The sequence below is a fragment of the Heptranchias perlo genome, chromosome 15, assembly GCF_035084215.1.
Source record: "Heptranchias perlo isolate sHepPer1 chromosome 15, sHepPer1.hap1, whole genome shotgun sequence".
Taxonomy (NCBI): Eukaryota; Metazoa; Chordata; class Chondrichthyes; order Hexanchiformes; family Hexanchidae; genus Heptranchias; species Heptranchias perlo.
In genome coordinates this window covers 7,954,396-8,098,574 of record NC_090339.1, presented here as the reverse complement: position 1 = coordinate 8,098,574, position 144,179 = coordinate 7,954,396, and the positions used below count along the sequence as shown (strand labels likewise).

Below are 144,179 nucleotides of genomic sequence, written 5' to 3'. Positions count from 1 at the left end.
GTGCTGAGACTGTCCCAGGTATTGTGTTCAGACTGTCCCAGGTATTGTGTTCAGACTGTCCCAGATATTGTGTGACACTGCCAAGTTATTGTGTTCAGACTGTCCCAGGTATTGTGTTCAGACTGTCCCAGGTATTGTGCTGAGACTGTCCCAGGTATTGTATTGAGACTGTCCCAGGTATTGTGCTGAGACTGTCCCAGGTATTGTGTTCAGACTGTACCAGGTATTGTGCTGAGACTTTCCCAGGTATTGTGTTCAGACTGTACCAGGTATTGTGCTGAGACTGTCTCAGGTATTGTGTTCAGACTGTCCCAGGTATTGTGTTCAGACTGTCCCAGGTATTGTGCTGAGACAGTCCCAGGTAATGTGCTGAGACTGTCCCAGGTATTGTGCTGAGACTGTCCTCGGTATTGTGTTGAGACTGTCCCAGGTATTGTGTTGAGACTTCCCCAGGTACTGTGTTGAGACTGTCCCAGGTATTGTGTTGAGACTGTCCCAGGTATTGTGGTCAGACTGTCCCAGGTATTGTGCTGAGACTGTCCCAGGTATTGTGCTGAGACTGTCCCAGGTATTGTGGTCAGACTGTCCCAGGTATTGTGCTGAGACTGTCCCAGGTATTGTGCTGAGACTGTCCCAGGTATTGTGTTGAGACTGTCCCAGGTATTGTGTTGAGACTGCCCCAGCTACTGTGTTGAGACTGCCCCAGCTACTGTGTTGAGACTGCCCCAGCTACTGTGTTGAGACTGCCCCAGCTACTGTGTTGAGACTGTCCTCGGTATTGTGTTGAGACTGTCCCAGGTATTGTGCTGAGACTGTCCCAGGTATTGTGCTGAGACTGTCCCAGGTATTGTGTTGAGACTGTCCCAGGTATTGTGTTGAGACTGCCCCAGCTACTGTGTTGAGACTGCCCCAGCTACTGTGTTGAGACTGCCCCAGCTACTGTGTTGAGACTGCCCCAGCTACTGTGTTGAGACTGTCCTCGGTATTGTGTTGAGACTGTCCCAGGTATTGTGGTCAGACTGTCCCAGGTATTGTGCTGAGACTGTCCCAGGTATTGTGATGAGACTATCCCAAGTATTGTGCTGAGACTGTCCCAGGTATTGTGTTCAGACTGTCACGGGTATTGTGCTGAGACTGTCCCAGGTATTGTGTTGAGACTGTCCCAGGTATTGTTTTGAGGCTGTCCCTGGTATTGTGTTGAGACTGTCCCAGGTATTGTGTTGAGACAGTCCCAGGTATTGTGCTGAGACTGTCCCAGGTATTGTGTTCAGACTGTCCCAGGTATTGTGCTGAGACTGTCCCAGGTATTGTGTTCAGACTGTCCCAGGTATTGTGTTCAGACTGTCCCAGATATTGTGTGACACTGCCAAGTTATTGTGTTCAGACTGTCCCAGGTATTGTGTTCAGACTGTCCCAGGTATTGTGCTGAGACTGTCCCAGGTATTGTATTGAGACTGTCCCAGGTATTGTGCTGAGACTGTCCCAGGTATTGTGTTCAGACTGTACCAGGTATTGTGCTGAGACTTTCCCAGGTATTGTGTTCAGACTGTACCAGGTATTGTGCTGAGACTGTCTCAGGTATTGTGTTCAGACTGTCCCAGGTATTGTGTTCAGACTGTCCCAGGTATTGTGCTGAGACAGTCCCAGGTAATGTGCTGAGACTGTCCCAGGTATTGTGCTGAGACTGTCCCAGGTATTGTGCTGAGAATTTCCCAGGTATTGTGCTGAGACTGTCCCAGGTATTGTGCTGAGACTGTCCTCGGTATTGTGTTGAGACTGTTCCAGGTATTGTGTTGAGACTTCCCCAGGTACTGTGTTGAGACTGTCCCAGGTATTGTGTTGAGACTGTCCCAGGTATTGTGGTCAGACTGTCCCAGGTATTGTGCTGAGACTGTCCCAGGTATTGTGCTGAGACTGTCCCAGGTATTGTGGTCAGACTGTCCCAGGTATTGTGCTGAGACTGTCCAAGGTATTGTGCTGAGACTGTCCCAGGTATTGTGTTGAGACTGTCCCAGGTATTGTGTTGAGACTGCCCCAGCTACTGTGTTGAGACTGCCCCAGCTACTGTGTTGAGACTGTCCTCGGTATTGTGTTGAGACTGTCCCAGGTATTGTGGTCAGACTGTCCCAGGTATTGTGCTGAGACTGTCCCAGGTATTGTGATGAGACTATCCCAAGTATTGTGCTGAGACTGTCCCAGGTATTGTGTTCAGACTGTCACGGGTATTGTGCTGAGACTGTCCCAGGTATTGTGTTGAGACTGTCCCAGGTATTGTTTTGAGGCTGTCCCTGGTATTGTGTTGAGACTGTCCCAGGTATTGTGTTGAGACAGTCCCAGGAATTGTGTTGAGACTGTCCCAGGTATTGTGTTGCGGCTGTCCCTGGTATTGTGCTGAGACTGTCACAAGTATTGTGTTGCGGCTGTCCCAGGTATTGTGCTGAGACTGTCCCAGGTATTGTGTGCAGACTGACCCAGGTATTGTGTGCAGACTGACCCAGGTATTGTGCTGAGACTGTCCCAGGTATTGTGTGCACCCTGACCCAGGTATTGTGTGCAGACTGACCCAGGTATTGTGCTGAGACTGTCCCAGGTATTGTATTGAGACTGGCCCATGTATTGTGCTGAGACTGTCCCAGGTATTGTATTGAGACTGTCCCAGGTATTGTATTGAGACTGGCCCATGTATTGTGCTGAGACTGTCCCAGGTATTGTATTGAGACTGTCCCATGTATTGTGCTGAGGCTGTCCAAGGTATTGTATTGAGACTGCACCAGCTACTGTGTTGAGACTGTCCTCGGTATTGTGCTGAGACTGTCCCAGGTATTGTGCTGAGACTGTCCCAGGTATTGTGTTGAGACTGTCCCAGGAATTGTCCTGAGACTGTCGCAGGGTTTGTGCTGAGACTGTCCCAGGTATTGTGCTGAGACTGTCCCAGGTATTGTCTTGAGACTTTCCTTGGTATTGTGTTCAGACTGTTCCAGGTATTGTGCTGAGACTGTCCCAGGTATTGTGCTGAGACTGTCCCATGTATTGTATTGAGACTGTCCCAGGTATTGTGCTGAGACTGTCCCAGGTATTGTATTGAGACTGTCCCATGTATTGTGCTGAGACTGTCCCAGGTATTGTATTGAGACTGTCCCATGTATTGTGCTGAGACTGTCCCAGGTATTGTATTGAGACTGTCCCATGTATTGTGCTGAGACTGTCCCAGGTAATGTATTGAGACTGTCCCATGTATTGTGCTGAGACTATCCCAGGTAATGTATTGAGACTGTCCCAGGTATTGTGTTAAGACTGTCCCAGGTATTGTATTGAGACTGTCCCAGGTATTGTGCTGAGACTGTCCCAGGTATTGTATTGAGACTGTCCCATGTATTGTGCTGAGACTGTCCCAGGTATTGTATTGAGACTGTCCCATGTGTTGTGCTGAGACTGTCCCAGGTATTGTATTGAGACTGTCCCAGGTATTGTGCTGAGACTGTCCCAGGTACTGTGTTCAGTCTGTCCCAGCAATTGTGCTGAGATTGTCCAAGGTATTGTGCTGAGACTGTCCCAGGTATTGTGCTGAGACTGTCCCAGGTATTGTCCTGAGACTGTCCCAGGGTTTGTGCTGAGACTGTCCCAGCTATTGTATTGAGACTGTCCCAAGTATTGTGTTGAGACTGTCCCAGGAATTGTGTTGAGACTGTCCCAGGTATTGTGCTGAGACTGTCCCAGGTATTGTATTGAGACTGTCCCAAGTATTGTGTTGAGACTGTCCCAGGAATTGTGTTGAGACTGTCCCAGGTATTGTGCTGAGACTGTCCCATGTATTGTATTGAGACTGTCCCAGGTATTGTGCTGAGACTGTCCCAGGTATTGTGCTGAGACTGTCCCATGTATTGTATTGAGACTGTCCCAGGTATTGTGCTGAGACTGTCCCAGGTATTGTGCTATGACTTTCCCAGGTTTTTTGCTGAGTCTTTCCCAGGTATTGTGCTGAGACTTTCCCAGGTATTGTGCTGAGACTGTCCCAGGTATTGTGTTGAGACTGTCCCAGGTATTGTGTTGAGACTGCCCCAGGTACTGTGTTGAGACTGTCCCAGGTATTGTGTTGAGACTGTCCCAGGTATTGTGGTCAGACTGTCCCAGGTATGGTGCTGAGACTGTCCCAGGTATTGTGCTGAGACTGTCCCAGTTATTGTGGTCAGACTGTCCCAGGTGTTGTGCTGAGACTGTCCCAGGTATTGTGCTGAGACTGTCCCAGGTATTGTGTTGAGACTGTCCCAGGTATTGTGTTGAGACTGCCCCAGCTACTGTGTTGAGACTGCCCCAGCTGCTGTGTTGAGACTGCCCCAGCTACTGTGTTGAGACTGTCCTCGGTATTGTGTTGAGACTGTCCCAGGTATTGTGGTCAGACTGTCCCAGGTATTGTGCTGAGACTGTCCCAGGTATTGTGATGAGACTGTCCCAAGTATTGTGCTGAGACTGTCCCAGGTATTGTGTTCAGACTGTCACAGGTATTGTGCTGAGACTGTCCCAGGTATTGTGTTGAGACTGTCCCAGGTATTGTTTTGAGGCTGTCCCTGGTATTGTGTTGAGACTGTCCCAGGTATTGTGTTGAGACAGTCCCAGGAATTGTGTTGAGACTGTCCCAGGTATTGTGTTGCGGCTGTCCCAGGTATTGTGCTGAGACTGTCCCAGGTATTGTGCTGAGACTGTCCCAGGTATTGTGTGCAGACTGACCCAGGTATTGTGTGCAGACTGACCCAGGTATTGTGCTGAGACTGTCCCAGGTATTGTGTGCACGCTGACCCAGGTATTGTGTGCAGACTGACCCAGGTATTGTGCTGAGACTGTCCCAGGTATTGTATTGAGACTGGCCCATGTATTGTGCTGAGACTGTCCCAGGTATTGTATTGAGACTGTCCCAGGTATTGTGCTGAGGCTGTCCAAGGTATTGAATTGAGACTGCACCAGCTACTGTGTTGAGACTGTCCTCGGTATTGTGCTGAGACTGTCCCAGGTATCGTGCTGAGACTGTCCCAAGTATTGTGTTGAGACTGTCCCAGGAATTGTGTTGAGACTGTCCCAGGTATTGGGTTGAGACTGTCCCAGGAATTGTCCTGAGACTGTCGCAGGGTTTGTGCTGAGACTGTCCCAGGTATTGTGCTGAGACTGTCCCAGGTATTGTCTTGAGACTTTCCTTGGTATTGTGTTCAGACTGTTCCAGGTATTGTGCTGAGACTGTCCCAGGTATTGTGCTGAGACTGTCCCATGTATTGTATTGAGACTGTCCCAGGTATTGTGCTGAGACTGTCCCAGGTATTGTGCTGAGACTGTCCCAGGTAATGTATTGAGACTGTCCCATGTATTGTGCTGAGACTATCCCAGGTAATGTATTGAGACTGTCCCAGGTATTGTGCTGAGACTGTCCCAGGTATTGTATTGAGACTGTACCATGTATTGTGCTGAGACTGTCCCAGGTATTGTATTGAGACTGTCCCATGTATTGTGCTGAGACTGTCCCAGGTATTGTATTGAGACTGTCCCATGTATTGTGCTGAGACTGTCCCAGGTAATGTATTGAGACTGTCCCATGTATTGTGCTGAGACTATCCCAGGTAATGTATTGAGACTGTCCCAGGTATTGTGTTGAGACTGTCCCAGGTATTTTATTGAGACTGTCCCATGTATTGTGCTGAGACTGTCCCAGGTATTGTATTGAGACTGTCCCATGTATTGTGCTGAGACTGTCCCAGGTATTGTATTGAGACTGTCCCATGTATTGTGCTGAGACTGTCCCAGGTATTGTATTGAGACTGTCCCAGGTATTGTGCTGAGACTGTCCCAGGTACTGTGTTCAGTCTGTCCCAGCAATTGTGCTGAGACTGTCCAAGGTATTGTGCTGAGACTGTCCCAGGTATTGTGCTGAGACTGTCCCAGGTATTGTCCTGAGACTGTCCCAGGGTTTGTGCTGAGACTGTCCCAGGTATTGTATTGAGACTGTCCCATGTATTGTGTTGAGACTGTCCCAGGAATTGTGTTGAGACTGTCCCAGGTATTGTGCTGAGACTGTCCCAGGTGTTGTATTGAGACTGTCCCAGGTATTGTGCTGAGACTGTCCCAGGTATTGTGCTGAGACTGTCCCATGTATTGTATTGAGACTGTCCCAGGTATTGTGCTGAGACTGTCCCAGGTATTGTGCTGAGACTGTCCCATGTATTGTATTGAGACTGTCCCAGGTATTGTGCTGAGTCTTTCCCAGGTATTGTGCTGAGACTTTCCCAGGTATTGTGCTGAGACTGTCCCAGGTATTGTGTTGAGTCTGTCCCAGGTATTGTGTTGAGACTGTCCCAGGTATTGTGTTGAGACTGTCCCAGGTATTGTGTTGAGACTGTCCGAGATATTGTGTTGAGACTGTCCCAGTTATTGTATTGAGACTGTCCCATGCATTGTGTTGAGACTTTCCTACATATTGTGTTGAGACTATCCCGGTTATTGTATTGAGACTGTCCCAGGTATTGTGTTGAGACTTTCCTATATATTGTGTTGAGACTGTCCCAGGTATTGTATTGAGACTGTCCCAGGTATTGTGTTGAGACTATCCCAGTTATTTTGTTGAGACTGTCCTATTTACTTTGTTGAGACTGTCCCAGGTGCTGTGTTGAGACTGTCCTATGTACTGTGTCGAGACTGGGCCAGGTACTGTTTGAGAATGCCCCAGATAATCTTTTGAGACTGTCCCAGATTCCGTATTGCCATTGCCTCTAGTACTGTGTCGAGACTGCCCCTCGTACTGTGTTGAGTTTTCCCCTGGTGCTGTGTTCAGACTGTCCCAGGTATTGTGTTCTGACTGTCCCAGGTATTGTGCTGAGACTGTCCCAGGTATTCTGCTGAGACTGTCCCAGGTATTGTGTTCAGACTGTCCCAGGTATTGTGCTGAGACTGTCCCAGGTATTGTGCTGAGACTGTCCCAGGTATTGTGTTGAGACTGTCTCAGGTATTATGCTAAGACTGTACCAGGTATTGTGCTGAGACTGTCCCAGGTATTGTGTTCAGACTGTCCCAGGTATTGTGTTGAGACTGTCCCTGGTATTATGTTCAGACTGTCCCAGGTATTGTGCTGAGACTGTCCCAGGTATTGTGTTCAGACTGTCCCAGGTATTGTGTTCAGACTGTCCCAGGTATTGTGCTGAGACAGTCCCAGGTATTGTATTGAGACTGTCCCAGGTTTTGTGTTCAGACTGTCCCAGGTATTGTGCTGAGACAGTCCCAGGTATTGTATTGAGACTGTCCCAGGTTTTGTGCTGAGACTGTCCCAGGTATTGTGTTGAGACTGTCCCAGGTATTGTACTGAGACTGTCCCAGGTACTGTTTTGAGACTGCCCCAAATAATGTGTTGAGACTGCCCCAGATAATGTTTTTAGACTGTCCCTGGTATTGTGCTGAGACAGTGCCAGGTATTGTGCTGAAACTGTCCCAGGTATTGTGCAGAGACTGTCCCAGGTATTGTGTTCAGACTGTCCCAGGTATTGTGTTCAGATTGTCCCAGGTATTGTGTTGAGACTGTCCCAGGTATTGTGCTGAGACTGTCCCAGGTATTGTGTTCAGACTGTCCCAGGGATTGTGCTGAGAATGTCCCAGGTATTGTATTGAGACTGTCCCAGGTATTGTGCTGAGACTGTCCCAGGTATTGTGCTGGGACTGTCCCAGGCATTATGTTCAGAATATCCCAGGTATTGTGTTGAGACTGTCCCAGGTATTGTGCTGAGACTGTTCAAGGTATTGTGCTGAGACTGTCCCAGGTATTGTGGTGAGACTGTCCCAGGTATTATGCTGAGACTGTCCCAGGTATTGTGCTGAGACTGTGCCAGGTATTGTGTTGAGACTGTCCCAGGTATTGTGTTCAGACTGTCCCAGGTATTATGCTGAGACTGTCCCAGGTATTGTGCTGAGACTGTGCCAGGTATTGTGTTGAGACTGTCCCAGGTATTGTGCTGGGACTGTCCCAGGTATTGTGTTCAGACTGTCCCAGGTATTGTGTTGAGACTGTCACAGGTATTGTGCTGAGACTGTTCCATGTATTGTGCTGAGACTGTCCCAGGTATTATGTTGAGACTGTCCCAGGTATTGTGCTGAGAATGTTCCAGATATTGTGCTGTGACTGTCCCAGGTATTGTGTTCAGACTGTTCCAGGTATTGTGCTGAGACTGTCCCAGGTATTGTGCTTCGACTGTCCCAGGTATTGTGTTCAGACTGTCCCAGGTATTGTGCTGAGACTGTCCCAGGTATTGTGTTCAGACTGTTCCAGGTATTGTGCTGAGACTGTCCCAGGTATTGTGCTGAAACTGCTCCTGGAACTGTGTTGAGACTGCCCCAGGTACTGTGTTGAGACTGCCCCTGGTACTGTGTTGAGACTGCCCCAGGTACTGTGTTGAGACTGCCCCTGGTACTGGGTTAAGACTGCCCCAGGTACTGTGTTGAGACTGCCCCTGGTACTGTGTTGAGACTGCCCCAGGTACTGTGTTGAGACTGCCCCAGGTACTGTGTTGAGACTGCCCCTGGTACTGGGTTGAGACTTCCCCAGGTAATGTGTTGAGACTGCTCCTGGTACTGGGTTGAGACTGCCCCTGGTACATTGTTGAGACTGTCCCAGGTATTGTGTTCAGTCTGTCCCAGGTATTGTGTTCAGGCTGTCCCAGGTATTGTGTTGAGATTGTCCCAGGTATTGTGTTGAGACTGTCCAAGGTATTGTGTTGAGACTGTCCCAGGTATTGTGTTGAGACTGTCCCAGGTATTGTGTTGAGACTGTCCCAGGTATTCTGTTGAGACTGTCCCTGGTATTGTGTTGAGACTGTCCCAGGTATTGTGTTGAGACTGTCCCAGGTATTGTGTTGAGACTGTCCAAGGTATTGTGTTGAGACTGTCCCAGGTATTGTGTTCAGGCTGTCCAAGGTATTGTGTTGCGACTGTCCAAGGTATTGTGTTGAGACTGTCCCAGGTATTGTGTTGAGACTGTCCCAGGTATTGTGTTGAGACTGCTCCTGGTACTATGTTGAGACTGTCCCAGGTATTGTGTTGAGACTGTCCCACGTATTGTGTTGAGACTGTCCAGGTATTGTGTTCAGGCTGTACCAGGTATTGTGCTGAGACTCTCCCAGGTATTGTGCTGAGACTGTCCCAGGTATTGTGTTCAGACTGTCCCAGGTATTGTGCTGAGACTGTCCCAGGTATTGTGTTCAGACTGTCCCAGGTATTGTGTTCAGACTGTCCCAGATATTGTGTGACACTGCCAAGTTATTGTGTTCAGACTGTCCCAGGATTTGTGTTCAGACTGTCCCAGGTATTGTGCTGAGACTTTCCCAGGTATTGTATTGAGACTGTCCCAGGTATTGTGCTGAGACTGTCCCAGGTGTTGTGTTCAGACTGTCCCAGGTATTGTGCTGAGACTGTCCCAGGTATTGTGTTCAGACTGTACCAGGTATTGTGCTGAGACTTTCCCAGGTATTGTGTTCAGACTGTACCAGGTATTGTGCTGAGACTGTCCCAGGTATTGTGTTCAGACTGTCCCAGGTATTGTGTTCAGACTGTCCCAGGTATTGTGCTGAGACAGTCCCAGGTAATGTGCTGAGACTGTCCCAGGTATTGTGCTGAGACTGTCCCAGGTATTGTGCTGAGACTTTCCCAGGTATTGTGCTGAGACTGTCCCAGGTATTGTGCTGAGACTGTCCTCGGTATTGTGTTGAGACTGTCCCAGGTATTGTGTTGAGACTGCCCCAGGTACTGTGTTGAGACTGTCCCAGGTATTGTGTTGAGACTGTCCCAGGTATTGTGGTCAGACTGTCCCAGGTATTGTGCTGAGACTGTCCCAGGTATTGTGCTGAGACTGTCCCAGGTATTGTGGTCAGACTGTCCCAGGTATTGTGCTGAGACTGTCCCAGGTATTGTGCTGAGACTGTCCCAGGTATTGTGTTGAGACTGTCCAAGGTATTGTGTTGAGACTGCCCCAGCTACTGTGTTGAGACTGCCCCAGCTACTGTGTTGAGACTGCCCCAGCTACTGTGTTGAGACTGCCCCAGCTACTGTGTTGAGACTGTCCTCGGTATTGTGTTGAGACTGTCCCAGGTATTGTGGTCAGACTGTCCCAGGTATTGTGCTGAGACTGTCCCAGGTATTGTGATGAGACTATCCCAAGTATTGTGCTGAGACTGTCCCAGGTATTGTGTTCAGACTGTCACAGTTATTGTGCTGAGACTGTCCCAGGTATTGTGTTGAGACTGTCCCAGGTATTGTTTTGAGGCTGTCCCTGGTATTGTGTTGAGACTGTCCCAGGTATTGTGTTGCGGCTGTCCCTGGTATTGTGCTGAGACTGTCACAAGTATTGTGTTGCGGCTGTCCCAGGTATTGTGCTGAGACTGTCCCAGGTATTGTGCTCAGACTGTCCCAGGTATTGTGTGCAGACTGACCCAGGTATTGTGTGCAGACTGACCCAGGTATTGTGCTGAGACTGTCGCAGGTATTGTGTGCACCCTGACTCAGGTATTGTGTGCAGACTGACCCAGGTATTGTGCTGAGACTGTCCCAGGTATTGTATTGAGACTGTCCCAGGTATTGTGTTGAGACTGTCCCAGGTATTGTATTGAGACTGTCCCATGTATTGTGCTGAGGCTGTCCCAGGTATTGTATTGAGACTGCACCAGCTACTGTGTTGAGACTGTCCTCGGTATTGTGCTGAGACTGTCCCAGGTATTGTGCTGAGACTGTCCCAAGTATTGTGTTGAGAGTGTCCCAGGAATTGTGTTGAGACTGTCCCAGGTATTGTGTTGAGACTGTCCCAGGAATTGTCCTGAGACTGTCGCATGGTTTGTGCTGAGACTGTCCCAGGTATTGTGCTGAGACTGTCCCAGGTATTGTCTTGAGACTTTCCTTGGTATTGTGTTCAGACTGTTCCAGGTATTGTGCTGAGACTGTCCCAGGTATTGTGCTGAGACTGTCCCATGTATTGTATTGAGACTGTCCCAGGTATTGTGCTGAGACTGTCCCAGGTATTGTGCTGAGACTGTCCCAGGTATTGTGCTGAGACTGTCCCAGGTATTGTGCTGAGACTTTCCCAGGTATTGTGCTGAGACTGTCCCAGGTATTGTGCTGAGACTGTCCCATGTATTGTATTGAGACTGTCCCAGGTATTGTGCTGAGACTGTACCAGGTATTGTCTTGAGACTTTCCTTGGTATTGTGTTCAGACTGTTCCAGGTATTGTGGTGAGACTGACCCAGGTATTGTGCTGAGACTGTCCCATGTATTGTATTGAGACTGGCCCATGTATTGTGCTGAGACTGTCCCAGGTATTGTATTGAGACTGACCCAGGTATTGTGCTGAGACTGTACCAGGTATTGTATTGAGACTGTCCCATGTATTGTGCTGAGACTGTCCCAGGTATTGTGTTCGACTGTCCCAGCAATTTTGCTGAGACTGTCCAAGGTATTGTGTTGAGACTGTCCCAGTTTTTGTGTTGAGACTGTCCCAGGTATTGTGCTGAGACTGTCCCATGTATTGTATTGAGACTGTCCCAGGTATTGTGCTGAGACTGTCCCAGGTATTGTGCTGAGACTGTCCCAGGTATTGTGTTCAGACTTTCCCAGGTATTGTGCTGAGACTGTCCCAGGTATTGTGCTGAGACTGTCCCAGGTATTGTGCTGAGATTGTCCCAGGTATTGTGCTGTGACTTTCCCAGGTTTTTTGCTGAGTCTTTCCCAGGTATTGTGCTGAGACTTTCCCAGGTATTGTGTTGAGACTGCCCCAGCTACTGTGTTGAGACTGCCCCAGCTACTGTGTTGAGACTGCCCCAGCTACTGTGTTGAGACTGTCCTCGGTATTGTGTTGAGACTGTCCCAGGTATTGTGGTCAGACTGTCCCAGGTATTGTGCTGAGACTGTCCCAGGTTTTGTGATGAGACTATCCCAAGTATTGTGCTGAGACTGTCCCAGGTATTGTGTTCAGACTGTCACAGGTATTGTGCTGAGACTGTCCCAGGTATTGTGTTGAGACTGTCCCAGGTATTGTTTTGAGGCTGTCCCTGGTATTGTGTTGAGACTGTCCCAGGTATTGTGTTGAGACAGTCCCAGGAATTGTGTTGAGACTGTCCCAGGTATTGTGTTGCGGCTGTCCCTGGTATTGTGCTGAGACTGTCACAAGTATTGTGTTGCGGCTGTCCCAGGTATTGTGCTGAGACTGTCCCAGGTATTGTGCTGAGACTGTCCCAGGTATTGTGTGCAGACTGACCCAGGTATTGTGTGCAGACTGACCCAGGTATTGTGCTGAGACTGTCCCAGGTATTGTGTGCACCCTGACCCAGGTATTGTGTGCAGACTGACCCAGGTATTGTGCTGAGACTGTCCCAGGTATTGTATTGAGACTGGCCCATGTATTGTGCTGAGACTGTCCCAGGTATTGTATTGAGACTGTCCCAGGTATTGTGTTGAGACTGTCCCAGGTATTGTATTGAGACTGGCCCATGTATTGTGCTGAGACTGTCCCAGGTATTGTATTGAGACTGTCCCATGTATTGTGCTGAGGCTGTCCCAGGTATTGTATTGAGACTGCACCAGCTACTGTGTTGAGACTGTCCTCGGTATTGTGCTGAGACTGTCCCAGGTATTGTGCTGAGACTGTCCCAAGTATTGTGTTGAGAGTGTCCCAGGAATTGTGTTGAGACTGTCCCAGGTATTGTGTTGAGACTGTCCCAGGAATTGTCCTGAGACTGTCGCAGGGTTTGTGCTGAGACTGTCCCAGGTATTGTGCTGAGACTGTCCCAGGTATTGTCTTGAGACTTTCCTTGGTATTGTGTTCAGACTGTTCCAGGTATTGTGCTGAGACTGTCCCAGGTATTGTGCTGAGACTGTCCCATCTATTGTATTGAGACTGTCCCAGGTATTGTGCTGAGACTGTCCCAGGTATTGTGCTGAGACTGTCCCAGGTATTGTGTTCAGACTGTCCCAGGTATTGTGCTGAGACTGTCCCAGGTATTGTGCTGAGACTGTCCCAGGTATTGTGCTGAGACTTTCCCAGGTATTGTGCTGAGACTGTCCCAGGTATTGTGCTGAGACTGTCCCATGTATTGTATTGAGACTGTCCCAGGTATTGTGCTGAGACTGTACCAGGTATTGTCTTGAGACTTTCCTTGGTATTGTGTTCAGACTGTTCCAGGTATTGTGGTGAGACTGACCCAGGTATTGTGCTGAGACTGTCCCATGTATTGTATTGAGACTGGCCCATGTATTGTGCTGAGACTTTCCCAGGTATTGTATTGAGACTGACCCAGGTATTGTGCTGAGACTGTACCAGGTATTGTATTGAGACTGTCCCATGTATTGTGCTGAGACTGTCCCAGGTATTGTGTTTGACTGTCCCAGCAATTTTGCTGAGACTGTCCAAGGTATTGTGTTGAGACTGTCCCAGTTTTTGTGTTGAGACTGTCCCAGGTATTGTGCTGAGACTGTCCCATGTATTGTATTGAGACTGTCCCAGGTATTGTGCTGAGACTGTCCCAGGTATTGTGCTGAGACTGTCCCAGGTATTGTGTTCAGACTTTCCCAGGTATTGTGCTGAGACTGTCCCAGGTATTGTGCTGAGACTTTCCCAGGTATTGTGCTGAGACTGTCCCAGGTATTGTGTTGAGACTGTCCGAGATATTGTGTTGAGACTGTCCCAGTTATTGTGTTGAGACTTTCCCAGGTATTGTGTAGAGACTTTCCTATATATTGTGTTGAGACTGTCCCAGGTATTGTATTGAGACTGTCCCAGGTATTGTGTTGAGACCGTCCCAGATATTTTGTTGAGACTGTCCTAGTTACTTTGTTGAGCCTGTCCCAGGTGCTGTGTTGAGACTGTCCTATGTACTGTGTCGAGACTGGGCCAGGTACTGTTTGAGAATGCCGCAGATAATGTTTTGAGACTGTCCCAGATTCCGTACTGTCATTGCCTCCAGTACTGTGTCGAGACTGCCCCTCGTACTGTGTTGAGATTTCCCCTGGTGCTGTGTTCAGACTGTCCCACGTATTGTGTTCTGACTGTCCCAGGTATTGTGCTGAGACTGTCCCAGGTATTGTGCTGAGACTGTCCCAGGTATTGTGTTCAGACTGTCCCAGGTATTGTGCTGAGACTGTCCCAGGTATTGTGCTGAGACTGTCCCAGGTATTGTGTTCAGACTGTCCCAGGTATTGTGCTGAGACTGTCCCAGGTAATGTGTTCAGACTGTCCCAGTTATTGTGCTGAGACTGTCCCAGGTATTATGCTGAGACTGTCCCAGTTATTGCGTTCAGACTGTCCCAGGTATTGTGCTGAGACTGTCCCAGGTATTGTGTTCAGACTGTCCCTGGTATTGTGTTGTGACTGTCCCAGGTATTGTGTTTAGACTGTCCCATGTATTGTGTGCAGACTGTCTCAGGTATTGTGCTGAGTCTGTCCCAGGTATTGTGCTGAGACTGTCCCAGGTATTGTGCTGAGACTGTCCCAGGTATTGTGTTCAGCCTGTCCCTGGTATTGTATTGAGACTGTCCCAAGTTTTGTGCTGAGACTGTCCCAGGTTTTGTGTTCAGACTGTCCCAGGTATTGTGCTGACACTGTCCCAGGTATTGTGTTCAGCCTGTCCCTGGTATTGTATTGAGACTGTCCCAGGTATTGTGCTGAGACTGTCCCAGGTATTGTGTTGAGACTGTCCGAGGTATTGTGTTGAGACTGTCCCAGTTATTGTATTGAGACTGTCCCAGGCATTGTGTTGAGACTTTCCTATATATTGTGTTGAGACTGTCCCAGGTATTGTATTGAGACTTTCCCAGGTATTGTTTTCAGACTGTCCCAGGTATTGTGCTGAGACTGTCCCAGATATTGAGCTGAGACTGTCCCAGGTATTGTGTTGAGACTGTCCTAGTTACTTTGTTGAGACTGTCCCAGGTGCTGTGTTCATAATGTCCCAGGTATTGTGTTGAGACTGTCCCAGGTATTGTGTTGAGACTGTCCCAGTTATTGTGTTGAGACTGTCCCAGGTATTGTGTTCAGACTGTCCCAGGTATTGTGCTGAGACTGTCCTAGGTATTCTGTTCAGACTGTCCCTGGTTCGATTCACCCTACGTGATATCAAGAAACGGCTGAGTGCTTTGGATACAGCAAAGGCTATGGTGCCCGACAACATCCCACCTGTCGTGCTGAAGTCTTGTGCTCCAGATCTAGCTGCGCCTCTAGCCAAGCTGTTCCAGTATAGCTGCAACACTGGCATCCACCCGACAATGTGGAAAATTGCCCAGGTATGTCCTGTTCACAAAAAGCAGGACAAATCCAAACCGGCCAATTACCGCCCCATCAGTCTACTCTCAATCATCAACAAAGTGATGGAAGGTGTCATCGACAGTGCTGTCAAGCGGCACTTCAGCACCAATAACCTGCTCACCGATGCTTAGTTTGGGTTCCGTCAGGACCACTCGGCTCCAGACCTCATTACAGCCTTGGACCAAACATGGACAAAAGAGCTGAATTCCAGAGGTGAGGTGAGAGTGACTGCCCTTGACATCAAGGCAGCATTTGACCGAGTGTGGCACCAAGGAGCCCAAGTAAAATTGAAGTCAGTGGGAATCAGGGGGAAAACTGTCCAGTGGCTGGTGTCATACCTAGCACAAAGGAAGATGGTGGTGGTTGTTGGAGGCCAATCATCTCAGCCCCAGGACATTGCTGCAGGAGTTCCTCAGGGCAGTGTCCTAGGCCCAACCATCTTCAGCTGCTTCATCAATGACCTTCCCTCCATCATAAGGTCAGAAATGGGGATGTTCGCTGATGATTGCACAGTGTTCAGTTCCATTCGCAACCCCTCAGATAATGAAGCAGTCCGAGCCCTCATGCAGCAAGACCTGGACAACATCAAGGCTTGGGCTGATAAGTGGCAAGTAACATTCGCGCCAGGTAATTGCCAGGCAATGTCCATCTCCAACAAGAGAGAGTCTAACCAACTCCCCTTGACATTCAATGGCATTACCATCGCTGAATCCCCCACCATCAACATCCTGGGGGTCACCATTGACCAGAAACTTAACTGGACCAGCCATATAAATGCTGTGGCTACAACAGCAGGTCAGAGGCTGGGTATCCTGCGGCAAGTGACTCACCTCCTGACTCCCCAAAGCCTTTCCACCATCTACAAGGCACAAGTCAGGAGTGTGATGGAATACTCTCCACTTGCCTGGATGAGTGCAGCTCCAACAACACTCAAGAAGCTCGACACCATGCAGGACAAAGCAGCCCGCTTGATTGGCACCCCACCCACCACCCTAAACATTCACTCCCTTCACCACCGGCGCACAGTGGCTGCAATGTGTACCATCCACAGGATGCACTGCAGCAACTTGCCAAGGCTTCTTCGACAGCACCTCCCAAACCCGTGACCTCTACCACCTAGAAGGACAAGAGCAGCAGGCACATGGGAACAACACCATCTGCCCGTTCCCCTCCAAGTCACACACTATGCCGACTTGGAAATATATCGCCATTCCTTCATCGTCGCTGGATCAAAATCCTGGAACTCCCTTCCTAACAGCACTGTGGGAGAACCTTCACCACACGGACTGCAGCGGTTTAAGAAGGCGGCTCACCACCACCTTCTCAAGGGCAATTAGGGATTGGCTATAAATGCCCGCCTTGCCAGCGACGCCCACATCCCATGAATGTATAAAAGAAAAAGGTGTTGTGTTGAGACTGTCCCAGGTATTGTGTTGAGACAGGCCCAGGTATTGTGTTGAGACAGTTCCAGATCATTACAGTTGTAACCATTGTGGCTTTGAAAAAGCAGAAATTTTATTCTGTTGATCAGGGCTGGATTTAAACACAATGTGGATCATTTACACATCGTGTACAATATTGGATTGGCCGCCCATTACATGCCCCGCTCGATTTTCCCATCCACTGACTTTAATGGAAAGAAAAATGGGGAGCGATGTAAAACCAGCTGCTGATTCGCTATCACCCATTTTACATTGTCGCTCAAAGTCAAAATGACCCAGTTTGCCAGAAGTGGAAGGACAATGTTTTAACTCAGTGTGTTGCTACTGCTCCCAAAATAATCATTTGTATCATTAATTGTTTTGCCTCTGGTGCCTGTCCAGTGCCTTTATGGATTGCAATAGTGGCTCAGATTTCTGTCCCAGAAAAGCAATAAGTCAAAAAATAAATGTGAAGACTTCTTTCACTGTCCATGGAAACAAAATATCATTGACAAAGAAAGAAATAATTCACAGCCCTACAAACAAACAAAAAAGCATGACTAGAAAAATCAGCTGGTACATTGGGCCTGTCAAATTCTGACATAGTGCAAGCTGCACAAACCCTCAACCCCTTCCCTCGGAGAAGCAAAAAAGCAGGGAACAAAGCACCATAGGCCAATTTACCAATCAACAGGGAAACTCCTCTCCAACCCCTAAAGGCAATCAAGCAAACTCCAGGAGGCCACTGTCGCTGAGATCACTACTCCTCAGTGGTCGCACTCTTGCCTCTGAGGTTGTGGGTTTGAGGCCCAGTCCAGAGACGTGACCACATAATCTAGACTGACACTTTAGCGCAGCACTGAGGGAATACTTTTGGATGACACAGTAAACTGAAGCCCATCTGCCTTCTCAGGTGGATGTAAAAGATCCCATTCCACTATTCAAAGAAAACTGGGAAAGTTCTCCCTGTGTCCTCTACTAACATCACCAAAACAGGTTATTTGGTCATTTATCTCATTGCTTTTTGTGGGACCTTACATTGCACAAATTGGCTGCCAAGTTTCCTACACTACAGCAGTAACTACACTTCAAAAGCTTTTCATTGAATGTAAAGTACTTTGGGACGTCCTGAAGTAGTGGAAGGCAGTATATAAATGCAAATTCTTTCTTTAATTTGAGAAAAAAATGTAACTGACCTTTCAGCAGCCATGTTGGTTCCCCACTCACTTCACTATGTTGGCGGTGGGGGGGGTAATTTTGACTTTTGGCAATAGTGTAAAATGCGCGATATAAACTCAGCAATCTCTCCCGATTGACTTCATTGGAAACAAAAATCAGGAGAGGTGTTTAACAAGCCGCTGAGCCAGTATCGCGCGTTTTACACGATTGCCCAAAGTCAAAATTACCTCCTATATCTCTAAAAGTAACATTTATAATACAAATTAACCTTAAAAAAAATCCCAAATGAAACAATCACAAAAGACATTCTCATAAAGGACTCCGGCCCGTCTGTCAATGTGTCAACAATCTTCCTCCGCACAAGCTTCCCGTTCTAAGGGGCTTGGGACTCTACTCCCCCTGACCTGTCTTGCACTGTTGTACTTGGCTCTGTACATTACACCTTTTACAATTGACTGAAATATTAATGTCAACAATCAGTTTGTTTAACTGTAGGAAACATTGAAATAATTAATCTCCTAATCGCAGATAAAATGAAATATTTTCTTTCCTTATTTGCTCTTGTCTAAAGTAAAGAAGAAAAATTCCTTGTTTTTATCTCCCCAAACACAGTAATGAACTCACATAACATAGTTACACTAAACAACTCAGCCCCTCTTTTAAAATGTCCCAGAGAGATTACAATGGAACTATAGAAAACCACAAATGCCTGTGGGTATGGCCGGTAATACAATCACGGGGATCAGATGGTCTTAACCATCCCAGCTTTATCATTAGTTTTGGTGTTTTCTGAACCTGTCATTTGTGTTGCAGCCTTGTAACACACTCCTGTGTATCCGATATTCCACATGGTATACAGACAAAGCATGGGAAGTGTAAAGCAACAATTCCCTTTGAGCATTTTATGGGTCATAACACAACCAGAGGAATCAGACCATACCATCTTCATAATTATTGTGCTATCTGAACCTTGCATTCATGTTATAATCTTGCAACACACTCTGTGTAATGATATCTCCCACTCACAATATAGTCATGATGTGGAGATGCCGGTGATGGACAGGGGTTGACAATTGTAAACAATTTTACAACACCAAGTTATAGTCCAGCAATTTTATTTTAAATTCACAAGCTTTCGGAGGCTTCCTCCTTCGTCAGGTGAACGATGTGAAAATGAAATCCTCGAAATGAAATCGCATTGATAATTCACAGAACAATGCTTGGTGATTACAGACAGTTTTTTCAACTGCCCGTTGCCAAGGCAATCAGTGTGCAGACAGACAGGTGTTACCTGCCAGGTCTCAGAATATACAAATCACCAAAAAAAACAACAAACAAAAAAAAACAGAGATAGAGAGGTAGAAACATAGAAAAGACAGCAACTGACCCGTTATATTAAAAACAGATAACATTTGTTCGCTGGTGGGGTAACGTGTAGCGTGACATGAACCCAAGATCCCGGTTGAGGCCGTCCTCATGGGTGCGGAACTTGGCTATCAATTTCTGCTCGACGATTTTGCGTTGTCGTGTGTCTCGAAGGCCGCCTTGGAGTACGCTTACCCGAAGGTCGGTGGATGAATGTCCATGACTGCTGAAGTGTTCCCCGACTGGGAGGGAACCCTCCTGTCTGGCGATTGTTGCGCGGTGTCCGTTCATCCGTTGTCGCAGCGTCTGCATGGTCTCGCCAATGTACCATGCTCTGGGGCATCCTTTCCTGCAACGTATTAGGTAGACAACGTTGGCCGAGTCACAGGAGTATGAACCATGCACCTGGTGGGTGGTGTCCTCTTGTGTGATGGTGGTATCTGTGTCGATGATCTGGCATGTCTTGCAGAGGTTACCGTGGCAGGGTTGTGTGGTGTCGTGGACGCTGTTCTCTTGAAAGCTAGGTAATTAGCTGCGAAGGATGGTCTGTTTGAGGTTGGGTGGCTGTTTAAAGGCGAGTAGTGGAGGTGTGGGGATGGCCATAGCGAGGTGTTTGTCCTCATTGATGACATGTTGAAGGCTGCGGAGAACATGGCGTAGTGATTCCTTGCCGTGGGTCCAGAGAAAGAAAATGTCGTCGATGTATCTGGTGTATAGTGTTGGTTGGAGGTCTTGTGCAGTGAAGAAGTCCTGCTCGAACTTGTGCATGAAAATGTTGGCGTATTGGGGTGCGAATTTGGTCCCCATGGCTGTTCCGTGTGTTTGGGTAAAGAACTGGTTATCGAAGGTGAAGACATTGTGATCCAGGATGAAGCGGATGAGTTGTAGGATGGCGTCCGGAGATTGGCTGTTGTTGGTGTTGAGTATTGATGCTGTCGCAGCGATGCCGTCATCGTGGGGGATACTGGTGTATAGTGCCGAGACGTCCATCGTGGTGAGAAGTGTTCCTGGTTCAACTGGTCCGTGGGTACTGAGTTTTTGTAGGAAGTCTGTAGTGTCGCGACAGAAGCTGGGGGTTCCCTGTACGATGGGTTTCAGGATGCCCTCGATGTATCCAGAGAGGTTCTCACACAGGGTTCCGTTGCCTGATACGATAGGACGTCCGGGTGTGTTGGCTTTGTGTATCTTTGATGTTGTAAAATTGGTGTTGTAAAATTGTTTACAATTGTCAACCCCAGTCCATCACCGGCATCTCCACATCATGACTACCATCGACACCACAAACTGCCGGCTCACAGTGGAAAGGATATCCAAGAAGATTTAGACACAGACATCAAGTTTTTACAGAGCTGCAAGAAAGCAGACAAGATCCCGAAAGGACTCCAGATCACGAACCCACTCAGGTCCACATACAACTCGGATTACGCTGAGAGACTCTGCCGCCGTACCTCTCGCACACTCCGCAACCATCTCATACACCAACTCTACAGCAGACGTCACAACCTCGAAACCAAGATAGAGTCCATACTCTCAACCTGTACTCAGGACACAGCAGACCAGCTACGTTATACCGCCAAACAGACGAGGCAACGGAACTACGCTGCCTACATGAAAACCAAGAGCAGGAAGCTTGAGAAACTCGGCATCACCACCAGCATCGACCAAGCTTCCCCTGGTACCACGGTTGCAACCACAGGGAAATCTATCGTCAATTTGTCCGACCACACCCTTCAACCAGACGAAATCGAAGTTCTCAGCCGAGGGCTCAATTTCTGCCCCACTACCAAAATGGACCCCACTAGTCTTGCGGCGGACACAGAGGAATTCATCAGGAGAATGAGTCTCCGGGAATTCTACCACAAACCCCAAGATTTCAGCAGCGAACCCAATGAGACAATCGACGATCCGGAACATCAGACAGAGGGATCCGCGGTACAGCAACCGAAGAGGAAAGAGTCAAACTGGACTCCTCCGCAGGGTCGCTGCCCTCAGCTGGACATGTATGCTCAAGCTGTCAGGAAATGCGTCAATGCCAGATTCATCAGCCGCACTCAGAAGACAGTCCAGAATGTCACCCGAGCACAACGCAACGCCATCAACGCTCTCAAGACCAACCGCAACATCGTCATCAAACCAGCGGACAAAGGAGGAGCCATAGTCATACAGAACAGAACGGACTATTGCAAAGAAGCATACCGACAACTGGACAACCAGGAACACTACAGACGGTTACCCGCAGATCCGACCAAAGAACACACCCACCAGCTCAACAAACTGATCAAGACCTTCGATCCAGACCTTCAAAGCATCCTACGTACTCTCATCCCACGTACTCCCCGCGTGGGAGACTTCTACTGCCTCCCAAAGATACACAAAGCCAACACACCCGGACGTCCTATCGTATCAGGCAACGGAACCCTGTGTGAGAACCTCTCTGGATACATCGAGGGCATCCTGAAACCCATCGTACAGGGAACCCCCAGCTTCTGTCGCGACACTACAGACTTCCTACAAAAACTCAGTACCCACGGACCAGTTGAACCAGGAACACTTCTCACCACGATGGACGTCTCGGCACTATACACCAGTATCCCCCACGATGACGGCATCGCTGCGACAGCATCAATACTCAACACCAACAACAGCCAATCTCCGGACGCCATCCTACAACTCATCCGCTTCATCCTGGATCACAATGTCTTCACCTTCGATAACCAGTTCTTTACCCAAACACACGGAACAGCCATGGGGACCAAATTCGCACCCCAATACGCCAACATTTTCATGCACAAGTTCGAGCAGGACTTCTTCACTGCACAAGACCTCCAACCAACACTATACACCAGATACATCGACGACATTTTCTTTCTATGGACCCACGGCAAGGAATCACTAAAGAGACTACACGATAACATCAACAAGTTCCATCCCACCATCAAGCTCACCATGGACTACTCCTCAGAATCAGTTTCTTTCTTGGACACACGAATCTCCATCAAAGACGGGCACCTCAGCACCTCACTCTCCCGCAAGCCCACGGACAACCTCACGATGCTCCACTTTTCCAGCTTCCACCCTAACCACGTCAAAGAGGCCATCCCCTATGGACAGGCCCTGCGAATACACAGGGTCTGCTCAGACGAGGAGGAACGCGATGGACACCTACAGACGCTGAAAGACGCCCTCGTAAGAGCGGGATATGACGCTCGACTCATCGATCGACAGTTCCGACGGGCCACAGCAAAAAATCGCATCGACCTCCTCAGGAGACTAACACGGGACGCAACCAACAGAGTACCCTTTGTCGTCCAGTAGTTCCCCGGAGCGGAGAAACTACGCCATGTTCTCCGCAGCCTTCAACATGTCATCAATGAGGACAAACACCTCGCTATGGCCATCCCCACACCTCCACTACTCGCCTTTAAACAGCCACCCAACCTCAAACAGACCATCCTTCGCAGCTAATTACCTAGCTTTCAAGAGAACAGCGTCCACGACACCACACAACCCTGCCACGGTAACCTCTGCAAGACATGCCAGATCATCGACACAGATACCACCATCACACAAGAGGACACCACCCACCAGGTGCATGGTTCATACTCCTGTGACTCGGCCAACGTTGTCTACCTCATACGTTGCAGGAAAGGATGCCCCAGAGCATGGTACATTGGCGAGACCATGCAGACGCTGCGACAACGGATGAACGGACACCGCGCAACAATCGCCAAACAGGAGGGTTCCCTCCCAGTCGGGGAACACTTCAGCAGTCATGGACATTCATCCACCGACCTTCGGGTAAGCGTACTCCAAGGCGGCCTTCGAGACACACGACAACGCAAAATCGTCGAGCAGAAATTGATAGCCAAGTTCCGCACCCATGAGGACGGCCTCAACCGGGATCTTGGGTTCATGTCACGCTACACGTTACCCCACCAGCGAACAAATGTTATCTGTTTTTAATATAACGGGTCAGTTGCTGTCTTTTCTATGTTTCTACCTCTCTATCTCTGTTTTTTTTTGTTTGTTGTTTTTTTTGGTGATTTGTATATTCTGAGACCTGGCAGGTAACACCTGTCTGTCTGCACACTGATTGCCTTGGCAACGGGCAGTTGAAAAAACTGTCTGTAATCACCAAGCATTGTTCTGTGAATTATCAATGCGATTTCATTTTGAGGATTTCATTTTCACATCGTTCACCTGACGAAGGAGGAAGCCTCCGAAAGCTTGTGAATTTAAAATAAAATTGCTGGACTATAACTTGGTGTTGTAAAATTGTTTACAACTCACAATATAATTAGCGGCTTCCTTTCTACCTGGTTATCTTCTTCACAGATGACAGCCTGAGAATTGGTTCAATCCAGTTGTGAACTCGAACTCCAGCAGTTGCACAGAAAATAACTGTCCACAGGTGTTTGTCTGATCTACTCGTTATGTAACGATCATTAAACTCTCACCTATTTGGTAGTCTCGGAATCATATCTGCATAGAAAGTACTGGTAACATTACCTATCGGGGTAAATTTGACAAACGGGCAGTCCCAGAGTGGAGCATCATCTACTGGGAGCACACATCAGGATATTGCAGCCTTGGCTCAGTGGTCGAACTCTTGCCTCTGATGTGATGAAGGTTGTGTGTTCAAACCCCAACCCAGAGACTTGAACATATGATCTAAGCTGATACTCTAGTGTGGTGTTGTCTTTTGGCTGAGATGTTAAACTGAGGCCCAGTCTGCCTTCTGAAAGATCCCACAGCACTATTTAAAGAATAGCAAGGGAGTTCCCCTCGGAGTCCTGACCAATATATATCCTTCTTCCAACAACTAAAACAGATGATCTGGTCATTTATTTCACTGCTCTTTGTGGGAACTTTCTGTGTGCAATTTGGCTGTTGTGTTTCCTACAGTTAAACAGTGACGACACTTCAAAAGCATTTCATTGGCTGTAAAGCACTTTGGGATGACCTGGGGTGAGGGAGAGGCTGTGGCAAAAATGGGAGCCAGAGCCAGTGGCCGGGTGGGCAATCGGGAGGATGGTGAGCAGCAAGAAAGGACCTGGGGCAAAGGCATTTTTCTGCCAGAAAGTGGGCCCTGTGCAACCATCAGCCAGCAGGATGGAGTGGAAGAGCATCTGAGAAAATAGTGAGTTGGGAAATAATTTTAAAACAAACAATAAATTTGCTTTCAGATGTTTGCACTTATCCTCCTTTATCTTCCTATACCAACATGGCTGCTGACCACCGCACGAGAGCTTCAATGCAAGCTACTACACAGTAACTCCTGGTGACAATGTCCTGCAACTGCATGCAGGAAAAAAGGGCTTTTGCATCATTAACTCTTAAAATATTATTTGGCAACTGTTATAGCAGCTCATGTTATGTGAGTTTTAGGCAGTGGGGGGGCTGATGAGGGGATTTTGGTGCATTGAGGGAGCCAAAGTCTGTCAGTGTTGGGAGTTGCTGGGATCTGTCATTATGAGGAATTGCTGGATCTGTCAGCATTGGGGGAGCAGAATCTCACAGTCTGTGGGAGAGAGGGGCCCAGGAAAATTGAATTTAAACAGCCATTTGCCAGACCTCATTACAGCCTTGGTCCAAACATGGACAAAAGAGCTGAATTCCAGAGGTGAGGTGAGAGTGACTGCCCTTGACATCAAGGCAGCATTTGACCGAGTGTGGCACCAAGGAGCCCAAGTAAAATTGAAGTCAATGGGAATCAGGGGGTAAACTCTCCAGCGGCTGAAGTTATACCTAGCACAAAGGAAGATGGTAGTGGTTGTTGGAGGCCAATCATCTCAGCCCCAGGACGTTGTTGCAGAAGTTCCTCAGGGCAGTGTCCTAGGCCCAACCATCTTCAGCTGCTTCATCAATGACCTTCCCTCCATCATAAGGTCAGAAATGGGGATGTTCGCTGATGATTGCACAGTGTTCAGTTCCATTCGCAACCCCTCAAATAATGAAGCAATCCGAGCCCGCATGCAGCAAGACCTGGACAACATCCAGGCTTGGGCTGATAAGTGGCAAGTAACATTCGCGCCAGACAAGTGCCAGGCAATGACCATCTCCAACAAGAGAGAGTCTAACCACCTCCCCTTGGCATTCAACAGCATTACCATCGCCGAATCCTCCACCATCAACATCCTAGGGGTCACCATTGACCAGAAACTTAACTGGACCAGCCATATAAATACTGTGGCTACAAGAGCAGGTCAGAGGCTGGGTATTCTGCGGCAAGTGACTCACCTCCTGACTCCCCAAAGCCTTTCCACCATCTACAAGACACAAGTCAGGAGTGTGATGGAATACTCTCCATTTTCCTGGATGAGTGCAGCTCCAACAACACTCAAGAAGCTCGACACCTTGCAGGACAAAGCAGCCTGCTTGATTGGCACCCCATCCACCACCCTAAACATTCACTCCCTTCACCACCAGCGCACAGTGGCTGCAGTGTGTACCATCCACAGGATACACTGCAGCAATTCGCAAAGGCTTCTTCGACAGCACCTCCCAAACCCGTGATCTCTACCACCTAGAAGGACAAGAGCAGCAGGCACATGGGAACAACATCACCTGCACGTTCCCCTTAAAGTCTCACACCATCCCGACTTGGAAATATATCGCCGTTCCTTCATCGTCGCTGGGTCAAAATCCTGGAACTCTCTTCCTAACAGCACTGTGGGAGAACCTTCACCACACGGACTGCAGCGGTTTAAGAACGCAGCTCACCACCACCTTCTCAAGGGCAATTAGGAATGGGTAATAAATGCTGGCCTCGCCAGCGATGCCCACATCCCATGAACGAATAAAAAAAAACTTCTGTGGCCGCAGGTACTCCCCCACGACTTCCCCCACCAGTTCCAGTCATTATGTTTCTACTTTCGGTAGCACTCTCACCTCTGAGTCAGTAGGTTGTGGGTTCAAGTTCCACTCCAGAGACTTAAGTACAAAAACCAGGCTGACACTTGTGCAGTGCGGTAATGAGGGAGGTGCCGCCTTTCAGATGAGACATTAAACCGAGACCTCGTCAGCCCTCTCAGCTGGATGTAAAAGATCCCACAGCACTAATTCAAAGAAGAGGAGCGGCGTTCTCCCCAGTGTCCTGGCCAATATTGATCCCTCAACCAACAATGGTAAAACAGATTATCTGGTCATGATCTCATTGCTGTTTGTGTGACCTTGCTGTGCGTAAATTGGCTGCCGTATTTCCTACATTACAACAGATGCTACATTTCAAAATGTGCTTTATTGGCTTCAAAGCGCTTTGGGACATCCTGAGGTCGTGAAAGGCGCTCTATAAATGCAAGTTCTTTCTTTTTCTTTTGAGCCAGCAGCTTTAGTAAACATCCTGAAGGACAGGGAGTTGGGGTGGACTGACCGTGAGCTGAGCTTTTGTCTGTCATTAGATACTAGACTGCTGACGTTTCCCACTGCTGGGCTTCCCTCTATGCTCTGCGTCACCCATCTGCCTTCAGTCACTAACTCTTCCTTGGAAAATCAAGCCATGTGACTCCTCCTTAAAAACAATCCTTATTTCCCCCCCATGTCCCATATTGTTGGAATTCAGTGACCTGTCCTGATCTTCGCTGGTCAGAGCTTTGGAGGTCGGTTTAATGTCTCATCTGAAAGACGGCACCTCCAACAGTGCAGCACTCCCTCAGTACTGCATTGGAGTGTCAGCCTAGATTTTGTGCTCAAATCTCTGGAGTTGGACTTGAACCCACACCTCAGAGTCGAGAATGCTACCAAATGAGCCAAGGCTGACACCCGACGGTTCAGCCTTAGGTCGCAGTGAGCCGCCTGGCTCAGGCTGTTGACTAAATCCATCGCTCGGCCTCAGGGAAGCACAAAATAATCTGCGGTCTCGGGCAGCGGTTGGTTAAAATTAGACATGACAGCCGCTTGGTTCATCACTCAGCCCCTGGACCTGGAGCCCTCACGGCCAACACGTCTGCTCCTGTCCCCCTGATGGCCATGGCACCAAGGAAGTGCAGCTCGTATACAAGTAGCCACCACCCAACCAAAGGGCCTGCACTAAAATATTTAATAAATAAGGAAAGATTTTAAAATTTGAAATAACCAAGAACTTCTGAGGAAAACTGAGCTCCCTGAAAACGGAAAGTCAACAGGAGCTGAGAAAACAATTGAAAAGTTATTGTGCAGCACTACTGAGTGGCCAGAACCTGCAACTGCATCCAGATACAGAACACCATGCAGGTGAATCTTTGTGGGGTTTCTCCCAATCTCTGGTGTAATTTAGGCAGAAGAGCCACAGAATCCCTGCAAAAGTGGCTTACAAGGCTCTTCCACTGAAGTTACGTCAGATGATCGGGAGAAACCCCTACGGAAATTTATCCCTTTGTTTTAGAACCGTGCTGACACAATGGCCCCAATTAGAGTGGAGGTGGGATGGCAGCGGGGGAGGGGGGGAGGTGATTGGGTGTGTGGGTAACCCGACCAATAAAAAATGTCCTTTTCTCATGCGATCGTGAGTCAATTGGAGCCACTTAATGTGGCTTCCGGGTTTGCCAATCGAAAGCTGCGCAGCGGGCGGACTGCGCACCCGCATCACAGGCTGTCAGCTGGAGGAGCTCCATTTAAAGGGGCAGTCCTCCAATGGCTTCTCCTGAAGCAAACACCCACACACCACGATGGAGCAGCACAGGTGCAAGGCTGCTCCAAGATTCAGTGATGCCTCACTCCAGGTGCTCCTGGATGGGGTGAGGAGGAGGAGGGATGTGTTTTACCCGGCAGACGGGAAGAAGTGGCCTGTCTCTGCCAGCAAGAAGGCCTGGCTCGAGGTGGCAGAGGAGGTCACCAGCAGCAGCAACATCTCCCACACCTGGATCCAGTGCAGGAAGTGCTTCAATTCTCCTACATTCTGTCTTCCACATCACCGCCCCCAACCCCCAACTTATTCTGCACTGTCAACACTACTCTATCACATCACTTCCCACACCCAATTAAGGCTCATTCTCAACTTACCTGCACTTCCTCAGCATTTCCTCACCTCCCCATTAGCCACCCCACCACTAACACTCAACCCAATCCTCATCCAATGTCATGGCTCTGTCTCATACTCATCCTCTGATGCATCTCTTGCACCCAAACCAATGTATTCATCAGTTAGCCACGTCACCATTACTCACTCACGTGTCTGTACTATAGAAGAGAGCTCAGAATCCTTGGGAGAAGGTGAGGACCGGAGCGGGACCACAGATGTGGAGCAGGAGGTGCTGGAGCTCAGCCAAACCCTCGAGTACCTGTCCGTCGGGGACGCCGAGACTGGCACCCGACAAACGTCAGGTGACATAGCTTTAACATTCAGCACACATAATATGAATTGATGTTAACCTGCCTTGCCATCTTCAGCACCTCAGTATGCTCATCGCAACATGACACATCTGTGATGATGCTTAATATTGCCTTCTGTTCTCTTACAGGGGCTTCAGCGACCGCTGTGACGGCAGAGAGCGATTCCTCAGAGGACCTGCCGGCCTCTGATGGTGCACCGTCACATCTGAGCGAGCCATCCACCAGCGTAGATACTCACACCTCGGTGGGTCCTAGTCCTCTGTTAGTTGGGTTGGCACCTGGTGAGTTATCACACACATGTGAGCACGAGCAGACACTGGTGGCAGGGGCAGCTGCGGAGAGTCCTCATTGGTGGAAGCACTCTTCTCCAGGCTCTGCTCAGCTGGACGCAGATGCTGAACCCTGGGGGCCATCCTTTAAAAGGAGAATGATCGAGGGACAGCAGCACATGTGCGAGGTACTGGAACAGGTGCCACGCACACTGTCCACAATCGCGCAGAGGGTGGAGGAGTCCAACACCTGCATGAGTGGAATGGTGGCACAGGTATGGGAGGGAATCTCTGAGATAGTGTCACAGGAATGTGTGCAACTCTCTGAGATAGTGTCACAGGGACATGAGGGCATCTCTGAGATAGTGTCGGGGGTAAGTGGGGAATGTCTGTGATGAAGAGAAGGCTGGCCTCCATTGAGCTTCAAGCACTGCTCACAAATGAGTCCATTCAAGCCCTGACAACAGCCATTCAGACTCACAGTGAACAACTTTCTGCCGCCTTAAACAGGCAGATACACTAGCACTGGCCTTACAAGGCTTCATGCATGTCCACCAAACTGTTATCCAGTAGAGTGGTAGGAGTGATGTGGGCCTGTCCCAGGGGAGGGATGATGGTGAAAAGTGGAGACGCCACTCAAAGCGCTCCCACGTCTCACCCATTGCCCCCTTTCAACCAGTACCTGCAATGCTGCCTCCTCTCCAGTCTGCCCCTGCACAGGTACAGGAGGAGCAATCTTTGGAGGGGCCCTCATGGGCTCCAAAACCCAGACGGTGTAGGCCCAAAGCATATAAGTGGTCAGGGCATGAACAAGAGCAGCCTGCCACTCCCTCTGCAGCAGCCATAGGGGATGCACCACATAGAAGTAGTCGGAAGAGAAAGACGAAGGTTTTGTAAGCACGTAGGGTATGCACAAGGGTGTTTGACGGTTGGTCATGTTTTTTATTTATATTCGCTTTTTGTTAAACTCACATTAAATATTATGATTGTTACCACTACTGCCACGTCTTGCCCATTCTTGACTGGCTTTTCTAATCGGGCCCTTTCATGAGGTTCACCATGAACAGCGACACTTGATGCCACCCATTGGGTCACTTTTCAGTGGGTGTATGTGTAGATGCAGAACTGTTTTGTGCAGGGAGGGTTGGGGGCTGGTGTATCTGGTGGTGTGAGGACTGGACTCTTCACACTTTCTGATGTTAGGAGAACCGTTTACATATCAGTGACTGCCTGGCCTCACGAGCAGCCAGGTGAGCCGCTGCTTTGCCCTTGGGTTGCTCCTGCTTCCCCTCCTCCTCCTCCTCAATGTGGGTGGTAGATGTGGATGGGGCCTCCTCAAGCAGCACCCCTCTCTATTGTGCCATGTTGTGCAGGGCACAGCACACTACTATAATGCGTCCCACTCTGTCTGGTGCGAATTGAAGCGCTCCCCCAGAACGATCAAGGCGCCTGAATCGCATCTTGAGCAGCCCTATAGCGTGCTCAATTGTACACCTGGTGGCGATGTGGCTGTCGTTATATCAATGCTGTTGCTCAGTGGTGGGGTTCCTCAGAGGTGTCATGAGCCACGTGTGCAGGGGGTATCACTTGTCCCCGAGGAGCCAGCCCTTAAGGATGTTCGGTGCGTGGAAGAGGGACGAGATGTTGGATTCCTGGAGGATGAAGGAATTGTGGCAGCTGCCAGAGAATCAGGTGCACACATGAAGGAATCTCTTGCAGTGGTCACAAACGAGCTGAGCGTTGATGGAGTGATACCCCTTCCTGTTGATGAACAGTCCCGGTTCGTGTGGAGGTGCTCGTATTGCTATATGGGTGCAATCGATTACACCCTGCACCCATGGAAAGCCAGCCACAGAGTGGAATCCCACTGCCCTCTCCGTCCGGCTGAGGTCATCCATGGGGGAATTGACGTAATGTGAGACCCTGCGAAACAAGCCGTCGGTGACCTGCCTTATGAACTTGCGTGCAGACAACTGAGAGACCCTGGCGATGTCCCCGATGGCACCCTGGAATGGTCTGGAGGCAAAGAAGTTAAGGGCAGCGACAGGTAAGGAAATGATGCTCGGCCCAGCTGGGAGCAGCTCGGCATGAAGGAGGCTGCAGATGTCTGCAACTACCTGGTGACTGACTCAGAGCCTCCGTATGCACTGCTCCTCACAAATGTCCAGGAAGCTGAGCCTCGGTCTATGGAACTTGTGGCGAGGGTAATGCCTCCTGAGATGCTGCTCTCTCTTTTGTTGCCCTCTGTGCTCTTGTGCAGGTGCCTGTGGCACAGCATTGTGTTGTGGAGCTCCAAGTGGTGGAGGTGGACGCTGTGCCTAGCGAGGCTGGTGATGTTGCTCGTCCTTGGATGTAATGGTAAATGTAATGCAGCCATGGCGTCCCACCATCCTGACGGTGTGAGTTTGAGGGGGTCCTCAAAATAGTTAAATATGTGTGAACAGAAGAATTTTGAGTGGAAAGTAAGAATTTTCAGTGAAAACACAAAGATCTTGCAGCCAAAACTTTGTCTGAAAGAACTGAGTACCCTGCTGCAATAAGTGACCTTTTCTCCCCATCTGTCAAATAAGCATTTGAATGACCTACTGGCTGCTGGCTGAAACACGTCTGTTGCAACAGGGAGTGTTTCCCACAGCATGGTAAACACATTGAGGATGCTTCAAAATCGCACCCCTGCCTCAAAGTGGAGAAAATTAAGTTGTTCAAGTACTTAAACTATCTCAACAACTGTGTAAAGTATCATCCAGCTGGCTTTAATTGCCGGTGGGACTTCCGCATTCAGAAGGTGTGCGTGCATCCAGATGCGTCAGTGCAGAACCCGGAAGTCTGCAGTTTGGAGCCGGGCTCCGAACCCGAATGGAATTTCCCCGATTTTCAGAGCCCCCCGCCACCAACGCACACGCAATTTCCCAGGAAAATTGAGCCCAATGCTCTCATTATAAAATGGTTATGTGGCAGATGGTGTGACATCGAAACACCACTTACAGGCCTGACAAGTAATTGGAGGAACGTGTGGTAACTTAGGCTTAGAAAGTCGATGATGCGCATCATCGATGATGACATAAAACTGGCTCGAAAGCAACCAATATGGCAGGCTGCGCACGCACATTCTGAGCTGAAAGTGCGCTGCCCGCCATATTGGGAAATGCTCCTGTACAGGTGTCCAGGGCCTGCACCTGAAACAGGTGTTATGCCTTTGCATATGCAAATAAGAAGCTTAACGCCTGTTGGATATCTCCTTTATCAAATAGGTTTGCCCTGCGCAGCTGGCGCTGCCCGGATGCGTTCAGTAAAACCAGGTCTACATGCTCCTTCCGGCCCCACTGCAGTTCCAAAGACCATTGCCAGTTCCCGCTTGGCTGCATCCTGATCGCCCCTTCCCTCACTCATGACATGATTGCCCCCTCAGATGCTGAAAGGAGTCAGAGAGGAGATAGAGGCTCGGGCAATAACTTTCAATCCTCCTTAAAGATACAAACTGCACTGTGGGACTGACGAGAGATGGAGCACTTCTGTTAAAGGAAGGAGTGAAGGACGAACTATAGGCCAGTTAGTCCAACGTGAATTATGGACAAACTCTTAGAATCCATAATTTAAGATTAAATTTGTGAGCATTTAGAAAAGAATAGGATAATCAACGACAGCCAGTATAGATTTGATAAAGGCAAGTCGTTTTTAACAAATTTAATAGTGTTTTTTTTGAAGAGGTGACCAGTTAGTTAGATGATGGGAATGCAGTTGTGCATATGGATTTTCAGAAAGTGTTAAATAATAAGTCTTACAAGAGGCTTGTTAGAAAAATTGAGATGTTTGGTATAAGAGGAAATGTAACAGCCTGGATAGAAAATATACCATCCAGGATGAAGCCAGCGATGGGAAACTATAGTTATGAGGGGAGACTTGAGAGACTGGGAATATTTCCACTGGAGCAGAAAAGAACAGAAAAGGATGTCCAAAGCACTGAACAGACCACATCTGGAGTACTGTGTACGGTTCTGGGCACCAAACCTTAGAAAGGCTATATTGGCCTTGGAAGGAGTGCAGCACAGATTCATCAGAATGTTACCAGGGCTCCAAGGATTAGATTATGAGGAGAGATTACATAAACTAGGCTTGTATTCCTTGGAACATAGAATGTTAAGGGGTGATTTGATTTAGGTGTTAAGGATTTTGAAAGGAATTCAAAAGGAATAGTCCAATCCGAAACTAGCTTCCTAAATCTAAACAAAGGAAACTACGAAGGTATGAGGAGTGAGTTGGCTATGATAGATTGGGGAGCGTCATTAAAAGGCATGATGGTGGATAAGAATGGCTAACATTTAAGGAACAAATGCAAGAATTGCAACAGTCATACGTTCCTTTCTGGCTCAAAAATACAAAAGGTAAAGCCACCCAACCATGGCTAATAAAAGAAATTAAGGATAGTATTACATCCAAAGAGGAGTCATATAAAGTTGCCAGAAAAAGTAGCAAGCCTGAGGATTGGGAACAGTTTAGAATTCAGCAAAAAATGACCAAGAGATTGATTAAGAGGGGAAAAATAGAGAATGAGAGTAAACTTGCAGGGAACATAAAAGTGGACTGTAAAAGCTTCTATAAGTATGTAAAAAGAAAAAGATTAGTGAAGACAAATGTAGGTCCCTTACAGTCAGAAATGGGAGAATTATAATGGGGAATAAGGAAATGGCAGCGCAATTAAACAAATAATTTTGTTCTGTCTTCAAGAAAGAGGACACAAATAACTTCCCAGAAATGCTAGGGAACCAAGGGACTAGTGAGAAAGAGTCATAGAGTCATAGAGTTATACAGCACGGATAGAGGCCCTTCGGCCCATCGTGTCCGCGCCGGCCATCAGCCCTGTCTACTCTAATCCCATATTCCAGCATTTGGTCCGTAGCCTTGTATGCTATGGCATTTCAAGTGCTCATCCAAATGCTTCTTGAATGTTGTGAAGGTTCCTGCCTCCACAACCCTTTCAGACAGTGAGTTCCAGACTCCAACCACCCTCTGGGAGAAAAAGTTCTTTCTCAAATCCCCTCTAAACCTCCCGCCTTTTACCTTGAATCTATGTCCCCTTGTTATAGAACCCTCAACGAAGGGAAAAAGCTCCTTAGTATCCATCCTATCTGTGCCCCTCATAATTTTGTACACCTCAATCATGTTCCCCCTCAGCCTCCTCTGCTCCAAGGAAAACAAACCCAATCTTCCCAGTCTCTCTTCATAGCTGAAGCGCTCCAGCCCTGGTAACATCCTGGTGAATCTCCTCTGCACCCTCTCCAAAGCGATCACATCCTTCCTGTAGTGTGGCGACCAGAACTGCACACAGTACTCCAGCTGTGGCCTAACCAGTGTTTTATACAGCTCCATCATAACCTCCTTGCTCTTATATTCTATGCCTCGGCTAATAAAGGCAAGTATCCCATATGCCTTCTTTACCACCTTATCTACCTGTTCCGCCGCCTTCAGGGATCTGTGAACTTGCACACCAAGATCCCTCTGACCCTCTGTCTTGCCTAGGGTCCTCCCATTCATTGTGTATTCCCTTGCCTTGTTAGTCCCTCCAAAGTGCATCACCTCGCACTTTTCCGGGTTAAATTCCATTTGCCACTGTTCCGCCCATCTGACCAACCCATCTATATCGTCCTGCAGACTGAGGCTATCCTCCTCGCTATTTACCACCCTACCAATCTTTGTATCATCAGCGAACTTACTGATCATACCTTTTACATTCATATCCAAGTCATTAATGTAGACCACAAACAGCAAGGGACCCAGCACCGATCCCTGTGGTACCCCACTGGCCACAGGCTTCCAGTCACAAAAACAACCTTCGACCATCACCCTCTGCCTTCTGCCACTAAGCCAGTTTTGTATCCAAAGTGCCAAGGCACCCTGGATTCCATGGGCTCGTACCTTCTTGACCAGTCTCCTGTGGGGGACTTTATCGAAGGCCTTACTGAAATCCATGTATACCACATCCACTGCGTTACCCTCATCCACAAGCCTAGTCACCCCCTCAAAAAATTCAATCAAATTAGTCAGACATGATCTTCCCTTGACAAAGTCATGTTGACTATCCCTGATTAATCCTTGCTTCTCCAAGTGGAGACTAATTTTGTCCTTCAGAATTTTTTCCAATAATTTTCCTACCACTGATGTTAGGCTCACTGGCCTGTAGTTCCCCCGTTTTTCCCTACTCCCCTTCTTGAATAATGGTATTACATTAGCGGTTCTCCAGTCCTCTGGCACATCCCCTGTGGCCAGAGAGGTTCTGAATATATGTGTTAGAGCCCCCGCAATCTCCTCCTTTGCCTCACACAGTAGCCTGGGATACATTTCGTCCGGGCCTGGGGATTTATCCATTTTTAGGCCTGCTAAAACCGCCAATACCTCCTCCCGCTCGATGTTAATATGTTCGAGTATATCACAGTCCCCCTGCCGTATTTCTATGTCTACATCGTCCTTCTCCATAGTGAAAACAGATGCAAAAAATTCATTTAGAACCCATCCTACATCTGCCGGTTCCACACACAGATTACCATTTTTGTCCCTAATGGGCCCTATTTTTTCCCTAGTCATCCTCTTACCCTTAATATACTTATAAAACATCTTAGGATTTTCCTTTATTTTGCTCGCCAGTGTTATTTCATGGCCCCTCCTTGATCTCCTAATTTCTTTTTTAAGTATCCCCCTGCACTTTTTGTACTCCTCTAGGGCTTCCTCCGTCTTTAGCCTTTTGTATCTGCCAAAAGCCCTCCTTTTTTTCCTAATCCATTCTCGTATATCCCCTGACATCCAAGGTTCCCTGGAGTTCTTGGAACCACCCTTGGAACATGTTGCCATTGTATGGTCTCAATCTCCCTTCTGAAAGACTCCCATTGCTCCAATGCGGATTTTCCTACAAGCAGCTGATCCCAGTCCATTTTGGCCAGATCCTGCCTTATCCTATTAAAATCTGCCTTCCCCCAATTTAGAACCTTTATTTCCGGCCCCTCCCTGTCCTTTTCCATGACCACCTTAAATCTCACCGAATTATGGTCACTGTCACCAAAGTGCTCACCTACTAGCACTTCTTCCACTTGGCTGGCCACATTCCCTAGAATTAGGTCCAGTACCGCCCCCTCTCTTGTAGGACTTTCTACATGCTGGCTCAAAAAGCTCTCCTGGATGCACGTTAAGAATTTTGTACCCTCTAAGCCTTTTACACTCTGAGTATCCCAGTTAATATTGGGGAAGTTGAAATCCCCCACTATTATTACCCTATTATTTGCACAATTTTCTGAGATTTGCCTACATATCTGTTCCTCTATCTCCCCCTGACTGTTTGGGGGCCTATAGTACACTCCCATCAAAGTGCTTGCCCCCTTTTTGTTTTTAAGCTCCACCCATATGGCCTCATTAGAGGAACCCGCTAATATATCATCCCTCCTTATGGCAGTAATTGATTCTTTAATTAATATTGCGACCCCCCCTCCTCTTATACCTCCCCCTCTGTCTCGCCTGAAGATTCTGTACCCCGGAATATTGAGCTGCCAGTCTTGCCCCTCCCTCAACCTTGTCTCTGTGACAGCAACAATATCATACTCCCATGTGTTTATCAACACCTTCAGTTCATCCACCTTATTCGCAAGACTCCTTGCATTAAAATAGATGCCATCCAGCCTTGCCCTCACATATTTGCCCTGTCTTCCAAGCTGACTTGTTTTTTTCTCTATATTTGGCTGCACATCACCCCCTATTGTAGCTCCACTCTGTATCCCATCCCCCTGCCAAGTTAGTTTAAACCCCCCCCCAACAGTGCTAGCAAACCTCCCCGCAAGGATATTTGTCCCGCTCTGGTTCAGGTGCAACCCGTCCGACTTGTACAAGTCCCACCTTCCCCAGAAGCAGGCCCAGTGATCCAGGAAACTGAAACCCTCCCTCCTGCACCAACTCTTTAGCCACGCATTCATCTGTTCTATCCTCCTATTTCTATACTCACTAGCCCGTGGCACTGGGAGTAATCCAGAGATTACAACCTTTGAGGTCCTGCTCTTTAATCTGCTACCTAGCTCCCTAAATTCTTGATGCAGGACCTCATCTCCCTTCCTACCTATGTCGTTGGTCCCAATGTGGACCACGACCTCTGCCTGCTCACCCTCCCCCTTGAGAATGCCCTGTAGCCGCTCAGTGACATCCATGACCCTGGCACCAGGGAGGCAACAAACCATCCTGGAGTCACGTTTACGGCCACAGAAACGCCTGTCTGTTCCCCTTACGATAGAATCCCCTACCACTATAGCTCTTCCACTCTTTTTCCTCCCAGCCTGTGCAGCAGAGCTACCCCTGGTGCCAGGAAGTTGGCTGCTGCTGCCTTCCCCTGATAAGTCATCCCCCTCAACAATATCCAAAGTGGTATATTTGTTTGAGAGGGGGACGGCCACAGGGGACCCCTGCACTGCCTGCCTGCTCTTCTTACTCTGCCTGGTGGTCACCCAATTACTTCCTGCCTGTACAACCTTTACCTGCGGTGTGACCATCTCACTAAACGTGCTATCCACGACGTTCTCAGCATCGCGAATGCTCCTTAATGAATCCATCCGCAGCTCCAGTGCCGCAATGCGGTTTGTCAGTAGCTGCAGCTGGATACATTTCCCGCACACATGGTCGTCAGGGACACCGGAAGGGTCCCTGATTTCCCACATAGAGCAGGAAGAGCATAACACGGGGCTGGGCTGTCCTGACATGACTTACCCTTTAACTAATTAATTTCACTTCAATTAAAAAGGTATACTCAAGGGCCCTTGCTGAACAGCAGTCCCCCACTACACAACAGAGACCAGAGAATCCACAAACTCTATTAAAAGAAATTATTATTATTAAAAAAATAGTGCTGGAGAAATTAATGGGACTGAAAGCCAATAAATCCCCAGGGCCTGATAATCTGCAACCCAGAATACTAAAAGAGGTAGCCATGGAAATAGTGGATGCATTAGTTGTCATCTTTTAAAATTCTATAGAATGTGGAAAAGTTCCTGCAGATTGGAGGGTGGCAAATGTAACCCCACTATTTAAAAAAAGGAGTGAGAGAGAAAATAGGGAACGATAGACCGGTTAGTCTAACATCAGTAGTAGGGAAAATGCTAGAGTCTATGATAAAAGATATGATAACAGGACACTTAGAAAATATCAATGGGATTAGACAAAGTCAACATGGATTTATGAAAGGGAAATCATGTTTGACAAACCTACTGGAGTTTTTTGAGGATGTAACTGGTAGAATAGATAAGGGAGAACCAGTGGATGTGGTTTATTTGGATTTTCAGAAGGCCTTTGATAAAGTCCCACATAAGAGGTTAGGGATTGGTAGTAATATACTGGCATGGATTGAAAATTGGTTAACAGACAGGAAACAGAGAGTAGGAATAAATGGGTCTTTTTTGGGGTGGCAGGCGGTGACTAGTGGGGTACTGCAGGGATCAGTGCTTGGGCCCCAGCTATTCACAATATATATCAATGATTTGGATGAGGGAACCAAATGTAATATTTCCAAATTTGCTGATGACACAAAACTAGGTGGGAACGTGGATAAATGTGAAGTTATCCACTTCGGAAGGAAAAACAGAAATTTAGAGTATTATTTAAATGGTGATAGATTGGGGAATGTTGATGTACAGAGGGACCTGGGTGTCCTTGTACACCAGTTACTGAAAGCAAATATGCAGGTGCAGCAAGCAGTTAGGAAGGCAAATGGTATGTTGGCTTTCATTGCAAGAGGATTTGAGTACAGGAGCAAGGATGTCTTACTGCAGTTATACAGGGCCTTGGTGAGACCATACTTGGAGTATTGTGTGCAGTTTTGGTCTCCTTACCTAAGAAAGGATATACTTGCCATAGAGGGAGTGCAGCGAAGGTTCACCAGACTGATTCCTGGGATGGCAGGACTGTCGTATGATGAGAGATTGGGTGGACTCGGCCTGTATTCACTCGAGTTTAGAAGAATGAGAGGGGATCTCATTGAAACATATAAAATTCTGACAGGGCTAGACAGACTGGATGCAGGAAGGATGTTTCCCTTGGCTAGGGGGTCCAGAACGAGGGGTCACAGTCTCAGAATACAGGATAGGACATTTAGGACTGAGATGAGGAGAAATTTCTTCACTCAGAGAGTGGTGAACCTGTGGAATTGTCTACCACAGAAGGCTGTGGAGGCCAAGCCACTGAATATATTTAAGAAGGAGTTAGATAGATTTCTAGACACAAAAGGCATCAAGGGGTATGGGGAGAGAGAAACTTTTTCTGCTGGTGGGGGAGTCTAGGACAAGGGGAACATAATCTTAAAGTCAGAGCCAGGCCATTCAGGAGAGAAGTTAGGAAACATAGGCCATAAGACCATAAGAGATAGGAGCAGGAGTAGGCCATTCGGCCCCTTGAGCCTGCTCCGCCATTTACTGAGATCATGGCTGATCTGATTTTTACCTCAACTCCACTTTCCCACCCTTTCCCCATATCCTTTGACTCCCTTGCTGATCAAAAATTTGTCTAACTCAGCCTTGAATGTATTCAATGACTCAGCCTCCACAGCTTTTTGGGGTAAAGAATTCCAAAGATTCACGATCCTCTGGGAGAAAAAATTCCTTCTCATTTCCGTCTTAAATGGGCGACCCCTTATTCTGAGACTATGTCCCCTAGTTTTAGATTCCCCCATGAGGGGTAACATCCTCTCAGCATCTATTGAACATTTCTTCAAGCAAAGGGTGATAGAAGTGTGGAACTCTCTCCCACAAAAAGCAGTAGATGCTAGCTCAATCAATAATTTTAAATCTGAGATCGATAGATTTTTGCTAGCCTAGGTATTAAGGCATATGGAGCCAAGGCAGATGGATGGAGTTAGGATACAGAGCAGCCATGATCTCAGTGAATGGCAGAACAGGCTCGAGGGGTTGAATGGCCTACTCCTGTTCCTATGTCCCTTGCTGCCAAAATTATGAAGGGTTTTGATAGAGTAAAAAGGGAAATGCTATTTCCTTTGGTTGGGCAGTCAGTAACAATGGGTCATGAATTTAAAATGGTCTCTGAGAGAAAGGAGAAATCTCTTTGCATAGAGGGTTGTTGGAGCATGGAATGTTTTGCCATAGGAACGGTTGAGGCAGAGAACATTTTATCAATTAAGGGAAAGGTGGATATATGTTCGAGGCAGAAATGATAGAAATGGAGCTGCATGTGGGACTGAAAGTCCATGACAGGTCGCTGGTCATATAACAATGGGAAGTAATATTGAGGTGCTACCTAGAGACATGAGAAGAAACAGTAATGCCGTCAAAAAAACAGTACATGACATGTGTAACTATTATGCTGTATTATAGATTAGCAGCAGATTGAAATCTACCCCTGCATAGTTTCATGTAGTACAAACCAACCTGAAGGTGAACATTAGTTTGACACCAAATACAATGAATTACATTGCTGGGAGGTTTCCTTGTAACCGGAAGTATGTGTGTTGTGTGGGAAGGGGGCTAACAAAAATGATTTTCAAACTAACTTAAAGGAACCTTCCCATCAATTGCAAATGTCTTTAGGCTAAGGAAGGGAAGTTAACATAAGAAATGGCTTGGATTTGGAGACCAGGGGGTTGAGTTTGCAATGGTGGCGGGTTGGCAGCGGTGAGGTGGGGGGCGGGGGGTGGTGAAGATGTGCGTGGCAAACCCGCATAAACAAAACTTACTATTTCTGATGCGATCGCACGTTGATTGCTGATGATTAACGTCCTCTCCGGGTTTCATGCCCGGCAGCCAGCCTGATTGACAAACTGGCTGCTGTCAGGAGCTGCAGTGCAGGGGGGCGGGGGGGAGGAAAGAGCGAGAGTGAGACGTCATCTGGCGCTGGACTGAGGATCGGGAGGACACTTCCTTCTATTGTTTTTTATTTAATTTATTTAGTTTCTTGTTCCCTGATCCGGCAGCGTGAATCAGAAGTGATGGGCAAGCCGCCCAGGTAAGTTAAAAATAGTTCTAATCACTTCCTCTGTCACTGGTAAAGTGCCTTAAGTACCTCAATGAGGTACATTTGGCTCATCCCACTGGCTTTAATTGCCGGTGGACTTCTGTTATCGGGTCGCCCGCATGCACACAGATGGGTCCCTGGGAAACTCGGAAGTCAGCAGATTAGAGCCGGCTTCCGAACCCGAACGGGATTTCCGCAATTTTTGGAGCCCCCCCCCCCGGCCCCACTGCACCCACAATAGCCTCCTAAAAGCCCCAGATCTGAAGGAATGTAAATAAGGCAGCCTGCTGAGTGAATATTTCTTTAGTAATTATATATTTACAGAATCCAGTAATCTGATTCCAAAGGGTGGGGCTTGGACCTGATGCTGATGTTAAAGATCTATCTGACATGTGACAGTCACTGACCTCATCTCCTCTGGAGCTTTTCCCACCATGGCCTCCAACCTCAGTCCTCCAACTCTGCACAGACTGCTTCTATCTCTTCCCAAGATCCACAAACAGGACTGCCCTGGTAGACCCATGTTTCAGCCTATTCTTGCCCCAGAGAACTTATTTCCTCCTATTTCGACTCTACTTTTTCTCGCCTTGTCCAGTCTCTTCTGACCTACATCCATGACTCTTCTGATGCCATCTGCCACTTAAACAATTTCCAGTTCCCCGGCCCTAGCCGTCTCCTTTTCACCAAGGACGTCCAGTTCCTGCTACACCTCCGTCCCCCGCCTGGACGGCTAGCAGGCATTCTGCTTCCTCCTTGAACTGACCAGTCCCCATCCAGTCCCCATCCACCACCACCCTCCTCCTCCTGGCTGAACTTGTTCTTATATTGAACAACTTCTCCTTTGACTCCACTCACTTCTTCCAAATAAAAGGTGTCACTATGGGAACCTGTATGGGTCCTAGCTATGCCTGACTTTTTGTGGGATACGTGGAACATTCTTTGTTCCTGTCCTACTCAAGTCCCTTCCCTCACCTCTTTTTCCAGTACATTGATGACTGTATTGGTGCCGCTTCCTGCTCTCGCCCCACACTGGAAAATTTCATCATCTTTGCTTCCAATTTCCACCCCTCCCTCGCCTTCACAAGTTCCATCGCCAGCTCTTTCCTTCCCTTCCTCGACTTCACTATCTCCATTTCTGGGCTGTCAACCAATATCTACTACAAGCCTACTGACTCCCACGGCTACCTTGATTACACTTTTTCCCATTCCGCTTCCTGTAAGGACTCTATTCCATACTCCCAGTTTCTCCACCTCCGTTGCATCTGTTCTGACGATGCCACCTTCCGCACCAGTGCTTCTGATATGTCTTCCTTTATCCTCAACCGAGGATTCCCCTCCACTGTGCTTGACAGGGCCTTCGACTGTGTCCGTCCCAGTTCCTGCACTTCTGCCCTCACCCCTTCCCCATGATAGAGTCTCCCTTGTCCTCACCTTCCACCCCGCCAGCTTCCACAGCCAACGGATCATCCTCCGACATTTCCGCCACCCCCCAGCGTGATCCCTCCCCTCCCCTTTCAGCATTCTGAAGGGACTGATCCCTCTGCAACACCCCGGTCCACTCGTCCATCACCCTCAACACCCACTCCCCTTCTCACTGCGCATTCCCGTGCATGTGCAGGAGCTGCAACACCTGCCCTTTCACCCCTTCCCTTCCCACCGTCCAGGGCCCCAAACACTCTTTCCAGTTGAAACAGCGATTTACTTGTATTTCTTTCAATTTAATCTACCGTAATCGCTGCTCACGATGCGGTCTCCTCTACATTGGAGAGACCAAATGTTGATTGGGTGATCGCTTTGCTGAACACCTTCATTCAGTCTGCAAACGTGACCCTGACCTGCCGGTCGCGTGCCATTTTAATTCCCCGTTCCACTCCCACTCTGACCTCTCTGTCCTTGGCTTCCTCCACTGTTCCAATGAAGCTCAACAGAAGCTCGAGAAACAGCACCTCATCTTTCGATTAGGCACTTAACAACCTTCTGGACTCAACATTGATTTCAATAACTTCAGATCATAACCACTGCTCCCATTTTTTGGCATCCATCCAGGCAAGTGGGGACTATCCCATCACACTTCTGATTTGTGCCTTGTAGGTGGTAGAGAGGCTTTAAGGAATCAGGAGGTGAGTCACTCATTGCAGAATACCCAGCCTCTGATCTGCTCTAGAACCGATCTGAACAATGCAATCATCAGCGAACAGCAGGGAATAGAGTTACGGTTTTCATGAAAAGAACGATGGGGGAAGTGACAAGAAATTTTTTCACACCGAGAGTTATCAGAACTTCACAACATTTGACTTTTGAGGTTGAGACTATAATCATATCATTTAAAAGGTAATTGGATAAATATTTAAATATAAAGTACAATATGTAAAAGGGGAAAGGGCATGGAAATGGGGAAATAGACAGCTCCAGTTGAAGAGTTAGTAACAGCTCAGGCACGATGGGCCAAATGGCCTCCTTCTATGCTGTAATTTCTAAGATTCTATGTTGGACACTAAAAATCTCCAATCACCCAGATTCCTTTCTGCACCATTCATAGTATACTTATGACACCCATTTTCCTTCCAACGTGTCGTATTTTGTGGTTGCCTATATTGATTTCATCAGTCACTGATCTGACCATTTAGAGAAGGGCTCTGATTTCTTTGGTGGGTTTCTGTTGCTTTCCCTAAGTCGACAACGGTTTAGTATCGTCTATGGATTTCTGTATCCAAGTCAATACTGTAGGTTGGGAATATTGGAGCCCAGCACTGTTTCTTATGGTGCTCCACTCAATACTTCCCTCCCTTCCTGATATTACCTCCCTAGCAAGGATCCATTCCTTTCTTTACTTCAGCCACATTCACATTCCTCACATTGGATTCCCACTGCTTTCAATCTCAACAGCAGCCTTTTGCGAAGAGCTTTATAAAAGGCTCTTTGGAAATCTAAGTACAGTTAGTAATGCAGCTTTGACTGTCCATCTTGGATGTGCCTTCATCTTCAACACTCAGATCCTCCTCCAATCCCAGACAGTCTCCTTCCCCATTGCTTCCCTTGCTACAATAGACAGCTGCACAGCCTCAGAATGATGGGATATTGGTTCAAATGCACATATCAAATGGCTGGCCTGGCTCTACACTCTCTGCATCCACAGGGTGTTGTGGAATACCCTGTGAAAATACACAGGGTGGAACACAAATGTGCCCACAGGGTGTTGATTAGTTCAAGTTTCACAGTCACTAAAAAGCAACCAAAAAAACCCAAAACACTTATTTCACTAGCTTTTGAAAACATCCCGCTCAGAAAGAAAAGAACCAATTACGTTACTGAAAAAAGTGTCATCGTCCTTTCAGTGGTCATGTTGCTTCCCCAACCAATTTATTATGTACCTCCAAAAATAATGGGGTCAAATTTCCATGCTGGGTTATCCTGATTTCCTGCCATAATGGATCATGGAGAAGAGCATCACGACGACCTGCACTCAGAGGTGTCCTCAGTGACCGCTGCAAGGGGCAGAAGCGCACATCTCACCACTGAAGTCTTCTCTTCTTTGTAACGCAGTCTACCATTGACATCGCCACCATACCTCCTTCTCCCCACCTTCAAATAAAGGGACGATCCTTTAATCCACTACCCATCCTACAACATGACCACGTTTCAGGCCTCTTTGCCAATAATCATCACCTGGTTAAATTAGTTAGCCCCGAATAAGCGTACCCTTTCCTATGTGACTCTAACCTCCATGAATAACAAAGTGCGATGTCAGTGCACATTTCATTTTATTACAACCAAGTATAAAGTGAACAGGAGCCAACCTACTCTTTCACAAAACTTTGCTTCCCCTGGGTCTCTACATATACTGTTCAATCAACTTTTTTAGTGCTTCTCCTAGGTGCAACCTGCAGGTTAGGATCAACCAGAGATGGTTGGCTGTTCATGCACTGCAGAAGGGTCATGGGATTGAGGTGGCCCTTTTCTCATGGAAGCTTGCTCCTGACAGGGAGCCACTGCTGATTGCATCTCTGGACCTTGCTCTTGGGCAGCCTGATGTCACTTCCTCTATTCCACTCGCATGGTGCTCAGGACGGGTGGGGGGTGGAGGGGAGAGGAGGACCAGAGGCCTGGCATCTACTGCTGTCAGTTCTGCAGTCTCTGCTTTCATGGAGGTACCAACTGGTCTTTGGCCACTTCTTAGGTTATGGTCTACTGCAGATTCCAATGAAGCTGCCACACGATCCTTTAATCCACTACCCATCCTACAACATGACCATGCAATGAGGAAAAAGCTTCCCTGATCTGGCTGCAAATGGGAGACTTGAGAATTATACCCGTCAGTTGCCACTCTTTCCTGGAGACTGACCTCAGAGCCTCCACAGTGGTACAGTGGGGGTGAAATTGGTCTTGGGCGGGTAGTGCAAAATGGGTGGCAGCGAATCGTCCTTCCATTTTTCATTATGTAAAAGAAAATCAAATGGGGTGTAAAACGGGCTGTCAATTCGCTATCGCCTGTTTTGCGCAAATGCCCAAGACAAATTTCACCCCCAATGTTCTTCATGAGTTCTGGGACCATGTCTCTGAAGCCATGGGCAGCCTTCTCCTCAGCCTCTACTAGGAAGGTGGCACATTCTCATACACTGCCCACTCCTACTTTGTGAATCACCAGGGACCACATCCTCAATGACACTATCCACAACCCTTGGGTGAAAGTATCTCAGCTGGTGTGTGGGAGCGAGAAAGCAAGTGGGCCAAGCGCTTAAGGAGGCTGGGGCAGAGGAATATGTTCCAGTGACTCCAGTGTGGCTTGGTCCTTGGAACAGATAGTCTCAGTATAACTAGAGCAAAAACAAATATTTGAACTGTTATTGTAAAGTCTGAAAAGAACTCAGGCAGTCCAGTGGAATGCTTTAAAGCTTCAGACATTAAAAAAAACTCCGATTTTTTGCGCAAACACATTCAGAGTTCTACATTGCCTGAACTCCTGATTGCTGCAAGTGCACAATTCAACTATCAACAAACCTATAGATGCCGTATAACTGCACTTTGGTACTGAGTGTTTGGAAACAAATATAAATAACCTGTAATAGGAATGTTTAGACCAGCAGGACCACCAATTGTCAGCAGAAATATTTTGGGACCGTGGATGTAATCAATACCTGTATAAACAAAGCTACCCTCATTTTAAATCATATGTAGAAAAGTCACTGTACTTTGTATTTTGCTGTTGGACTCGGTTTTGGAACTGAATCCTTTAACCAGAGTTCCTGGAGCAGTGCGGTTAAAAGAATTTTGGACAAAAGCATCCTCTTCAAACTGGACATCCGTAGTCTTAGTACACATAAAAATTGTTCCTCATTGTCGAAAAATGGACAAGAGAGAATTGGCTTTATCTGAGTTCTCACAGAATGACCACCAAAGACACCCTCCAAGGGACACGGTGAGTATTTTATCGAATCACAACGGTAAACTCATGTAATACCCTGAGAGGTGATGATTTGGGGATTTTGGTTGTTGTGAATTGCAGAGGCTCTCTGTGGGGTTCAGGGTGTTCCCAAACTACCAACCACTTGTTGTTAAATGGAGAACAACACAGTGTTTCTGGAGTGGGTGAAAACTGTACTTTTTACTTGAGTTCTAATCTGACAAAGTCTAACATCTGAGTGGGCCATTTTCTCTCTTTCCCCCAGGCTGCCACCAATGAACATGTGGGTGAAAGGGACGAGAATGTGGAGAGAGGCAACTGGTCCTCGAAGACTGACTACTTGCTCTCAGTGATCAGCTGTGCTGTGGGTCTGGGCAATGTCTGGCGATTCCCTTACCTGGCTTACAGAAATGGAGGAGGTACTGTCGTGAAATCCAAAATACAGGGGAGAGAAAGCAGAAATAAAGGGAACAATTCATTGATTTATAAAGAATATTAAATGCAATGAAACAGGGAACCTTTTATTGTACAGTCCCCACCACTTAGGCTGTCATTGCTTATCCCGCACAACTGCCTATATCGGGCAACTTTAAAAAAAATTTTTTTTATTCGTTCACGGGATGTGGGCGTCGCTGGCGAGGCCAGCATTTATTGCCCATCCCTAATTGCCCTCGAGAAGGTGGTGGTGAGCCGCCTTCTTGAACCGCTGCAGTAAGTGTGGTGACGGTTCTCCCACAATGCTGTTAGGAAGGGAGTTCCAGGATTTTGACCCAGCAACAATGAAGGAACGGCGATATATTTCCAAGTCGGGATGGTGTGTGACTTGGAGGGGAACGTGCAGGTGGTGTTGTTCCCATGTGCCTGCTGCTCTTGTCCTTCTAGGTGGTAGAGGTCGCGGGTTTGGGAGGTGCTGCAGTTTAAGCAGCGCCATAGGCATCAATTACTATGGCGCAGCTTAAACTGTATTAAGCGCGCTGACTATTTTGGGCGGTTCAAGCAGTCGTTCGCACCTCATTAAGGTGTGATTACCTGTTATTGTCCTTTCAGGCAGCCCTGCCACAATCCGTCACCCCCATGGCCTCTAGGACTCCTGCGATTAGTGCTAACTAACATGTGACAAAGATGAAGGACACTGTCCATCACAGCCTGCTGAAACTCAAGCTACATTTACCTGCTGTAGTGGTGAAACTGATCAGAGGGGAAACTGACCAGACCATTGAGCACTTCAGCCCTGTTCAGCTCTTCATAGCTGAATATGGAGAGACGGAGCTCCATGACATATATTAAACAATAATAATGCAAAAATTTAAAAAAATCATGATCCAAGTTGTGAGTGTTGGTTGTGCTGCTACCAAGAGGCGACTGAGGTAACTTCCAGGACAATCACCTTCCTTTTCTCTTCCCCTATTGGAGACATTACTAGTGTCTGAATTTCACCTCCTTGGGTTTGCACAACTGAGCTTGGCCACGTGCCATAATGATAATTGCAAGTCTACCATAATATGCAGAGAGGGAGCTCTGTGCTTTGAAAATTTATTTCTTATACCGCGGGTGAATCGCATTTGCACGAGCGTGTCCACTATAAGCAATGAGGACCGTGCCAGGCAATTAATACAGGGTTGAACAATGTAAATATAATGAATGATGAATTGAATCTCGCAGCTTTAAACTGTTGGTTATTTATAAAATCTTTTTTCTTGGGATGTGGGTGCCATTGGCAAGGTGGTATTTATTGCTCATCTCTAGTTGTTCCATGACTTCCCTAATACTCCCAGGGGTAGAAATTGGACCTTGCTGGGCCTGTCCCACAGGTGTACAATGGGCACAACAAGACTTAATTTCGGGGGCTAAAGTTGAGTCGGATCATTTTTCAGCCATGAATTAGGTCCCTTATATGTTACTGGACTAGTAATCCAGAGGCCTGGACTAATAACCTGGAGTCATGAGTACAAATCCCACGACGGCAGCAGGAGAATTTAAATTCAATTAATTAAATAAAAATCTGGAATTAAAAAAAACTAGTATCAGTAACGGTGGCCATAAAACTACCGGATTGTCGTAAAAACCCATCTGGTTCACTAATGTCCGTTAGGGAAGGAAACCTGCCGTCCTTACCCAGTCTGGCCTAGATGTGACTCCAGACCCACAGCAATGTGTTTGATTCTTAATCGCCCTTTGAAATTGCCTAGCAAGCCACTCAGTTGTACAATCTCGCTACAAAAAGTTATAATAAGAATAAAACCGGATGGACCACCCAACATCGGATCACTAGGCACCGGACACGACAAAGGCAAACCAAGCCCAGTCGATCCTGCAAAGTCCTCCTCACTAACATCTGGGGACTTGCGCCAAAATTGGGAGAGCTGTCCCACAGACTAGTCAAGCAACAGCCTGACATAGCCATAGTCACAGAATCATACATTTCAGCCAAGGTCTCAGAATCTTCCATCACCATCCCTGGGCATGTCATGTCCCACCGGCAGGACAGACCCACCAGAGGTGGCGGTACAGTGATATACAGTCAGGAGGGAGTGGCCCTGGGAGTCCTCAACATCGATTCCGGACCCCATGAAATCACATGTCATCAGGTCAAACATGGGCAAGGAAACCTCCTGCTGATTACCACCGATTGCCCTCCCTCAGCTGATGAATCAGTCCTCCTCCATGTTGAGCACCACTTGGAGGAAGCACTGAAGGTACCAAGGGCACAGAATGTACTCTGGGTGGGGGACTTCAATGTGCATCACCAAGAGTGACTTGGTAGCACCACAACTGACCGAGCTGGACAACTGGGCCTGCAGCAGGTGGTGAGTGAACCAACACCAGGGAAAAACCTACTTGACCTCGTCCTCACCAATCTACCTGTCGCAGATGCATCTGTCCATGACAGTGTTGGTAGGAGTGACCTTGTGGAGATGAAGTCCCATCTTCACACTGAGGACACCATCCAATGTGTTGTGTGGCACTACCACTGTGCTAAATGGGATAGATTCAGAACAGATCTAGCAGCTCAAAACTGGGCATCCATGAGGTACTGTGGGCCATCAGCAACAGCAGATTTGTATTCCAGCACAATCTGTAACCTCATGGCCGGGCATATTCCTCAATCTACCTTCACCAACAAGCCAGGGGATCAACCCTGGTTCAATGAGGAGTGTAGAAGAGCATGCCAGGAGCAGCACCAGGCATACCTAAAAATGAGGTACCAACCTGGTGAAGCTACAACACAGGACTACATGCATGCTAAACAGTGGAAGCAACATGCTATAGACAGAGCTAAGCAATTCCACAACCAACGGATCAGATCAAAGCTTTGCAGTCCTGCCACATCCAGTCGTGAATGGTGATGGACAATTAAACAACTAATGGGAGGAGGAGGCTCTGTAAACATCCCCATCCTCAATGATGGCGGAGTCCAGCATGTGAGTGAAAAAGACAAGGCTGAAGCATTTGCAACCATCTTCAGCCAGAAGTGCAGAGTAGATGATCCATCTCGGCCTCCTCCCGATATCCCCACCATCACAGAAGTCAGTCTTCAGCCAAATCAATTCACTCCACGTGATATCAAGAAATGGCTGAGTGCACTGGATACAACAAAGGCTATGGGCCTCGACAACATCCCGGCTGTAGTACAGAAGACTTGTACTCCAGAACTAGCCACGCCTCTAGCCAAACTGTTCCAGTACAGCTACAACACTAGCATCCACCCGACAATGTGGAGAATTGCCCAGGTATGTCCTGTCCACAAAAAGCAGGACAAATCCAATCCAGCCAATTACCGTCCCATCAGTCTACTCTCAATCATCAGCAAAGTGATGGAAGGTATCGTTGACAGTGCTATCAAGCGGCACTTACTCACCAATAACCTGCTCACCGAAGCTCAGTTTGGGTTCCGCCAGGACCACTCAGATCCAGACCTCATTACAGCCTTGGTCCAAACGTGGACAATAGAGCTGAATTCCAGAGGTGAGGTGAGAGTGACTGCCCTTGACATCAAGGCAGTATTTGACCGAGTGTGGCACCAAGGAGCCCTAGTAAAATTGAAGTCAATGGGAAACAGGGGGCGAACTCTCCAGTGGCTGGAGTCGTGCCTAGCACAAAGGAAGATGGTAGTGGTTGTTGGAGGCCAATCATCTCAGCCCCAGGATATTGCTGCAGGGGTTCCTCAGGGCAGTGTCCTAGGCCCAACCATCTTCAGCTGCTTCATCAATGACCTTCCCTCCATCATAAGGACAGCAATGTGCATGTTCGCTGACGATTGCACAGTGTTCAGTTACATTCGCAACCCCTCAGATAATGAAGCAGTCCGTGCCCGCATGCAGCAAGACCTGGACAACATCCAGGCTTGGGCTGATAAGTGGCAAGTAACATTCGCGCCAGACAAGTGCCAGGCAATGACCATCTCCAACGAGAGAGAGTCTAACCACCTCCCCTTGACATTCAAACATAGAAACATAGAAAATAGAAGCAGGAGTAGGCCATTCGGCCCTTCATCCTACTCCGCCATTCAATATGATCATGGCTGATCCTTTATCTCAATACCATATTCCCGCTCTCTCCCCATACCCCTTAATGCCTTTTGTGTCTAGAAATCTATCTAGCTCCTTCTTAAATATATTCAGTGACTTGGCCTCCACAGCCTTCTGTGGTAGGGAATTCCACAGGTTCACCACGCTCTGAGTGAGGAAATTTCTCCTCATCTCAGTCCTAAATGTCCTACCCTGTATCCTGAGACTGTAACCCCTCATTCTGGACCCTCCAGCCAGGGGAAACATCCTCCCTACATCCAGTCTGTCTAGCCCTGTCAGAATTTCATATGTTTCAATGAGATCCCCTCTCATTCTTCTAAACTCGAGTGAATACAGACCGAGTCGACCCAATCTCTCCTCATATGACAGTCCTGCCATCCCAGGAATCAGTCTGGTGAACCTTCGCTGCACTCCCTCTATGGCAAGTATATCCTTTCTTAGGTAAGGAGACCAAAACTGCACACAATACTCCAAGTGTCAACGGCATTACCATTGCCGAATCCCCCACCATCAACATCCTGGGCATCACCATTGACCAGAAACGTAACTGGACCAGCCACATAAATACAATGGCTACAAGAGCAGGTCAAAGGATCAGCATCCAGGACAAAGCAGCCTGCTTGATTGGCACGCCATCCACCACCCTAAACATCCACTCCCTTCACCACCGGCGCACCGTGACTGCAGTGTGTACCATCTGCAGGATGCACTGCAGAAACTCGCCAAGGTTTCTACGACAGTACCTCCCAAACCCGCGACCTCTACCACCTAGAAGGACAAGGGCAGCAGGCACATGGGAACAACACCACCTGCACGTTCCCCTCCAAGTCACACACCATCCCGACTTGGAAATATATCGCCGTTCCTTCATCGTTGCTGGGTCAAAATCCTTGAACTCCCTACCTAACAGCACTGTGGGAGTACCTTCACCACATGGACTGCAGCGGTTCAAGAAGGCGGCTCACCACCACCTTCTCAAGGGCAATTAGGGATGGGCAATAAAGGCAGGCTTGGCCAGTGACGTCCACATCGCATGAACGAATAAGAAAAAATACGCAAACAAGGAGCTTAATGCCTATTCCAGGCCTCCTTGCCGAAGGAGGTCTGCATTGAATGGGGCAGGAGTTCGGCCTGTCCCACTCTGGATTCTTCAACGGCCACCAATGCTTTTTAAAAAATAAATAATTAAATTCAGTTTGAAAGTGAATTTTACAAGGTTGGAATTTCCCTGGTAACTTCATTCGACAAGGTGCCACATAAAAGATTATTGCTCAAGATAAAGAATCACTGGATTGGGGGTAATATTCTGGCATGGGTGGAGGATTGGTTATCTAACAGGAAGCAGAGAGTTGGGATAAATGGTTCATTCTCGGACTGGCAACCAGTAGCCAGTGGTGTTCTGCAGGGATCGGTGCTGGGTCCCCAACTCTTTACAATCTATATTAACGATTTGGAGGAGGGGACCGAGTGCAACATATCAAAGTTTGCAGATGATACAAAGATGGGAGGGAAAGTAGAGAGTGAGGAGGACATAAAAAACCTACAAGGGGATATAGACAGGCTGGGTGAGTGGGCGGAGATTTGGCAGATGCAATACAATATTGGAAAATGTGAGGTTATGCACTTTGGCAGGAAAAATCAGAGAGCAAGTTATTATCTTAATGGCGAGAAACTGGAAAGTACTGCAGTACAAAGGGATCTGGGGGTCCTCGTGCAAGAAAATCAAAAAGTTAGTATGCAGGTGCAGCAGGTGATCAAGAAGGCCAACGGAATGTTGGCTTTTATTGCTAGGGGGATAGAATATAAAAACAGGGAGGTATTGCTGCAGTTATATAAGGTATTGGTGAGACCACACCTGGAATATTGCATACAGTTTTGGTCTCCATACTTAAGAAAAGACATACTTGCTCTCGAGGCAGTACGAAGAAGGTTCACTCGGTTAATCCCGGGGATGAGGGGGCGGACGTATGAGGAGAGGTTGAGTAGATTGGGACTCTACTCATTGGAGTTCAGAAGAATGAGAGGCGATCTTATTGAAACCTATAAGATTGTGAAGGGGCTTGATCGGGTGGATGCGGTAAGGATATTCCCAAGGATGGGTGAAACTAGAACGAGGGGGCATAATCTTAGAATAAGGGGCTGCTCTTTCAAAACTGAGATGAGGAGAAACTTCTTCACTCAGAGGGTAGTAGGTCTGTGGAATTTGCTGCCCCAGGAAGCTGTGGAAGCTACATCATTAAATAAATTGAAAACAGAAATAGACAGTTTCCTAGAAGTAAAGGCAATTAGGGGTTACGGGGAGCGAGCAGGAAATTGGACATGAATTTAGATTTGAGGTTAGGATCAGATCAGCCATGATCTTATTGAATGGCGGAGCAGGCTCGAGGGGCCGATTGGCCTACTCCTGCTCCTATTTCTTATGTTCTTATGTTCATTCATTTACTGAACTTTCTAAACTGCAGCTGAGAGCTGAACATCTCTCATATATTAATGTACATTCACATCGTAAAATCTTGTAGGAATCATATGGACAATTAAATAGGAGAAATGTTTCTGGTCGATGCATGAGGCCAGAATTGGAGGAGCGCAGAGATCTCGAAGGATTGTAGGGCTGGAGGAGGTTACAGAGATAGAGAGGGGCGAGGCCATGGAAGGATTTGAGAACAAGGATGAGAACTTTAAAATCGAGGTGTAGCCGGACCGGGAGCCAAGGTAGGTCAGCAATGTGATTGGTGAACGGGACTTGGGGCGAGTTATAGGCCAGTTAGCCTGACATCGGTAGTAGGGAAAAAGCTCAAATCTATTATTAAGGACGTAGGAACAGGGCACTTAGAAAATCATAATATGATTAGGCAGAATCAACACAGTTTTATGAAAAGGAAGTTGTGCTTGACAAACCTATTAGAGTTTTTTGAGAGTGTAACTAGCAGGGTAGATAAGGGGGAACCAGTGGATGTAGTATATTTGGATTTTCAAAAGGCATTCGATAAGGTGCCACACAAGAGGTTGTTATACAAGATTAAGGTTCATGGGTTTGGGGGTAATATATTAGCATGGTTTGAGGATTGGTTGATGGGCAGAAAACAGAGAGCATGAATAAACGGGTTATTTTCGGGTTGGCAGGTTGTAACTTGTGGGGTGCCGAAAGGATCGGTGCTTGGGCCTCAGCTGTTTACAATATATGTCAATGACTTAGATGAGGAGACTCAGTGTGATGTATCCAAGTTTGCTGACGATACAAAGCTAGGTGGGGAAGTAAGTTGTGAGGAGGACACAGAGTCTGCAAAGGGATATAGACAGGTTAAGTGAATAGGTAAAAAGGTGGCAGATGGAGTATAATGCGGGGAAATGTGAGGTTATTCACTTTGGTAGGAAGAATAGAAAAGCAGAATATTTTTTAAATGGTGAGAGATTAGGAAATGCCAGAGGGATTTGGGTGTCCTTGTACACAAATCATAGAATGTTAACATGCAGGTACAGCAAGCAATTAGGAAAGCAAATGGCATGTTAGCCTTTATTGCAAGGGGGTTGAAGTATAAGAGTAAGGAGGTCTTGCTGCAATTATACAGGGCTTTGGTGAGACCACACCTGGAGTACTGTGTACAGTTTTGGTCTCCCTACCTAAGGAAGGATATACTTGCCTTTGGGTCGGTGGGGGGGGGGGGGGCTGCAACGAAGGTTTATTAGATTGATTCCTGGGAGGAGAGGGTTGTTCTATGAGGAGAGATTGAATAGAATCATAGAATCATAGAAAATTTACGGCACAGAAGGAGGCCATTCGGCCCATTGTGTCCGCGCGGGCTGAGAAACGAGCCACCCAGCCTAATCCCACTTTCCGACATTTGGTCCGTAGTCCTACAGGTCACAGCTCTTCAGGTGCATATCCAGGTATTTTTTAAATGAGTTGAGGGTTTCTGCCTCTACCACCCTCTCAGGCAGTGAGTTCCAGACCCCCACCACCCTCTGGGTGAAAAATTTTTTCCTAATTTCCGCTCTAATCCTTCTACCAATCACTTTAAATCTATGCCCCCTGGTTATTGACCCCTCCGCAAAGGGAAATAGGTCCTTCCTATTCAATCTATCTAGGCCCCCTCATAATTATGTACACCTCAATCTAATCACCCCTCAGCCTCCTCTGTTCCAAGGAAAACAACCCCAGCCTATCCAATCTGTCATCAAAGCTAAAATTCTTCAGTCCTGGCAACATCCTCGTAAATCTCCTCTGCACCCTCTCTAGTGCAATTACATCCTTCCTGTAATGTGGTGACCAGAACTGTGTGCAGTACTCGAGCTGTGGCCTAACTAGTGTTTTATACAGTTCCAGCATAACCTCCCTGCTTTTATATTCTATGCCTCGGCTAATAAAGGAAAGTATTCCATGTGCTGCCTTAACCACCTCATCTACCCTACCTGCTACCTTCAGGGATCTGTGGACATGCACTCCAAGGTCCCTCACTTCCTCTACACCTCTTAGTATCCTCCCATTTATCTTGTATTCCCGTGCCTTGTTTGCTCTCCCCAAATGCATTACTTCACACTTCTCCGGATTGAACTCAATTTCCCTCTTTTCTGCCCATCTGACCAGTCCATTGATATCTTCCTGCAGTCTACAGCTTTCTTCCTCACTATCAATGGGCCTATATTCTTTGGAGTTTAGAAGAAGAGAGATGATCTCATTGAAACATATAAAATTCTTAGAGGGCTTGACAGGGTAGTTGCAAAGAGGCTGTTTCCCCTGGCTGGGTAGTGTAGAACTAGGGGTCATAGTCTCAAGATAAGGGGTCGACCACTTAGGACCGAGATGAGAAGAAATTTCTTCACTCAGAGGGTTGTGAATCTTTGGAATTCTCAACCCAAAAGGGTTTTGGATGCTGAGTCATTGAGTATATTCAAGATTGAGATTGATGGATATTTAGACACTAACGAAATCAACATAAGAACATAAGAAATAAGAGCAGGAGTAGGCCATCCGGCCCCTCGTTCAACAAGATCATGGCTGATCTTCTACCTCAATGCCATTTTCCTGCACTATCCCCATATCCCTTGATGCCTTTAATATCTAGAAATCTATCGATCTTTGTTTTGAATGTACTCAATGATTGAGTCTCCACAGCCCACTGGGGGAGGGAATTCCAAAGATTCACTACCCTCTGAGTGAAGAAATGTCTCCTTATCTCAGTCCTAATGACCTACCCTTTATTCTGAGACCGTGACCCCTGGTTCTAGATTCCCCAGCCAGGGGAAACATCCTCCCTGCATCTACCCTGTCAAGTCCTGTAACAATTTTGTATGTTTCAATGAGATCACCTCTCATTCTTCTAAACTCTAGAGAATACAGGCCTAGTCTAGTCAATCTCTTCTCACACAACAGTCCTGCCATCCCAGGAATCAGTCTGGTGAATCTTCTTTGCACTCCCTCTATGGCAAATATGTCAATTCTTAGGTAAGGAGACCAAAATTGTACACAATACTCCAGGTGCGGTCTCGCCAAGGCCCTATATAATTGCAGTAAGACATCTTTACTCCTGTACTCAAATCCTCTTGTAATAAAGGCCAATATACTATTTGCCTTCCTAATTGCTTGCTGCACCTGCATGTTAGCTTTCAGTTACTCATGTATAAGCACACCAGGCCCCTTTGAATATCAACATTTCCCAATATCTTACCATTTAAAAACTACTCTGCATTTCTGTTTTTCCTACCAAAGTGGATAACTTCACATTTTTTCACATTATATTCCATCTGCCATGTTCTTGCCCACTCACTTAGCCTGTCTATATCCCTTTGAAGCCTCTTTGCATCCACCTCACAACTCACATTCCCACCTAGTTTTGTGTCATCAGCAAACTTGGAAATATTACGTTTGGTCCTCTCATCCAAATCATTGATACAGATTGTGAATAGCTGGGGCCCAAGCACCGATCCCTGCGGTACCCCATTAGTTACAGTCTGCCAACCTGAAAAAGACCCGTTTATTCCTACTCTCTGTTTTCTGTCTGTTTACCAATTCTCAATCCATGCCAGTATATTACCCCCAATTCCATGTGCTCTAACTTTGTTAAACAACCTCCTGTGTGGGACCTTATCGAAAGCCTTCTGAAAATCCAAATACACCACATCCACTGGTTCCCCCTTATCTATTCTACTAGTTACATCCTCAAAGAACTCCAATAGGTTTGTCAAACTTTCATAAATCCATGTTGACTCTGCCAAATCCTATTATTCTTTTCTAAGTGTCATGTTATCACATCCTTTATAATAGATTCTAGCATTTTCCCTACTACTGATGTAGTTCCCTGTTTTCTCTCTCCCTCCTTTCTTAAATAGTGGGGTTACATTTGCTACCCTCCAATCTGCAGGAACCATTCCAGAATCTGTTGGATTTTGGAAGATGATAACCAACCCACCTCTTTCAAAACCCTGGGATGTAGATCATGAGGTCCTTGGGATTTATCGTCTTTCAGTCCCATTAATTTCTCTAATACTATATTTTTACTAATATTATTTTCTTTCAGTTCCTCATTCTCGCCAGACCCTTGGTTCTCTCGTATTTCTGGGAGGTTTTTTGTGTCTTCTTCCGTGAGGACAGACACAAAGTATTTATTTAATTTCTCTGCCATTTCCTTATCAAGGGATATGGGGATTGGGCATGAAAGTGGAATTGAGGTAGAAGATCAGCCATGATCTTATTGAATGGCGGAGCAGGCTGGAGGGGTCTTATGGCCTGCTCCAGCTCCTGTTTCTTATGTTCTTACATTCTTATGTTCTTAAGTTAGGATACGGGCAGCAGAGTATTCAATGAGCTCAAGTTTACAGAGGATGCAAGGTGGGAGGCCAGCCAGAAGAGCATTAGCATAGTCAAGTCTAGAAGTAACAAAGGCATGGATCAAACTTGCCAATCTGACTACCTATGGGACTATGAAATCCTTGAGATATTTTTGCCCCACCCATCGTGACCAGGTATGAGATTCCCAATGGTCAATCCTTTGTTTGCCATTCTAACTGAGGAGGAACAGGAACAGCAGGAGAGGATGAAGGAAAGGAAAGTGAGATAGCATTTGACGAGCATGCACACTTCAAGATATTATTCCTCCCTCGAAGAATATACAAGCAAAACCATAGTGAGGAGCTCTGTGTCAGAAGAGTGTGCTTCAACAAAGAGGCAGTAGGGTTGCTATGCCTACTACCACTTGAAGACCTGTGGCCATAGTCATTGACCCCATTGCTTTGTCTATGGCTGTGAAGGTCATGACTGTGGTCAATTTCATAGAATCATAGAACCATAGAAATTGACGGCACACAAGGAGGCCATTCGGTCTGTGTCTGTGCCAGACGAAAAAGAGCTATCCAGCCTAATCCCACTTTCCAGCTCTTGGTCCGTAGCCTTGTAAGTTATGGCACCTCAAGTGCATATCCAAGTACTTTTTAAATGTGTTGAGGGTTTCTGCCTCCACCTTCCCTTCAGGCAGTGAGTTCCAGATCCCCACCACCCTCTGGGTAAAAAAATTTCTCCTCAGCTCCACGCTAATCCTTCTAGCAATTACTTTACATCTATGCCCTCTGGTTATTAACCTCTCTGCTAAGGGAAATAGGTCCTTCCTATCCACTCTATCTAGGCCCCTCATAATTTGTAAGCCAATGGATCATTTCAGGCAGCCACAGTGGTCCTATGCAATATCAGACAGACTGCCATCCAGGCATTTATTCACCAGGTAACTAACATATGTGACACACTGGTGAATTCATCCAGTTTTGCATCACAGCGAGGCAGAGTGAGTCGGGGCCGTCCCGTTTTATGGGTGACTCGCTTTCCCAAAGTGCAGGGTACAATAAATGAAGCCCACATTGCTTTGTGAGCTCCCACGATCAATGCCCCCAACTTCCTGAACAGAAAGGACCACCACTCATTCAGTGTCCAGATCGTGTGTGATAACGTGCAAAGAATTCTTCACATCAACACGCTATTTGCTGGCAGTTACCATGATGCTTTCATTCTTTTAGCCCTCATTGAGCTCTTCAAGGACGACGGTCAGGTAAACGGGTGGCTTGTGGGTGACGAGGCCTACCCCCTGCTGCTTTGGTTAATGAACCCCCTGTAGAGAAGGGGTAAATGTGTGTGTTCTTACTTATAATTTACTCCTCAAATCAATAGGGTTCACAACATTGAATGTCAGATGTCATAGATTTATTAAGTATTGTAGCAGAATAACTGATCCCCGATTAAGGAAGTGGCCCTTTTAAGAAACTTCCCCTTTAAGAGGAGGAGTATGGCCCTTTTAAGAGACCTCACCTTTAAGAAGTAATTATGGCTGGAGGGTGGAGACATTCCCCAGTCAGGTGAGAGTTAAAAGGGTGAGGTACAAGAGAAATGGGGCTGCTGCTGAGACAGAGCCCCCCGAATGCAGCTGCAGCGGACCTGGGCAGTTGTAAGGCAGCTGAAAAAGAACCTGGGACTAGGACAGGGTACTTTGTGTTGCCAAAGGTACGGTAGTGTGAGTTTGCGTGGAGTGAATTAAAAAAAACGTGGTCTGAAGTACGAATTGGTCAAGGACTATTGTTTGTAGTATGAAGAAGTTTATGAGATAGTAGGACTCTGACAAATGGGCCTGATATTACCAGTGAGGCGACAGGGGGGCGACTGGGCGCGTGGGTAACCCGCCCAATAAAATCCATCCGTTCACCATGCGATCGTGGGTAAATTGGAGCCACTTAACGTGGCTTCTGGGTTTCCCGTCGGAAGCCTGTGAAGTGGGTCGACTGCGCACCCGCATCACAGGCTGTCAGCTGGAGGAGCTCTATTTAAAGGGGCAGTCCTCCAATGCTGCTCCTGGAGCAAAGACCCAAAATTACAGAATGGAGCAGCACAGGGGAAAGGCTGCTCCTAGGTTCAGCGATGCCTCACTCCAGGTGCTACTGGATGGGGTGAGGAGGAGGAGGGATATATTCTACCCAGTGGATGGGAGGAAGTGGCCTGCCTCTGCCACCGCCACCAAGAAGGCTTGGCTCGAGGTGGTAGAGGAGGTCACCAGCAGCAGCAACGTCTCCTGCACCTGGATACAGTGCAGGAAGCGCTTCAATCACCTAACTAGATCAGCCAAAGTGAGTACACTTACTCATTCTCCTACACTCTGTCTTCCACATCACCGACCCCACACCACAACTCATTCTGCACTGTCAACACTACTATATCACATCACTCCTCACACCCACTGAAAGCTCATCCTCAACTTACTTGCACTTACTCACCACTTCCTCACCTCCTCAGTACTCATCCTACCACTACCATGCAACCCAATCCTCATTCAATGTCATGGCTTTGTCTCATACTCACCCTCTGCTGCATCTCTTTCACAGTCAGCCTCACCCAAACCAATTCATCCAGTGGTTGGCCATGTCACCGTCACTGACTCATGCCTCTCTACTTTCTCCCCTTTATTGGAGAAGAGAGCCCAGAATGCACGGGAGAGGGCGAGGACCGGAGGGGGGCCGCAAAATATAGTCGTCCTCGCAGATGCGGAGCAGGAGGCACTGGAACTAAGCCGCAGTCTCGAGTGCCTGTCTGTCAGGGACGCCAAGACTGGCACCCCACAAATGGCTGGTGACAGAGCTTTGATATTCAGCACACACAATATCAATTGATGTCAACATGCCTTGCCATCTTCAGCACCTCTGTCATCATCCTTGATGTTGCCTTCTGTTCTCTTACAGGGCCTTCAGCGACCGCCGTGACGGCGGAGGTCGATTCCTCAGAGGACCTGCCGGCCTCTGAGGGGGCACTGTCACATCTGAGCGAGCCATCCACCAGCGCAGATACACACACCTCGGTGGGTCCCTGTCCTCAGTTAGTTGGGGTCGCACATGGTGAGTCACCACACACGTGAGCACGAGCACACAGTGGCAGGGGCAGCTGTGGAGAGTCCGCGTCGGTGGGAGCACTCCTCTCCAGGCTCTGCTCAGCTGGACATAGATGCTGAACCCTGGGGGCCATACATGAAAAGGAGAATGATCGAGGGGTAGCAGCACATTTGCGAGGTGCTGGAACAGGTGCCACACGCACTTTCCACAATTGCGCAGAGGTTGGAGGAATCCAACTCTTGAATGAGTGGAATGGTGGCACAGGTAAGGGAGGGTGGAGCAGTCTTTGGGGGGGCCCTCATGGGCACTGAAACCCAGAAGACCTAGGCCCAAAGCATCTAATCGGTCAGGGCATGAACAAGAACAACCTGCCACGGGGGATGCACCACGTAGGAGTACTTGTAAGCGTAAGGCGAAGGCTTTGTGGGCACAAATGGGATGCACAAGGGTGTTTGATGGTTTGTGATGTTTTTTATTTATATTTGCTTTTTGTTAATCGCACATTAAATATTATTATTGTCACCACTACTGCCACATCTTGGCCATTCTTGACTGGCTTGTTTAATAAGGCCCTTTCATGAGGTTCACCACGAACGGCCACACTTCATGCCGCCCATTGGATCACTCGACAATGGGTGTATGTGTATTGCAGGACTGTTTTGTGCAGGGTGGAGGGGGGGTGATGCTGTGGCCACTGCTCTGTCCAAGTGGTGAGGACTGGACTCTTCACACTGCCTGATGTTAGAAGAGCCGTTCACATATCAGTGACTCCCTGGCCTCAGGAGCAGCCAGGTGAGCCACTGTTCTGCCCATGGGTTACTGCTCCTCCTCTGCGTCCTCGTCCTCCTCAATGTGGGTGGCAGATGTGGATGGGGCCTCCTCCAGCAGCACCCCTCTCTGTTGTGCCATGTTGTGGGGCACAACAGACGACTATAATGTGTCCCACTCTGGTGCGTATTGAAGCGCTCCCCCAGAACGATCAAGGCAACTGAAGTGCATCTTGAGCAGCGCTATAGCATGCTCAATTGTCGACCTAGTAGCGATGTGGCTGTCGTTATATCGACACTGTTGCTCAGTGGTGGGGCTCCTTAGAGGTATCATGAGCCACATGTGAAGGGGGTATCCTTTGTCCCCGAGAAGCCAGCCCTTGCGGGCAATTGGTGCGTGGAAGAGGGGCGGGATGTTGGACTCCCGGAGGATGAAGGAATCGTGGCAGCTGTCAGGATATCTGGCGCACAAATGAAGGAATCTCTTGCGGTGGTCACAGATGAGCTGAGTGTTGATGGAGTGAAAGTCCTTCCTCTTGATGAATAGTCCTGGCTCATGTGGAAGTGCTCGTATTGCTATATGGGTGCATTCGATTACACCCTGCACCCGTGGGAAGCCAGCCACAGCGTAGAATCCCACTGCCCACTCTGTCTGGCTGAAGTCATCCATGGGGAATTTGACGTATGCGAGGCCATGCGAAACAAGCCGTCAGTGACCTGCCTTATGCACTTGTGTGCAGACGACTGAGACCCCGGCGATGTCCCCGTTGGCAGCCTGGAACGATCCAGAGGCAAAGAAGTTGAGGGCAGTGGTGACTTTGACAGCGACAGGTACGGACATGCTGCTCGGCCCAGCCAGGAGCAGCTCGGCATGAAGGAGGTTGCAGATGTCCGCGACTACCTGGCGACTGACTCTGAGCCTCCGTATGCACTGCTCCTCAGAGGTCCAGGAAGCTGAGACTCGGTTTGTAGACCTTGTTGCGAGGGTAGTGCCTCCTGCGATGTCTGTCTCTCTGTTGTGCAGATGCCTGTGGTGCAGCACTGTGTTGTGGAGCTCCATGTGGCGAAGGTGGACGGCGTGCCTGGCAAGGCTTGTGATGTTGCTCGTCCTCGGATGAAGTGATGAATGCAGCCATGGCGCCCCCTATCCTGATGATGTCAGTTTGAGGGGGTCCACAAAGTAGGTAAATGTTTTTGCACAGCAGCGTTTTGGGTATAAATTAAGAATTTTGAGTGAAAACACAAAGGTCTTGCAGCCAAAACTTTGTCTGAAGTGACTTATTGCAGCAGGGCACTCTGAGGTTTATCCCCCACCTGTCAAATAATCCTTTGCATCTCCCACCGGCTGCTGGCTGAAACACATCTGCTCCAACAGGGAGTGTTTCCCACAGCACGGGAAACACGCTGAGGATCCTTCAAAATTGCACCCCTGCCAAAATCTCCACTCAATGAGGTCTCTCAAGTACATCAACTTTCTGCTTAACTATGTAAATGATCATCCTGCTGGCTTTAATTGCCGGTGGGAGTCCCGCATTCGGGAGGTGCGCGCGCACCCGAATGCATCACTGGGGAACCTGGAAGTCAGCAGGTTGGAGCCGGGCTCCGAACCCGTTCTGGGATTCCGCCATTTTACGAGCCCAACGGACACGCTCCGCCATCCAAAAGTCGGCCCCATGGTGTCAGAAGTGGAATCGTGTCTGAGGGGGGAAAAAAAACTATCCAATATGGAGGAAACGTTTGAGGAATTGTTGTGTGCTCAGGAGAGGGCCAATCAGTTCCTGATCCATGACCTCCAGCAAGAGTCCTGGGCTAAAGGGTGTGCGCTGTGACAGGAAGCAAGGTGCTATGTAAGATGAGCAAAGTGTTGTGGATGAAGAAGCCGTTGTCCTAAACCAGGATCGTGATTGGGACTAGTTCTGGAAACTCTGTAAAGAAATGATGGTGGCTGATGTTAAGGAGTTTGAAGATATGTACAATTACACATTCGCGGAGGGTATTGTAATGGAGGCTTCCAGGAGTGAGCTGAGGAAGGAGCGTACGGGAATTTTTCAGGAAATCTCTGCACGTTCTTAGGAGTTCCAGAAGTCTAGAAAGGGTCGCTGATGAAGGCCGAGGAAGTCTGTCTGTAACCAAAGCAGTCCTGTAGAAGGCTTTCACCAGAATGAGAGAGAGCAGTGACGTGGTAACTGTCAAGAGGAAAACTGTTTGGATCGGGTCCTCAAATTGCAGGCCGAGCTGGAAGACACTGCCGGAGCTCTAGGGAGGACTAAGTCCAAAGCTATCAAACTGGCCAAGGAGATGTAGAGTCTGGAGTCCCACCTAAAGGACACCCAGAAGCTGCTCCAGGAAGAGAAAGAGAAGAATCTGAAGCAGAGGTGGTAGGTGGTCTCCCTGCAGGCTCAGCTGGCAAATGGCAAGAAGAGGCAGGTGCTGATTAGACAGGTCCACGAGCTATACGAGGAGTTCGAGTGCCTCAACAAGCAGCCGAGAAGGAGGACCTGTTAAGCTCCAAGGACGATGTGGACAAGAGTGTGCACAAGCTGGAGATGGCAAAGTAAGTGTGGGAGCAGCACCTTCCAAACCCGTGACCTCTACCACCTAGAAGGACAAGGGCAGCAGGAGCATGGGAATACCGCCACCTGCATGTTGCCCTCCAAGTCACACCATTCTGACTTGGAAATATATCGCCGTTCCTTCATCGTCGTTGGGTCAAAATCCTGGAACTCCCGACCTCACAGCATTGTGGGAGAACCTTCACCACACAGACTGCAGCAGTTCAAGAAGGCGGCTCACCACCACCTTCACAAGGGCAGTTAGGGATGGGCAATAAATGCTGACCTTGCCAGAGACGCCCACATCCCATGAACGAATTGTTTTTAAAAAAGGTGGAGGTGATGAGGACCCAGTTGAAGGAATGGGCCGATGAACTGCAGGGCATCGAGGACACCAAGCTCCGCCTGGAGGTCGACCTGCAAGCCACGAAGGCATTTCAAGAGCTGAAAAGCCAGCTAATCGCAAACATCGTCAGCCTCTAGCTGTCAGTCAACGAGGTGGTTGACTAGAATGAGCTGCTCAAGCAAGCTGCATGGGTTCAGGAGGAAAGGCTGACCACACAGCTCAAAATATTGAACATGGAGATCATGAAGCTCCATAACTCCTTGATGCAAAAGGACGTGGAGCTGGAGGAAGAGAAGAAACTGAGGCGCCAGCTGGCAGAAGATTCGCAAAATAAAGAACGGGCGGTTCAGCAAGTTGTCCTCTATGCCCACTGGAAGTGGGAGACCCTCGAGGAAGCCCTGAGGGCCAAAAAGGACACGATGCTCAGTTTTGAGAGATAGAAGCCGAAAGAGAGTAAATTGCAACAAATGTCCGTGCTGAAAGAGGAGGCGGAAAGGATTTGCAGTGAGATGGCGTCTGTTGTCCTGCAGTATGAGACATTGAAGGTTGAGAAGGAAGCTGAAGTACAGATGCTCACTCAACAGATTCAGACTCTGGAAAGTAATCAGTTGGGCCTCGAAGACCTAAAGAGGGAGAGGAACGAAATGGTGCAGAAGGTGCAAGAGTTGGACACTGAGGTTGCGGAGCAGTCCTCTCACAACCAGGGCCTCCAGTCCACCTGTGAAACCCACAAAAGACCCATGTTAAAGAGGTTGTAGCTCTTGAAAGGAAGCAAGAGGTGACTGAAGGTCAAAGGAGACAATCCAATGATGAACGGGTGGAAAGATCTGCAAAACTGCAGCGTGATCTTTTCAATGCACTGACAATGGTCAAGAAGATCAGAGGCAACTTGAAAGAGCCCAGGAACAAGTTGGCCAGTCTTGAGGTGATTCCTAGGAATAACAAGACCCTCCAGGAGCAATTGGCTTCCCGGCAGGGAACTGTTGGAAAACAAGAGGCAGCGCTGGGAAAAGGCTTCGTAAGGTGGTTGCTTGACAGAGAGGTTCAGAGGGAAAGGACCAGTGATGAGTTGAAGGAGCAAGTTGCTCGGTGCAGGAGGAGCATATCACGGGTGCGAGCTGTGCTGCCATGACTTGCCTTAGATTTACCCTGTGTTCACCTCTCAGACTCTCCTCCCGCTCTCGGTCTCTCCTATTATACTGTGCTCACCTCTTGGACTCTCCTGCTTCACCTGTGATGTCGCACAGTACATAAGAACATAAGAAATAGGAGCAGGAGTAGGCCAATCGGCCCCTCGAGCCTGCTCCGCCATTCAATAAGATCATGGCTGATCTGATCCTAACCTCAAATCTAAATTCATGTCCAATTTCCTGCCCGCTCCCCATAACCCCTAATTCCCTTCACTTCTAGGAAACTGTCGATTTCTGTTTTAAATTTATTTAATGATGTAGCTTCCACAGCTTCCTGGGGCAGCAAATTCCACAGACCTACTACCCTCTGAGTGAAGAAGTTTCTCCTCATCTCAGTTTTGAAAGAGCAGCCCCTTATTCTAAGATTATGCCCCCTAGTTCTAGTTTCACCCATCCTTGAGAATATCCTTACCGCATCCACCCGATCAAGCCCCTTCACAATCTTATATGTTTCAATAAGATCGCCTCTCATTCTTCTGAACTCCAATGAGTAGAGTCCCAATCTACTCAACCTCTCCTCATATGTCCACCCCCTCATCCCCGGGATTAACCGAGTGAACCTTCTTTGTACTGCCTCGAGAGCAAGTATGTCTTTTCTTAAGTATGGACACCAAAACTGTATGCAGTATTCCAGGTGCGGTCTCACCAATACCTTATATAACTGCAGCAATACTTCCCTGTTTTTATATTCTATCCCCCTAGCAATAAAAGCCAACATTACGTTGGCCGCCTTGATCACCTGCTGCACCTGCATACTAACTTTTTGATTTTCTTGCACTAGGACCCCCAGATCCCTTTGTACTGCAGTACTTTCCAGTTTCTCGCCATTAAGATAATAACTTGCTCTCTGATTTTTCCTGCCAAAGTGCATAACCTCACATTTTCCAATATTGTATTGCATCTGCCAAATCTCCGCCCACTCACCCAGCCTGTCTCTAACCCTCTGTGGGGTTTTTTATGTCCTCCTCACTCTCTACTTTCCCTCCCATCTTTGTATCATCTGCAAACTTTGATATGTTACACTCTGTCCCCTCCTCCAAAAACAGTTAATAGCAATTGAACTTAAATAGTTGAAAGCAATATGCACTAGATTTTAAAGAGATTAACCCTTAAACTCTCACACGTACCAAACTCTCCATTCACACTGTGTTGTCCGCACACCGTGCTGTTCGCACTGACAGGCCCCTGTATTTCTACAGTTTGTGACTCAGATGAGTCAGGCCTGCCCCACCTTCAAGTACCAGTTTAATCTAGTTTACCAATTAACTTGCTACAGCAGCTCTCTGCTGAAGCCTGACAGAAACTTAAAAATTTAAACTTTAAAATTGAACTTAAACAGTTAATAGCAATTGAACTTATTGCTATTAAAATTGAGTAGTTTTCTCTTGTTGCAGATCTGCTGCTGCTTTTATTCCCCACTCTCAGTCTTCTGCTGCTCAGGTCCGCCGCTGCTCTGCAGAAAAAGTTAGGAAAAGCAAGGCAAAGCAGCACCTACTTCCCACACTCACCAAATTCGCAGCTGCTTCACTCTGTCAGATCAAAGCTTTGCAGTCCTACCACATCCAGTCGTGAATGGTGGTGGACAATTGAACAACTAATCGGAGGAGGAGGCTCTGTAAACATCCCCATCCTCAATGATGGCAGAGCCCAGCACGTGAGTGCAAAAGGCAAGGCTGAAGCGTTTGCAACCGTCTTCAGCCAGAAGGGCCAAGTAGATGATCCAACTCTGCCTCCTCCCGACATCCCCACCATCACAGAAGCCAGTCTTCAGCCAATTCGATTCACTCTACATGATATCCAGAAATGACTGAGTGCACTGGACACAACAAAGGGTATGGGCCCTGATAACATCCTGGCTGTAGTGATGAAGACTTGTGCTCCAGAACTAGCCATGCCTCTAGCCAAATTGTTCCAGTACAGCTACAACACTGGCACCTACCCGACAATGTGGAAAATTGCCCAGGTATGTCCTGTCCACAAATATCAGGACAAATCCAATCCGGTCAATTACTGCCCCATTAGTCTATTCTCAATCAACTGCTAAGTGATTGACAGTGCTATCAAGCGGCACTTACTCACCAATTACCTCACCAATGCTCAGTTTGGGTTCCGCCAGGATCACTCGGCTCCAGACCTCATTACAGCTTTGGTCCAAACATGGATAAAAAAGCTGAATTCCAGAGGTGAGGTGAGAGTGACTGCCCTTGACATCAAGGCAGCATTTGACCGAGTGTGGCACCAAGGAGCCCTAGTAAAATTGAAGTCAATGGGAATCAGGGAAAACTCTCCAGTGGCTGGAGTCATACCTAGCACAAAGGAAGATGGTAGTGGTTGTTAGAGGCCAATCATCTCAGACCCAGGACATTGCTGCAGGAGTTCCTCAGGGCAGTATCCTAAGCATCTTCAGCAGCTTCATCAATGATGTTCCCTCCATCATACGGCCAGAAATGGGGATGTTCGTTGATGATTGCACAGTGTTCAGTTCCATTTGCAACCCCTCAGATAATGAAGCAATCCGTGCCCGCATGCAGCAAGACTTGGACAACATCCAGGCTTGGGCTGATAAGTGGCAAGTGACATTTGCTCCAGACAAGTGCCAGGCAATGACCATCTCCAACAAGAGAGAGTCCAACCACCTCCCCTTGACATTCAATGGCATTACCATTGCCGAATCCCCCACCATCAACATCCTGGGGGTCACCATTGACTAGAAACTCAACAAATTCACACAAATACTGTGGCTACAAGCGCAGGTCAGAGGGTATTCTGCGGCGAGTGACTCACCTCCTGACTCCCCAAAGCCTTTCCACCATTTACAAGGCACAAGTCAGGAGTGTGATGGAATACTCTCCACTTGCCTGGATGAGTGCAGCTCCAACAACACTCAAGAAGCTCAACACCATCCAGGATAAAACGGCCCATTTGATTGGCACCCCATCCACCACCCTAAACATTCACTCCCTTCACCAGCAGCGCACCATGGCTGCAGTGTGTACCATCCACAGGATGCACTGCAGTAACTCGCCAAGGCTTCTTCGACAGCACCTCCCAAACCTGCGACCTCTACCACCTGGAAGGACAAGGGCAGCAGGCACGTGGGAACACCACCATCTGCACGTTCCCCTCCAAGTCACACACCATCCTGACTTGGAAATATATTACCATTCCTTCATCGTCTCAGGGTCAAAATCCTGGAACTCCCTACCTAACAGCACTGTGGGAGAGCCTTCACCACACAGACTGCAGTGGTTCAAGAAGGCGGCTCACCACCACCTTCTCGAGGGCAATTAGGGATGGGCAATAAACGCTGGCCTTGCCAGCAACGCCCACATCCCATGAACAAATTTTTTAAAACGCTTGGATAGAACACACGACAACGCAAAATCGTTGAGCAGAAATTGATAGCCAAGTTCCGCACCCATGAGGACGGCCTCAACCGGTATCTTGTATTCATGTCATGCTACACGTTACCCCACCAGCGAACAAATGTTATCTGTTTTTAATATAACGGGTCAGTTGCTGTCTTTTCTATGTTTCTACGCCTCTATCTCTTTTTTTTTTTTTTTTTTGGTGATTTGTATATTCGGAGACCTTGCAGGTAACACCTGTCTGTCTGCACACTGATTGCCTTGGCAACGGGCAGTTGAAAAAACTGTCTGTAATCACCAAGCATTGTTCTGTGATGTATAAATGCGATTTCATTTCGAGGATTTCATTTCCAACAACCTGAGGAAGGAGGAAGCCTCCGAAAGCTTGTGAATTTAAAATAAAATTGCTGGACTATAACTTGGTGTTGTAAAATTGTTTACAATTGTCAACCCCAGTCCATCACCGGCATCTCCACATCATGGATAGAAGTCAGAAGCAAGAATCATGTTACTGATTCACTGGGCTTTCAGGATAATCAGTAATAAATGATTTTTTTGAGCACAGGAAAAGCTTTAAAGAGAATAGTTGATCTGCTATGGCTTTGCTCATGAGAATTTTTTTTCAAACTCTGGGGTATAAATCCATCTTAGCTAATAGTGCAAAATAGTCGATAATGAATTGGCAGGCCATTTACACCTGCCCAATTTTTTTTTTCTTTTTCTTCATGAACTTCAATGAAAAAATAAACCGGGTCTCTTCCTGTAACTGTCTCTCTGCTTGTCATCTATTCTCTAATTCTTTCTCTTTTGCTCTTTGTTTTTCTTCCACTGTTTGGGTCTCCCTCTTTCTATCTCTGTGTTTGTGTCTCACATATTTCCTCTTTTCTGTGTATCTCTGTGTTTGTGCAGGAATCTTTTACTTACTTTCTCCCGTCATGAGTTTTTCCCAATGTTTCTCCCATCTTCTGTATATTTCTTACTCTGTAGGCCTCTCACCAAACTCTTCCCCTTTTTTCATCTGCAAGTCTGTCTCTTTTATTTCAATGTCTTGTTCTCTTTCCTTTCTTTCTCACCTCCCAGGGAATCCTACTGTTCAACTCAGGACTCCAAACTTTGATTTTTTTTTCTGGGATCTCAAAGTCTGATTCTGCTTGACTGGATCCTGCAATGAGTGGCTTGGTGAATGGAACCTGCTCAGTGATCGGATCCTGCTCAGAGTTGCTCAGTGAGTGGTTCTTGCTCAGATTGGATTTTACTCCATGAGTTGATCAGTGAGTGCTTATTGCTCGGTGTGTAAATTCTGCACATTTAATGGTTCTGTGAATGGATCCTGCTTAGTGAGTGGATCCTGCTCGGCCAGTTGCTCAGTGAATTGATTCTGCTCTGTGGCTCTTGATTGAATTGATCATGCTCAGAGTTGCTTGGTGAGTGGTTCTTGCTCACTGAGTAGATTCTACTCAGTGAATGCTTCCTGCTTGGTATGTAGCTCGGTGAATGGACCCTGCTCATTGGCTCGCTGAGTGGATCCTGCTTGGAGTGGCTGAGTGGACACAGCTTGGTGTGTGTCTGAGTGGATCCTACTTGGTGTGGCTTGGGGAGTGGATTCCGTTCGGGAGTGGATCATGCTCAATGTGTTGCTCAGTGAATTGATCCTGATCGGTGAGTGGATCATGCATGGTGAGTAGATCCTGCTCAGTTACCCAGTGGTTCTTGCTCACTGACTGGATTCTACATTGTGAATTGTTCAGTGAGTGATTCTTGCTTGGTGTAGCTCGGTGAATGGATCCTGCTCAGTGAGTAGATCTTGCTTGGACTGGCTATTGCTTGATGTATGGTTCCTGCTTGGTGAGTGGCTCGGTGAATGGATCCTGCTTGGTGAGTGGATCCTGCTCGACTCAGATCGGTGAGTGACTCGGTCAGGTGATCCTGCTTGGTACGTGGCTTGGTGAGTGGATCGTGATTGAGTGGATCCTGCTCATTGGCTTGGTGAGTGAATCCTGTTCGGTCTGTGGTCAGTTAATGGTGCCTACTTGGTGAGTGGATCCTGCTTGTAGAGTGTCTCAGTGAATGGATCCTGGTCCATGAGCAGATCCTGCTCAGCTAGTTACTCTGTAAATGGATCTTGGACAGTAAATGGATCCTGCTTGGTGAGTAGATCCTGCTCGGTTGCTCAGTGAGTGCTTCCTGCTTGGTGTGTAGCTTGGTGAATCAGCCCTGCTCAGTTGTTACTGCATGATGAGTGGATCCCGCAAAGTGAATGGATCCCGCTTGGTGCTCAGTGAGTAGATTCTGCTTGGAGTGGTTCCTGCTCATTGAGTGGCTCGGTGAGTGGATCCTGCTGGGTATGTGGCTCCTGATGGGTCAGTGGATCCTGCTGGGGGTGTGGGGCTGGGTCAGTGGATCCTGCTGGGGGTGTGGGGCTGGGTCAGTGGATCCTGCTGGGGGGTGGGGCTGGGTCAGTGGATCCTGCTGGGGGTGTGGGGGGCTGGGTCGGTGGATCCTGCTGGGGGTGTGGGGGGCTGGGTCGGTGGATCCTGCTGGGGGTGTGGGGGGCTGGGTCGGTGGATCCTGCTGGGGGGGGTGTGGGGGGCTGGGTCGGTGGATCCTGCTGGGGGGGGTGTGGGGGGCTGGGTCGGTGGATCCTGCTGGGGGGGGGTGGGGGGCTGGGTCGGTGGATCCTGCTGGGCGGGGGGTGGGGGGCTGGGTCGGTGGATCCTGCTGGGCGGGGGGGTGGGGGGGGGGCTGGGTCGGTGGATCCTGCTGGGCGGGGGGGGGGGGTGGGGGGCTGGGTCAGTGGATCCTGCTTTGGGGGGGGGGCTGGGTCAGGACATTGCACGGTGAGTGGCAGTGAGTGCTTCCTACTTGGTATGTAGCTCAGTGAATTGACCCTGCTCAGTGAGTAGCTACTGAATTGACCCTGCTCAGTGAGTGGTTGCTGCATTGTGGATGGTTCCCACTCGGTGACTGCTACATTGTAGGTGGGTCCCTCTGGGTTGCTGCCGCTTTGTGGGTGTGTCCCGCTCGGCTAGTTTCTCAGTGAATTGATCATGCTCTGTGTGGATCCTGATCGGTGAGTGGATCCTGATTGGTGAGTAGATCCTGCTCAGTTGCTCGGAGTGGTTCTTGCTCTGACTGGATTCTACGCCGTGAGTTGATCAATGATTGCTTCCTGCTTGGTGTGTAGCTCGGAGAATCGACCCTGCTTGGTGAGTGGATTCTGCTCGGAGTGGCTATGACTGGGTGAGTGGATGCTGCTCATTGAGTGGATCCTGATCAGAGTTGTTCGGTGAGTGGTTCTTGCTCAGCATATGGATTTTACTTCGTGAGTTGATCAGTTTGTAGCTCGGTGAATGGATCCTGCTCATTGAGAGTATCCTGCTGTGTGACTGAATCCTTATCAGTAAATGGATCCTGATCAGTAAGTGCAATGTGCTTGGTTAGTAGATCCTGTCCTGAGTTGCTCAGTGGGTGGATCCTGCTCTGTGTGCGGCTTGGTAAGTTGATCCTGTTCGGATAGTTACTCTATATCCTGCTTGGTGAGTGGATCCTGCTCGCTGAGTTACTCAGTGAATTGATCCTGCTGTTATTGGATCCTGATCAGAAAATGGATCCTGATCGGTGAGTGGAATGTGCTTAGTAGATCCTGCTCAGAGTGGATTCTACTCTGTGAGTTGATCAGTGATTGCTTCCAGCTTGGTGTGTAGCTCAGCAAATGGACTCTGCTCAGTGAGTAGATCCTGTTCGAAGTTGCTCGGTGAGTGGCTACTGCGTGGAGTGGATCCTGCTCATTGAGTGGCTCGGTCAGTGGAAATGGATCCTGATCAGTGAGTAGAATGTGCTGAGTAGATCCTGCTCAGTTGCTCGGAGTGGATTCTGCTTGGAGTGGCAACTGCACGGTGAGTGGATCCTGCTCATTGGCTTGGTGAGGGGATCCTGCTCAGTTTATGGATCATGCTCAGAATTGTTTTGTGAGTGGTTCTTACTCACTGAGTAGATTCTACTGAGTGCTTCCTACTTGGTGTGTAGTCTGCTCATTGGCTTGGTGAGTGGATCCTGATCGGAGTGGCTGAATGGATACTGTTTGGTGTGTGTCTTGGAGAGTGGATACTGGCTTGGTATGGCTTGGGGTGTAGATCCTGCTGGAGTGGATCACACTCAGTGTGTTCCTTAGTGAATGGATCCTATGCCGTGAGTTGATCAGTGTGTGATTCCTGCTTGATGTGTAGCTTGGTGAATGGATTCTGCTCTGAGTGGATCTTGCTTGGAATGGCTATTGCTCAGTGAATGAATCTTGCTTGGTGAGTGGATCCTGTTTGATCAATGAGTGGATTGTGCTTGTTGGAATGACCATAAGATGGTTACATCCATATCCAATTAGAGGGCGAGAAGGTTGGTTCTCAAACAAGCGTACTGAGCTTGCATAAAGGAGACTATGATGGTATGAGAGTGGAATTGATTAAAGTGGACTGGGAAAATAGATTAAAGGGTAAGACGGTACATGAACAGTGGTGTTCATTTAAGGAGTTATTTTACAACTTTCAAAAAAAAATTCCACTGAGGAAAAAATGGTGTAAAAGAAATGACAGCCATCCGTGGCTAAGTAAAGAAATTAAGGATAGTATCCGACTAAAAACAAGGACATATAAGGTAGCCAAACTTAGTGGGAGGATAGAAGATTGGGAAGTCTTCAAAAGACAGCAAAAAGTAACTAAAGGATTGATTAAGAAAGGGAAGATAGATTATGAAAATAAATTAGCAAAAAATATAAAAACAGATAGCAAGAGTTTCTACAATTATATAAAAAGAAAAAGGGTGGCTAAGGCAAACGTAGGTCCCTTAGAGGATGAGACCGGGAAATTAATGATGGGAAACATGGAGATGACAAAAATGCTGAACAAATATTTTGTTTCAGTCTTTACGGTAGAGGACACTAAGAATATCCCAACACTGGACAAACGGGGGGCTCTGGGGGGGAGGAGCTAAATACGATTAAAATCACTAAGGAATTGGTACTCAATAAATTAATGGGACTCAAGGTGGATAAATCCCCTGGACCTGATGGCTTATATCCTAGGGTCTTGAGGGAAGTGGCAGTAGGGATTGTGGATGCTTTGGTAATAATTTTCCAAAATTCCCTGGACTCAGCAAAGATCCCGGCAGATTGGAAAACCGCTAATGTAACACCCTTATTTAAAAAGGGTAGTAGGCAGAAGGCTGGAAATTATAGACCAGTTAGCCTAACATCTGTGGTGGGTAAAATTTTGGAGTCTATTATTAAGGAGACAGTAGCGGAACATTTGGATAAACATAATTTAATAGGACAAAGTCAGCATGGCTTTACGAAGGGGAAGTCATGTCTGACAAATTTGCTTGAGTTCTTTGAGGACATAACGTACAGGGTGGATAAAGGGGAACCAGTGGATGTAGTGTATTTGGACTTCCAGAAGGCATTCGACAAGGTGCCACATAAAAGATTATTGCTCAAGATAAAGAATCACTGGATTGGGGGTAATATTCTGGCATGGGTGGAGGATTGGTTATCTAACAGGAAGCAGAGAGTTGGGATAAATGGTTCATTCTCGGACTGGCAACCAGTAGCCAGTGGTGTTCCGCAGGGGTCGGTGCTGGGTCCCCAACTCTTTACAATCTATATTAATGATTTGGAGGAGGGGACCGAGTGTAACATATCAAAGTTTGCAGATGATACAAAGATGGGAGGGAAAGTAGAGAGTGAGGAGGACATAAAAAACCTACAAGGGGATATAGACCGGCTGGGTGAGTGGGCGGAGATTTGGCAGATGCAATACAATATTGGAAAATGTGAGGTTATGCACTTTGGCAGGGAAAATCAGAGAGCAAGTTATTATCTTAATGGCAAGAGACTGGAAAGTACTGCAGTACAAAGGGATCTGGGGGTCCTAGTGCAAGAAAATCAAAAAGTTAGTATGCAGGTGATCAAGAAGGCCAACGGAATGTTGGCTTTTATTGCTAGGGGGATAGAATATAAAAACAGGGAAGTATTGCTGCAGTTATCTAAGGTATTGGTGAGACCGCACCTGGAATACTGCATACAGTTTTGGTGTTCATACTTAGAAAAGACATACTTGCTCTCGAGGCAGTACAAAGAAGGTTCACTCTGTTAATCCCGGGGATGAGGGGGCGGACATATGAGGAGAGGTTGAGTAGATTGGGACTCTACTCATTGGAGTTAAGAAGAATGAGGGGCGATCTTATTGAAACATATAAGATTGTGAAGGGGCTTGATCGGGTGGATGCAGTAAGGATGTTCCCAAGGATGGGTGAAACTAGAACTAGGGGGCATAATCTTAGAATAAGGGGCTGCTCTTTCAAAACTGAGATGAGGAGAAACTTCTTCACTCAGAGGGTGGTGGGTCTGTGGAATTTGCTGCCCCAGGAAGCTGTGGAAGCTACACCATTAAATAAATTTAAAACAGAAATAGACAGTTTCCTAGAAGTAAGGGGAATTAGGGGTTACAGGGAGCGGGCAGGAAATTGGACATGAATTTAGATTTGAGGTTAGGATCAGATCAGCCACGATCTTATTGAATGGCGGAGCAGGCTCGAGGGGCCGATTGGCCTACACCTGCTCCTATTTCTTATGTTCTTATGTTCAATGGCTCAGTGAGTAGATCCTGCTTATTGGATCGGAGTGGATCCTGCTCGGGGATTGGCTCAGTCAGGTGATCCTGCTCGGTGCGTGGCTTGGTGAGTAGATCTTGCTTGGTTAATGGAGCCTGCTCGGTGATTTGCTTGGTGAGTGGATCCTGCTTGGAGTTGTTCGGTGAGTGGATCCTGCTTGTAGAGTGGCTCAGTGAATGGATCCAGCTTGTGAATGGATCCAGGTCCATGAGCAGATCCTGCTTGGCTAGTTACTCGGTGAGTGGATCCACCTTGGTGAGTTGATTCTGCTTGGTGAGTGACTCGGTGAATGGATCCTACTCTGTGAATGGATCCAGCTTGGCTCGTTTCTCAGTGAATGGATCCTGCTTGGTGAGTTGCTCGTGTGTGGATTCAGCTCCATGAGTGGATCCTACTGAGTGGCTCAGTGAATGGATCCTGCTCAGAGTGGCTCAGCAAGTGGATCCTTCTCTGTGAATGGATCCTGCTGGGTGAGTCACTTGTGAGTGGATGCTGCTTGAGGTGGATCCTGCTCGTTCTGTGGCTTGTTGAGTAGACCCTGCTCATTGGCTTAGTCAGGGGATCCTGCTCAGTGGGTGTCTTGGTGAGGAGATCCGGCTCGGTCAGTGGCCCGGTGACTGGATCTTGCTCAGTGAGTGGCTCCTGCTTGGCTAGTTCCTCAGTGATTGCTTCCTGCTTGGTTTGTAGCTCGGTGAATCGACCCTGCTCAGTGAGTGGATTCTGATCGGAGTGGTTATTGCTTGGTGAGTGGATCCTGATCAGAGTTGCCTGGTGAGTGGTTCTTGCTCAGCGTGTGGATTTTACTCCGTGAGTTGATCGGTTTGTTGCTTGGTGAATGGATCCTGTGCACAGTGGATCCTGCTCTGAGACTGAATACTTATCAGTAAATGGATCCTGATCGCTGCGTGGAATGTGCCCAGTTAGTAGATCCTGTTCTGAGTTGCTCAGTGAGTGGATCCTGCTCGGTGTGTGGTTTGGTGAGTGGATCCTGCTTGGCTAGTTACTCTGGATCCTGCTTGGTGAGTGGATCCTGCATGCTGAGTTACTCAGTGACTGAATCCTGATCGGTGAGTGGAATGTGCCCTGTGAGTGGATCCTTCAGTTGCTCACTGGTTTCTACTGAGTTGATCAGCGAGCGTTTCCTGCTTGGTATTTAGCTCAGTAAATGGATTCTGCTCAGCGAGTGGATTCTGCTTGGAGTGACAACTTCATGGAGTGGATCCTGCTCATTGAATGGATCCTGCTTGATGTGTAATTTGGTGAGTGGAGCCTAATTGGTCAATGGCTGCCAGTGGATCCGGCTCGATGTGGCCCGGTCAGTGGATCCTGCTGTGCCTAGATCCTGATCGGTGAGTAGAAAGTGCTCGGCGAGTAGATCCTGCTCAGAGTTGCTCAGTGAGTGGACCCTGCTTGGAGTGATTATTGTACAGTGAGTGGATCCTGCTTCGTGAGTGGATCATCAGAGTTGCTTCAAGTGGATTCTGCTCAGTGAATGGATCATGCTCAGAGTTGCTTGGTGAATGGTTCTTGCTCACTGAATAGATTCTACTCTGAGTGCTTCCTGCTCGGTGTGTAGCTCGCTGAATGGACCCTGCTCATTGGCTTGGTGAGTGAATACTGCTTGGTGTGTGTCATGGAGAGTGGATCCTGCTTGATGTGGCTTGGGGAGTGGATCCTGCTTGGGGAAAGAATTATGCTCGGGGTGTTGCTCAGTGAATGGTTCCTGCTCAATGAGTTGCTTAGTGAATTGATCCTGATCCGTGAGTAGGTCCTGCTCAGTGGTTCTTGCTCACTGGATTCTACGCTATGAGTTGATCAGTGAGTGATTCCTGCTTGATGTGTAGCTCGGTGAGTGGATCTTGCCTGGAGTGGTTATTGCTCGGTGAGTAGATCCTGCATGGTGAGTGGCTCAGTGAATGGATCCTGCTTGGTGATGAGTGGCTCGATGAGTGGATCCTGCTCGACCTGTAGATCAGTGAGTGGATCCTGTTTGGTCAATGACTCGAGTGGATCCTGTTCATTGGCTCAGGGTGGATCCTGCTCATTGGCTTGGTGAGTGGATCCTGCTCGGTCTGTGACTTGGTTAATAGAGCCTGCTCGGTGAGTGGATCCTGATAGGTGAGTGTATCCTATTTGAGTAGATCCTGCTCAAAGTTGGTGAGTGAGTGCTTCCTGCTTGATGTGTAGCTGTGAGTGGCTCCTGCTCAAAGTGGATCCTGCTTGATGTAGCTTAAGTGGATCCTGCTCATTGCCTCTGAGTGGATCCTGCTAATTGCTTCGGTGAGTGGATTGTGCTTGGTGTGTGGCTCAGTGAGTGGATCCTGCTTGTTCAGTGGCTCTGAGTGGATCCTGATCAGTGGATTCTGCTCCGTGTGTGGCTTGGTGAGTGATTCAGTGAGTGGATGATGCTTAGTGAGTGACTTGTTGAGTAGATCCTGCTTGATGAGTTGCTTGTGTGTGGATTCAGCTCTGTGAGTGGATCCTACTGAGTGGCTCAGTGAACAGATATTGCTCAGAGTGGCTCAATGAGTGGATCCTTGGTGACAGGCTCAGTGAATGGATCCCACTCGGTAAGTCATTTGGTGAGTGGGTGATGCTTGGGGTGGATCCAGCTCATTCAGTGGCTCGTTTAGTAAACCCTGCTCATTGGCTCAGTCAGTGGATCCTGCGCAGAGTGGATCCTGCTCAGTGTCTGTCAGGGATCCTGCATGGTGAGTGGCTCAATGAATGGATCCTGATGGGCTAGTTTTTTTGAGTGGATCTGATCAATGAGTGGATCCTGCTTGGTGAGTTGCTCAGTGAATTGATCCTGCACTGTGAGTGGATCCTGATCAGTGAATAGATCCTGCTCAGAGTTGCTCGTTATGATTCTTGCTCACTGGATTCTACGCCATGAGTTGATCAGTGATTGCTTCCTGCTTGGTGTGTAGCTCAGTAAATCGACCCTGCTCAGTGAGTGGATTCTGATTGGAGTGGTTACTGCTCGGTGAGTGGTTCTTGCTCAGTATGTGGATTTTACTCTGAGTTGATCGGTTTGTAGCTCAGTGAATGGATCATGTGCACTAAGTGGATTCTGCTCTGTGACTGAATCCTTATCAGTAAATGGATCCTGATCAGTAAGTGGAAAGTGCTTGGTTAGTAGATCCTGTTCTGAGTTGCTCAGTGAGTGGATCATGCTCGGTTTGTGGCTTGGCGAGTGGATCTCGCTCGGCTAGTTACTCTGGATTTTGCTTGGTGAGTGGATCCTGCTTGCTGAGTCACTCAGTGCATTGATCCTGCTCTGACTGGATCCTGATCAGGAAATGGATCCTGATTGGTGAGTGGAATGTGCTGTGAGTAGATCCTGCTCAAAGTTACTCACTGAGTGGATTCTACTCCATGAGTTGATCAGTGAGTGCCTCCTACTTTGTGTAGCTTGGTGAGTAGATCCTGCTTGGAGTTGCTCAATGAGTGGATTCTGCTTGGAGTGGCTACTGCATGGAGTGGATCCTGCTCATTGAGTGGCTCAGAGTTGATCCTGCTCGGTGAGTGGATCCTGCTTGATGTGTAGCTCAGTGAGTGCATCCTGATCGATCAATGGCTGTGAGTAGATCCTGCTCGCTGTGTGGTTTGGTCAGTGGATCTTGCTCGGTGGGTGGCTTGGTCAGTAGTTTCTGCTGTGACTGGATCCTGATCAGTGAGTAGGACGAGCTTAGTGAGTAAATCCTACTCAGTTGCTCGGTGAATTGATCCTGCTGTGACTGGATCCTGATAAGGAAATGGATCCTGATTGGTGAGTAGAATGTGCTCTATGAGTGGATCATGCTTGGAGTGGCTTCTGCATGATGAGTGGATCCTACTCATTGAGTGGCTTGGTGAGTGGATCCTGCTGAGTGGATCATCAGAGTTGCTCAGAGTGGATCCTGCTCAGTGGCTTATGCTCAGAGTTGCTTGATTGGTTCTTGCTCACCGAGTAGATTCTACTCAATGAGTGCTTCCTGCTTGGTGTAGCTCGGTGAATGGATCTTGCTCGGAGTGGCTGAGTGGATACTGCTTGTTGTGTGTCTCGGAGAGTGGATCCTGCTTGTGTAGCTCGGGGTGGATTCTGCTCCGGGTGGATCATGCTCAGCGTGTTCCTTAGAGGTGCTCAGTGGTTCTTGCTCACTGGATTCTATGCCATGAGTTGATCAGTGAGTGATTCCCGCTTGGTGAGTGGATCCTGCTTGGTGAGTGGCTCGGTGAGTGGATCTTGCTTGACTTGTAGATCAGTGAATGGAACTTTCGGTCAATGATTCAGTGAGTGGTTTCTACTCATTGGATCAGTGAGCAGATCCTGCTCATTGGCTTGTTGAATATATCCTGCTCAGTGGCTTGGAGTGGATCATGCTCTGTGAGTGGCTCGGCCAGGTGATCCTGCTCGGTGCGTGGCTTGGTGAGTGGATCCTGCTCGGACACTGGCTCGGTGAATGGATCCTGCTTGGTGAGTAGATTGGTGAAAGGATCATGGTCCGTGAGCAGATCCTGCATGGCTAGTTACTCTGAATAGGTCCTGGTTAGTAAATTGATCCTGATTGGTGAGTAGATCCTGCCCAGATTTGGTCGGTGAGTGTTTCCTGCTTGGTGTAGCTTTGTGGATCGACCCTGCTCGGTGAGCGGATCCCGCTTGTGGCTTCTCGGTGAATGGATCCCAATTGGTGAGTAGATTTGCTCGGAGTGGTTCTTGTTCACTGGCTGGATTCTATGCCGTGAGTTGATCGGTTTGTAGCTTAGTGAGTGGATCCTGCTGTGACTGAATTCTTATCAGTAAATGGATCCTGATCGGTGAGTGGAATGTGTTCGGTTAGTCGATCCTGTTCCGAATTGCTCAGTGAGTGGATCCTGCTTGGTGAGTGGATCCTGCTCGGCTAGTTTCTCTGGATCCTGCTTGGTGAGTGGATCCTGCTCGCTGAGCTACTCAGTGAATTGAACCTGCAGTTACTGGATCATTGGTGAGTGGAATGTGCTGTGAGTAGATCCTGCTCAGAGTTGCTCTGAGTGGATTCTACTCTGAGTTGACCAACGAGTGCTTCCTGCTTGGTGTGTAGCTCAGTGAATGGACTCTGCTCGGTGAGTGGATTCTGCCATGTATCTGCCATGTATCTGCCCGTTTCACCAGTCTGTATGTCCTCCTGAAGTCTGTTACTATCCTCCACATTGTGTCATCTGCAAACTTTGAAATTATACCCTCTAAAGAGTAGTGGTCCTAATACTGACCCCTGGGGAACACCAATGTATACGTCCCTCCAGTCTGAAAAACAACCATTCACACTACTTTCTGCTTTCTGTCCCCTAGCTAATTTTGTATTCATGCTGCCACTGTCCCTTTAATTTTGCGAACAAGTCTATTATGTGGTACTTTATCAAATGCCTTTTGAAAGTCTATATACACATCAACTGCACTACCCTCATGTTACTTCATCAAAGACCTCAAGTTAGTTGAACACGATGTTCCTTTAACAAATCAGTGCTGACTTTCATATTTATTAGCCCATACTTTTCCAAGTGTCAATCCATTTTGTCCTGGATGTTGTCACTAAAAGTTTCCTCACCACCGACTTTAGGCTGACTGGCCTGTAATTGCCGAGTTTATCCCTCTTCCCCCTTTTTGAACAGGGGTGTAATATTTGAAATCCACCAGTCCTCTGGCACCATCCCCATATTTAAGGAGGATTGGAAGAATCTCTGCAATTTCCACCCTTACTTCCCTCAGTAACCTAGAATGCATCCCATCTGGACCAGGTGAATTTTCTACTTTGAAGTACTTTCTTTTAAGTACCTCCTCTTTATCTATTTTTATCCCATTGAATATCGCAACTACCTCCTCCTTGACTGCTACAATGGCAGCATCCTCTTTTCTAGTGAAGATGGATGCAAAGTATTCATTTAGTGCCTCAGCCTCCACAAGAAGATCTCCTTGTTTTTGTCTCTAATCAGTCCCACCCTTCCTTTGACTACCCTTTTACTATTTATGTTTATAAAAGACTTTTGGGTTCGCTTTTATGTTAGCCGCTAACATATTCTCATACTCTTTGCTTCTCATTCCCTTTTTTAGATCTCCTCTGTACTTTCTGTATTCATTCTGGTTCTATACTGTATTATGTACCTTACATTTGTCATAAGCCTCCTTTTTCTGTTTCACTTTAATCTCTATCTTTCATCATCCAGGGAGCTTTGGATGCCCTTCCTTTCCCCCTCATGGGGATGTATCTACTCTGTACCCAAACCAACTCCTCCTTGAAGGCCTCCCATTGTTCAATTACTGTTTTGCCTTACAATTTTTGGTTCCAATCCACCTGGGCAAGGTCCCTTTTTAACTCACTGAAATTTGCCCTCCTCCAGTTAAGCATTTTTGTATTTGATTGTTCCTTGTCCTTTTCCATAACTATTCTAAACCTAATGATATTATGATCACTGTTCTCCAAATGCTCCCCCACTGAAACATGCTCCACCTGCCCCACTTCATTCCCCATAACTAGATCCAGCACTGTTTCCTTCCTGGTTGGGCTGGATACACACTTCCAGAAAGTTCTCTTGAACACATTTCAGGAATTCCTTCCCCTCTTTGTCCTTTATATTGTTACTGACCCCATCTATATTGGGATAATTGAAGTCCCCCATTATCAGTAGTCTATAGTTCTGGCATTTTTCTGTAATTTGCATGCAAATTTGCTCCTCCTATCTCTTTCCCACTATTTGGTGGCCTATGGTATACACTGAGTAGCGTAATAGCTCCTCTATTGTTCCTTAATTCTAACCAAATAGATTCTGCCGTTGACCCCTCAACTACATCATCCCTTTCCAGTGCTGTAATAGTTACTTTGATCAATACTGCCACCCCCTCCTTTTTCTTATCTTTCCTGAATACCTTGTAGCCAGGAATATTAAGTACCCAGTCCTCCCCTTCTTTGAGCCAGGTCTCTGTTATTGTCACTATATCATAGTCCCATGGGGCGACTTGAGCCTGCAGCTCACCAACTTTATTCACCATGTTATGTGCATTTACGCAAATGCACTCCAATCTCATCTTAGACTGCCTCACATTTGCCCCCTGTCTGATCGCTCCTATTTCTGAACTATTCTTTACTCTAGTGCTACTTGTCCCTTCCAGTCCTCTCTGCACCTTGTTTCTCCTCTCTGATGTTTCATCCTGATGCCCATCTCCCTGCCAAAATAGTTTAAATTCTTCTCCACAGCACTGATTAACCTTCCTGCGAGGACATTGGTCTCAGCTCTGTTGAGGTGCAACCCGTCCATCTTGAACAGATCCCTCCTGCCCCAGACCTGATCCCAATGCCCCAGGAATCTGAAGCCCTCCCTCTTGCACCATTGCTCCAACCACACATTAACTTGTCTTATCCTACTATTCCTATACTCACTAGCTCATAAAACTAGAAGTAATCCAGAGATTTCCACCTTTTGAGGTTTTGCTTTTTAACTTCCTCCCTAGCTCCTGAAATTCTGACTGCAGGACCTTGACCCTTTTCCTTCCTATGTCATTGGTTCCTAGATGGACCATAAGAACATAAGAAATAGAAGTAGGAGTAGGCCATACGGCCCCTCGAGCCTGCTCAGCCATTCAATCAGATCATGGCTGATCTTTAACCTCAACTCCACTTTCCTGCCTGATCCCCATATCCCTTGATTCGCTTAGAGTCCAAAAATGTATCTATCTCAGCTTTGAATATACTCAACGACTGAGCATCCACAGCCTTCTGGGGTAGAGAATTCCAAAGATTCACAACCCTCTGAGCGAAGAAATTCCTCCTTATCTAAATCTTAAATGGCCAACCCCTTATCCTGCGACTATGCCCCCTAGTTCTAGACTCTCCAGCCAGGGGAAACAACCTCTCAGTATGTACCCTGTCAAGCCCCCTCCGAATCTTATGTTTCAGTGAGATCACCTCTCATTCTTCTAAATTCCAGAGAGTATAGGCCCATTCTACTCAACCTCTCCTTCGACCTCGACCACGACTTCTGCGTGTTCCTCTCTCCCTTCCATCCCCGCCCCCCCCCACCCCGGCCTCTCAATGTTCTGCACCCTCTGTGATGTCCTTTACCCTGGCACAAGGGAGGCAACACACCATGCGGGATTCACATTGGCGGTTGCAGAAACACCTGCCTATCCCCTTGACTATCGAATCTCCTATAACAAATGCATTTCTTTTGCCCCCCTGTGCAGCCGAGTCTCCCATGGTACCATTTAGTTTGTTCCTGACTGCACTTCTCCGAGGTACCATCACCCTCACTGGTAATATCAGTTTGTGAGTGTCACGGTCCCGGGGACTCCTGCACTGCCTGTCTGTTCCTCCTAGTCTGTCTGGTGGTCACCCATTCCTTCTGTGCCTGACTTTTCTTGTCACTGTGGGATGACCACCTCCTGGAATCGTGCTATCCACAAAACTCTCAGCTTCATGTGTGCACTGTAGTGACGCCAGCTTGAGCAGTTAGTGGCACTTCCTGCACATGTGGTTCTCCAGGACAGATGAAGTGTTCTGGAGTTCCCACATGGCAAAGAACGTGCATGTGGCTGTATGGGAAATTTGGGATCTTTCCCAGAGATTCGTGGACCTGGATAATAGTTCAGACAATGAAAGCCATCCTGACATGATAATTTTGTTAATCAAAGTGATTATTTATTTAATGAGTCAAAAAGAGCACATAGCAAGCATGAAGCAACTCAATTAATACATGGATTACTCTACCCAATAATACAATTGATGGTTCGCAACATACTTTATTTAATGATTTTTGAAAAGGAATACATAAGCAAGCACGAAGCAAAGCAAGTAGCACATACAATCTTTATGCATCAAAGCAGCCGTCCAAGTCCATATAAAGGGTGTTGATTGCTGTGTCGAGGTTCTTCGTCACATCAGAGTTTACCTCTTTGTTCCAGTTAGTAGTAGAATATTGAAGTTCTATATCTTCTCATCAATATTTGTCTTGTTGTCCAAATGCAGAAGTTGTCTTGTCAAAGTCTGAAAGTAAAGGCTTTTTGTCAAAGCTCAAAAGTAGTCTGTTAGTTGAAGTGCAGAAGTAAAGTCGTCTTATCAAAGTTCAAAATCAAACTCTCGGAGTGCCCATTGTTGGAGGAGCTCATTGCAGAAGTTGTGCAACTGTTGTCCCTGTATCTGTTGACTGTTTAAGTTTCTACGATGTCCTATTTTTATATGGTTTTAGCTGACAGGGTGTGCTCCAAGTTACAAGAAGGCCATGTTTGGCCACTCACCCATCGTAGCATTAAGATGGGTGGTTGGTTGGACCACTCAAGAACCTTCTGAAATTTCTTCCATGTGAAGCCAGGTGCCTTATCAGCTCTTTGTCCTTTGCATTTTGTTGTGAGCATTGAGAAGCTTCTGTCTTTCGTGCTTATCAGTTGTTATTGAAAACCACAGCTTATTGATTTTTCTGTACTCTGCTGCTTTTGCAGTTTTAAACTGACGTCCAAATGTCCAGTTTAAACTGACTGCATTTTACTTCTTTGCAGTTGTGAATTTATATTGTCCAATGTCCAAAGGTAATGTCAAGGGTTGAGTTAACCCTTGCTTTCATATGTACTACTCTTAAAGAGACTAGTTAACCCTTTTACTTTGAGTCATCCAGTAGATCTTCAATGCACATCACTGTCCAAATGTAATGTCAAAGGACGAGTTAACCCTTTCTTTCAAATGTAATGACCAAGTGAATATCCAAATCCTTAAAAGGGACTGGTTAACCCTTTACAGTGACACATCCAATAGTTCAAAAGAGTAAAATGGGGTCTCACCCAATGTCCCAAATCCTTACAGCCCCAGCTGTCCTGCCATGTTAGCTTAACGTTATTTAAACTTTGTTTAGCTTTAAGGCACTTTACTGTTTATCTGACACTAAAACACCAACCACTAAAAGCACTGACCACTAAGAACAATAACCAGTAAAAACACTAACCAATGAACTAAACAGTTACTGACTTACCTTTGGCACTCCTCCTTGTCTTGTGACATCACTTTTTGACTTTTTCTTGATTTTTGATTCCTTGTACGACTCCCTTTATGCTCCGCTTAGTCTTAGTCTGTGGTTCTTTGGTTTAAATCACTTAGCACCTCCCTCCTCTGCATCTAATTCCCACACTCACCAAATTGACAGTTGAATGTCCTCACTCTGTGTTAGCACTTCACTATGTTAGAGGCTCACTCTCTGTCTTTCCCAACCTCTGTGCTCAAGCAGGGTGACCACCAGAGTTGGACTGTGCTGTGAGTGGAGTGTGCAGACTGTATCTGTGTTCTGACCCATCTGCAGTCTCACCCATGTAATAAAACTGATTGGACTGATTCAGTCAGAGTAAAACAGTGGCTCTGATTATATCACTAGAAATGACAGCAGGGCAGTTTGAGAATTTGAAAAAACTGGAAATAAAAAGCTAGTATCAGTAGAAGTGACCATGAAGCTGTTGCATTGTCGTAAAAACCGAACTGGTTCACTGATGTCCTTACCTGGTCTGATCTATATGAGATGCCAGTCCCACACTAATGCGTTGACTCTTAACTGCCACCTGAAGTGGTCTAGCAAGCTCCTCAGTTATGATTGACAATAAATGCCTGCCTTGCCAGCGATGCCCACATCTCAAGAATGAATTTTTAAAAACATTTCCAATAAAATGTATTTCTAAAACACATTCCACATTTTCTAGATCTACTCTGCAATCTCACTCTGGATGACGAATATTTTGAAATAGTTAATACAACATGGCTGCATGCAAACAGTGAAACTTGCACAAATGGATCAGAAATCTACGTTCCTCACCAGGGGCCAAGCGAGCAATACTGGGAGTTAGTAAATAGCTACAGATAACTGCTATACTAGTAGTTCCCTCTTGGGAAGGTTAGTTGAGTGAATGTCCTGTTTAATGAGTGAAAAGCTGTTTGTTTTAGAGAGGTATTATTTACAAAATACATCTGTTATAAAATAACATTACAACAGGGGCCCTTTCATTAGTTAAAAGCGCCCTGGTTTCTAACACTGCAGTTTTGCTTCAACAATATTTATACTATGAATCCTTTATTGAGCATTTTTTATTTTCTTCTTCAAGGAAGAGCTTCACCACGAGAACTCCTAAAATTTAAATAGTTCAAATTATCTGTGACTGATATATGCCTTTCTCTGCTTTTAATTGAATACAGTAGTGTGTTTAAACCACAGACCTGGTAACTGAATTGGGTGAAACTGGCTGGGAGCCATGTTTAATAATATGAAAGAGCTGAATTAATTGGAAGATACAGTGAGGAACCCAAATAGTTTTAACAGTGCTTTGTAAGGCAGTCAATAAAGCATTATCAGGAACTCTTTCAAGTCGGCTCTCCAAGGATTCTCATCAGCACTCACTGTTTAAACAAAGTTTTATATTTTAAAAACATCAATAGGAATAGAAGGAAAAAACAAAGATATTGGAATTAAATTTAATCTCCATTTTTACTGAAGCACTGGAGAAAGTGTAGAATAGAGTTACAAGGATGTTACCAGAATTGAGATGATGCAACTATCAGGAAAGATTGAGCAGGCTGGGGTTCTTTTCTCTGGAAATGAACAGATTAAGAGGAGAATCGATAGAGATCTTTAAAATTATGAAGGTGTTTGATAGGGAGAATGTGGAGAAACTTGTGGGTGAGTCCAGAACAAGGGGCCATAAATATAAGATAGTCACTAACAGATCAAATAAAGTATTTTGAAGGAATTTTTTTTACACAGTGGTGAGAACGTGTAACTTATGCCACATGGAACGGATGAAGCAGATACGTTGATGATATTGACAGGGGCATGGTGGGAAGAAGTAATTAAAGTGGGAGGAGGCTCGTGTGGAGGATAAATGCTGGCATAGACCAGGTGGGCCGAATGGCCTGTTTATGTATTAAAGATTCTATGTAACTTCTAAAAACAGAACGGATCTTTAACTTGGATATCTTTCAAATCCATGTATATTTGACTAAATATTCTTGTGCATTGTATGCAGTATTGACTGTGTATAATGAACAGTATCCTTATAGAAGATGTTTTCTGTTGTCATTTTATTTAGTAAAGTGGCTTTGCACCGTACAAGTTCAATGGATGAGACTGGGGAGATAGTCTGGTATTTAGCCCTCTGTCTGCTTCTGGCCTGTCTGATTGTTGGGACAGCGTTATCTAAAGGAATAAAATCTTCAGGAAAGGTAAAATGCTTGGTGATGAATAGAGATAAAACTTTGGTGACAAAGTACAATAAAACTAAAATTTATAAATCATTTGTGAAGTGGGCCGGTTTATTTCACAGGTGATGTTAACAGTCACTCTTTGGGGAGTGTGAGATGCAGAATTCATGAGCACTGCAGGCCTGAAGATCTTTCTCCTGAGTGAAAGAACAGCAGCAATTCCCCCAAACCCTGAAATGTGCCCCTCATTCTAAGGGTTTCAGTTGCTGCTACAGGACTTTGGGTGAATCTCCAATTACTCTGGGAGGCTGAGCAGGGCTGGCTAAGTGATTGAGCAGATTAGGGTCATGGTTTTATTTGAATGAAATGAGATTTGTCTGGACAATAAAAATGGGAAAGAAACCTGAGGAGTAAATGTGATGAGTTAAATATATTCATCACATTCTGTTCCATTCTCCTGCTTAAATGTGTTACTTCCCTGAATGAGATCATAGAATCATGGAATGAGATATAAATAAGTTTGAATAATGTTGTGCTATTTAAATTACAATATGCAGCTCAGTGTTAAATATACCCTTTGTGTAGTTATTTCTCCTCCAATCGTCTGCGGCTTCATTTCTCTGCTTTGGTTACAATCCTATTAATTTGCCATTCAATTGGATTCAATATTGTAAATGTTGCACCAACAATCCAGGAAAATCTAACAACCTACTCTCCATGGTCAGGTGGTTTATTTCACTGCGACATTCCCTTATGTGGTTCTGATTATACTTCTGATCCGAGGTGTTACTCTGGAGGGAGCCTATAAAGGAATTGAATATTACATTGGAAGCCAGTCAGACTTCTCAAAACTGGCTGATGCTGAGGTAAATACACTAGGATAATCCATAGACTTTCAGCTGTATTTTTCAGTCAAGCTGTTTCAAGTTTCTCTCTTTTTTCCTGCATGTTTGAGATATTCATTTTAGGATCTGTGTTGCTTTTGAGTTCTTGTTCAAATGCGGGAAAATTCATTTCAGTTGTTGCAATAACCAGATAAAGTTTTCAATGAGACCTTGTGAAGGATTCTAATGAGCTTAGTTTGAGTTTTGACATCTTGACGTTAGCATATTGGAAAGGGATGGGATGGAATGGGAAGGGATAGTTGGAACCTGATGGGATGGAATGAGAGTGGAAGAGATAGAATGGGTTGAGATGGGAAGAGAAGACATAGGATGGAACAGAATGGAATTGAATTGGATGGCATGGAATATGATGCAATGGCTGCCATATTTCCTTCTTGGTACCGACTGCTTTTTAATATCTTGCAAATGATTTATTAATAAAATTTTCAGGTAAATATCATACCAATGTATGTGTTTGGGTCATTTGATTTTAACATAGTAACATTTAACTGGACAATCAAAATGACGACAAGGTATTTATTTATATTGAGTTTGAATTTTTAATTTAGTGGGATTTTGATGCCCTTTAGGTATGGGCCTTTATTTTGTCGTGAAAAACTTTTCTTTGCTGTTTGCAATAAAATAATGGAGCCACTGGGTGACAGAGTACATGCTGCAAGCAAAGAATCAAGTTACTGACTGGAAAATATGGCTGACAGTGGAAAGTATCAAAGCTCCTGGAGGGAATTTGGGAGCAAGTAGTAGACAGGGAAGCAGAATGATGGCCCTACTATTTAAGGGAGACACGATTGACCTTCGTTCAGTCAGTTCACCATTGAGCTGTGGGACTAACCCACCCCATGTTCCTCATGGTTAATGTAGTTTTATCTGCCACGGTTGAATGAGTTCAAGTAAAATCTTCCACTGCTGATTAATTCTACCTTCTATTTACCAGGTCTGGAAAGATGCTGCAATACAAATTTTCTTTTCTTCCTCAGTGGGTGCTGGCAACTTAATAACACTGTCATCCTGCAACAAATTCCACAACAACTGTTACAGAGATACCATCATTGTCTGTGTTGTTAATTGTGCTACAAGTGTGTTTGCTGGATTTGCCATCTTCTCCATCCTTGGACACATGGCTCATGTACAAAACAAGCCTGTTTCAGAGGTTGTACTGTCAGGTACCTGCAGAGTCAAACTTATTGTCTTCTGTTAAAATGTTTCCAAACTGTGAGATAAAACTGTCTGGGCTCAATGATCTCAGCCTTTCCACTCTGTTGGTACAATCTGAATCCAATTGTTTAGAACTGGAAATAGCTGCATAATGAGCTGGAATGTCTTTACTAAAAAGGGGAGGTGAATCTTAAAGTGGTTGAGAGCGAGATGTGTGACATTGTGATGGATAAAAGGAAAATTTTAGATAAGTTAGTTAAGCTAAGGGAAGACAAAGCTTCAGGCCTGACAGGTTACATCCTAGGATCCTGAAGGAGTTGAGGGAGGAAATTGCAGAGGGCCCAGAAGGCTGTATTGAGCATGGATGTGTGTCGAACAGCTGGAGAGCAGCCATTGTAGTACCCCTTTTTAAAAAGGAGGCACAGCTAATCTGGTTAGTTACAGGATAGATAGTTTAACATCTTTGGTAAGAAAAACTTTACAGACTTTAATTAAGGATTGAAATTAGCACATATGTAGTCAAGAAAAAATAGTTAGAAGTAGCAAGCACAGATTTCAAAAGGGACAATTGTTTGACAAACCTCATAGAATTCTTTCAGGAGGTAACCGACAAGGTTGGGGGAAATGCAGTGGATGTAGTATTAATGGTCGTCGGGAAAGTCTTTGACAAGGTACCACATGGGAGATTAGTAGAGAAGATTAAGAGGTGTGAAATTAGGAGGAGGATAGTAGACTAGATTAAAATTGGTTAATGGGGAGAAAACAGAGTAGGAGTTAAGGGCAATTTTTCAGAGCGGCTGGAAATGGGAAGTGGTGTACCTCAGGTTCAGTTCTAGGGCCACTTCTGTTCACGTATATAAATGATTTTGTTATTGGCCTAGAGGGAGTTGTGTCAAAATTTGCAGATGATACCAAAATAGGAGGTATTGTTAATTCTTTGGAAGACCAAAGGAAACTACGAAGGGATATTGATAAGAGCTACAGGTTCACAACATAAAAGGCAGCACCTCAGGTTGATAAAGCTGGTTTAAAAAAAGCTAATGAAATTTAGGTTTTATCTCAAGATGTATAGAATGTTATTCTTGGTTTTTATAATCAGTTTATATGAAACATTGATAAGACCTCAGTTAGAGCGGTGTTGTCCAACAGAAATTGCTGTCTAGCCACAAATGTGGCTACGGTGACATTGTTTCAGCTACACGCACTAATTGCAGTAGAAAATGCCTTACATACAGTCACACAATACAGGGAAATGTACTTCACGTGTATATTTACTTAAACATCAGTTAAACATCAGTAACCAAGGAATGCAGATTACGGGGTGATGTGGAAGAAGTATTTAAAATTTTGAAACGATGGGACAGGGTAGATAGAAGCAGAATGTCTCCAGCGGTTAAGGGGTCACAAATGATGGGCCGTAGATACAAAATGAAATGTAAGAGATTTAGAACTGAAAGCAGAAGAAACTTCTTCACACAAAGAGCCATAAAGCTGTGGTAGTCACTTCTAGGTTAGTGGTTGAGGCAGAAACTGTCAACATTCAAGATTAGGTTGGATAGATGGATGAAGAAAAAGGGGTTGAAGGGATATGAAACAGGGTGGGTAAGTGTGATTAGAACTATTCGCTCACGTGGAGGGTAAATTCTGACCTGGACTGGTTGGGCTGAATGGGCTGTTACTGTGTTGCAACTTCTATGTATTTCTACATTTGGAGATTGACAACTTTGTTTGTTCAAGCTTTTCTGTTAAATATAAGATACTCATAGTTACAGAATATACTCTATATGTATATTATGTAAATCATTGGCAGTATATTATGCATTGGCCGTATATTATGCATTGGCCCTGCGGGGTTTGCAAAGTGCCAAATCCACCTCCTGTTGCTGGTCTGAAGCAAAAAATAACAAAGGCAGAGACATAAAAGTAAAAAAACAGCAATGTGAGGATCACAGACACAAATAGATACAGAGAAGATTCTCGGGTGAGCAATGAAATGGGAGATCCACTAGTTATATATTAAAAATGGAGGTGGGTCATAACATAGTGTGCAGTACCAGTTATGCCTGTAGATAGTTTGTGATTGGTAATTAGAATGATAACCAGGTAACATTACATCAAAATACAGTCTACATATCCAGCCTGGATATTCAAATATCCTGGACACTGGGTACTGCTGCTGCTGCAGTCTGTGTCTGATAAGCAAACACTCTGCTCAGGTATTTTCCTCCCACCCCCATTCTCCCCCATTACACTCTGCTTCTAAATGCCACCCTCACCAAACGGGTCTGTGGATTCTTACCTCATACAGAACTGGGGACAAGGTTGGGGAGAGAGAGGATCTGAATACTGTGCAGCAAAATCACCCCAGTGGCAATGGAGCATCGGTGAGGTGGATCCTGGGGTGGGAGTCGTTTCTCCTGGTCTTCTGAGCTGTAATGGCAGCGATATAACTCCCATTGTGATCCAAGTGTGTGCTCCCTGATGCTGCTGGGAGCATATTACCATATATTATGAGGAACATCATGGGAGTCCTCATCAGATGACTCGGGTCCCATTGCACCAAGGGAAACTTAGAAAAAAAAAATGAGGTGAACCTGTTGGCTGTATTAGCTGAAACTTGCAGAAGTGTTTTACTTTGCAGGCTGAAGAAAAATTCGAGAGAAAGATTACTGGAGTTACAACTTAGATTTGAAACTATCCTTTTTTTTGCTTTGCACTTGGATTCAGGGCCTTTGAGACCACCCTTGCCTCCACCCACAGCAAGAGATTCTGAGTATATGGTGTGGGATTCCCACTGGGGATTCTCTTTAGTCCAGTAGAGGATGGAAGGAGAGTGAGGCAGCGTTGGTGAAGACAGTGCCATAAAATATAACCGCACCACCCCCTCACCCCCCCACCCCCAAAGTAATTACAGGCCACACAGATCCTATGAAGACATCAGTGAGGAGCTCTGGGTGAGAAGAATGTGCTTCACCAAAGAGGCAGCAAGGAGCTGTGCCAACTACTACAGGAAGACCTGCAGCCAAGATTATCTGTCTGGGCAGCTCTGTCTGTGCTTGTCTGTGGCAACTGGACCCAATTTTTTACGCCCGAGACTCATTTCCAGCAGCAGCGAGGAAGACCTGTACAATATCAGCCAGGGTGCTGTCTGGGCAAGCATTAGTCAGGTAACTGATACATGTTTCAGGGCCAGTCAGTTTTATCACATTGCTGGGCTTCCTAACTGCAAGATGCAATAGATGGCATGAATGTAACATTGCAAGCTCCAAACTTTAATCCTCTGAACTTTCTTAGAGATGGTACCACTAGCTGAATATCCAGATTATCTGTGATCAGATGTAAAGAATCCTTCACATGAATGCCAAATTTATTAGAAGTTTCTATGATCCTCAGGAATTCTGCCCTCCTTGAACTCTTCATGGAAGACTTGAAGAACTGTCAAGTCAGCAGATGGTTCATGGGTGACAAGACATTGCTGCCATCAGTAATGACCATTCTGAGTTTCCAGTATAGCAGCTGAGGAGTCCGACGATAATGCACATAGTTCAGGAGGGACTCTGCAACATGTTCCAATATATTCCTGCCCCACATTCAAAAAATTACAAATCCTTCAAACCAGTACTCATCATAGAAGACCACATCACATCAGACTTCTCTAACCCTACATGACCATGTAATTCTTCAGCATCTGATTGAATGTCTGAGCAAGAAATAAATGGCCTTTCTCCATAAATAACAGAGCATGAAATAAGTACAAGGAAATCAAAAGTGACCATAAGCCATTCTTCCTCACACCAAGCTTCCCTTGGTTGATTAATTGATCCGTTTCTCCCCTATCCTAGTACTACTCCTGGGTGCAACCTGAAGGTCAATATCATGAGAAGTGGTTGTCTGCTCCTGTGCTACAAAAGGTTCATGGGACTAGGGTGGCCCCGCTGTCATGGCACCTGGTTCCTAGGAGGGAGCCACAGTTGGCTGCAACTCTGGGCCTTGTGCCTGGGCTGCCTGGTGTTGCCTCCTGTGTGCCATTGGCCTGGTGCTTTGAGGGGGAGGAGAAGATATCTAGTATGTGCCAATGTCCTGAAAAATAGGAGCCTCACATAGGTCACCTACTGCCATCACCATTTTACTGGGTCCTGGATCTGTGTTCCCACTGATCAAAGGGTCGGCTAGTCTAATGGCAGCTGTTAGAGCCTGAAGGAACTGAGAGACAGCAGCTTGCATTCCCAGTGTCTGAAAGCCAGGACACAGAGATTGTCTAATCGGTCCTCTACTGCCACCAGGGCGACAGTCTGTGCTTCCATGGACCGACTGGTCTCTGGTCATGTCTGAGGTGGGACAGTGAACAGATTCTAGTGAAGTTGCAGATGCTCCATTGATGCTGCCACATAGAGAAAGTCTCCCTGATATATGACCACTAATGAGGCTGTAATCTCCAGAGTCAGTGGCTCCACATCCTCCGAGCTCAGTGCCTGCACATAGGTCTGATGTTCCTCAATCATCCTCCTTTCAGGTAATTACCCATGAGCTCTTGGCTCCCTGACTCTAAAGCCATTGGGAGCTTTTTCCTTTGCCTTGACTGGGAAGGCGGCACATCCTCATACACTCACCTCACATCCAGCTCCCTCGACCTCTGTGAATGACCTGGTACAATAACGTCACTTGCATTATCTGATTCCCCTGGGTGAAAGTGTCTGAGCTGGTGTGAGGGGGCAAGAAAGCAGGTGATGTGAGGATGAGATCGGGGATTCTTTAGGATTCTCACATGAAAAAGGCAACGCGGATAATACATTCACGGGGGCACTGGTGAAATCTCTCGGGTCTCCATATGGCTAGTCCATCACTGCCTACCTGTGCTGTGGATAGGGATTGTGCTTCATCTCGGGACATCAAGCAGACAAAGGATGAAATCAAAGTGTTAGACTCTCTCTCAAAAAGAATTATTGAGTTAAAGATAACATTTTTTATCAATTATTTTAATTAAAGGAAGATTTCTCATTATATTTTAAATCAATTTAAATATGAAGCATAATTACACAGGCTAAAAATTTCTTACATATCTATCCACAGCACAAAACTGGCACTGAATTGGCAACATCACTCAGAGAGGCCCCAGGACGGCTAGTATGGGGAATGGGAAAATGTCACACTGATGTAACCTCTTCTGAGGGTGGGGCTGAAGCACATTGTTGGGGTAGAGTAGAGGAATCTTTACTCTCTCTCTTTTAAGCACCATTAATTGCAACGTGTCAATTGTATTCACTGTTTAGGTTTCGGTTTGGCTTTCATTGTCTACCCAGAGGCTCTTGGACAGTTGCCGTGGGCACCTTTATGGTCCATTTTATTTTTCTTCATGCTGATCACTCTGGGACTTGACACTCAGTTTGCAAGTTTAGGTAAGAGTGACATTACTTCATTTAATAGGTCACTTTCCACTTTTATAAAAGGAAGTTATATAAAGTATTAGGTTTATGTGATGTAAGCAGATGAATGCTCAATGTTTTTGTATATTAATTCTCTGCTCGCTGTCTTCATGGAGCATGAAACTGTTTGTTTTAAATGGGTTAACAGCTACATTGAAGTAACAGCCAGAGGAAGTCACACCTACATGCTCATAGTACAATTTCTGTGCTTTTTTTAACCTGAACATTTATTGCCGGAAATTGCTCTGGGTGGCAAACGCATGTCACCTGGTGCTGGTAACTAACTAACTTGCCCACAAACTTTTCACACTCTTCTGAGCATCAACTTGCTTTAATTGAGACCTGCAAGAAATGCAGCGATCGTTCATGGGCTTCTCTGGGCTATGAGAGGAGAAAGAAACTCTATGGCTCTATAGGGAGCCATGGTTCAGTGGGTAGCACTCTGGCCTCTGAGTCAGATGGTTGTGGGCTCAAGTCCCACTCTAGAGACTTGAGCACAAAATCTAGGCTGATGCTTCAGTGCAGTGCTGAGGGAAATGCTGCGCTGTCGGATGAGACATTAACCCAAGGCCCCATCTGTCCTCTCGGGTGGACATAAAAGATCCCATGGCACTATTTCAAAGAGCAGGAGCGTTCTCCCCGGTGTCCTGGCTAATATTTATCCCAGAACAGATCATCTGGTCATTATCACATTGCTGTTTGTGTGCAAATTGGCTGCTATGTTTCTCACATTACAACAGTAACTACACTTCAAAAGTACTTCATTGGCTGTAAAGCACTTTGGGATGTCCCGAGGTTGTGAAAGGTGCTATATAAATGCAAGTCTGTCTTTCCACCAATCAGCTTGAAGCAAACCATGCTGTGAGAATCAGGAAGTGCAGTTAATTTTAATTTTTAAAAAAATGTCCAAACAACTATTGAAATCAGGAGTAATGAGACTCCACATTTTAAAATTAATTTTAAGTGCCAGAGAGATTGTTTGGCTGTCATTAATATTTACCACGCTGTTAAAACTTAGTTTAGACCTAAAACAAAACTCAGCGTACCTGTTTTGTGGCGAGATTAGTTTGTTTCCAGCTGGGCAGGTGAGCAAGTTGGTGCAGGTCCATTGATTGCAGCCGGTGGGGTCTCTTTAACGCGAAGCTTTCAGATCAACGGCGAACCAGGAAGAGCGCGTTTGCGCATATGTGGTCACTGGAACTTGCTCTTCAATTTCGCCACTACTAGTGGTGAGTGCTGTTAGGCCACCATTATTTTAAAAGCAGTTTACGACACAATGTCACTGCGCCAATTTTAAACTTATTTATTCAAAAGAAAAAAAATTCGAAATTGCAGGACAGAAGGAGGCCATTCAGCCCATCACAGCTGTGCCACTGCTAGCTCTTTAACTGCTGTTATCTGCTCCAATCCCATTTCCCTACCCTTTCCATGTATCTTTTATATTCTTCCTTTTCAAATATTTATCAGATTCCCTTTTAAATGGTGTAATGTCTCTGCCTCAACAGCCACTTGTGATAAGGCAATTCACAATCTAATGTAGAAATGATGTTTCCACTTGTGGGGGAGACCAAAACTAGAGGCCATAAATATAAGATACTGTAGTCAACCAATAGGGAATTCAGGAGAAACTTCTTTACTCAATGAGTGGTAAGAATGTGGAACTCGCTACCACAGGGAGTAGTTGAGGTGAATGGCAAAGATGCATTTAAGGGGAAACTATATAGGCACATGAGGGAGAATGGAATAGAAGGACATGCTGATAGGGTTAGAAGAAGAGGAGCAGGAGGAGGCTTGTGTGGAGCATAAACACCGGCATGGCCAAATGGACTGTTTCTGTGCTGTAAATTCGATGTACTTCTATGTATGGAAATCTTTCTTCTAACTTCCCCCTTTGTTATTTTCATCATGACCCTGAGTTGATATCCCCTTGTTATCAATTAAGCAACCAGTGGAAATGATCTTTCACTATTTGTGCCTTTCATAGATTTGAAAACTTCCCATTAGATCCCCATTAATCTTCACTGTTCCACTCAAAAAGCCCCAATTTTCCAAGCCTTTCTTCATAACAATAACCTCTAATTCTTGTTCTCATTCTGGTGAATCATCATTGTACCCTGTCCATCGTTCCAATATCAATTACTCTAACTGAGTCCCTGTACAAATTCAAAATCACTTCCTGCTTTTACGTTCAATACCCCAGTGTATAAAACCCAGAATCCTTTTCTTAGCCTTTTCAAACCTGCACTCCCACCTGTAATGATCTCGACATCTGCTCCCCTAGATACCTCTTCTTCCACATGGTTAAGAATCTCAGTGTACTTATACTTCCTTTCCTTGATCATTTTCCCAAAATGTACCACCTCACATTTCTCTGCTTGTGCCCAGGTACTGCTGGACTGGGTGTCTGAGGATAATAATTATATAGTTTGAAGTACATCCCGAAAAGTTCACCACACACCAAAGTAACGGGAAAGGGATGGGGTAAAATGCACGTTTTTCTATTACTTTAAGCCCATTAAAACCTTTGTCCTATATTCAACGTCTGATGTAAAGGCAATGGAAGAGCACTTTGCGAGTAACTATACATTAGCTGCATCCAGTCATTCAGTTATTACTGAGGCATCACACACCATAATTTTCAGATTCACTGCTTTGTAACTTATTTTCAAGTCTATATAATTCATTCAGACATCAGTAATATTCACAGTTCAACATCAGACAAACTGGAAATAAAGCCTTAACACTCCCAGTAAGTCACCAAGCTATAGTAGTGATGGCAAAGCAAATCGGCAGATGAAGACTGGTGCTGGAATCACCACCACAAAGCACTATCATTGTGAACAGGATCACCGAGGCCTGTACCAACACATTCTACAGTATCATTACTGAGCTGGCAGGCTGGGTGTAGAATCACCAGGAGAGGAGGCTGAATTATTGAGTCCCATTTTAGGTCACAGGCCTCAAGATTATGTGGGCACAGAGGTAAGTGTGCAGAGCGTTTAGGGTCATCAGCAGGTTATGCAAAATTCTGTTGGTCAGTTCCATACTGCCTTCATTCTGCGATTGGTTAATATTTAAGGCTTCGTTCTCCGAGATTCATGAGGTGCTGGATTATGGATTGGGTGAAATCCACAGCAGAGGGAGCAGTGGCTGCTGCTGCAGCAGCAAAGACATTTAGTGAATGGCTGGAAGCATTGTATTCATTCTGGTTTGATTGTGACTTCATTCTACAAATGTCAGGGGTTTTAAATATCAGAAATGCCCATCTCACTGCTCGGGACAGTAAGCTCCATAAAGGTGAGTGTACTGCCCCAGTTCCTCTGGATGGATGTTGTCCATTCCATCCCAGCCCCCCATTCCAAGACTGATAGAACATCTTCAGCTTCCTCTGTACAGAGGCCATCCATGGATGAACCTGCAATGGCTTTAACTCCCCAAGAGAGAAGGCAGGTTTAGTCTCCTAGTCACCACTATGGGCAGTCGTCCTCAATGGGATAACTGCTTGGAATATTGCCTCTCCCTGAAACCTCTTGCTGGGGATTGAGGCAAGATTGTCCCTCCCATTCCCTTCCTCATCCTTCTTGTTACAGCCTCCAGAAAAGACCATCAGGATACTGAAAGCATCCAATAGTCTCATTGACACTAGTGTCCTGGAGGGAAGGCTGCAATGTCTTGCACTGAGGGTAGTCATGAGGCCTACTCTCCACTTTGGTCCAGCAGCAGCAACCTGAGGGGCTTGCTGCAAACTGTTTCAAGGGACTGCATGAGAAAGAAAGAACTGAAGTTACCAACCTGATAAACCAGGGTCAGATAGGAACAGGAGTAGGCCATTCAGCCTCTTGAGCCTGTTCTGCTGATCAATTAGATCATGGCTGATCTGTATCTTAACTCAATTTACCTGCCTTGGTTCCATAATCCCTTAATACTGTATTACAGCTCCCATGAAATGAAGGTTAACATTCCATTAGCTTTTAAAATTATTTTTTGTACCTGTCCCCTAATTTTTAGTGATTTCTGTACTTAGACCTCTAAATCTCTCTACTCCACAGTTCCTAGCTTCTCACCATTTAGAAAATACTATGATCTATCTTTCTTGGGTCCAAAGTTCCCCACGTTGAACTCCATCTGCCACAGTTTTGCCCACTCACTTAATCTATCAATGTCCCTTTGAAACTTTCTGCTCCCATCTACACTACTTACTGTGCCACCTAACTTGGTATCATCAGCAAACTTGGAAACACGGCTCTCTATTCCTTCATCTAAGTCATTTATGAATATAGTGAAAGGCTGATTCCCCAGTACAGATCCGAGGATGCCACTAGTCACATCCTGCCAATTTGAGTACATATCCATTATTCCTACTCTCTATCTCCTACCTCATAACCAATTCCCTACCCTTGTCAAAAAGGTTGCCTCCAACTCCATGTGCTTCCATTTTCCTAAGTCTCTTGTGTGGAACCTTATCAAATGTCTTCTGGAAGTCCATATAAATAGCATTCATAGATACTCCCTTATCTACCACATTAGTAACCTCCTCAAAAAATTCAATTAGGCTAGTTAGACATGATTTACAAATCCATGCTGGCTCTATGATCAGCTCATATTTGTCCAAGTGCTCAGTCACTCTGTCCCTAATAACAAATTCTAAATCATCATATTCATGTGTTCCTGGTGCAAACATGGCTTAAGCACAAGCAAGCCTTATAGTGATATTCTTGTAAGGGGCTGATAGCCTGACCACATCTCTTCAAGGTTTCAGAGAGCGGACTCATGGATGGAAGAAGCTGTCCTTATCTGCTCCTCTGGGCTGCAGGTCTTTGGACACTCCAGTGGTTATTTTTTGTGGAATTGTGTAAATCATTAATTAATTACTGATCTAATTTAACTTTTTCTTTCATCAGAAACAATTATAACAACCCTGCAGGACCAGTTCCCTAAGTTTCTGCGATCAAAGCACCTTTATCTGACAATTGGTATTTGCTTGTTATTTTATTTCCTTGGCCTCATGTGTGTAACACAGGTATGCTGTCCTTTAATAGTTTGCTACGTTTCTACATGTAGCGCTGGTTATAACCCTATGAAGTGATAAATTTCACAGGATTAAGTACACAAAGAAGGACCTTATGTTTTGGTCATGTTGTTTTACCATTTGTTTAATTTTGGGACTAACTGACCCTTCCCCATCGGCTGATACTAAATACAGAGCCTGATTAAAGAGATGAAACTCATCTTTGTTAATACCCTGTGAATCAGATTTATATTGTGTTCATTTTAAAACAGCAGGATATTGTTTGAAATCTTCTCTTTCAGTGTAGGGATGACCACTTTGGTAAGTTTCTGTCTCAGTGTCAGTTTGGCTTAGTTGGTAACACTCTTTCCTCTGATCAGAAGGTTGTGGCTTCTAAACCCCAAACCAGGATTTAAGCACAAAATCAAGGCTGAAACTTCAGTGCAGTACTGAGGGAATGCTGCATTGTCAGAACTAGAGATTGTTGTGACAGTAGGGAGCTACAGTGTGGTGACAATATCAGAAACATGGGTAAATTCAGAGAGTGGAAATGAATATAATATTCAGGGGTTTACAATGTTTAGAAAAGACAGGATAGACAAACAAAGGGGTGGTGTTGCCCAAATGTCAGGGACACATGGGAGGTAAAAGAAGTCAATCCTGTGTGAGATAGAAAGTAACAAAATGAACTAATCTGATTATACATCTTTAATGCAGAAAATCCTAAGCTAACACTAGGGTAATGCAATGTACCACCAGTACCACCCTATGAAGAGGTAGGAAGGGTACGTGAAAATAGGAAAGTTATTTTAAAGGGAAACTTCATTCAGCCTAATATCAACTGGGAAAACCCAAGGGATAGTCCTTCATATCTGAAGATGACTGGGAATTCGAGTGCTCCCCTTCGTTGTCAAAGGTCTTTCCCCATTTGTTTCCAGAGGCCAATATAAGACAGGCAGTGCCTTCTGCATCCTTCACCCGTGAAACCCCCTTGTTCTTGTTGGAGTAAATTTTGGTGCAGCCATTTTCCTGCTAATTGCTGATGGGGGTGTTGCTCAACCATCTTCACTCCAAGTTGAACAGCTGTTTGCCACTTGATACAATCAGTTGCCAGTTTCTCCTAGCTATCAAGGCAGATGGAACAACAGGGCAGGTTCTGCTTCATTGTGTTCATGATGTTTCTTCTGACCTCCTGGGTCTGTTTGCTATTCTTCAGCTCAGGACAGAGGACTCACTTTGCTAGTCCGCCCTCCCTCATTCTGATAACAGGGGGCCTGTCCATCTCAGCACAGATCTGATACAGGAGCCATTCCTAGAGTGAGCACCTGTTCTTCAGGATTTTGTACGAACATTTTACCTTCACGGGTAATCAGGTTGGTGACAGGGGACAATTTACTCATCCTGAGTGATCCCTTCTCTGATTTAACCTTTTCATTAGTGACATCCAGTATGAGATGAACTTCTAAAGCAAACAAGCTGTCCTAAAGACAGGACACACCAAGTGATTGTGTATCCTGCTTTCTTGTTGTTCACAGGGGTAAACAGATTCATCAAGGACAATGAGATGATGATTGGGGAAAAGAATTCTCTCTTCTGGCTGTGGTGGAGAATGTGTTGGTTTTTTATCTCTCCGTGTTTGCTGGCAGTAAGGAGATGTTACATTACTGCTAAATAAATTACTGCTAACTAATAAATTGAACACTTAAAAAAAAGAATTGAAATGTCAGCATAGGCAGTATGTGGGAGCTTGTGGACAGTGAGGCTTTCCTGGATTGCCCATCTGCAGAAAATGTCTCCACCTTGAGACACTCTAGCTCAGGGCTGTTGAGCTGAAGTGCGAGTTAGAGACACATCAACACGTAAGGGAGAGGGAGCAAAATAGAAATAGAAAGGTCGTAGTCGTAGGGGATTCAATAATTAGTGGGATAGGTAGTGTCCCCTGCAGACACAACTGAGAGTTCAAGAGGATGTGTTGCCTACCTGGTGCAGGCTAAATGATATCTCGGAGCAACTGGAGAGAGGGGGAGGACCCAGTTGTCATAGACCATGTCAGGACCAATGACATGGTCCTGAAGCTAGGAACTAAATTAAAAAAAACACAGCACCTCATGGGTGGTAATCTTATGATTACTAACCAAGCAGTGTGCTAATTGGCATAGGGCTAGACTGCTCAGGAAGGTGAATGCATGGCTAAAAGACTGGTGTGGGAAGGAGGGGTTACATTTCATGGGACACTGGCACCATTACTGGGACAGGAAGGAGCTGTAGTGCTGGGACGGGCTCCACCTAATCCAGAATAGGACCAGTTTCCTAGCAGAAAGGATAAATAGGGCTGTGGATAGGACTTTAAACTAATAAGATGGGGGGAGGGATCAGGTGAAAATAACATAAGCCTGAAGATAAAAGAAATAACAGATGAGAGTAAAGGTCAGATCAAGGTAAGGAATAAAGGTAACATAAATGGTCAGGGAACTGATACAGTTATAGGACATGAGTATAAAATGACTTAACAATAAAGTGAGTGGAACGATTAATAAAAACAACTTAAATTGCCTGCACAGCATCCAAAACAAAATGGGGGAACTGGAAGGAATAATTTGTAGTGAGGAGCTGGATGTAATAGGGATAACTGAAACATGGCTTAATAAAGAACAGGACTGGCAGTTAAATATTGCAGGAAATAACATATTTAGAAAGTATAGGGAAGGAAGAAGTTGGGTGGGGGGGAGTGGTAGGGTAGCTGTACTAATTAGCAATAACATGCTGGCAGTATAAAAAAGGGAAATAACTAACATTAAGATAGAAGTAAAATCCATTTGGATTGAGATAAAGGCTAAGAAAGGATCGATCATATTAATAGGTATATTCTACAGACCACCTAATAGTGGAAGGGAAGTAGATGAAGAAATATGTAAGAAAATCTATGAAATGAGTAAAAAAATAGAATAATCATGAGAGATTTCAACTACCCTCAAATAAACTGGCAAGAAGCCCAACAAGAGAGGAATCACTGCTGGATCTACTAATGAGAAATGAACCAGAGCAGATAAGAGAAGTGAACATCTGGGCAATAGCGATCACAACATAATAAGGTTTAAGATAAAGACTGAGAAAGACTTAAGAAAGACAAAGACCAAAGTAATAAACTGGAAAAAAAGTTAATTTTGAGTGGATGGGAATGGAACTAGGGAAGGTAAACTGGAAACATTTTTTGATGGACAGAGATGGAACAACAGTGGGAAATATTTAAAACGATGATCAATAGAGTTCAGGAGAAATATATTCTGCTAAACAAGAAGAAGAAACTAGCCAATAATGAAACACCATGGATGACTAAAGAGATAAGGGTAAAATTGAAACTAAAGAAAAAGGCATACTCTAAGTACATAGACAATAAAGGAGAGGATGACAAAAGGTAATACAATGAGGTTAAGAAAGTAGTCAAAAAAAATTAAGAACGCAAAGAGGAGCTACTAAATTAAATTATCAAAGAATATAAAAATAAATAGTAAAGTATTCTACAGACACATAAACAACAAAAGAAAAATCAGGATAGGGATACGGCCACTAAGGGATGCACAAGGTAAACCCACAGGTAATGGCAGAAATATTGAATAATTACTTTGCCTCAGTGTTTACCAGGGAGACTAACAGGGTGGACAGGACATTAGAAGAAGAGATCAAAAAAGATATAAAGACATTTAAGATGGAAGAGATAATTGATAAATTAATCAAACTTAGAGAGGATAAAACCCATGGACCAGATGGATTGCATCCATGCATATTAAAAAAAGTCCGTCTGTCCGTCCGTGGATCGGACTGGCGGACAGCTAGTGTGATTTCTATATTCAAAAAGGAAGATAGAACAAGTCCAGGGAACTATAGACCAGTTAACTTAACGTCGGTGGTAGGAAATAAAATGGAATCTTTACTCAAATTGGGAATTCTTCAAAAGACAGCAAAAAGTAACTAAAGGATTGATTAAGAAAGGGAAGTTAGATTATGAAAAGAAATTAGCAAAAAATATAAAAACAGATAGCAAGAGTTTCTATAGTTATATAAAAAGAAAAAGGGTGGCTAAGGCAAACATAGGTCCCTTAGAGGATGAGACCGGGAAATTAATGGTGGGAAACATGGAGATGGCAAAAATGCTGAACAAATATTTTGTTTCAGTCTTTACAGTAGAGGACACTAAGAATATCCCAACACTGGACAAACAGGGGACTCTCGGGGGGGAGGAGCTAAATACGATTAAAATCACTCAAGAGATGGTACTCAGTAAAATAATGGGACTCAAGGCGGATAAATCCCCTGGACCTGATGGCTTCCATCCTAGGGTCTTGAGGGAAGTGGCAGTAGGGATTGTGGATGCTTTGGTGATAGTTTTCCAAAATTCCCTGGACTCAGGAGAGGTCCCGGCAGATTGGAAAACTGCTAATGTAACACCGTTATTTAAAAAGGGTAGTAGGCAGAAGGCTGGAAATTATAGGCCAGTTAGCTTAACATCTGTGGTGGGTAAAATTTTGGAGTCTATTATTAAGGAGACAGTAACGGAACATTTAGATAAGCATAATTTAATAGGACAAAGTCAGCATGGCTTTATGAAGGGGAAGTCATGTCTGACAAATTTGCTTGAGTTCTTCGAGGATATAACGTATAGGGTGGATAAAGGGGAACCAGTGGACGTAGTGTATTTAGACTTCCAGAAGGCATTCGACAAGGTGCCACATAAAAGATTATTACTTAAGATAAAAAATCACGGGATTGGGGGTAATATTCTGGCATGGGTGGAGGATTGGTTATCCAACAGGAAGCAGAGAGTTGGGATAAATGGTTCATTTTCGGACTGGCAACCAGTAACCAGTGGTGTTCCACAGGGGTCGGTGCTGGGTCCCCAACTCTTTACAATCTATATTAACGATTTGGAGGAGGGGACCGAGTGCAACATATCAAAATTTGCAGATGATACAAAGATGGGAGGGAAAGTAGAGAGTGAGGAGGACATAAAAAACCTGCAAGGGGATATAGACAGGCTGGGTGAGTGGGCGGAGATTTGGCAGATGCAATATAATATTGGAAAATGTGAGGTTATGCACTTTGGCAGGAAAAATTAGAGAGCAAGTTATTATCTTAATGGCGAGAGACTGGAAAGTACTGCAGTACAAAGGGATCTGGGGGTCCTCGTGCAAGAAAATCAAAAAGTTGGTATGCAGGTGCAGCAGGTGATCAAGAAAGCCAACGGAATGTTGGCTTTTATTGCTAGGGGGATAGAATATAAAAACAAGGAGGTATTGCTGCAGTTATATAAGGTATTGGTGAGACCGCACCTGGAATACTGCATACAGTTTTGGTCTCCATACTTAAGAAAAGACATACTTGCTCTCGAGGCAGTACAAAGAAGGTTCACTCGGTTAATCCCGGGGATGAGGGGGCGGACATATGAGGAGAGGTTGAGTAGATTGGGACTCTACTCATTGGAGTTCAGAAGAATGAGAGGCGATCTTATTGAAACATATAAGATTGTGAAGGGTCTTGATCGGGTGGATGCAGTAAGGATGTTCCCAAAGATGGGTGAAACTAGAACTAGGGGGCATAATCTTAGAATAAGGGGCTGCTCTTTCAAAACTGAGATGAGGAGAAACTTCTTCACTCAGAGGGTGGTAGGTCTGTGGAATTTGCTGCCCCAGGAAGCTGTGGAAGCTACATCATTAGATAAATTTAAAACAGAAATAGACAGTTTCCTAGAAGTAAAGGGAATTAGGGGTTATGGGGAGCGGGCAGGAAATTGGACATGAAGCTGAGTTCGGATCGGTCAATGCCCTGTGGGTGGCGGAGAGGGCCCAGGGGCTATGTGGCCGGGTCCTGCTCCGACTTCTTGTGTTCTTTAGATTTGTGGTTGGGATCAGATCAGCCATGATCTTATTGAATGGCGGAGCAGGCTCGAGGGGCCGATTGGCCTACTCCTGCTCCAATTTCTTATGTTCTTATGTTCTTATGTAAGATGTAATAGAAAAACATCTAGAAACCAAAAATATAATAAAGAACAGTTAGCATGGATTTCAAAAGGGAAGGTCATGATTGACCAACCTTACTGAATTCTTTGAAGAATCATAGAATGGTTACAGCACAGGAGGCGGCCATTCGGCCCATCGAGCCCGTGCCGGCTCTTTGTAAGAGCAATCCAATTAGTCCCACTCCCCCACTCTTTCCCCATAGCCCTGCAAATTTTTTCCCTTCAAGTATTTATCTAAATCCTTTTTGAAAGCCACGATCGAAAGACCTAAAACTTTTTTTATGCAGCGAGTAGTTATGATCTGGAATGCACTGCCTAAAAGAATGGTGAAAGCCATGATCGAATCTGCTTCCACTATTCTTTTAGGTAGCTCATTCCAGATCATAACTACTCACTGCATAAAAAAAGTTTTTCATCATGTCGTCTTTTTGGTTCTTTTGTCAATCTTCTTAAATCTGTGTCCTCTGGTTCTCAACCCTTCCATCAATGGGAACAGTTTCTCTTTACCTAAACCCTCCATAATTTTGAACAATTCTATCAAATCTCCTTTTAACCTTCTCTGCTCTAAGGAGAACAACCCCAGCTTCTCCAATGTATCCAAGTAACTGAACTCCCTCATCCCTGGAACCATTCTAGTAAATCTCTTCTGCACCCTCTCCAAGGCCTTCATATCCTTCTTAAAGTGCGGTGTCCAGAATTGGAGACAATACTCCAGTTGTGGCCGAACCAGTGTTTTATAAAGGTTCAACATAGCTTCCTTCCTTTTGTATTCTATGCCTCTATTTATAAAGCCCAGGATCCTGTATGCTTTTTAAACTGCTTTCTCAACCTGTACTGCCATCTTCAAAGACTTGTGCACATATACCCCCAGGTCTTTCTTTAGAATTGTACTATTTAGTTTCTAATGCCTCTCTTCTTTCTTCCTGCCAAAATGTATCACAGCACTTCTCTGCGTTAAATTTCATCTGCCATGTGTCTGCCCATTCCACCAGCCTATCTATGTCCTCTTGAAGTCTATTACTATCCTCCTCGTTGTTTACCACACTTCCAAATTTTTTGTCATCTGCAAATATTGAAATTGTGCCCTGTACACCCAAGTTCAAGTCATTAATATATATCAAAAAAAGTTGTGGTCTTGGTACTGACCCCTTGGGAACACCATTCCTCCAGTCCAAAAAGAAGTAAGAGAGTAGATAAGGGTAATGTAGTAGATGTAATATATTTGGATTTTCAAAAGGCCTTCGATAAATTGTAGACTCATGACTAAGGTTGGAGCATGTGGAGTCAGGGGACAAGTAGTAGAATGGATAGCAAACTGACTACAAAACAGAAAACAGAGAGTAGGGGTTAAAGTTGGTTACTCAGACTGTCAAAAGGTGGGAAGTGGTGCTCCACAGGGATCGGTGCTGGGACCACTGCTGTTCATCATTTACATTATCAATTTGGACTCGGGGAATCGGCAGTACTGTTTCAAAATTTGTGGACGACAGCAATTGGGGGATATAGTTAATAGTGAGGAGAACTGCGACAAAATACAGGAAGACATTAAACTTGCAGAATGGGTGTATAATTGGCAAATTAATTTCAATATAGACAGAGGTAGAGCATTTTGGTAGGAAGAATAAGGAGGCCACATACTTCTTGGAAAATAAGAGTGTAAATGGGGTAGAGGAGCAAAGGGACCTAGGGATACAGATACACAAATCACTACATCGCGACTCAAGTTAATAAGGCCATTTTTTAAAAAAAAGCACTGGGGTTCATTTCTAGAGGATTGAAAGACAGAGAAGGTATGTTAAACTTGTACAGAACCTTGGTTAGACCACGCTTGGAGTACTGTGCACTGTTCTGGTGTCCATATTATAAAAAGGATATGGAGGCACTGGAGAAGGTGCAAAAAAGTTTTACAAGGATGACACCAGAACTGAGAGGTTATACCTATCAGGAAAGATTGAACAGGCTGGGGCTCTTTTCTTTAGAAAAGAGAGGGGTGCCCTGATAGATGTCTTTTAAGACTATGAAAGGGTTTGACAGGGTAGACGTAGAGCTGTTGTTTCTACTTGTGAGGCAGACCAGAACTAGGGGCCATAAACATAACATAGTCACTAATAAATCCAATAAATAATTCAGGAGAAACTTCTTTGCCCAGAGAGTGGTTAGAATGTGGAACTTGTTAGCACAAGGAGTAGTGGAGGCAACTAGCATAGATGCAATTAAGGAGAAGCTAGATAAACACATGAGGGAGAAAGGAATAGAAGGTTGTGCTGATAGGGTTAGATGAAGAGAGATGGGAGGAGGTTCGTGTGGAGCCAGCATAGATCCGTTGGGCCAAGTGGCCTGTTTCTGTGCTGTATATTCTAGAGCCTGCTGTGTCAACAGCAGTGTCCAGTGGCTCAACCGAGTGGATGAAACTAAGGTGTCCCCATGCTTAAATAGCAGGTTAAGAAGCATATGGGGAAAGTGCAGTATGGTTGATTGTAATCCCGTAATGTACGTGAAGTGTTTAACCACCCAAAACGTCACCGACAGATGTCTTTCACAGACACTACTTTGTTTCGGCCCCGGCCAAAACCCGCGAGGCGTATGCAATGGGTAACGTTTTCCCCTGCACTTCCTGATACAGGACCGCCACCAGGCTTTGGTCTGTGGCTCCTAGCTCTAGATGGAATGTCCGATTTGGGTCAGGCGCGATCAGGCACGTCGCCTGCATAACTGCCGCCTTAAATTGGGACACGGCGGTGGTGTGTGTTTCAGTCCATTCTGACTTCACCTCAACCCTTTTAAAAGGTCATACAAGGGTTTTGCTAGCTCGGCGAAGCGGGGAATGAAAGACCTATGATACCCCATCAATCCCAGAAAGGATCTAAGAGCCGTTTGAGACCGGCAGCGGGAGGCGCTGGATGATATCTACTTTATGCCGATCGAGACCCCGTGAAATGTCACTTGCTCTTTTAGGAGTTGGACCTTGCGAGGATTAAGTTTGAGCCCTGCCTCCCCTAACAGTTGCAGCAATTCATCTAACAGTTAAGGTGTATCTCTTTCTGTGTCTGTGGTCAACAGCAAGTTGTCCACATACTGTAATAAACAGCGTGGTTTGAAAAAGTCTTTGATGGAACGTGCTATTCGTTTGTGGAAGATTGTAGGGGCATTGTGAAAGCCCTGAGGTAGAACAGTCCAGGTGTAACTCTGATCCTGGAAAGTAAAGGCAAATTTGTATTGGTCCTCCTCTCAGACTCCAGAAGCCGTTTGCAACATCCAGAGTGGAGAAGTGCTTGCTGCCTGTGGGTATTTGGGACAACAGCGTTGGCGTTTCCCTGACCGCTAGTGAGCAAGCAGGGGTTATGGAGTTTAATTTGCGATAGTCAATTGTCAAACTCCAGCTATTGCCCGGCTTTTTAACGGGCCAGATTGGGGAATTTGTGGTGAACATGCCCATCCTAACAACACCCTGTTTTAGCAAAGAGCCAATGGTAGTCTTTACGTAAGGGTGGCTTTCAGAAGGGATCGGATATTGCTCAGTAAATGGATGTGGTGATCCATTCACAACCTCCGCTCCCTGCATCCGGCCACGGTCGAGTTTGTAAGCCGCAAATACCGTTGCCCATCTATGCAACAAGGACAGTACCCGGGGGTCCTCGTGACAGTGGTTCGTAGCTCTCCAACTTCTTAATAGCATACACCAAGTACGTGTCAGAGATCTCTAAAACACTGTCAGTATCGGTGACGCCTCTCACTTGAATCCTGACTTTCCCCTCCCAAGCAAGAGCGCCTCCTGTCATCCTCTGTCCCCTGGTTATGGCTGAAACAACGGCTTTCTGGCATCTCAGTCTGCCCTCCAGGTCAGCTATCCTGAGGTGACATGTGGAATGGTCAGCCTCTCTTTCTGATTTAGCTATTTCTTCTCACAAAGCTCCTCATGCATCTTCTAATTCCAGGGTCAAAATCCCAATTATTCCCTCCATCTCCCAGATCCTCTTTCATCTCCTGTGACCTGACTGCTGTTGCAACATGCTTCTTAGGTCATGCGTTCTATTTTGTTGCAGCTCTAGATTTCGTTTTATCCAAACATTTTCCTTTCCTAGCTCAAGGGTTTGCGTTTTGACCCGACTCAGTTCTTTTTCCAGATCAGATCTTAACTGCTCACTCCTCTTCGCACAGAAGAGAGTGGCATGGTTTAGTAGATGACAGCCTCTTTTAAGCTTGAATGGACCCTCATCCACTTGTTTCTGGATAAAAGCCATCACAGCAGGGATGCTGTTCCCACTATCACTCTTAAATGTCTTAATCGCTTCAGTACCATTTAATTTTTCCCATTCTGCCTGTAGGACCGACTCCACGTTTTTCGTGTCACTAGCCATCCCCTTAGACACAAATACCACTGGCAAAAGCACTCCCTTTCAGTTCTCCCTCCTAAACTGACATACCATGCACAATAAGTCAGTCCTAGGACCTTCTGTGAAGCCAAATGAGCACCAATTTTAGTCAGATCCCGGCGGAGTCGCCAAATCTGTGAAATTTTACTCTCAGTTGCTGGTAATTGACCTGACTCCAATTTGGTTAAAAAAAGGTGCTTTATTGAAATTCACAAAAGGACCAACACACGCAGTGTTGGGGCAGTGGTTTACAATGCAGTGCAAGAGATCATATCACCTGTTCCGCACTGGATAGAGTTGCGTCTGTCCAGGAGTCTTGAAAAAAGCGTGCCTTCCACCCTGGCTGGGGTATCTTCATCAATTCACACGTCTTCTGCCCCACCTGGGGTGACCTCTTGGACTCCTCGTCCTCAGTCGTGCTCCGCCTGGAGCCACTTCTATTGATCTGGATCGTTTGTCAAAGTTATGTTACTCCTGCTAAGTCTCTACAACCTGATATCCTTTTGGGGGTGGACCCAGAGTTAGCTATTGACATGGGCCCTTATCCTATTGGGGTCTCCCAAAAAGGCGAGGTGTCCAATAGTGCCTCGAGTTCTTTGTTTCTTTAAGAAGAAAGGGTCAGCCTTCCCCACTATCTTCCACCTTTTCAGGGGTCTGCAAAAACAACTTGCGTCCCACCTTTGGCCTTAACCAATCACCTTACACAGTGGCTTAAGACTGTTTTGCCTCATCTTACCTGGTCCTGCCTTTGCATGGTCCCCAGGCCTCCTTTCACCATCAGATTCCAGGCCAGGTATCCTGGACCAGCCTATAAGGCTTCATTGTATTACGACTACCCAGCATCTGATAAGAGTCCCAGCCCTAACTAAGTCAAGAATGTTTGTTTGTTTGTTTGTTTCATCTTTTAGCTTGTTCATGTAAACCGGCCAGAAGGTGGAATGCTAAGGCTGCCTTTTCTGCAAGTTAATGGTTTTAAGAGCTTCCTGCCCTGATATCAGTCCTTCTCGATTTACATATCCAGCACCAAAGTATTTAACTACACAAAATCATACATATACCATTATAGCTATTTCAATTGCCCGCTGAAAAATGAGCAAGAGTACAATCTTACAATAATCCTTTTAATCTATGTAATCTTTTAATGATTTTAAACTGAAAAATAATCAAGCTGCTGATAATCTATTGCATTGTGTTTCTGATCTTATTTTGTGCTATCATTTCATACAGGCTGTCTTATTCTGGTCCTTAGCAACATTTGCCTCACCAACATATGGACCTGTTGAGTACCCTGTCTGGGCAACAGCACTTGGCTGGTGTATGATAATCTTCTCTATTATGTGGATCCCTATTGTCGCCATTGTGAGAATTGCCCAAGCTGAGGGCTCCACCTTGTGCCAGGTAAGGAAACACCTGGATATCTTTTAAAGAGGAAGGAACAGGTCTCCCAATTCTCACCGTACCTTCAGTGGAAGATCGTCAGAAAACTAGAGAAATGATGTAAACAACCATGTTAGGCATTTATACTCTCTTTCTGGGGATTCTGCCACTCTTTTAATGCCAGTGTTAATTTAAAATAAATTGATTCATGCCATTGTTTAAATAATGTCAATCAGAAAACCTAGGCTACAGTGTCAGCATCAAGCACTCCCAGTTCAGCTATATACCCTCCATCTACCCCATCCTAATAATAACATTATGTACAATCTTGAAAGAGCTTCTTCCAATACTTTCGCACACAACCCCCCCCCCTCCACCACAACCGCATGCGTCTGATGATAGAGACATGTACCCTTACATTCATTGGATGGGTTAGGATGAGATTGGAGGAATAATTTGGCAAAAATCACACAAAGAATTTCATGAATTTCTGTGTGTGAATGGATGAAGGCAACTAGAGTATCACAGCGAGCTAGATAGACACACAAATAATGATTGCTCAAAGGGTGCAGTGATAAAATATTGATGCCTACCTTCAAGAAATGACAGTCTGTCTAATGCTGAAGAATTTGTCATTATAACATGGTCGAAACATTACTACTTGTTTTAAATATACAGTTTAGCCAGAAATACTTCAATCACACAAAGTGAGCTCAGTGATTTCACCATTGTGCCTGTCTATGAGGTTTCATACTTACAACTTTAAATATGGAAAGAACAGGACAGACCTTCTGATCCATCAAGCCCATCCCATCCAGGCAAGGTGCATCCACGTACACAATTGACTCAGACCCCTTCACACCATTAGTGACACAATCCCCTAACCCTCCCCACAACCCTCAGTCACACAATCTCCTGGGGGAGGCAAAAAAATTGCGAAAAGAAAACGAAGCAAATTGGAAAATTCAGTGGAATTCCTCTCTTCCCCATTAGTGAAGAAAAGCTTTGAGATTGCAATAACCTATTGACTGTACTATTATCAACTCGCCCAGAACATACCCTCTTAAACTGGAAATGTCCTCCTCTCAGGAACTTTTGGTGGACTGCAGGGAATCCATACTCTCCACACATGTCAGTGATCTGTTCTAGGGGTGCTGACTCTCTGTGAAAAGTAATACTTACTAACATCTAACTATTTTCTAAAGTAATTCTGGGACTCTCCAGGTGATCAAAACTCTCATCCCTTTTAACGCCTTCTGGTATTTTCCTTACACCTGCCATCGAACTAATGGCCTATAATTCCCCGGGTGAGATTTCCTCCCCTTCTTAAATATTGGGACCATCTGAACCTCCCTCCATAACTTGACTTCCTTGTTGGACCAAACTGTAGGATAATCTGATTAGGATCAGGGTTTTTTTCTAGTTGGATGTTAATGGTGCATAAAAATCGAGCAGAAATTATTAAACGTTTAACTTTTCTTTTACAGAAAATTTCTGCCGCTTGCACATCAGCTCCTGAGTGGGGTCCATACTTGGAGCAAAACAGAGGGGGAAGATACAGAAACAGGCCTGATTGTACAGAAGCTCCTAACCACGTGCAACTTCTGGCTACTCCCGAGGTGTGAAAATTTTGTTTAATTTATAAACAATGGCCTGAAACTCAACAGCCGTTCTGGTATGTTCCTACTGTAACTTCAACGGGAGTTCTCCGGAACAGCCAGCAACTCCCCGGGACCCAGATACGCACGGCTCACAGCTTATCTCTCTTAACCCCTTTGCTCTTTTGCTTGGTATTTTTTGTTTAAATCAGTTTGGGTTCTATCCAGCTGTCTGTTTTTTCCTCTTAATTCTTCTGTGATTTTATTAAGTTTGACCTAGCCTCCTCACTGTTGTGCTTGTTATAGTAAAATTACTAGATGTGAAACTTCCATTTTCTTTTTTGTTCACTATGATCTAATCTGCTACATAGCTAGCTCTTCTGGTTTAACTGTTGTATGAACTCCAATTCTTTCCGAGTTAGCTGATGCTTAATTTCTAGCTCTCTTTGCGCCAATTGTTGTTCGAACTCGTTTTGCTCTATTCTTAACTTTTGAGTAAGGAAACACATTAAAGCAACGAGAAGATCTGATTGCTAATTTTGCTTGTTCAGTCTGTCCACTTTCAGACTTCTCCGAAGTATTGTTTTAACAGCAGCATGCAACTACTTCAAAATTTCAGGAGAAAACATCTCCACCTGCAACAGTTCATCAAGTGTGATGACTATGTCTGATTAATCAAAATTAACACTGGCTGAGAACTATACTTCAACTGGTGATTTTCCAGCATAAATTCTATTCACTTAGTTACCCTTAGTTGGTTAACAAGGCAACAAATTAAATTATACCTTTTTAAAAGGTTAATTCCAGCCTAATATCACCTCCAATAATCTTGGGAGATTCAAATCCCGACTGCGATAGTCCAAAAAATGTACGAAGACTTGGTTTCGGTATGCCGACAAATATATTCCAAGGATGCAGATGAATCCTTAACCCCCTCACTTTGATTCCTCACGAAGGAACTGTTGGGGGTTTTACTGCTCAGTTTTAGGTCTAGGGGTGAATGATGTCTAAATCGGCTCGCTGAACTGGCTGACATCACCAAGTCCGGATTGAATCTGAGTTCACCTTACCAACCCTAAATTAAGATACCCACAAGTTACCGAATGAATAAATTAACCCTTTCTCACCAAATCATCAAAGAAGTCAGACAATAAATCATACAGTAACTTTCAAAATCACAACCTAAAGTTAAATATTGAGTATACGAGCAATTGATAGATGTAGTCGGAGTCATCCAGCTAATTGAGTAGCAAATCTTTAATGGACGGAGGTGCTTAACAAAATGAGTAGCAAAGGTTGTGAAGATAATTCAGTCATGTCACTATAATTAAGCACTGAGTCCCTGACTACTAAATTATGGTTGAGATCAGTGTCTGAGACGATGATAAATTGGTGAGTTTACCCTAGGGTTAAATCTCTAGATAGCTGATAGATTAACAGCATTAAATAGCTGATCTATTGGATAAATTAATGTCTTGATGTTGATGATTAGAAATCTTTCCAGAGCTTAAACGACCTTATCCTTATGAGTGATCTGGTTGAGTTGATCTTCCTTCTTTGGGACGCAGGCGTTAACTTCTGGAGCATCGAGTCGATAAACCCCTTTGGCGCAGGGTTTATCTGTTCCCCTTGGATCCTCTGTTCTGGCTAAGCTCACCTTCACACTAATGACATTATCTGCTAACAAGCTTAGCTCTTACCTTCCTTGAATTCAGACACTTGTACTGTTAAGCGACACAATTATCTCTGCATGTACCTGACTGGTATCACCATTCAACTTGATGTTTACAACCACTGAAACTCTGTCCAGAAGATACCATTAACTCGTAAAGATACCATTTTATATCTACGCAGTAAAGATTACTAGAGAAAAGGACAAAGAGATTCTTCTTCCATCTATAAGCAGAAACTACATCTAATGAAGAGAATCTAAGAAAGACAAAGAGAGAGTGCTTCTACTAATTCTACGGGGGGCGGGGTAAAAATGGAGCGGCTCCATTTCCCGCTCTGTTTCCGCCAATTCCCTATTTTAACCCCACTGGTTTTGGCGGCAGATGAGGCTCCCACCAGACTCTAGCAGGAGGCGCATTAATAAATGCAGATCAGGTTCACGTGATGTACACAGGACCCCGATGGCATTTTAACATATTCCTCAGCATGGATCGTACTGCTGATATCATGCCAGCGAGGCCCCTTAATGTAAGTGAAAAAACTTAGGACCTAAAAGAAAGTCGGGGTCTCTGCTGCCCCGGGCTCCACCCTCCCCTCTCAGAAAACTCTTCCTCCCAAACTTATTGTGCTGCCAGCAGCCTTCTCTTGGTGGAGGTGGGGGGCCTCTAGGCCATCTGATCTCTGCCCCCACCCCTCCCTCTCAAAGTGCTGTTTAAGGGTTTCCAATTGTGTGATCCTCATTGGTGTTTATGCATCAAATAATCACATTTCCTGTTCCAGATAAATCACCCCCAAAAACTCCAACATAACACTTTGGCAACTCTTTGGGGGTGAAATCACAGAAACCCCAGATTGATTACACCATAAATGTCAAATGATTCACACAATCGAGATAAAACAATCCCTAAAGCTGCTGTAACTCTTCTCATGGAGCTGATGAACTGACTGCTTGTCTGGGTGAACAATAACTGTGAACGCCTTCAACTTTGATTTTACCGGCAGCTCACTGGTGACATTGTTCCAGTATCACAATACACACTGTTGGGGTGCAACATGGTCAACAAGTTAGGTGCATCCTCCTAGTCCTTGGGAGTGACAGTGACTCAGTGAGGGAGCAACATCCTTCCAATCCTGGAGAGTGACAGTGACTCAGTGAGGGAGCAGCATCCTTTTTCTCAGTCATTTGTATGATTATATAAAACGTTTTTCTTTCCTTACTTGAAGAGGACTAACTTGCAGAGTTATGTGGAAAAAGCTGGGGAGTGGGATTAATTGAATGGTTCTTTCAAAGAACCGACACAGGCACGATGGGCCAAAGGGCCTCCTTCTGTGCTGCAAGATTCTACGATTCTATACTTGCCCTGTTGGATTCATAGTTCTTGCTGAAGGTGTCATTGTGGTAGACATGGACAGAGGAGGGCTTGGGTCTACAATGACTAGAACCTTGACTATCTCGACTGGCTGACTCTGATTGTAACGTCCATGCTTTGCACCAATGAACCCCATAACCATCCATCCATTGATAAAGTAATCAGCCTGGAGTTTCTGCTTTGAGTGCAATTGGCATTTGGGTGCAAATTAATATGCCGAGTTTCCACTAAAATGCATGAACATAATCACAAATGTAAGATCTGCCATGAATCAGCACAGCTTAACATAGCGTAATCTTCCATTTAATTTTCTTGCAATAAAAAAAATCATTGATGTATTTAAGAGTGGTAACCTGGTGCAGTTTTATTAAAACAGCTGAAAATGGGCTTATAACTAAAAATAAACATTTTTAATAAAGGTCTCCAGTATGCCTATGAGGAACCTGATTTAAAATCACTGAAAATGAATCAAACTATACTGAAGCATTTCCTGCTTTCATTGGTGTAGACTAGTCAGCTCCTTAGTATATTAATATTTTTTATATTTAAAAACATTTAAACAGTGCCTACTAGTGCTTTTGCATCCAAGAAAGCTGGCGTAATTTTAAAACCCTCCTTGAACGGTTGCAAGTTGGCACAAACGGGGCTAGTTCCAGCGATTGTTTTTTTTGGCCAGTGTAAAACATTGTGGAAACTCGACTTATGCAGAGCGCAAGTTACACCCAGCGTAAGTTGTAATTCCTCTATGCTTTGTGTTGATTCAGCCGGATTTAGCTGAAAAAGCCTGCGCAATCGAGCAGAAACTCTGGGCCATCGAGTTTGAATGAGCAAAGAAACTGACTCTCTATTTGTATCTTCCTCACTAATTTCTATCTCCTCTGCTTCTTATTTTCCAGGTATTACAAATTTGAAACTCTGTCTCCCAGATGTGTTTTTTTTTATACGTTCATGGGATGTGGGCGTCGCTGGCAAGGCCAGCATTTATTGCTCATCCCTAACGTGTCGTTAGCTTTCTAACCATCAACAAACCATACGTTAGCTTCAAAATTCAACTTTTTTAAAACTCAGCCAGCATTAAAAGAAGAAAAACTCTCTCATCTCTCTCTTCCTATGATCCCAGTCTGATGCTCTTACCTCTCTCACTCTTTCTCTCATTCTCTTGACCTCAGTCTCTCCCGGAACTTTGAGCCCTCAGTTTCCTGGGATCTGCGTTCTGCTCCCTGGACTGTAAGCCGAGTGGCATCCCTGGCTTTGACCCTGAGCAGCCCCAATAAAACGGTAATAGCAAAGTAAGAGTTTAGGGCCAGGGCTGGGAACAGGGAGGTGGATGTGCGCAGTCGACATAACGTCTATAGTCCAGAAACATCAAACACAAGCTATTGAGCATCTCAGCTTTCTTGTGATAGAGAATTACTGCAGCTTGCACATCAACACCAGACTGGGGTCGACATCAATCTGCATATAGGGGAAAGATACAAAAATCAGCTTAACCTTAAACAGAGATTTAACAATGTGCAACTTCCTGTTAATCATTAAACATTGTTAAAACTTTAGTGAAGATTTTCTGTTGTGTTTCATTTGAAAATGCTCCTTTTAAAGCTGGGAAGGTTAATTAAAAGTTAGAAGAATGAACAGCAAATACTGTCTTTACTTTTTTTCCTACTTCTGTTTACAAAACGATTGTGACACAGCAATTTGCATGTATGTTGAGCTGTGACATCATTAGTGACAAATGTGTGCCAAAACTTTTTATATAATAATAATGAACGAATTTACATTTATATAGTACCTTTCATGACCTCAGGATGTTCCAAACTTCTTCACAGCCAATTAAGTACTTTTTGAAGTGTTGTCACTATTGTAATGTATGGAAATACAGCAGCCAATTTACACTCAGCAAGATCCCATAAATATCAATGGGATAATGACCAAACAATCTATTTTTTTCTTTTGATGGTGTTGGTCGAGCAATAAATGTTGGCAAGGACACCGGAAGAACTCCCTGCTCTTCTTTGCATAGTACCATGGGATATTTTACATCTACCTGAGAAGGCAGACAGGGCCCTTGGTTTAACATCTCATCTGAAAGATGGCACATCCAACAGTGCAGCACTCTCTCAATACTACACTGAAGTGTTGGCCTGGATTATGTGTTCAAGTTCTGCAATGGACCTTGAAGCTACATCCTTCTGACCAATTGGGGTAGATTTATGTCCTCATCACCTGGGTACTAATCAAGCAAAGTGGATTGGCCACCCTTTATAGAATGTGCCCAACTTCCATTCCATTGAAAGCAACAGGATGAAAATTGAGTGGGTTCCATAAATGGTGTGCGATCCACTCTGGCAGAACAGACCCAGGTGGTGAAAACAAAAATCCACCCCAATATTTTTATAATGAGATCTCTGATTACTGTGCTTGTCCATCATACACATATAATTTGTTCAGAGCTTTCCAAAGAGTCTCTGTACCTCTTGGCACCAAGAATCGTTCTTGTGAAAGTTGAAGTATTACGGGGAGAAGTGTCATCGACGGTATTAGCCTTGGATCCCAGGTGGCAGCAAGTCTGCAATTTCAGTCATTGCCCACCACCCCCCCACCAGGAAACATAGAAAATAGGAACAAGAGTAGGCCATTCGGCCCTTTGGGCCTGCTCTGCCATTCAAAATGATCATGGCTGATCGTCTAACTCAGTACCCTGTTCCCGCTTTTTCTCCATATCCCTTGATCCCTTTAGCATTAAGAAATATATCTATCTCCTTCTTGAATACATCTAATGACTTGGCCTCCACTGCCTTCTGTGGTAGAGAATTCCACAGGTCCACCACCCTCTGAGTGAAGAAATTTCTCCTCATCTCGGTTCTAAATGGCATACCCTGTATCCTGAGACTGTGATCCCTGGTTCTGTACTCCCCAGCCATCGGGAACATCCTCCCTGCATCTAGTCTGTCTAGTCCTGTTAGGGAAAGAAAGAATGACTGTGTCTTCAGGCCTCACGAACTTCTACACACAAACCAATCCTGAAGCCTTCTCATCTTCTCAAATCTTTTGATTGGAGCCACAATGAAGTAATTATGAGTGAAAGCCAATGTTCCCTCTAATTTTTTCGGCCATGTGTGGAATGAATTTGGATTTGTGCACCGATATAAAGGCTGTGTGCGCCACCTCAAAAAAATTACAACTTTGAATAGAACATCTTTTTAGAAAACATAATTAAGGGTATATAATAAACAGAACAACTGTACAAAATAATGAATTATTGTAACAATTTAATGTTATATTAATTGATAAATTTATATAATTTATAAAATGGGTTTCTTAAGTTGCACTAGGATTGAACAGACCAATCTTGTTATATTTTATTAAAAATTATGTGATGGGAATGATTCCAATCAGCTTTTTGTTGAAACAGCTTAATGACTCTGATTCAACAGAAATAAATGGTGTGCAATCAGAATTTTTAAATTGAGTCAGAAATACAAAACAGCTGTCAAATCAGTCAGTGTGAATTTGGGGATAGAGAACAGTTTAATTAAAGCTCCCCCCTCCCTAATTGAAGTAACAGAGAGGGTTGATGAAAGTAGTGCAGTACGTGTTGTATACATGGACTTTCAAAAGAAATTTGATAGAGTAGCACTTAACAGACTTATTCAGAAAATAGAAGCACATAGGATTAAAGGGATGGTGGTAACTTGGTATGTCATTGGCTAAGGGATAAGAGGCAGAGAGTAGTGATAAATGGATGTTTTTCTGACTGGAGAGAAGTATGCAGTGGGGTCCTTCAGGGGGTTGGCATTAGGACCATTGCTTTGCTTGTTATGTATAAATGACCTGGACTTCGGTATAGGAGTACAACTTCAAAGTTTGTGGATGATACAAAACTTGGCAATGTAGTAACTAGTGAGGAGGATAGTAACAGACTTCAGGAGGACATAGACAATCTGGTGAAATGGGCAGACAGATGGCAGATGCAATTTAATACGGATAAGTGTGAAGTGATGAACTTTGGGAGGAACAACATGGAGAGATTGGTACGATGGTACTATTTTGAGGGGGGGTGCAAGAGCAGAGGGACCTGGGAGTACATATTGGAATTCTTTACCCCGGAGGGCTGCGGATGCTCAGTCGTTGAATATATTCAAGACTGAGAATGATAGATTTTTGGACTCGAGGGGAATCAAGGGATATGGGGATCAGGCGGGAAAGTGGAGTTGAGGTCGAAGATCAGCCATGATCTTATTGAATGGCGGAACAGGCTCGAGGGGCGGTATGGCCTACCCTTGCTCCTATTTCCTATGTTCCTCTCTTCATTTTCCCAGTCATGTTCAATTCCTAGAGAAAGCCCAACCAGGCCACCCATGTCAGCACTATATTTTAAATGTCACTAAAAGTATTGCAAGACCAGCCACACCACTCTCTGTAGAGTATTCAAACTTTAGGAAACTCTAAAACCACGTAAAATTGCATCAGCAGCCAGAAGAAATAATCCAGCAGCTAATCTGTAAGTACTTCTTGATCCCCTTAAATAGCGCTAGTGGGGGGGTCCTTCATATCATTTAACGTCGTGTTCAGCTGTGTGAGGTGAAGACAGGGTGTTGACTGGAGCGTGGAGTTCCAAAATGTTAGCGGTGGCTTCAAATCAGCGTTGCACACTGATTCGCGTCATAATCTCCCCACTCGGCATGCTGCCAGCGATCGTTAGATGCGAGCGAACAAACCCCTTTATCAAGATGGCGTCCTGCGCACTTCTCGTCGGAAGTGTGCGCGCGCATCTCGGACCCCATTTTCGGGATATAGGTGTCCGCATAGTGCCTGAAAAATGGGCGCTACATGGCCCAATTTCACCCCCACTATTTCCACTGCCAAGTGGGTCAGTAACCAGAGGTCATAGGTTTAAAATAATTGGCAAAAGATCTAGAGGGGAAATGAGGAAATATGTTTTCATTCAGAGGGTTGATAAGTTCTAGAATGCACTACCTGAAAGAATGGTGGAAGCAGAGTCCATAGGAACTCTCAAAAAGCAGATGGACATGTACTTGAAGAGGACTAATTTGCAGGGCTACGTGGAAAAAGCTAGGAAGTAGGACTAAATTGAACAGCTTTCAAAGAGTCGGTACAGGCACGATGGGCTGAATGGCCTCCTTCTGCGCTGTAAGATTTTATGGCCCCGATATTAGCGGGGAGGCGGGGTGGCAGCGGGGTGAGGGGATTGGGCGCGTGGGTAACCCAGCCAATAAAATCTGTCCGTTCCCCAGCGATTGCAGGTCAATTGGAGCCACTTAATGTGGCTTCTGGGTTTGCCGTCTGAAAGCTGCGCAGCGGGCGGACTGCGCACCCGCATCTCAGGCTGTCAGCTGGAGGAGCTCTACTTAAAGGGGCAGTCCTCCAATGGCTGCTCCTGGAGCAAACACCCACACCGCATAATGGAGCAGCACAGGGGAAAGGTTGTTCCTAGATTTAGCGATGCCTCACTCCAGGTGCTACTGGATGGGGTAAGGAGGAGGAGGGATGTCTTCTACCCGGCGGACCGGAGGAAATGGCCTGCTTCTGCCACCAAGAAGGCCTGGCTCAAGGTGGCAGAGGAGGTCACCAGCAGCAGCAACATCTCCTGCACCTGGATCCAGTGCAGGATGCGCTTCAATGACCTAACTAGGTCAGCCAAGTGAGTACACTTACTCATTCTCCTACATACCATCTTCCACATCACCACCCCCACTCCTCAACTCATTCTGCACTGCCAACACTACTCTGTTACATCACTCCTCACACCTACTGAAAGCTCATACTCAACCTTTCTGCACTTCCTCATCTACCCACACCACTCAACCCAATCCTCATACGACGTCATGGTCATGTCTCATACTCACCCTCTGATGCATTTCTTTTACGGTCAGCCACACCCAAACCAATACATTCATCAGTAGGCTACATCACCATCACTCACTCACACGTCTGTATTTTCTCCCCCTATAGAAGAGTGCTCAGAATGCACGGGAGAGGACGAGGACCGGAGGGGGGCCGCAACAGATAGTCGTCCTCACAGATGAGGAGCAGGAGGCGCTGGAGCTGAGCCGCAGCCTCGAGTGCCTGTCCGTCGGGGTGCAAAGACTGGCACCCGAAAAACATCTGGTGACAGAACTTTAACATTCAGCACACACAATATGAATTGATGTTAACATGCCTTGCATCTTCAGCACCTCAGTATGTTCATCGCAACATGACACATCCGTGATCATGCTTAATATTGCCTTCTGTTCTCTTACAGGGCCTTCAGCGGCCGCTGTGACGGCAGAGGGTGATTTCTCAGAGGACCTGCCGGCCTGTGATGGTGCACCGTCACATCTGAGCGAGCCATCCACCAGCGCAGATACACACACCTTAGTGGGTGCCAGTTCGCAGTTAGTTGGGGCCGCACATGGTGAGTTACCACACACGCGAGCACAAGCAGACACTGGTGGCAGAGGCAGCTGTGGAGAGTCCGCGTTGGTGGGAGCACTCCTTTCCAGGCTCTGCTCAGCTGGACACAGATGCTGAACCTTGGGGGCCATCCTTTAAAAGGAGAATGATCGAGGGGCAGCAGCACATTTATGAGGTGCTGGAACAGGTGCTACGTGCACTCTCCACATTCGTGCAGAGGATGGAGGAGTCCAACTCCTGCATGAGTGGAATGGTGGCACAGGTACGGGAAGGAATCTCTGAAATACTGTCACAGGGATGTGAGGGCATCTCTGAGATAGTGTCGCAGGTAAGTGCGGGAATGTCTGCAATGGAGGGAAGGCCAGCCTCCATGGAGCTTCAAGCAAGGCTCACAAATGAGTCCCTTCAGGCCCTGACAATGGCTGTTTGGACTCAGGGTGAACAACATTCTGCCGCTTTAAACAGGCAGGCAGATACACTAGCACTGGTTTTACAAGGCTTAACACATGTCCTCCAAACTGTCGTCCAGCAGCGTGGTAGGAGTGGTATGGGCCTGGCCCAGGGGAGGGATGATGGCAAAAGGGGACATGGAAGTGGGGATGCCACTCAAAGCACCTCCACGTCTCACCCGTTACCCCCCTCTCAACCAGTACCCGCAATGCTGCCTCCTCTACAGGGGGTTGGAGCCGGTCTCCGAACCTGCTCTGCAGATGCAGGTGGAGCAGTCTGTGGAGGGGCCCTCATGGGCATCAAAACCGAGAAGGCGTAGGCCCAAAGCATCAAATCGGTCAGGGCATGAAAAAGAGCAACCTGCCACTACCTCTGTTGCAGCCACAGGGGTTACACCACGTAGAAGTAGTCGGAGGCGAAAGGCGAAGGTTTTGTAAGCACGAAGGGGATACACAAGGGTGCTTGACAGTTGGTCATGTTTTTTATTTATGTTTGCTTTTTGTTAAACTCACATTAAATATTATTATTTTCACCACCACTGCCACATCTTGGCCATTCTTGACTGGCTTCTGTAATAAGGCCCTTTCATGAAGATCACCATGAACGCAGACACTTGATGCCACATATTAGGTCACTACAGTGGCTGTATGTGTAGTTGCAGGACTGTTTTGTGCGGCGGGTGGGGGTGGGGGGTGCGGTGCTGGTGTGGCTGCTGCTCTATCCAGGTGGTGAGGACTGGACTCTTCACACTGTCTGATGTTAGGAGAACCGTTCACATATCAGTGACTCCCTGGCCTCACGAGCAGCCAGGTGAGCTGCTATTCTGCTCATGGGTTGCTCCTGCTCCTCCTCCTCCTCCTCTTCAATGTGGGTGGCAGATGTGGATGGGGCCTCCTCAAGCGGCACCCCTCTCTGTTGTGCCCTGTTGTGCACACGACTATAATGCATCCCACCCTTTCTGGTGCGTACTGAAGTGCTACCCTAGAACGATCAAGGCACCTGAAGTGCATCTTGAGCAGCCCTATAGCATGCTCAATTGTAGACCTGGTAGCAATGTGGCTGTCGTTATATCGACGCTGCTGCTCGGTGATGGGGTTCCTCAGAGGTGTCATGAGCCATGTGTGTGGGGGGTATCCTTGTCCCCAAGGAGCCAGCCCTTGCGGGCGTTCGGTGCATGAAAGTGGGGCGAGATGTTGGATTCCTGGAGGATGAAGGAATCGTGGCAGCTGCCAGGGTATCTGGTGCACATGTGAAGGAATCTCTTGCAGTGGTCACAAACGAGCTGAGTGTTGATGAAGTGATAGCCCTTCCTGTTGATGAACAGTCCTGGCTCATGTGGAGGTGCTCGTATTGCTATATGGGTGCAATTGATTACACCCTGCACCCCTAGGAAGCCAGCCACAGCATGGAATCCCACTGCCCTCTCCGTCTGGCTGAGGTCGTCCATGGGGAAGTTGACGTAGTGCAAGGCCCTGCAAAACAAGCCGTCGGTGACCTGCCTTATGCACTTGTGTGCAGACGACTGAGAGACCCCGGCGATGTCCCCGGTGGCACCCTGGAATAATCCGGAGGCGAAAAAGTTGAAGGCAGTGGTGACTTTGACAGCAACAGGTAAGGAGATGCTGTTCAGCCCAGCCAGGAGCAGCTTGGCATGAAGGAGGCTGCAGATGTCTGCAACTACCTGACGACTGACCCTGAGCCTCCGTATGCACTGCTCCTCAGAGAGGTCCAGGAAGTTGAGCCTTGGTCTGTAGATCCTGTTGCGAGGGTAGTGCCTCCTGCGTCGTCATGCTCTCTGTTGTTGCCCGCCATGCTCTTGTGCAGGTGCCTGTAGTGCAGCACTGTGTTGTGGACGCTGTGCCTGGCGAGGCTGGTGATGTTGCTCGTCCTCAGATGAAGTGGTGAACCTGACGGTGTGAGTTTGAGGGGGTCCGCAAAGTAGTTAAATGTGTTTGCACAGCAGAGTTTTGGGTGGAAAGTAAGAATTTTGAGTTAAAACACAAAGGTCTTGCAGCCAAAACTTTGTCTGAAGTGACAGAGTGCCCTGCTGCAATAAATGCCGTTTTCTTCCCACCTGTCAAATAATCATTTGCATCTCCCACTGGCTGCTGGCTGAAACATGTCTGTTGCAACAGAGAGTGTTTCCCACAGCATGGGAAACATGCTGAAGATGCTTCAAAATCACACCCCTGCCAAAACGTCTAGTCAATCAAGAGGTTCAAGTACCTCAACTATCATCACGCCGGCTTCAATTGCCGGTGGGACTCCCGCATTCGGGAGGCACACGCGCACCCGGACGTGTCACTGGGGAACCCGGAAGACGGGGTTGGAGCCGGTCTCCGAACCTGCTCTGCATTTTAGCGATTTTCAGAGCCCCCTCCCCCGCCCCCCCAAACGCACCCGCTCCGAGACCTGAAAATCGGCCCCTATGATTCTGTTCTATCCTTGGGGTACTCCAGAGGCAATAGTGTAGGGCAAAAAGAGAGGCCATTTCTGGAGGTTCTCTGGTTACATTTGGACAGGTAAGGATAGATCGAAGCAATGGCATTCACACTGAGCTGGACAATGAAGTAGAGGCAATGGAGGAGCATGGTGTGGCTGTAGCAAGGTCAAGTAGGATGAGGAGGGAAAATTCACCACGGTCACAGTCATAGAGGAAGTAATTTGTGACTTTGATTAGGGCCATTATAGTGCTATGGCAGGGGCAGAAACCTGATTGGAGAGAATTAAACATGGAGTTGTCAGAAGGATGGGCCTAGACTTGGAAGGCAACACATTCAAGGACTTTGGAGATGGGGGTGGTAGTTTGCAAGGAGAGAGGGGTCAATGGTGTGTTTTTTTTGAAGAAGGGGTGATGACATCAGTTCGGAAGGGGAGTGGAACAATTCTGAGGAGGGGGAACTATTTACAATGTCAGGTCGCATGGGAGCCAGGAAGGGAAGTTGGTTCTTCAGCAGTTTAGTGGGAATGGGATTAAAGGAGCAGAAGGTGGGTCTCATGGCTAAGATAAACTTGGAGTGGGCATGAGGGGAGATAGGAGAGAAATTAGAGAAAGACAGGGGAAAGCATATGGGAAGGTATGGCTTGGTGAGCAAGGGGAAGGGGGTGGCAAGGAATAGAGGCATCAGAATGGATGCTTTCAATTTTAGCTCCTCTCACTTGATGTTGGAGGTGAAAGGGAATTGAGGGAATGGTTGAGCAGATCGACAGCTGCAGAAGTATCATGGTGAATGGTAGGCCAAAGGCTAAACAGTTGGGAGTTTGAAAGTGCAATTGTAAGTGGCTTGTGGGAGAGCTTTTTCCAGGGCTGGATGCAGAAGGAAGTGGGGTTGGAAAGAGGTAGGCGATGTGGGTAATAGTAGATACAAGGACTTGATCAGAGTTGGCCCTGTCTGTGATTCAGACCTTGGGAGTAGGGAGGCTAAATGAAATGGCAAGGTTGAGGGGGTCACCGTGAATATGGGTAGGATTGTTTATATGGAGGGAGAGGATTAAGGGAATATGGGAGGGCAGTGAAATCAGAGAAGAGAGAGCAAGGTGAGTTGAGATGTAGATTAAAACTCCGAGGATGAGGAATCACTCAATTCAGAGACTAAGGGAGGAAAGGAGTGAAGAATTACTATTAGGTGCTTGGAAGTGGTCAGTAGCACAAACAGTTGTCACCTTTATGACTATCAGAAAAACACCAGCAATAAAACTCTTGTTTATTGTAATATTAACTAGTATTTTCAATAATAACAATCATTTCTATAATGCTCCTCATGTGAAGGAAGTCAGCTCCTCACATAAATTGAGGGGTGGCAGGGGGGGAAGCGGAAAGCAAAGAATGTGGAGTGGGGGGAATGAAGGTACCGATGAAAATAAAGATCTTGAGGTTTGGAAAGCAGGGAAGGAGGTGGTGAGATGAGGGATTCAAGGAGGGAGTTCCAGAGCATGGACTTAGTGGTTGAAAGACTACTTACCGATGGAGGGAGTGGGGAGAAAAGAGTAAACCAATGTCAAAGGAATGGAAGCTGAGTGCAGGGATATATGGCTGGAGGAGAATGTGAAGGTAGAGTTGGGTGAGACTGTGAAAGGATTTGAAAGCGACAAGAATGAGGAACTTGAAGTTGATACAATGGGGAGCCAATGGAGCTTGGAAAAGACAGAGATTGTGTGAGTGCAGCATTTTGTCTGCGTGAGTACTCGGGTTCTGAAAGTGAAGGGAGGAGGCGGGCTAGGAGAACATTAGAGAAGTTGAACTAGGGTTTTGGTGGTGGGAGAGGGGTAGGGGCAGAGGTGTGATGAAAATACCAGGATGGTACCTGGGCTAAAAGGGTTAAATCATGAAGATAGACTAGACTTGTATTTCCTTGTATATAGAAGATTGAAAGATGCTCTAATTGAAGTGTTTAAGAAGATTAAAAGATTTGATAGGATAGAAAGGGGCAGCAGAGTTTTGGATGAGCTGAAGTTTACAGGGGTGGGAGGCCAGTCAAGAGAGCATTGGAATAGTAGAGTCTGGAGGTAACAAAGACATGGATGAGGGTTTCAGCAGCCGATGGGCTGAAGCTGCTATTACAGAGGTGGAAGAAGGCGGTCTTGGTGATGGGGAGGATATTGTGTCAGAAGCTCAGCTCAGGGTCAAAAGAACACTTCAAACTGGGTAAATAGAAATGTATGTGATGTACATTGGTTTTGGGACATAAACATAGTGATGAATCTAATTTTTTTCCTACAGGCTGTGTATCAGATACTTGGTTGACCTAAAAAATTATCTTCTTTCTCTCCTTTGCCATCACCATCTCTGTCTCTTTAACATTCCTTTCTTTCCCTTACACTCTCTTTTTCCTTTCCCTTTTTTCCCCTTTCCTCCTCATTCTCTTTTCCTTCTTTCCCTCTTTCTCCTGCCCTCTTTATCCGTTCCCAACCCTCTCCTTTCTTTGCTCTCCCTTTTCTTCTCAATCCCTTTCCTCTCCATTTCGCTTTCCTTTTCCGCTTCCCTCTTTCTCCTTCCCTCTTTCTTTTCACATCCATCAGACTGTGGGACTTGAGAGAGTTTTTACTTGCAGCTATGGAGACTGGCTATTCCAGCATCCACTGCGTTACTTAAAAGTCTACTAAACCATTACAGCCTGTAGTATAATAGAGGGGATTCACTATCGCTATGGGCACTGACATAGCTCTGCTTCCATAGTGATTGGAAGCAGGACAAGGCAATATACTTGAGATTATCATCGTGAGGTGGGAATTTGCGATCTCACCCGCAGTCTCTCACTGGATCTCAGGCGGAGAGTTGATCCGCCTGATTGTGGGATACATCAATTAACAGGAGTCCACGACTGGCCCCCAATGTGCAGTATAACAGCTTGACGAAATCTGCAGCCAAATCTTGCAGCTACAATGCACGGAATGAAGTCCGAATACAGGGGCGGAGCAGTTTCATCCAGCCCGCAGACTTCCCCTCAGAGGCGGATTTGCGATCGGGTATTTTCCCCGAGTGTCCCCCGAAACCTTGACAAACGAATTCGGAGCAGTGGAACTTTCTGAAGCCGGTCTTTCCCGCGCTCCTCTCGCGCTTCTTGCCGCGCGCTGTTGAGTTCTGAGAACACCGCCCCGCTCGTGCTCGCTGATCCTCCAATCACAGCTTCACCTGTTCCCGCTCGCTCGCTCGCTCTCTCTCGGGCCGCTCGCGCTTTTCCCGTTGGGTTTGAGCGCTCAGCTCGCGCCCGTCCATCAGCCCCTTTACTCACTCTGCAGCGGGACACACTGGTGGGACCTGGTGATGTTGTCAGAAGCCCTTTGCAGCAGCCCGATGACTGAATGTAATCAGCGCAACACCTGGACCCACCTGTCCCAAAGTCTAAGGCCCCTGGTATCTATTTGTGAGAAATGTAGAGATGTGAAAGAAGGAATGAAATCGGCCTTGGACCAGAAGAAGGTTGCTTGAATGAACAATTTAAGAGCCTGTTTGGTGACTTGCCTGCATGAGGTAAAAAAAAATGAAATGAAAAAGGACAATGGCCTTGTCAGTAGTGGTTTCTAACCCTGACCCATAAACCTAACCACTAAGCCTAATACCCAAATCCCAGGCCATAACCACTAACTCCAATCCTAACCAATAACCACTAACACTAAATCATGCGGTGCCAATAGTCAATGCAGGGCTGTGCTGTGGTGTCAATAGTCATTGTGGCATCACCGCGGCTGCAGGTTGACCGCGTTATCACTCATTACTCTTTTTTATTCGTTCATGGGATGTGGGTGTCACTAGTGAGGCCGGCATTTATTGCCCATCCCTAATTGCCCTTGAGAAGGTGGTGGTGAGCCGCCGCCTTGAACCGCTGCAGTCCGTGTGGTGACGGTTCTCCCACAGTGTTGTTAGGAAGGGAGTTCCAGGATTTTGACCCAGCGACGATGAAGGAACGGCGATATATTTCCAAGTCGGGATGGTGTGTGACTTGGAGGGGAATGTGCAGGTGGTGTTGTTCCCATCTACCTGCTGCTCTTGTCCTTCCAAGTGGAAGAGGTCGCGGGTTTAAGAGGTGCTGTCGAAGAAGCCTTGGCGAGTTGCTGCAGTGCATCCTGTGGATGGTGCACACTGCAGCCACAGTGCGCCGGTGGTGAAGGGACTGAATGTTTAGGGTGGTGGATGGGATGCCAATCAAGCGGGCTGCTTTGTCCTGGATGGTGTCGAGCTTCTTGAGTGTTGTTGGAGCTGCAGTCATCCAGGCAAGTGGAGAGTATTCCATCACACTCCTGTCTTGTGTCTTGTAAATGGTGGAAAGGCTTTGTGGAGTCAGGAGGTGAGTCACTTGCCGCAGAATACCCAGCCTCTGACCTGCTGTTGTAGCCACAGTATTTATATGGCTGGTCCAGTTAAGTTTCTGGTCAATGGTGACCCTCAGGATGTTGATGGTGGCGGAACCGGCAATGGTAATGCCGCTGAATGTCAAGGGGAGGTGGTTAGATTCTCTCTTGTTGGAGATGGTCATTGCCTGGCACTTGTCTGGCGCGAATGTTACTTGCCACTTATCAGCCCAAGCCTGGATGTTGTCCAGGTCTTGCTGCATGCGGGCTCGGACTGCTTCATTATTTGAGGGGTTGCAAATGGAACTGAACACTATGCAATCATCAGCGAGCATCCCCATTTCTGAACTTATGATGGAGGGAAGGTCATTGATGATGCAGCTGAAGATGGTTGCGCCGAGGACACTGCCCTGAGGAACTCCTGCAGCAATGCCCTGGGGCTGAGATGATTGGCCTCCAGTAATCAGTACCATCTTCCTTTGTGCTAGGTATGACTCCAGCCACTGGAGAGTTTTTCCCCTGATTCCCATTGACTTCAATTTTACTAGGGCTCCTTGGTGCCACACTCGGTCAAATGCTGCCTTGATGTCAAGGGCAGTCACTCTCACCTCACCTCTGGAATTCAGCTCTTTTGTCCATGTTTGGACCAAAGCTGTAATGAGGTGTGGAGCCGAGTGGTCCTGGCGGAACCCAAACTGAGCATCGGTGAGCAGATTATTGGTGAGTAAGTGCCGCTTGATAGCATTGTCGACGACACCTTCCATCACTTTGCTGATGATTGAGAATAGACTGATGGGGCGGTAATTGGCCGGATTGGATTTGTCCTGCTTTTAGTGGACAGGACATACCTGGGCAATCTTCCACATTGTCGGGTAGATGCCAGTGTTGTAGCTGTACTGGAACAGCTTGGCTAGAGGCGCAGCTAGTTCTGGAGCACAAGTCTTCAGCACTACAGCTGGGATGTTGTCGGGGCCCATGCCTTTGCTGTATCCAGTGCAATCAGCCATTTTTTGATATCACATGGAGTGAATCAAATTGGCTGAAGACTGGCTTCTGTTATGGTGGGGATATTGGGAGGAGGCCGAGATGGATCATCCACTCGGCACTTCTGGCTGAAGATGGTTGCAAACACTGCAGCCTTGTCATTTGCACTCACGTGTTGGACTCCGCCATCATTGAGGATGGGGATGTTTGCAGAGCCTCCTCCTCCCGTTAACTATTTAATTGTCCACCACCATTCACAACTGGATGTGGCAGGACTGCAGAGCTTTGATCTGATCCGTTGGTTGTGGGATCGCTTAGCTCTGTCTATAGCATGTTGCTTCCGCTGTTTAGCACGCATGTAGTCCTGAGTTGTAGCTTCACCAGGTTGGCACCTCATTTTTAGTTATGCGTGGTGCTGCTCCTGGCATGCTCTTCTACACTCCTCATTTAACCAGGGTTGATCCCCTGGCTTGTTGGTAATGGTAGAGTGAGGAATATGCCGGGCCATGAGGTTTCAGATTGTGCTGGAATACAATTCTGCTGCTGCTGATGGCCCACAGCGCCTCATGGATGCCCAATTTTGAGCTGCTAGATCTGTTCTGAATCTATCCCATTTAGCACAGTGGTAGTGCCACACAACACGTTGGATGGTGTCCTCAGTGCGAAGACGGGACTTCGTCTCCACGAGGACTGTGCGGTGGTCACTCCTACCAATACTGTTATGGACAGATGCATTTGCGACAGGTCGATTGGTGAGGACGAGGTCAAGTCAGTTTTTCCCTCGTGTTGGTTCGCTCACCACCTGCCGCAGGCCCAATCTGGCAGCTATGTCCTTCAGGACTTGGCCAGCTCGGTCAGTAGTGGTGCTACCGAGCCACTCTTGGTGTTGGACAAGTCCCTCACCCAGAGTACATTCTGTCCCCTTGCTACCCTCAGTGCTTCCTCCAAGTGGTGTTCAACATGGAGGAGGACTGATTCATCAGCTGAGGGAGGGCGGTCGGTGGTAATCAGCAGGAGGTTTCCTTGCCCATGTTTGACCTGATGCCATGAGATTTCGTGGGGTCCAGAGTCAATGTTGAGGACTCCCACGGCCACTCCCTCCTGACTGTATATCACTGTACCTCCACCTCTGGTCGGTCTGTCCTGCCGGTGGGACAGGACATACCCAGGGATGGTGATGGAAGAGTCTGGGACGTTAGCTGAAAGGTATGATTCTGTGAGTGTGGCCATGTCAGGCTGTTGCTTGACTCGTCTGTGGGACAGCTCTCCCAATTTTGGCACAAGTCCCCAGATGTTAGTGAGGAGGACTTTGCAGGGTCGACTTGGCTTGGTTTGCCTTTGTCGTGTCCGGTGCCTGTTGGTCCATCCGGTTTTATTCTTATTATGACTTTTTTTAACGAGATTTTACAACTGAGTGGCTTGCTTGGCCATTTAAGAGGGCAATTAAGAATCAAGCCACATTGCTGTGGGTCTGGAGTCACATATAGGCCAGACCGGGTAAGGACGGCAGGTTTCCTTCCCTAAAGGGCATTAGTACTGCCACCTTCAGGGACCTGTGCACATGCATTCCAAGGTCTCTCGCTTCCTCTACCCCTCTCAATATATTCCCGTTTACTGCATATTCCCTTTTACTGTTTGCCCTCCCTAAGTGCATTACCTCACATTTCTCCGGGTTGAACTCCATTTGCCACTTTTTCGCCCACTCCACCAACCCGTTGATATCATCTTGGAGTCTACAGCTATCCTCTTCACTATCAACTACATGGCCAATTTTTGTGTCATCTGCAAATTTGCCAATACTGTCCCCTACATTCAAGTCCAAATCATTAATATGTACCCCAAACAGCAAGGGACCCAACACTGAGCCCTGTGGTACACCACTGGAAATGGATTTCCATTCACAAAGACATACATCGACTTTTATCCTTTGTTTCCTGTTATTGAGCCAATTTTGGATCCAATTCGCCACATTTCCCTGTATCCCATGGGCTTTTACCTTTCTGACCAGTCTGCCATGTGGAACCTTGTCAAATGCCTTACTAAAATCCATGTAGACAACATCCACTGCAGTACCCTCATCAATCCTCCATGTCACTTCCTCAAAGAATTCAGTCAGATTTGTAAGGCATGATCTTCCCTGAACAAATCCATGCTGACTATCCCTGATTAAACCATGCCTTTCCAAGTGACAGTTTATCCTATCTCTCAGTATTGATTATAATAGTTTGACCACCACCGAGGTAAGACTGACCGGCCTATAATTGTTCAGCCTTTCCGTCATATCCTTTTTAAACAATGGTACTACGTTTTCAGTCTTCCAGTCCTCCAGTACCTCCCCTGTATCTAGTGAGGATTGGAAAATGACCCTCAGAGCATCCGCTATTTCCTCCCTGGTTTCCTTCAATAGCCTAGGAAACAATCCATCTGGCCCTGGTGACTTATCAACTTTCAAGGATTCCAGTCCCTCTCGTACTTCCTCTTTCGTTATGTTTACCTTATCCAATATTTCACACCTCTCCTCTTTAACTACTATGTCCGGATCATCCCTTTCCTTTGTGAATACGGAGACAAAATGTTCAAAACCCTACCCACATCCTCTGCTTTTACACACAAGTTACCCTTATTATCCCTGATAGGTCCCACCTTTTCCTTAGCTATCCTCTTGTACTTAATGTACTGATAAAACATCTTTGGGTTTTCTTTAATTTTACTAGCTAATATTTTTTCATGCCCTCTCTTTGCTTTCCTTATTTCCTTTTTTACGTCATCCCTGTACTTTCTATACTCCTCTAGGCTTTCTGCAGTATTTAGTTTTCTGTGACAGTCATAAGCTTTCTTTTTCTGCTTTATCTTGCCCCATATACTTCTAGACAACCAGGGGGCTCTAAATTTGGCAGTAACACCCTTTTTCTTTGAGGGGACGTGTCTGCATTGTACCCGTAGAATTTCACTTTTTAGTGCTTCCCACTGGCTTGCCACTGATTTTTCCTCAAGTAGTTGTGTCCAGTCCACTTCTGCCAAATCACCTCTCAGTTCTGTAAAATTTGCCTTCCCCCAATTTAAAACATTTACCCCTGATTTAATGCTGTCCTTTTCCGTAATAATGCTAAAACTAACTGAATTGTGGTCACTATCCCGAATATGGTCATCCACTGTCACTTCACCCACTTGCCCATCTTCATTTCCCAGGACTAAATCTAGAATTGCATCCCCTCTTGTTGGGCTTGTCACGTACTGGCTAAAAAAGTTCTCCTGGACACCGAACAAGAATTTTGCGCCCTCTGTGCCCCTCACACTGTTTGAATCCCAGTTGATGTTAGGGTAGTTGAAGTCCCCTACTATTATTGCCCTCTTATTTTTGCACTCAGAAATTTGCCTACATATTTGTTCTTCTATCTCCCTTTCACTATATGGGGGTCTATAGTACACTCCTAGTAGTGTGACTGCCCCTTTTTTATTTCTTAGCTCAACCCATATGGCTTCGATTGATGATCCATTTAGCATATCATTTCTTCTCACAACTGTAATTGATTCTTTAACCAATAATGCTACCCCCCTCCTTTTTTTTATCACCCACTCTATCCTGCCTGAAAACTCTATATCCAGGGATATTGAGCTGCCAATTATCCCCCTCGTTAAGCCAGGTTTCCATTATAGCAATGATATCATCATAGAATCATGGAAAATAGGAGCAAGAGTAGGCCATTCGGCCCTTCGGGCCCACTCCGCCATTTAAAATGATCGTGGCTGATCGTCTAACTCAGTACCCTGTTCCTGCTTTTTCCCCATATTCTTTGATCCCTTTAGCATTAAGAAATATATCTATCTCCTTCTTGAATATATTTAATGACTTGGCCTCCACTGCCTTCTGTGGTAGAGAATTCCACAGGTTCACCACCCTCTGAGTGAAGAAATTTCTCCTCATCTCGGTTCTAAATGGCCGTATCCTGAGACTGTGACCCCTGCTTATGGATTCCACATCCATCGGGAACATCCTCCCTGCATCTAGTCTGTCTAGTCCTGTTAGAATTTTATATGTTTCGATGAGATCACCTCTCATTCTTCTAAACTCCAGTGAATGTAGGCCTAGTCGACCCAACCTCTCCTCATACGTCAGTCCTGCCATCCCAGGAATCAGTCTGGTAAACCTTTGTTGCACTCCCTCCATGGCAAGGACATCCTTCCTCAGATAAGGAGACCAAAACTGCATACGATACTCCAGATGTGGTCTCACCAAGGCCCTGTACAACTGCAGTAAGACATCCCCGTTCCTGTACTCAAATCCTCTTGCAATGAACGCCAACATACCATTCACCTTCCTAACTGCTTGCTGCGCCTGAATGTTCGCTTCCAGCGACTGGTGTACAAGGACACCCAGATCTCGTTGCACCTCCCCTTTTCCCAACCTATCGCCATTCAGATAATAATCTGTCTTTCTGTTTTACAACCAAAGTGGATAACCTCACATTTATCCACGTTATACTGCATCTGCCATGTTCTTGCCCACTCACCCAACTTGTCTAAATCACATTGGAGCCTCTTTGCATTCTCCTCACAGCTCACATTCCACACCAGCTTTGTGTCGTCTGCAAACTTGGAAATGTTACATTCAGTTCTCTCATCCAAATCATTGATATATATTGTGAATACCTGGGCCCCAAGCACTGATCCCTGTGGTACCCCAGTAGTCACTGCCTGCCATCCGGATAAAGATCCGTTTATTCCTACTCTGTTTCCTGTCTGTCAACCAAATAGATAAGGTAGATAGTCAAAATCTTTTCCCAAAGGTAGGGGAGTCTATAACGAGGGGACATAGATTTAAGGTGAGAGGGGAGAGATACAAAAGGGTCCAGAGGGGCAATTTTTTCACTCAAAGGGTGGTGAGTGTCTGGAACGAGCTGCCAGAGGCAGTAGTAGAGGCGGGTACAATTTTGTCTTTTAAAAAGCATTTGGACAGTTACATGGGTAAGATGGATATGGAGGGATATGGGCCAAGTGCAGGCAATTGGGACTAGCTTAGTGGTATAAACTGGGCGACATGGACATGTTGGGCCGAAGGGCCTGTTTCCATGTTGTAAACATCTATGCCAGTATATTCCCCCCAATCCCATGTGCTTTAATTTTGCATACTAACCTCTTGTGTGGGACCTTATCAAAAGCCTTCTGAAAATCCAAGTACACCACATCCACTGGTTCTCCCCTATCTATTCTACTAGTTGCCTTCTCAAAAAACTCCAGTAGATTTGTGAAACATGATTTCCCTTTCAAAAACCCATGCTGACTTTGTCCAATCCCGTTAATGCCTTCCAAGTGTTCTGTTATCACATCCTTTATAATAGACTCTAGCATTTTCCCCACCACTGATGTTAGGCTAACTGATCTGTAATTCCCTGTCTTTTCTCTCCCTCCTTTTTTAAATAGTGGGGTTACATTTGCCACCCTCCAATCTGTAGGAACTGTTCCAGAGTCTATGGAATTTTGGAAGATGACCACCAATGCATCCACTATTTCCACGGCCACTTCCTTTAGTATTCTGGAATGTAGATTATCAGGCCCTGGGGATTTGTCAGCCTTTAGCCCCATTAATTTCCCTAGCACTAGAATGGGAGGACCCTAGGCAAGACAGAGGGTCAGAGGGACCTTGGTGTGCAAGTTCACAGATCCCTGAAGGCGGCGGAACAGGTAGATAAGGTGGTAAAGAAGGCATATGGGATACTTGCCTTTATTAGCCGAGGCATAGAATATAAGAGCAAGGAGGTTATGATGGAGCTGTATAAAACACTGGTTAGGCCACAGCTGGAGTACTGTGTGCAGTTCTGGTCGCCACACTACAGGAAGGATGTGATCGCTTTGGAGAGGGTGCAGAGGAGATTCACCAGGATCTTACCAGGGCTGGAGAGCTTCAGCTATGAAGAGAGACTGGGAAGATTGGGTTTGTTTTCCTTGGAGCAGAGGAGGCTGAGGGGGGACATGATTGAGGTGTACAAAATTATGAGGGGCACAGATAGGATGGATACTAAGGAGCTTTTTCCCTTCGTTGAGGGTTCTATAACAAGGGGACATAGATTCAAGGTAAAAGGCGGGAGGTTTAGAGGGGATTTGAGAAAGAACTTTTTCACCCAGAGGGTGGTTGGAGTCTGGAACTCACTGCCTGAAAGGGTTGTGGAGGCAGGAACACTCACAACATTCAAGAAGCATTTGGATGAGCACTTGAAATGCCATAGCATACAAGGCTACGGACCAAATGCTGGAATATGGGATTAGAGTAGACAGGGCTTGATGGCCGGCGCGGACACGATGGGCCGAAGGGCCGCTATCCGTGCTGTATAACTCTATGACTCTATGACACTATTTTTTTACTGATACTGATTTCCTTCAGTTCCTCCCTCTCACGAGACCCTTGGTTCCCTAACATTTCTGGGAGGTTATTTGTGTCCTCCTTTTTGAAGACAGAATCAAAGTATGTGTTTAATTGTTCTGCCATTTCTTTGTTCCCCATTATAATTTCCCCCATTTCTGACTGTAAGGGACCTACATTTGCCTTCACTAATCTTTTTCTCTTGACATATTTATAGAAGCTTTTATAGTCAGTTTTTATGTTCCCTGCTAGTTTACTCTCATACCCTATTTTTCCCCTCTTAATCAATCTCTTTGTTCTCCTTTGCTGAATTCTAAACCGCTCCCAATCCTCAGGCTTGCCGCTTTTTCTGGCAATTTTGTATGTCTCCTTTTTGGATCTAATACTATCCTTAATTTATTTTGTAATCCACGGTTGAGCCACCTTTCCTGTTGTATTTTTGTGCCAGACAGGAATGAATAATTGTTGTAATTCCTGCACACGTTCTTTAAATATTAGCCATTCCCTATCCACCGCCATCCCTTTTAGTAAAGTTCCCCAATCTATCCTAGCCTCACCTCATACTTTCATAATTTCCATTATTTAGATTCAGGACCTAGTTTCGGATTCAACTACTTCACTCTCCATCTTAATGAGGAATTCTATCATGTTATGGTCGCTCTTCCCTAAAGGACCCCGCACAACACCTAATCTAGGATCGCCTGTTCTCTAGTTGGTTCCTCAACATATTGGTCTAGAAATCCATCACACTCCAGGAATTCCTCCCCCACACTATTATTGCTAATTTGGTTTGACCAATCTATATGTAAATTAAAGTCACCCATGATTATAGTTGTCCCCTTCTTGCATGCGTCTCTACTTTCCTGTTTAGTGCCCTCCCCTACATCTCCACTACTGTTTGGGGGCCTATAGACAACCCCCACCAACGTTTTCTGCCCCTTGGTGTTTCTTAGCTCCACCCATACAGATTCCACATCGTGATTTTCCAAGCCAATATCCTTCCTCACTATTGCATTGATTTCCTTCTTTACTAACAACGCTACCCCACCTCCTTTCCCTTTTTGCCTGTCCTTCCTAAATATTGAATACCCCTGAATGTTCAGTTCCCATCCTTGGTCACCCTGCAGCCATGTCTCCGTAATCGCAACTATATCATACCCGTTAATATCTATCTGCACTGTTAATTCATCTACCTTATTGCGAATGCTCCGCGCATTAAGACACAATGCCTTTAGACTTGTCTTTTTAAGATTGCTAGTCATCTTAGTATTATTTTGCACTATGGCCCTATTTGTTTCTCGCCCTTGTTTTCTCTGCCTTCCACTATTGCTTCTTCCCTTTCTGTCTTTTGTTTCTACTCTTGTTTCCCCTCCTCTGTCTCCCTGCTCAGGTTCCCATCCCCCTGCCATTCTAGTTTAAACCTAGCACTAGCAAACACCCCCGAGTTGACATTGGTCCTGGTCCTGCTCGGGTGTAACCCGTCCCGCTTGTACAGGTCCCACCTTCCCCAGAACCGGTCCTAATGTCCCAGGAATCTAAATCCCTCCCTCCTACACCATCCCTGCAGCCACGCATTCATCAGGTCTATTCTCCTGTTCCTATACTCACTAGCATGTGGCACTGGTAGTAATCCTGAGATCACTACCTTTGAGGTCCTGCTTTTTAATTTATCTCCTAACTCCTTAAATTCACCTTGCAGGACCCCATCCCTTTTTTTACCTATGTCGTTGGTACTGATATGGACCACGATTACTGGCTGTTCACCCTCCCCCTCCAGCCGCTCCGTGACATCCTTGACCCTAGCACCAGGGAGGCAACATACCATCCTGGAGTCACGTTTGCGGCCACAGATACGCCTATCTATTCCCCTTACAATTGAATCCCCTATCAATATAGCCATGCCACTCTTATTCCTCCCCTCCTGTGGAGCAGAGCCACCTGTGGTGCCCCGAACTTGGCTCTTGCTGCTTTCCCCTGATAAGCCATCTCCCCCAACAGTATCCAAAGCAGTATATCTGTTTGAGAGGGAGATGGCCCCAGGGGACTCCTGCTCTACTTGCCTAATCCTTTTACTCTGCCTGGCGGTCACCCATTTCCTTTCTGCCTGCGTAATCTTTACCTGCGGTGTGACCACCTCACTGAACGTGCTATCCACGATAGTCTCAGCATCGCGGATGCTCCACAGTGAATCCACCCGCAGCTCCAGCTCCGAAATACGGTTAGCCAGTAGCTGCAGCTGGACACTTCCTGCACACATGGTCGCCAGGGACACTGGTAGTGTCCATGACTTCCCACATAGTACAGGAGGAGCATATCATGGGTGCGACCTGTGCTGCCATGACTTGCCTTAGATTTACACTGCGTTCACCTCTCAGACTCTCCTCCCGCTCTCGGTCTCTCCTTTTACACTGTGCTCATCTCTTGGATTCTCCTCCCACTCTCTCTCCTGCCTCACCTGTGACGTCGCACAGTAGTTTTCTGTTGTTGCAGGTCTGCTGCTGCTTTTATCCCCGCTCTCAGTCTTCTGTTGCTCAGGTCTGCCGCCACTTTGCGGAAAAAGTTAGGAAAAGCAAGGCAAAGCAGCACCTCCTTCCCCCACTTCATCGAACTCCCACACTTACCAAACTCTCAGCTGTTCACTCTGTGCTCCATGCTGCCATGTGTCTATCTGTGCCCTTAGTTCATCTGCTTTGTTTGTAATACTCCTTGCATTGAAGTATATACCCTTTAACTCCGTCAAATTCCTGTGCTGAGCACAATTTAACCTTTGCTTCTTTTGCCTTTCTGAGTTACTAACTACGTCACTAACTGCTTTTCTACTTCCCATTTCCTGGTCTGAATTTGCCCTATCTGTACCTGACCTTTGGTTCCCATCCCCCTGCCATACTAGTTTAAACCCTCCCCAACAGAACTAGCAAATGCCCCCGCGAGGATATTGGTCCCGGTTCTGCTTGTCTGCAACCCGTCCAGCTTGTACAGGTCCTGCCTTTCCCAGAATCGGTCCCAATACCTCAGGAATTTAAACCCCTCCCTCCTACACCATCTCTCAAGCCACGCATTCATCTGGTCTATTCTCCTATTTCTGCTCTCGCCAGCACGTGGCACTGGGAGTAATCCTGAGATTACTACCTTAGAGGTCCTGCTTTTTAACTTATTGCCCTCTCTTTGCTTTCCTAATTTTCTTTTTAATTTCACCCCTGCACTTTCTGCAGTATTGAGCTCTTGGTGTCTGACATAAGCTTCCCTTTTTGACTTATCTTACCCTGTATGCTCCTTGTCATTCAGGGGGCTCTTGATTTGGCAGTCCCACACTTTTTCTTTGTGGGAACATGGTTACTCTGAACCCCTTAAATCTCCCCCTTGAATGCCTCCTACTGCTCTGACACTGATTTACCTTCAAGTAGCTGTTTCCAGTCCACTTTTGATAAATCACTTCTCAGCTTAGTAAAATTGGCCTTTCCCCAATTTAGAACTTCTACTCCTGTTCTATCTATGTGCTTTTCCATAACTATGCTAAATTTAATTGAATTATGATCGCTACCAGCAAAATGCTCTCCCACCAATACTCCTTCCACCTGTCCAGCTTCATTCCCTAAAACTAAATTCAGAACTACCCCCATCTTGTTGGGCTTGCTACGTACTGGCTAAAAAAGTTCTCCTGAATGCAATTTAAGAATTCAGCGCCCTCTGTACCTTTTGCACTGATTGTATCCCATATAAATACTGTGGCTACGAGAGCAGGTCAGAGGCTGGGTATTCTGCGGCGAGTGACTCACCTCCTGACTCCCCAAAGCCTTTCCACCATCTACAAGGCACAAGTCAGGAGTGTGATGGAATACTCTCCACTTGCCTGGATGAGTGCAGCTCCAACAACACTCAAGAAGCTTGACACCATCCAAGATAAAGCAGCCCGCTTGATTGGCACCCCATCCACCACCCTAAACATTCAGTCCCTTCACCACCGGCGCACTGTGGCTGCAGTGTGCACCATCCACAGGATGCACTGCAGCAACTCGCCAAGGCTTCTTCGACAGCACCTCCCAAACCCGCGACCTCTACCACCTAGAAGGACAAGAGCAGCAGGCGCATGGGAACAACACCACCTGCACGTTCCCCTCCAAGTCACACACCATCCCGACTTGGAAATATATCGCCGTTCCTTCATTGTCGCTGGGTCAAAATCCTGGAACTCCCTTCCTAACAGCACTGTGGGAGAACCGTCACCACACGGACTGCAGCGGTTCAAGAAGGCGGCTCACCACCACCTTCTCGAGGGCAATTAGGGATGGGCAATAAATGCTGGCCTCGCCAGCGACGCCCACATCCCGTGAACGAATAAAAAATAAATATTAGGGTAGTTGAAATCCCCTACTATTACTGCCCTATTATTTTTGCACTTCTCAGAAATTTGCTTACATATTTGCTGTTCTATCTCCCTCTGACTGTTTGGGGGTCTATTGTACACTCCCAGCAATGTGACTGCCCTTTTTTTGTTCTTTAGCTCAACCCATGTGGCCTCATTTGATGATCCTTCTAACATATCATCCCTCCTCCCGGTTGAATAACAGATCAGGAGTACAGGAAGTCAAACAAGACAGGTGCACTCCTGGCTTGAAAGGTAGGTGGCTCAGTCTGACTCAGTCCATTCTGACTTTGTGGCCTTTCTGTTAGGACTCATCTTTCTCATATTCAACACGTATTCCAGGATGATATGATAGAAATGTTTAAAATTATGAAAGATGGGATGAGGTAGATAGAAGCAGGCTGCTTCCAGTGGTTGAGGGGGCAAGATAAGGAGCCATCGAAACAAGATTAAATGTAAGATTTAGAACAGTGAGGAAGAGAAACTTCTTTACACAGAGAGTTGTGAGGCTGTGGAATTCACTTCCAGGTTTAATGGTTGGGGCACAAAGTTCTGTAGAGATAAGTGGTCCTCATGTTTTTATCCAAGACAGGCTTCAGCCCAGTCATTTGCTCCAAATATTGATGCAGTGGTTCAAGCTAAGAGGTGCCAGATATCAGGGAGCAGCAGTAGCAGTAAATAAAATCTAAATGTAAATGAGTATCAATATAGTTTATCTTCATCTATTTCTATTTTAATAACTTTTGCCAAGTGCCAGGATATCAGGTCAGGCCCACCATAGAAAATGAGTTTGACACTCCTGATCTAGCCCATGTAGACAGCCCATCTTGTTGCAGAGGTAAAACAATCTGAAAGTGCTAGGTCCTTCTCATTGTCTAGAAACTAACAAGCTCATTTCCTCCTTCAAAGTTCCCTGACCAAACAACAATCAAACTCTTAGTGAGGTCAAGGTGTGTTTACTTGTCACAATTGGATATCCTGGCCTTAAAGAGACAGATCATCTTAAACGTGGTATTACAATTTGAATTCACTCCAGATATTTAGGAAGTCTGCTCCTGCAGACTTATGAACTGAAACGTAACATTATACATCAAGTAACCTGGGCCAGTAGGCCACAATATGAGCATTGAACATTTTTTATGTCTGCACTGGAAATCATATAGGTTATCCAAATAGAAGCTCGATCTCCCTGACTACAAACTACAAATTGGAGTCATTTAAGAAAATTACCCGATGCAAAAGCAGATAGTTAAATCAGTGTTTCACTTACCTTACCCAGAAACATCATATAGGGCCACTGAACGACTGTTTAGGACAGATTCAAACTGATTCTCAGGTTATGACAGAGCTGTTAAATGACTATTTCACATCAGTCTTTACTCTTGTTGATGATGCTCATGTTCCAGCTATGGGATGCCCTATATTAAATAGTATTATAAATATTAAAATAGATAGAAATGTCATCTTGCAGAGAATAGGAAATCTCAAAATAGATAGGATTCCAGGTCCAGATGACATCCCTTGTGAGCCCTTTGCCTGTATCAATAGCTCAATAGAGTCAGGGATTGTTCCCTTAGATTTGAAGGTAGTTCTTGTAGTTCTGATTTTCAAAAACTACTGGCCCATCTGCCTAATATCCATCATTGGAAGATGCTGGAAGGGATCCTAAGAGATGCACTTTAAGATCACTGGGAAAGAGAAAGGGCCATTAGAGATACTCAACATGGCTTCTGGAAAAGAAGGTCATGTCTTACAAACTTGATTGCATCTTTTGAAGAACTTACCAAGTTAGTGGATGAGAATAATCCGGTTGACATTGTCTACCTGGATTTTCAGAAAGCCCGACAATGGCAAATGGGATTTAACCTAGATAAATGCAATGTCATGCATGTAGGTAGGACCAACAACATTGCCAATCAAAGCTTTGTTCAAAGGCATAGAAACTGCCAGGATATATGGGCATCATTTTTACACCTATGAAATCAATCAATTCTGATCCAGAAAGTGATGGGGGGATAAATTGGATAGGGCCTGTTTGTGGGCAGGGGTATCGTGATCCACTATTACCCCACGCCCAATGGCCCCTGTGCAGGCAGGACAAAACTTTCGTCAGGCCTGAGGACTTTCCTGCAATTTGCGTTGGAAATCAGCGTTGAATGAGGATTCCATGCAATTTGCATTTTCCACCAGCAGGGGGTGCTCCAATCTCTTGAAGCAGGCTGTCCGTTAGAAATCTCTTCAAGTTGG

At 46.1% G+C, this 144,179-nt stretch overlaps 1 protein-coding gene across 1 annotated transcript; it reads left to right on the top strand.

Annotated features, from left to right (window-relative positions):
• The first annotated feature begins 65,146 nt into the window (after positions 1-65,146).
• LOC137333191 (sodium- and chloride-dependent neutral and basic amino acid transporter B(0+)-like) lies at positions 65,147-117,398 on the top strand. The gene is made up of 12 exons (XM_067997375.1): positions 65,147-65,299; positions 77,967-78,069; positions 83,697-83,747; positions 84,665-84,727; positions 86,187-86,325; positions 87,567-87,699; positions 88,404-88,544; positions 89,518-89,746; positions 95,009-95,134; positions 100,063-100,181; positions 111,783-111,953; positions 117,336-117,398. The coding sequence occupies exons 1-12, from the start codon at positions 65,147-65,149 to the stop codon at positions 117,396-117,398; spliced, it is 1,491 nt and encodes a 496-aa protein (XP_067853476.1).
• Positions 117,399-144,179: the final 26,781 nt, after the last annotated feature.

Coding starts and splice junctions, on each gene's coding strand:
- LOC137333191 (XM_067997375.1), top strand. CDS start 65,147: ATGGTCAAGAAGATCAGAGGCAACTTGAAAGAGCCCAGGAACAAGTTG. Junction 78,070..83,696: donor CAGTGAATGGATCCCACTCG/GTAAGTCATTTG, acceptor CCCCCTGTGCAG/CCGAGTCTCCCATGGTACCA. Junction 95,135..100,062: donor CACTCAGTTTGCAAGTTTAG/GTAAGAGTGACA, acceptor TTCTTTCATCAG/AAACAATTATAACAACCCTG.